The 121,896-nt window shown below is 42.1% G+C and overlaps 1 protein-coding gene and 1 non-coding gene across 5 annotated transcripts; one reads left to right on the top strand and one right to left on the bottom strand.

Annotated features, from left to right (window-relative positions):
* Positions 1-6,039: 6,039 nt before the first annotated feature.
* BLM (BLM RecQ like helicase) lies at positions 6,040-105,550 on the bottom strand. 4 transcript variants are annotated; one of them, XM_030815030.1, is made up of 23 exons: positions 105,456-105,550; positions 99,411-99,520; positions 75,439-75,540; positions 72,873-73,573; positions 70,999-71,158; positions 67,983-68,110; positions 62,305-62,437; positions 61,329-61,990; positions 59,109-59,300; positions 56,847-56,965; positions 55,236-55,349; positions 53,016-53,114; positions 52,665-52,813; positions 37,808-37,914; positions 35,653-35,813; positions 29,991-30,186; positions 28,228-28,418; positions 24,275-24,422; positions 17,797-17,996; positions 17,161-17,353; positions 12,257-12,379; positions 10,086-10,287; positions 6,040-6,397 (listed from the first exon to the last, which is right to left on the bottom strand). In XM_030815030.1, exons 3-23 carry the CDS (start codon positions 75,534-75,536, stop codon positions 6,220-6,222), a joined length of 4,254 nt encoding a protein of 1,417 aa, XP_030670890.1. In that variant the 5' UTR covers positions 75,537-75,540; positions 99,411-99,520; positions 105,456-105,550; the 3' UTR covers positions 6,040-6,219. The 4 variants fall into 4 exon arrangements, with proteins under 4 accessions (XP_030670890.1, XP_030670893.1, XP_030670891.1 ...); XM_030815033.1 differs by lacking the exon at positions 99,411-99,520 and having other exon boundaries at positions 62,305-62,595; XM_030815031.1 differs by lacking the exon at positions 99,411-99,520 and having other exon boundaries at positions 105,456-105,542.
* On the top strand, positions 67,609-67,678 carry LOC115835646. Its single transcript, XR_004030675.1, has one exon. It is a non-coding gene; the product is annotated as a small nucleolar RNA SNORD18 (small nucleolar RNA).
* Positions 105,551-121,896: the final 16,346 nt, after the last annotated feature.

Genomic DNA, 121,896 nt, shown 5'->3' with positions numbered 1-121,896 from the left:
TGTGCACATGTACCCTAAAACCCTAAAGTATAATAAAAAAAAAAAAAAAAATAGAAAAAATTAGCCGGGTGTGGTGGCCTGCGCCTGTAATCCCAGCTACTCGGGAGGCTGAGGCAGGGGAATTGCTTGAACCCAGGAGGCGGAGGTTGCAGTGAGCCGGGATCGCGCCATTGCACTCCAGCCTGGGCAACAGAGCAAGACTCTGTCTCAAACAACAACAACAACAATAACAATAACAACAACAATAAAAAACAGAAAGGAAAAGAAAACCTAGGCTGGGCATGGTGACTCCCATCTGTGATCCCAGCACTTTGGGAGGCCAAGGCGGGCAGATCACCTGAGGTCAGGAGTGTGAGACCAGCCTGGCCCCCATGCTGAAACCCTGTCTCTACTAAAAATACAAAAATTAGCCACATGTGGTGGTGCATGCCTGTAATCCCAGCTACTTGGCAGGAGAATCGCTTGAACCCAGGAGGCGGAGGTTACAGTGAGCCAAGATCACGCCACCACGCCATTGCATTCTGGCCTGGGTGACAGAGTGAGACTCTGTCTCAAAAAAAAAAAAAAAGGAACAAAATCTAAGTGAAAACTGAAGCCAGCTGGAAAGCAGTTTCTATTTGTCCAGATGAAGCCAGCAGAAGTAACAAGGGAGCCTTCGGTGACCTGGAGCACCATCCCCACTAGCCTGGTGCTGGCCGTGGGGCTGCAGAATTTTAAGGCCCTGCCGGCCTGAGGCCCCATCTCCTCCTTCTATCTTATCTTCCCATGAGAAGGCAGTGAGACAGATGTCTTCACAGCGCCCCTTCACCCACTCACCCACCCATACGCTCATCTATCCATCCAACAAGCTGTGTGCCAAGTCCCTGGGGCTGGAACCCAGATCTGGGGCAAAGGTGCAGACCCTAAGCTGAGGCCTGTGGAGGGAGTGGCAGGCCCTGTGGGGCGGGGGTCCTGGCAGGTGTGCTGGGGTCATCCCCATTGTGCCGCTCGCTGGGCTGGAGCTCATACAGGCAGGTGGCCCAGCCTAGAGTGCCCATATCCTCACAGTGAGGCGGTGGCCAGGCTGGCACGGGGCGCTTTCTGCTCAGGAAGGGGGTCCCACGGGTGGGCGCTGTGTCCTTTCTGCTCTTCCTAGGTGAGGAGGGACCACAAAGGAGAGCACAGGGTGGCTTCAGCGGGGGTGGCTGGACACTGGGATGGTCAGCCTGGAGGTCACTTGGCCGTTTCAGCCCCCTGGGCACCCTCCCCAACTCCTGCTGGCCCAGGTGCCCTGGGGTCTTCACCCCCACCCCACATACTCCAACACTGCTCTCTTCTCCCCCTGGGGCATTTCCCTCCCTGCCTGTGCCCGGGTTGAAGGCTGAACCATGCCTGGAGCTCTGCTCTGGTCAAGAAATGTTTGTGGAATATCTGACCAAAAGGATGCCGCAGCAGCCCTGGAGGCCAGGACCAAGTGGCCTGTTTATGGTGCAGATGAGACACTGGGACTCTGAGAGGCCACAGAACTTGCCAGGGCACTCGGTGGCTGAGGAAGGGGCCGGGTCCCGCCCACTCCAGACTGGCTCTCATTTGGGTGCAAGGGACCTGGTGGCGACGGTGGCTGCACGGGTCTCTGTCCTCATATGCACATCCAGCCATGCAGGCGGGTGTCTGTGGTGGGGCTGGCGTGGGCTGACCTCCAATCTCCCTGGTGCTGACTGCTGAGTTCATCTTCGGCGTTAGCAGTGTTAACTGCCTCCCCGTCACAGCGTCTCAATGCTCCCACAGCGGTGGGGGCCACAGCGCACCTTTCTGAGCCCGAGCAGGGCTCTGGGCAGAAGTCCCAGAGTCCCCCAGTGTCTCTGATGTCCTTCCTTCCAGGCGGGGGATTCAGGTCTGGTAGTGGTGGCTCTTCATACCCTTACTCCGCGTCAGCATTTCCCGGGGCACCATTGCCACCTCCCACGCCAAGGGTCCCTGCTCCAGGTTCTATCCTACTGAGGAGAGTCTTCCCAACAGGAAGCAGGGACCTGAGCTCTCTGCTCCACTCCTGGCCCAGGCATAGTGCCAGGGCCTGACCTTCATGGGGCCTTGTGGCTCCTGGCAGGGACTGAGTAGATGGGGCCAGGACAGGCAGACGCCTGTGGCCTGTGTGTGTGACAGGCCCTGAGTGTGGGACCCATGGGGACAGACAGCCTCTCTGGGGTGAACTCCCACATCCTGAATAGACCTGAGCCTAGAGACCATCAGAGTGCCATCCTGGCACCTTCCCAGGGGTCACCGAACCCTCTGTGGGGCCGTGGAACCACACAGTTGAGCTGTGATCATGCCAAAACCTCAAGCTTCACCTTGGCTAGCTACAGGGACCAGCCTCAGGCCTGTTCGGGGACGCGTCGCCATGGCTGGGGCTTTCTGGACTCTACTTCTGGCTTCTGTCTACCTTCTTGTCCTGTCCTTCTTCCCATTGGTGACCCTGTGGGGCAGAGTACACAGCCCACCCCAACCAGGGAGGGTTTTCTCCCTTCCTCCTTCCTCTCCTGCCAACAGGGAGCGTGGGCCAGCCGAGGAGCCTTTCCGGGGTGGGAGGAACAGCAGAGTGAGTGCGTTTTGGAAAGCAGGAGCCTTCTGCAGGCCAAGGGGCTTGTCCCCGAAGTCCTGGGTCTGCCCTGCACAGCTGCAGAGTTGAGCCCCTGCCTCCTAGTGGTTGCTGCACTCATGAACTGGAGCACGTAGCAGGGTCTGGGCCAGGCTTGGGTCCCCTGGGTGCGCCCCACCAGCTGGCTTCTCTGAGCCCTGGCTTTGAGGCCACACGGGGCTGTGGCAGCTGCACTGAGGGAGAAGTGGCTGCTGGAGCCCCTGGGGATTCCGCCCCAGCTGCCACAGAAGACCCATCGGCCATTGTCTCTGCCCAGAGGCCTCTGCCAGCGGGGGGTCCCAGGCTGGGGGAGGTTGACAGCTGCTGCCTGCTGCTCCCCACCCAGGCAGCAGCTCCGAGCCAGAGAAAGAGCCGGGCTGGGACTCTGGGAGCCTCCAAAGGACAGAGTGGGCCTCGGGACCTCAGAGGAGTTCCAGACGGCTGCAGGAGTGGGAGAAGCAGCAGTTTCTCAAGAAGAGCGAGAAGGCCTGGACCACAGCCTCGCTTCCTCTTCTGGAGAAAAGCCACAGCTCAGCGATGCTGGCTGATAATTTTGCAGCCTCTGTCCCTGGAGCCTGCAGCAGAGGCCGGGAGTTTCGAACAGGTGACAGCAGGTGGCCCCTGCGGCTCTGGGTGGAAAGTGGGGTTGGGAGAAGAGGTTGGATAGTTCAGGGAAAGAGCTCAGATTCTTGATGCCACTGAACTTGTTGTCTGAACTGGAGCACTTTTGAGAATGAAAATGAGCTGTGTTAATTATCACACCAGGACAACGGATGTAAACTGGGACTCTTCAGGGCAAATCGAGATGTGTGTTACCCTACTTACTACCACTTCCTAGCTGTGTGGATTTGGGCAAGTTACATAACCTCTCTGAATTCTGGTTTCTGCATAAAAAAGGCCAACATCATGTGCCTGCCTCCCAGGGCTGCGGGAGGGATGGAGGAAGTGAATTACCTGAGTTCCCGAAACAGCCCTTGGCACGGTGCCGGTGGGGTGAGGGGCTCTCCGTGCTTGTTCTTTTCCTCTGAGAGTGGTGGGTTCTCTGTCCCTGGAGGTGAGCAAGGCCTGCCTGCCAGCGTTCTGTAGTGTGAGGGCCCCAGCAGGGCATATGTGCAGCTGCAGAGCCAGGTTCCAATCCTGCCTGTGCCCTCCAGAAGGGTGACAAATGAGTGTGGGAGAGTCAGGCCTTCCTGTACCTAGGGGAGGATGGGCCTGTGATGGGTCCCAGGCTGGCACTCCCTGGTGGACTTGTGCCCTCTCCTATCCCAGGTGGTGGCGATTTGTGCCCATGGAGGGCCACTAGCAGGGTCCAGCCCAGAGAAGCTTTGCTGTCACCATGGACCCGTCTTTGACTTCAAAGCCTTGGCATCGGTTCAGGGAAAGTTTGCCTGCTCCTGCCCTCCTGGGGTCGCACTGGGTATTATGCAGAGCTTCCCCGGGGGTCTGGGAGGACTGGGAGATGAGCTGGAGGAAGGAGGCCACTTGCATTTTCTGTGCCTGCTCCTGGGTCCTGAGAAACTGAGCAGAGCCTATTCCAACCTAGAATGTTTTCAAGAGTTGGGTGTGGGGCCTGGCTCTGCCACTTGTGGTCATTTCAGCTTAGGCAAATCAGAGGTCTCTAGGCCTCAGATTCCTTGCTGGGAGGCGGGGGTGAGTCACCCTGTCATATTCCCAGGACATGGGGAAGGGCTGTAGGTAGTGTGGGCCCCACATGGCCTCTGCTCTCCACCTTCAGGCCCCGCGCACGTTATTTTCATCTGTTCCCCCACAGCCCTGGGAGCCCCTGGAGGCACAGCCTGCGACCCTGAGGGATAAGCTCCATCTCCAGAAAGAACGAGTGGATGAGGTCAGAGCCCAGCAGTGACTGTCTGTGCCGGAGTCCACCCCCACCACCAAGGCCAGAGCTGCTGCAGCAGGTGGAACGGACATGCCTCCTGCCAGACGCCCTGGCTGGATCAGCAACTCTCCAAGGTGGCCTCATGCTGGGGACATTACCCCAGGGGTCTCAACTTCTGGCTACTTTGTCTCCTTTCCACTTCTCATCCCCAGAGAAGGTTCTTCTGGCCAGAAGGATGGCCTCTGAAAATGTCAGATCCGGAACGCATCCGTGCTAATGGCACTCAGCCCTCAGCAAACTCGCCTGGCCGGTCCCCCCCATTAAACGCGGCGCCAAAAGCCCACAGGCGGCAGTTGGGGCTCACAGGCAGCCGAGGAGGCAGGAAGTCAGTGTGCTACCACGAGGGTGGGTCCTCAGGGTGGGTGCAGGGTCCCTCTCAGGACTGAGTCCCCAGGCGGAGGCCACATGGCTTCCAATCAACCCCCTCTTCACACCTTTGGCTTTGGCACAGGCAGGGTCTTCCCAGCTACACCCTCCTGAGTAAGGTCACAGGTAACACCACACAAAGGGCAGGCTGAGGTGTGTGTTGTGTCTTATGCCACTTCCTCGCTGCGTGGCACCCAGACAAAGGTGACCTACAGCTGAGAAAGGCATGTCTCCAAAAATGGGGCCACTGGAGTTCAGGCAAGAGAGGCCAAAATCCTACCTAAGATGCTGGGGCCAATTGGCCCATCATGGAGCATCCTGAAAAACGTGGCCACAATACCAAAGGACTACAGCAACTGCCACACACGCCCACCCAAACAATCTGCCAATCTTTCTCGCTGACCCCAAATACTGGGATATTATCCAGTGTCGATAATTTGTAGGCAAAAGAATGGTCTCACACGGTTTTATCATATTTTTATTCATGGAAATTGACCATTTTCACATATTTGCAGAGCATGTATTTTTTTTTTTTTTTTTTGAGACGGAGTCTTGCTCTGTCACTCAGGCTGGAGTGTAGTGGCATTATCTTGGCTCACTGCAACCTCCACCTCCTGGGTTCAAGCGATTCTCTTGCCTCAGCGTCCTGAGTAGCTGGGAGTACAGGCATGCCTGTACACCACGCCTGGCTAATTTTTGTATTTTTAGTAGAGACAGGGTTTCACCATGTTGGTCAGGCTAGTCTCAAACTCCTGACCTCGTGATCCACCTACCTCGGCTTCCCAAAGTGCTGGGATCACAGGCGTGAGCCACCGTGCACGGCCATGAGCATGTGTATTTCTTCTTCTGAGACCAGACCGTTCACATCCTTGGTCCACCTGCCCCCTGGGATATTTCTGACTGGTTCACAGGTATTTAGTACGATGGATACTAATCCTTTGTAATATATTTTCTCCTCTTTTCCACGTCATTTGTCTTTCAATTTTGTTTGTGTTGTCTTACACAAAAAGCTTTAGTTTCACAAGGGCCCACGTGTGGCTCTTCCTTTGGCTTCTGGGTTTCGTGTTATGCTCAGAATCTCTTGCACTGAGATGATTCAGCTGCTGCCTCAGACGTTCTGAGAAACAACGGCCACAACACTTGCAGCGGCAGCAAAACATGCTTATTCAAAAGAAAATGTTTATTTTAAAAAGAAGAACTATCACTCCCCAGCATTTATTTAAATATTAATAGAGACGAGTAAAAATTTCAAATGGTATAACAAGAATAACAGCTTTATAGTCACAGATGGTCAGATGCTGACAAACAAGAAAGAGGGTCTATGTACGTTGAGATTTGGTTGTTATGAGAATGCATACGAAGGCTTAAGAAACGGTCTATTTATAGGCTTTGGTGGAGCCATAATCCCCAATTTGCTATTGGCTCCTGATGTCGCTTGAGAAGTATGTGAGGCTGAACTGGATCCAATGATGCTGGAGGATTTCGTTTTGGAAGATATCTTGCTACATGTGGCAGACCCCCTGAAATGTGACAAAGAAAAAAATCAAAATGTTAAATGAAACCAAAAATGAATGACCTTCTTCCTCTCAACCTGCACAGAGCTACAATACCACTTCCCTGGGCCTAATGTGTCCTCGTGCATTTTCTGCCCACGAACCCCCTAGGTAAGGTAAGTTTCCTTTACTACTTATGGAATAAAGGACCGCTGCCCTTCCTATAAATGTGTTCCGGATTTGTCTTTCTGAAATGTGAAGGACTGTTTCTTAATTATCTGACTTGTGACCAACCCACCGCCGCTCTCTCCACCCACACCTTCGGCAGCCTACAACCAGAGGCTACAAGAGGGGCTGAGGTCCACACGGCCTCATCTATTCTGACCAAATAAAAGTGAAACACCTTGCTGTAAGGCCCCAGCTCCCTGCTGACAGGCACCCCGGAATGACTGGACTTGCATAGTCCAGAGCAAGGCAGCTGTGGGGTGAGCACGCGTGGGGTGGAGCTGGGTGGCCAGGAGTGGCAAAGCTGGGCGTTTTCCTGGCCAGCCCCAGGGAGGCTGCAGATGCGGTCCTCTGTCAGGGCCGTGTCCAGCAGCTCCCTGGCTCACCTGCCTACACCCAGAGATCTGCCAGCTCTCCCTCCCACTCGCTGCCTTCTAAAGCCAAGGAAGAAGCCGCCACAGCCGATTACCAAGTCCTTCCAGCATCTCGCTTTCCTTGCAGACCTTAAGATAACAGCTCCCTTCCCACCCCTAAATGAAATAAAAACAAACAAAACCATGGGGCCGGCATGTTTACAGTGATGACTGTGGGCAGCATTACCCGCAGAAGCCTTTCCTGCGGCTCTGTAACCAGGCTGATGTCAGGCCCAACGTTAATTCCATGGCATCAGGGCATACAAGTAGCCTCCCGTCTGAACTGAGGGTATAGAGCCACAGCCTGTGGGTAATGACATTCTGGTGGAGCTCCATGACTTAAACTCTCGCTCCAAGGCAATTTTACTGCAGAACTGGCAGAGATCTGCTAAACTGGCAGAGATGCAGCCTGAAGTTTCCCTATGCTGATTTCCTGCTGAGAAATGAAGCCCAGAGAGAAAACCTGCTGTTTATGTTGATTTACAGAATGAATCTGCCAATAGCAGCCTCCATTTCACCTGGGCCATCCATTTACTCCCACTCAGAGAGCCCAGAACACAACTGGTTCATTGTGTGTTGTTCTGAAGATGTAAAACTCCGAGGGTAGGGTGGGGAGGTGAGGTTGCTGGCAGAGAGCCACATTTATTCTTTCACTGCACAGGGACTCTCAGGCCGGGGAGCAGACTGGGTCCGTGGAAAGGAGAGTGGAGCAAAAAGAGGCTGCTCCAAGGGTAACACAAAGTCACACAGTGCACTGGCTTTAGCTGGTAGGGCTTAAAAAAGAATCCCATCTTGGCTGGGCACAGTGGCTCACGCCTGTCATCCCAGCACTTTGGGAGCCGAGGTGAGTAGATCACCTGGGGTCAGGAGTTCGAGACCAGCCTGGCCAACATGGTGAAACCCCATCTAAAAATACAAAAATTAGCCCAGCGTGGTGGCGTGCACCCATAATCCCAGCTACTTGGGAGGCTGAGGCAGGAGAATAGCTTGAACCCGGGAGGCAGAGGTTGCAGCGAGCCGAGATGGTGCCGCTGCACTCAGCCTGGGTGACAAGAGCGAAACTCCAAAACAACAACAACAAATCCCATCTTAAGCACCCAGGCTCACTGAAAGCAAGCATGGAAATGGGTACGAGTGTGAGCTTTACTGCTTCTCATCAGATTACGTTCCAGGTGATGCTGCAAAGTGCTTCACTCTAACAAAAGTTGTGAAAATTAAATAAGGGAGCCAATAGCAATATGGTTTGCTTTGTTCTAATACATAAAAATGAGATGGGAGACCAGGCATGTTTTTTAGGAGTCTCCACAGGCAACATGCAGAAGTGAACGTGCTCCGGGCAAGTGTGGGCAGGCCAGTGTCTGCTTCTACCTTTGAAATTGAGACCAGGCAGGGTTGGCCTCTGATAAGCCCTCCCCAGGCCAGGCCTAAGCTTCCTCTTCAAAAACCCGGGGTGTTGAGCCAGATGCCTTTTAAGGTCTCCGGCTCTGTGTGAGTTACTGAGGAAATGAGTATTTCCCAAAGCGGAGGAATAAGTGATGGAAATAAGAAAATATCCTCACTGAAGAACATTTACTGATCACTTGCGCACTCAAAATCACAAAATTAAACTAACGTTTTCTAATGCCTTTAATTTCGGCACTCTGGCAGGAGGATTAGCACATACAAGATTTTATTTATGGACTTAACGAGAAAATGACAATTTGGTAATGTCTGCCTTCCTTTCTCTTTCCCCACTCAGTTTTTGTTTTTTATTACTCAGAAGGACAAGAGGTAGAAAAACTGCAAAAGAAAACACAACAGCTTGCAAAAGTTGACTGTGGACTTTTTTTTGGTTTCTTTTTTCTGCAAGCAATTCTGTTACAATATACAGTTACTTTGGGGACACGTTCTCAAGACTGATGGAATGGTCTCCCTCCTGCCAGGCCTAACCTACTAGCCAGAAGGCAGAGGGTGCCCTGGCAGAAAACCACAAAGGGGCTGTCAGAAACAATGTAATTATGAAGAAAGAAGGACACTGCCAAGATCATCACACAGATCAGACCATGCTATCTTTGTTGCTCCCCTGGTGTGCAGAAAGTGCCCAGAACAGACATGTCCCAGACGAGCGGCCCAGGAAAACGTGGGAAGGGGAAGACAGAAGCCATTTACGCAACCCCTAAACAGGCCTGGCTTGACTGAACTTTTGGTTTCTCTGTTGTGGCTTCTTCTCGCTACCCATGCAAAGGCTGGGAGGTCGATTCTCCCAGGTGTTAATGAAAGGCAGGGAGTGTGCATGCGCCTCAAGGTGGAGATCCATGGGATTCTGCAGCAATAAAAGCAGCGGAGCAAGTACTGACAGAATCATAAAAGCCACGAGGACACAAAACCCTTTGTTATTTATTCAGCTACTGTATGATTTATAGTATTTTAGGTGGAAAAGTCCCTTAAGAAGAGCAATCATCCCAAACAAGCAAACAAATATCTAAGGGAAGATCAACATGGAAGACATCTTTACAAACAAGAAACATCAGTCAGGCTGAGTGCGGTGCCTCACGTCTGTAATCCAGCACTTTGGGGAGACCAAAGTGGGGTGATCCCTTGAGCTCAGGAGTTTGAGACCAGCCTGGGCAACATGGGGAAACCCCATCTGTACAAAAAATACAAAAATTAGCCAGGAGTAATGGTATACACCTGGAGTCCCAGCTACTCAGGAGGCTGAGGTGGGAGGATCACTTGAGTACAGGAGGCAGAGGTTGCAGTGAGCCGAGATTGCGCCACTGCACTCTAGCCTGGGCAACAGAGCCAGACTTTGTCCCCAAATTAAAAAAAAAAAAAAAAAAAAGAAAGAAAACTTTAGTCATAACTATTAGTCAGTAGATATTTTAAACATCTGAAGCAAATATTTTTTGTTGTTTCTTGAAGCAAATATTTTTGTTTTGGATGAAACCTTAATTGTCACTCCATTAACAACTGTCACTCCATTAGCAATATTTAATAATGGCTTATTTTAATAAATCCTTCAAAGCAAGGCAGAGCTGTTGCACTTTTGTCCTTTCTTCCCTTGTTCCCTGTATTGCAAAAGATGTCACAAAACATACCCCTTTGCCTTGGAACCACTGGAAGCAGTTTTTCTCCTCTTAGACCTTTGGGAGGCTGGCATCTTTTTCCTCTTCCTTTCATTTCTGGTTTTACTTGCAAAGTAGTGGGAAGATACGGGTATTTCCTTGTCGAGCTCCTCAGTGGCACTTCTTCCGGGGACTCTGCTGCTGGACAGGCTTATCCCTGGGGAACTGTCTTCAGCTACAAATGGAAAATGCAGATGTTTACAGGTGATGTCGCACTGGTCCACGTGTTTTTAGTGTATATGAAGAGACACACTGCAGGGGCCCATTTTAGCAGATACCTAGCTGCTTCCCTGCCATATGGATTCAACAATTCAGCAAGAACCAAACCTTTTTTTACTTCACAAAGCCCCAAAGTGTTCAATGGCAATTCATTTTTAACAAAAAAGAATCAGAATTCATTTAAAAAATTTGTGATAGTCTTGAAGTTAACTAGAGACATGAGGTTTAACTCATACTGTCGCATATGGCCTGTGTTCCTGTTGTTGATTGGGCAATTAGTTCTGGTAGGCAATTCAAAAAGTATCAAGTGCTATAAAGATGGCAGGCAATTTTACTTATTTTAAATATGCTGAAAAAATTAGCTCAATATAAGGGAAACAAACGGTCCTGTATCTCATCTTTGAACAATAGTTTCTTAGTAAATGAGCATAAGAAAATTCTAGACCCTATTTTACTCTTTACAGACAAAAAAACTTGTCTTTGCACAATATGGCTGAACATGTCACATATTATGCGGGAGGTGAGACTGCATGAAAGCACGCATTTGCAAAGAAGATGGTAATTTCCATAAGTATTTGCATCCCAAGGCACCCAAAAAGCATGAAACCTCCCTATAGATAGGTAACACGGGGACCCAGTCTCCATTTCCTGGCTGGTCTGGCCTGTCCCACAGGCCACCCTACAGGAGCAGCATGAAGGGCACAGGACTCCACCATGGCTGCTCCAACCCTGGCTCACTGTCAAAATGTATTCGGAACAAGGCTTTTAATGGACTAATTACCATATAGAAGAATTTATGAGAACCTGACCAGGTGTGGTGGCTCATGCCTGTAACCCCAGCACTTCAGGAGGCTGAGGCGGGTGGATCACTTGAGGTCATAAGTTCGAGACTAGCCTGGCCAACATAGTGAAACCCCATCTCTACCAAAAAAATACAAAAATGAGTCAGGTGTGGTGGTGCATGCCTGTAGTCTCAGCTACTGGGGAGGCTGAGGTGGGATAATTGCTTGAACCTGGGAGGCACAGTGAGCCAAGATTGTGCCACTGAACTCCAGCCTGGAGTGAGACTCTGTCAAAAAAAAAAAAAAAAAAAAAAAAAAAAAGCGACTGGGTAAAGAGAGAACTTGAACTATCTCATCCTGCTCATCATTTCCATCATCCTTGGGAAGACCCCCACACTGCCTGTCTGGAAGCAGGAAGAACACTGAACCGGGCTTGTCTGTTGTGTCCTATTACGTGGTGATGTTATCAGAGAGCAGAAGACTTCTGTGCTCTCAATATCACCTACAACAAAATGCTTTGTTGTTCTCCTTTTCCCCCGGTCAATGATTTCTAAAGCTGTAATGATGATGAAGCTCACGATTAGAGGTGCCACAGGACAGGCCTAACGTGACTCCCGGAATGTCTGATAATGATGCACTCAGGCAGGTTCTGTCAATGACTAACAATAACAACATTCTACTTGCATGCTCATTTCTCCAAAACATTTAAACACTAGTCTTAAATTTTATCTTTAGACATGTTTGTCAGATAACATGTTCCTTCCTTGGTGGAGGAACCTGATTCACAAAGAGGCTATTGGTGGCCTGCCAAAGATCACACAGCATGACATGGTGGCAGATCTGGAACTGGCACCCAGGGCTCTGATTCCTTGAGCACTTGCATTACAGGAACCAGCAACCCCTGGGCCCAAAGGTCCCCTTTTGGATACTATGAGTAAGTTTAGAACTGGCACCCACAGGGGGCATAAGCACTAGTGTCCTCTCAGAGGTGACTGGCACACCACTGGGGGCTGACTTGGATGTTAGTGTGACGAGGTGTAGGAAGCATTCACACAACCCGGAAACTGCATCATTCTAATTCAGTGAGATGCATTACTTCACATTAAACAGGCTTTTAGAGAACACACATGGCTGTATACTAACCTGGCGATGTCCATTCAGAGTATTTCTGTAATACTGAAATCACTTCCGCACCATATTTTTCCAGTTTGTCTTCAGTAACACCATCAATTTGAAGCAAAACCTCAGGATCAGAAGATAAAGATTCTGTGCAAAGGCATAAAATTAGGAATTTAAATTATCACCCATAGAAAACCCACTGAATTCATGCTCATTCACGCATTCAGCACATGTCTGCTAAGTGCCAACTAACTGCAGGGTACTGGGAACACAGGCCAATTTTGTAAAAGGCAAAGTTAGCACCTCAGAGGCAGCAGACAGGCGCAGAGGGCAGGAACCCACCATCCAATTCCAGCGGCATAGGCCAGGGCAGAGCAAGGGCAAGAGCCAGGGCAGGAGGAAGCTGAGGGTGGGACCTGTGCCATGTGTGTGGAGTGGAGCAGACCTGCTCTTGCCCACTGTTTCCATGGCCAATACTCATCTAGCTGAGACTGGTGTGCCCTCTCTTGACTGAGAACGCTGCATTTCTATTTCCAGCTCCAGCCTCTTCTCTGCACTCCAGACTTGTATACCCCACCCTAGATGGCATAACCAAATGGTTACTTCCTCCAGCACAAACTTTTCTTCCTCCATTCTTTCCCCATGTGGGTTGAGGCAACAAGCAGCCAGCTGAGCCCTCTGCATAGAGGTCGCATATCAGTCTTGCAGCTAGACAAGCCTGTCATTTGAAGGTCACCCTGGCTGCTGTATAAGAACTTGACTGTAAAGGAAAGAGTAGAATCCGGGAGCCTGGTGGAAGCCATTGCAGGAGTGAGTGAGGATGGAGTAAACTGGAATGCAGTAGTGGAGACACAGTGAAGCAAAGTTTGGGTGAGTTTTGGAGGCTGGCTCTGTAGGACTGACTGATGCACTGGCTCTGGGTAGTGAGGGAGTAATCATTCCTATGTATTTGAGCTGAGCAAAGAGTGGATTTCAAATCCTTTCCCATCTGTGATCTTCACATCATTCCCAAGTTTAGAGGAAAAGCAAGAGACTGTGGACAGAACAGAAGGTTTATGAAGGGGGTTTAATGGAAGATAAAGCAGGAAAGGCAGGAAGAAATGTAGACCCTTGATTAAATGTATACTTTATCTGGGAAGCTGTTGTAGTTTTACTAGTTTTTGAAAGATTAAAATGTACATCACATTCACAGCTGGAGGTAAGGAGGACAGTTAAGAAACTACACTAATCGCCTAGAAATAACATATCATAAAATTCCAAATTTCATCAATTCCAAGACACACACCTTTTCACAATTTAGCATTCCTGAGGTCAAGATGTGTCTTAAGAACTGCTGATGGCTAAATGGCAGCTGCCTTGTGGTTGTTACTGCTCATGGTTGTGAGAACTTAGTCATAGCTATTAGTACTGTCAGCATGTCAACAAAGTGACTGCACTGTTTGTACCTCATGTATTGAGTCTAACTGCCATGACATGGCTTCAAAAAGACTATACTGTGATTAGCATTAAAAAAGTGATTGTGAATGCAGAAAAGTTCTGAAACAGAGTAGCAGGGAATACATTTGGCATTAAGAAAAGCACTATCTGGCTGAGCGTGGTAGCTCATGCCTGTAATCCCAATACTTTGGGAGGCTGAGACAGGGCAGATTGCTTCAGCCTAAGAGTATGAGACCAGTCTGGGTAACAGTGAGGCCCTGTCTCTGCAAAAAAATAAAAAAGCTAGCCAAGCATGGTGGTACATGCCTGTAGTTCCAGCTACTCAGAAAGCTGGGGTAGGAGGATCACTTGAGGCCAGGAGGTCTAGACTGCAGTGAGCTGTGTTCAACCACTGCACCCAGCCTGGGTGACAGCATAAGATCTTATCTCCAAAAAAACAAAACAAAGCAAAACATAAAAAACCCAAGCACTATTTGTCTCTGAGGACACATGCCCACAATTCCATAATTTCTCGCAAGTACAACCAAGTACTTTACGTGACCTAAGAAAGAAGATGGCCAAAGTAGATGAGGCAGCATTACATTTTTGTTACTGAGAGATGTACAACCTTCTGTTGACACCTTCTGGTATCATCAAGAAACCACCACCTTCAAAACAGAACTGATAACAGAGGTTTCGATTAAATCCTGGGGAAAATAGTGGAACACTCTGGAAATGCCTTATGGCTAATGAGAATGTTAGTGATGACATAGGGAAAAACAAAGACACGGACAACTCAGTCAAAAAGTGACTCAGAAGAGTCAGGCTTTCAATGTGAACTTTTATAAGTACCTACAGTAATTTGATTATATGTATTTTTCATACAGCCACAGAGCTGTGGATAATAAAAATCAATGTCTAAATCAGTAAAAAACAATTCTTTCAATAAAAGCACTGTGTCATAGTTTAACTAGCAGAATTTTTTCTTCCTTAATAGTCCATAAAGTAACAGTATCTTAATATAGTTGGCATCTTAGAGTCAGTGAAATATTGTAATGACCGATTATGGTAGGAGAGGCAATGAAGAAGAGAGAAGGTGATGATTATGAGATTTTATGAAGAAGAACATGGAAGGTAATATAGCCCAGTTGGTCAACTATATGAAGACGTTGTTTTCCAGGAACTCTACTACTGAAATTCTGGGTTGGGCTATCTGCCCATGGAAATAACTCAGACCAGTAAGTATTTATTAACTAAAGACATAGCAGTGTGCTAGATCCAGATTCAAAGAAGCATAAAACATAATCTCTTCATAAGGAAACTAGCTCTTCAGATTTTTTTTTTTTTTTTTTTTGAGATGGAGTCTCGCTCTGTCGCCCAGGCTGGAGGGCAGTGGCACGATCTTGGCTCACTGCAACCTCCACCCCCTGTGTTCAAGCAATTCTCCTGCCTCAGGTTCCCAAGCAGCTGGGATTACAAGCACCCGCCACCGTGCCCAGCTAATTTTTGTATTCTTAGTAGAGACGGGGTTTTACCATGTTGGCCAGGCTAGTCTCGAACTCCTGACCTCAGGCAATCTGCCCACTTCGGCCTCCCAAAGTGTAGGGATTACAGGCGTGAGCCACAGCGCCCAGCCCATTACAATATTACAATTGGTCATTACAATATTTCACTGACTCTAAGATGCCAACTATATTAAGATACTGTTACTTTATGGACTATTAAGGAAGAAAAAATTCTGCTAATTAAACTATGACACAGTGCTTTTATTGAAATAATTTTTTTACTGATTTGGACATTGATTTTTATTATCCACAGCTTTGTACCTATATGAAAAATACATATAACCAAAGTAAATGGTGGGCGCATGCCCGTAATCCCAGCTACTCGGGAGGTTGAGGCAGGAGAATCGTTTGAACCCAGGAGGCGGAGGTTGCAGATATTTGTACATAACACAGCTAAACACTATAAAGCAGGCAAATAATCAGCACAAATAATGAAGTAATGTCTGGTTTTAGAAATTACAATAATCCGGCCAGACGCGGTGGCATGCCTGTAATCCTAGCACTTTGGGAGGCTGAGGCGGGCGGATCACCTGAGGTCAGGAGTTCGAGACTAGCCTGGCCAACATGATGAAGCCCTGCCTCCCGGGTTCAAGTGATTTTCATGCCTCAGTCTCCCAAGTAGCTGGGATTACAGGCACCCACCACCACGCCCAGCTGATTTTTTGTATTTTTAGTAGAGATGGGTTTTGCCATCTTGGGCAGGCTGGTCTTGAACTCCTGACCTCATGATCCACCTGCCTCGGCCTCCCAAAGTGCTGGGATTACAGGTGTGAGCCACCGTGTCCGGCCAGATCATTGTAATTTCTAAAACCAGACATCACTTCATTATTTGTGCCGATTATTTGCTTGCCTTATAGTGTTTAGCTGTGTTTATGTACAAATATCTGCAACTTCTGCCTCCTGGGTTCAAGCTAGTCTCCTGCTAGTCTCAAGCTAGTCTCCCGAGTAGCTGGGATTACAGGCATGCACCCACCATTTACTTTGATTATATGTATTTTTCATATGGGCACAGAGCTGTAATTAAAATTATACCATATATAACATATATAGGGTACCATTATACCATATATAACAAAGTACTATATATATGTTAAAGAACGTATTTTATCTTAAGAATGAGTTTAATATTCAATGGTCTTTAAATGTCCTTAAAAAAAAAAGAGTAAGTTTCGACCGCGCGTGGTGGCTCACGCCTGTAATCCCAGCACTTTGGGAGGCTGAGGTGGGTGGATCACCTGAGGTCGGGAGTTTGAGACCAGCCTGACCAACATGGAGAAACCCTGTCTCTACTAAAAATACAAAATTAGCCGGGCATGGTGGCACATGCCTGTAATCCTAGCTACTTGGGAGGCTGAGGCAGGAGAATCGCTTGAACCTGGGAGGCGGAGGTTGTGATGAGCTGAGATCGCGCCACTGCACTCCAGCCTGGGCAATAAGAGTGAAACTTCGTCTCAAAAACAAACAAAAAAAGAGTAAGTTTCAATTGTTTCTCTGAGATTTTAATCCAGAGATTAAATAAAAATAATTAAAACAACTGAGGCCAGGCTCAGTGGCTCACGCCTATCTGTAATCCCAGCACTGTGGCAGTCTAAGGTGGGAGGATCGCTTGAAGCCAAGAGTTCGAGACCAGACTGGGCAACGTGGTGAAACTCTGTCTCTACGAAAAAATACAAAAATTAGCTGGGCATGCTGGTATGTACCTGTAGTCCCAGCTACTTGGGAAATTGAGGTGGGAGGATCACTTGAGCCCAGGAGGTTGAGGCTGCAGTGAGCCATGATCATGCCACAGCACTCCAGCCCGGGTGACACAGTGAGACCCCGTCTCAAAACAAACCCCAAAAAGAAACAAACCACTGAGATATATTTATCACTTAAGGAGTTCCCTAGCAAGATTAACTTTCGGCCTATTAATCTGTGCCACGTAACAAAGGATACATGCATACCCACCTGCAAGCTTCTTGAGAGTGACGGTATTAAAAATATTGAAGTAATGAACACCAAAAACTTTCCCCAGAGATTTGCAGACTTCTGTAAGTTCTCCAAGACATTTTTTAACCATCTCTTCCCTCTGAGATACTTTTGCTACTAACGCTTTTTGTTTTTTCACACTGCTGGAATTTTCTGTTTCCATAAAGTCTACCTTTATGAGAGAGAAACAAATCATAGGAGTGGGTATATGTGCACTTGTACCCATACAGGGGCTTTATTTAATGCTTAATTGCATTTTTTGGGGGTAATTCTATTCTGTCATGCAGATAGTGAGTCCACTGGGAACAGGGGCTGTGCATTCTCCATCTTTGTATCTCCAGTGTCAAGCATAGAATAGCCTCTTGATAAATGTTTCTTTAATGAATATATAAAGATTTAGTGACCCGATAACTCATTAAATTACTTTTGACAGGTGTCACATTACTTGGGTTGAATTTTAAGATCTCTTTCCAATTTAAGAACAGAATATGTTCATATAGAACAGTACATATAAATTCAGTATCTATAAACTTGGACAAAGACACTATACTTCACAGTAATATATTTTGGTTCACTCATTGTGAGATAATAAAATAAACATGAACAATACTATACCTTTAAATTGCCGTTTAGTACAGTTTGGGCTTTATTTCCGAGCATCACATAAGCGATCGCCTGGTCATTGGCATTGATATATAAGTCTTCATCCAAAATCTTGTCAAGTATCAGCTTTTTAAAAAGTCTTTCGGCATTGTGTCGTGAATAAGCAGATCCTTTTCCAAATATGCCTGACTGGAGTTTTGCACTTTTACTCCCTGATAAGAAGGTACAGGAAGTAAGATGAGCAAATGTAGGTATATCATCGCCCTCAAATAGAAGAGGCTAAAAAGTCATTTATGGACAGGTTTGGACAGATGGAATAGATCACAAACCCCTGGCACAGACAGTCATTTCTGTAAAATGAGAGTATTTGAGTAGAACGCTAAAATTTCTATGGTTTTATGTACTTTTCCTTATCTTTTTACAATACACATGGACAAAAAACAGCAGCAAAATTATATTGGAGCAAATAAATCAAAGGAAGAGTTTACATAAACCAAAATAGCTTTCTATCACTGTGCTATGTATTAGGATAACTGTGCATTACTTATCTAGTTACAATTTTTTTTTTTTTTAGAGACAGGGTCTCACTCTATTGTGGAGGTTGGAGTGCAGTGGTGCAATCATGGTTCACTGCAGCCTCAAACTGCTGGGCTCAAGTGATCCTCCTGCTTCAGCCTCCTGACTAGCTGAGATAACAGGTGCAGGCCATCACGCCCACCTAATTAAAAAATTTTAAATATTTAAGTGCATCTAGCATTTATTAATTTTTAAATTTTTGTGGGTACATAGTAGGTGTATATATTTGTGTAGTACATGAGATATTTTGATACAGGCATATAGTGTGAAATAAGCACATCATGGAGAATGGGCCATCCATTCCCTCAGGTATTTATCCATTGAGTTGCAAACAATCCAATGACACTCTTTACATTATTTTATAATATTTAATTTTTTTGTAGAGACGAGGTCTCACTATATTGCTCAGGCTGGTCTCTAACTCCTGGCCTCAAGCAATCCTCCCACTCTGGTTTCTCACACTATTGGGATTACAGGCATGAGCCACCGAGCCTGGCTACAATCAATTTTTGACAATCAGTTTTATAAATACTATCCCTGGCCCTGGTTATCAAAACTGCTACTAGTTTGTAATCCAAGTATTTAAGTCTATTCTTTTTGTCACCCTCACTAATGAAGCCTATTCAAATTCTAAAAGAAAAGCACAACACCCTATAAGATGCTCAAGGGGAGAGATGAAGACAGGAATATGTACACACACTTCCCTCTTTCTCTTACTAGCTGAGAGGCACAGTTGGCTGGATCCTTTGTTTCATTCACAAGCTGCTATGACTGCTAATGTCTTCCTTATAAACACAATTTTATTGTAACAATCTACTTAAGAGACCTTGTGACATTTATAGAAATCAGAATTAATGGTTATTATGTAAAGCTTTAGCTCTGTTTTAAAGAGTTCCAAATAATTATATTATTGTCAATTTCAAATGGCTTCTGGCTATATATCCTGAATTATTCAAAATTTTCTTTAAGTAATTTGTATCCCTGAAAGGCCACATTACAGAAACAGGACTACTGTTCTGCTAATGATAGGCTGAGTGACATGGACCAACCTTACTGCTGAGGACAACTAAGAGAGCTGGCTGAAATACGATTTTTTTTTTGAGTTAGGGTCTTGCTCTGTTGCCCAGGCTGGGGGTGCAGTGGCGGGATCACAGCTCACTGACACCTTGATCTCATGGGTGCAAGTGATCCTCCCACATCAGCCTCTGGAGTAGCTGGCACTACAGGTGCGTGCTACCACGCCTGACTAATTTTTGTATTTTTGGTAGAGACAGGGTTTCGCCAGGTTGCTCAGGCTGATCTTGAACCCCTGGGCTCAAGCAATCCGCCTGTCTTGGCCTCCCAAAGTGCTGGAATTACAGACATGGGACACTGCACCCAGCCAGAAAGGTTTATAATTAAAAGCAACATTCCCCTGACTCATCCTTCCCTTCCCCAAGGGAATCACTTTTTAAACAGTTTTTGTTTTCAGCTCTTCAGGTGGTTACCTACACACAGAAGGACCTGAAATCTTGCCTTCTGTCCAAAAGCCTGACATTTATCTATTGCCCTTGCCCCTTTACTATGAAAGACGAGGCTTTATCTCATTCATACCACCCCCACTTTGTTTTATTCTTCTCTGAATTTTGCTAGTTATATGATACTATTGGGTCATGTACTAATTATGTTTCTAACTTTAGATAGAACTTCTGACCACTATCCCTTCCCACAATGTGAGATGTTATTAGTACCCAAGCCTTCCCTGTATGCCTTCTTTTACTTTTAGTGATTGTACTTTTACTTTTATATCATCAGTATTAACATTTACATCCTGTTCTGTCCCGTAACCATGTTTAGGTCTATATGTTGATTTCAATCGTTGTTTACATGATGACAAATGTCCTTCCCTAATTGGAACAATGTCATGACTCTTATGGAACCAAAAGGAGAATGTTTACCACATCCATGTCAAATGGATTTTTTTTTTGTACATTTTACCAATTCCTCAAAGTCATGTTACAACTTTTTTTTTTTTTTTGAGATGGAGTCTTGCTCTGTCACCTAGGCTGGAGTGCAGTGGTGTGATCTCAGCTCACTGCAACCTCCGCCTCCCAGATTCAAGTGATTCTCCTGCCTTGGCCTCCTGGGATTACAGGTGCACACCATCAGTCCCAGCTAATTTTTGTATTTTTTTGTAGAGATGAGGTTTTGCCATGTTGGCCAGGCTGGTCTCGAACTCCTGACCTCAAGCAAACCACTCACTTTGGCCTCCCAAAATACTGGGATTATAGGCATCAGCCACTGCGCCTGGCCACAACTTCCTTTGTTTTATATTTGATCTTGCTGTCTTGTATAATCTTTTTCCTGGAGTTTCTAAGGGCCTCTCTCCTTTTTTTTGGTTGAGAAGTAACATTTGCATTCTTCACTGTTATCAATAAAACCATTCCTTTCTTACTCTCTATGTTGGGTGGGCCCTGTTCCTCCTTTTTTTTTTTTTTTGAGATGGAGTTTCACTCTTGTTGCCCATGCTGGAGTGCAATGGCATGATCTTGGCTCACTGCAACCTCTGCCTCCTGGGTTCAAGCAATTCTCCTGCCTCAGCCTCCCGACTAGCTGGGATTACTGGTGCGTGCCACCATGCCCAGCTTATTTTGTATTTTTAGTAGAGATGGAGTTTCTCCATGTTGGTCAGGCTGGTCTCAAACTCCTAACCTTGTGATCCGCCCGCCTCAGCCTCCCAAAGTGCCGGGATTACAGGCGTAAGCCACCATGCCCAGCCTCCTCCTGACTTTTGTTAGTCTGCATGGATTGCTTACTGGCCCTGCTGCTTGACTGTGACTATGGGTTTTCTTCACTGGACCCATGGGTGGGTTCCACCACTTATCAAATCACGACGTACGCTCACTTTCTTTGCCTGCTAGTCTCCAGGATTGCTGATATTAAGCTGATGTCAGTCTGGTTTGGGTTCCTGTTTTCTTTCCAGAGCTTTCAGGATTGTCTCTGAAGGGGTCCAGAATATGCCACTGTGGCATAAAAATTATTTTGAGCAGAAGGCATCTGAAATCTCTTATCTGCCAAAAAGCAGGGCCTCCCAAAAGAACTCGGTTGTCATAAATTCCCTCCCTGGGAAAAACCAGGGAAAGCTGACCCTTTTAAACAGAGATAAGACTTCACACCACACTTAAACAGACATTGTCATAAAAACTTTGTATCTCCCATCTGGTCTCCTAACAGTCCATCTGTCTTTCCTAACAGTCATTTGTTTTTCCATAAGTACCCTCCTTCTCCCCTTCCTCTATTAAGATGGTATATAAGCCCCACATTCTAACTGCCCCTTTGAACCACATTTTTCTGTGAACTCCTATCCACACATGACTAAATCTGTCTTTTCCCTTGCTAATCTGTTTTTTGTTGGTTTAATTTGCAGGTCCCATGAATGAACCTAAGAGGGCTGAGGAAAAGTTTTTCCTGTTTGACATGTCTTTAACTCTTAGTATTCTCAAATCTTGTGGCCATATGTCTTAAATTTTTTTTACAGGCATCTTATTTGGCATTCAGTGAGCATTTTAATCCAAAACTTTTATGTCTTCCATTCTAGGAAGTTTTCCTATATCATTGGTTTGATAATTCCCTTTATTTTCCATTTCCAAAATTTTTGTCAGATTTTACATCTACTGAGGATTAATCCTTTCTATGCTTTCTCTATTTTCCATACATCATTTTGATCAGTTCCTAAATTTTCTTGACTTTATTTTCCAACCTCTCCACTAAATTTACCTTGTCAATCATTTAAAATTGACAGCTCTTTCTCATTTTTATTTCTTGTCCATTATTCAGTTATTATTTAAGTCTTTATTGTAAAAACTCTTTAAGACGATACTAAGGAGTCTTCTCTCCCCTCTCTCCCAAACTACTATTTTCAATTATCTCTATCACCCAGGGTCAAATATTCTATTTATTTGGTCTTCCTCTTTACTGTCCATTTCTTTCTTTTTTTGAGATGGAGTCTCGCTCTGTCGCCAGGCTGGAGTACAGTGGCGTGACCTTGGCTCACTGCAACCTCCACCTCCCAGGTTCAAGCGATTCTCTTGCCTCAGCCTCCTGAGTAGCTGGGACTACAGGCACCCGCCACCACGCCCAGCTAATTTTTGTATTTTTAGTAGAGACGGGGTTTCACCGTGTTAGCCAGGATGGTCTCCATCTCTTGACCTTGTTATCCGCCTGTCTTGGCCTCCCAAAGTGCTGGGATTACAGGCGTGAACTACCAAGCTCAGCCTTTACCGTTCATTTCTATGTAACTTTCAGGGACTATGTAAACTTTTTAGGTGGGTTTCTTCTGTTATTTTCTATCTAGATTTACTTCCTCCCAAATTCCTTCCCTGAATGGGGATATTTGTCAGGTTTGCTTTAGGGTAAGTAGGTGGGACCAGACTTTAGGTAGGCCGGGCAGCTCCCAGATGCCACTTAGGGGCTCTGACCCCTAATTCAGCGGCCCTTCTACTCTTTAGGCAATCACTTCGTTTATTTTTGTTCTTGAGTCAATTCCAGGCATTCTATGCAGTTCTTTTGTGGGCACGTTTTCTATTTTTCTTTTTTTTTTTTGAGACGGAGTCTTGCTCTGTCACCCAGGCTGGAGTGCAGTGGCGTGATCTCGGCTCACTGCAACTTCCTCCTCCTGGGCTCAAGAAACCTTCCCACCTCAGCCTCCTGAGTAGCTGAGACTACAGGCATGTGCCACCATGCCTGGCTAATTTTTGTAATTTTTTTTTGTAGAGACAGTATTTTGCCATGTTGCCCAGGCTAGTCTCTAACTCCTGGGCTTAGGCAATCCTCCTACGTAGGTCTCCCAAAGTGCTCGGATTACAGGTGTGAGCCACCAAGTCTAGCCCCACTTCCTAATTTTGGCTCCCCTGGTTTCACTCCTACCGTCTCGTACCTCTAGACTTCCAGACTGATGCTTAGTGTTGGGGTTTTGCCTGGCTGAAGGGATCTTTTCTGTTATAAATCTTCCCTACATTCATTTTGGATTGTGGCTTTATTGCATTTTGTTCTATTTGTTAACATGCTTCCATCCATTTCCTAATTTTTTTTTTTTTTTTTTCAAGACGGAGTGTCGTTCTTGTTGCCCAGGCTGGAGTACAATGGCGTGATTTCGGCTTACCGCAACCTCTGCCTCCTGGGTTCAAGAGATTCTCCTGCTTCAGCCTCCTGAGTAGCTGGGATTACAGGCGCCCACCACCACACCCGGCTAATTTTTGTGTTTGTTTGTTTGTTTATTTTTATTATTTTTGAGAAGAGTTTCACTCTTGTTGCCCAGGCTGGAGTGCAATGGTGCGATCTCAGCTCACTGCAACCTTTACTTCACGGGTTCAAGCGATTCTCCTGCCTCAGCCTCCCAAGTAGCTGGGATTACAGGTGCCTGCCACCACGCCTGGCTAATATTTTGTATTTTTAGTAGAGACAAGGTTTCCCATGTTGGCCAGGCTGATCTCAAACTCCTGACCTCAGGTGATCCACTCGCCTCGGGCTCCCAAAGTGCTGGGATTACAGGAGTGAGCTACTATGCCTGCCCCTAAGAGATTTTAAAGGCTCTAATCTGATAATAGTCTCTCTCCTATTCTCTATGCTGTTATGGGTCTAATCCTCATTTTATTTCCTTACTAACATTTTAATAGTTACATTCCACTCACTCAGATGAACTTGCATAAGCTTTATTATTTTCTTCTTGTATGTGAAACCATCTCAACTTAGTGACATATACATTATATAAAATAGTATAATAATTGACTTTCTTTTGTTACTTAAAAGTTTTATTCAGAAACTCAAGTTTTATAAGAAAATAGACAAAAGTGATTTTTTTCTATGTACTTGTAATAAATTCTTTAGTGCTCAATTTCAATTGATGTAACTCAAACATTCAAAACAGATGACTTACCCAAGAAAATGTCGACCAGCATATTCATAGTAAATCTTCCAGAAGGACCTACATGTTTTATATTTCTCGTTCCTTGCGATGAACTATGTTCTTGAACAAATCTTATAATACTTTTCACATCATCAGTCACATCTCTTGTTTTATAATCCTATGAATAAAAAGAGAATACTTTCTGCTATAATTAAGGTAACAATGCCTAGATTACCAGGGTTTGATATTAACTATGGTAGATTCATCATAACCCATTTCCAGACCAATACCAAGACTAAAACCTATGGAAATTTCAAATGTTCATTCTCATCTAAGTTCTAGAACAATTACCACTCTATGTTGTTACTGTTTCACAGAGATACATCTTGTCTTTCAACTACCTGATAGCTCTCTGTGGGTAGAAACACATATATAACACACAGACAAACACACACACACACAATTTAAATCCTTCATGCCTCCTAGAATAGTGCTCTGTTACATACTGGGTGGCAACCTGTGGGATGCCACGTAAATCCACGAATTCTAACCCCTGTGGGGTCTTTGGTGCCATAGTCAATGCTCTTTCATCATCTCCTGTCAGCTTCCTTTCTCATTTCCTTCAGCTATCCCCAAACTTTGCCCACTTTTTAGAGTCCCCATTACTAGATGACTTTTTACCTTCCTCTCTCCTAGTTCTCTCTACCAGCAGTACTGACCACTTACAGGTGTAAAAAGCTGCATCATGCTTGGTGCTTCTGTGTATGCAGTTCTCCCTACTCTAATCCTTGTCATTGGCACACACCAATAACCTGGAGATGAACAGGTTTCTGGTCTTACATTAACAACTGGAAGTGATTCTGAGGCCCTATCTAGAATCATCAAGAAAAAGTGCCCTGTCACTCCATTCCTACCTTAATTTTTTTTTTTTCCTTTGAGACGGAGTTTCGTTCTTGTCGCCCAGGCTGGAGTGCAAGGGCGCAATCTCAGCTCCCTGCAACCTCCACCTCCCAGGTTCAAGCGATTCTCCTGCCTCAGCCTCCCGAGTAGCTGGGGTTACAGGCACCTGCCACCATGCCCAGCTAATTTTTCTGTATTTTTAGTAGAGATGGGGTTTCACCACGTTGGCCAGGCTAGTCTCTAACTCCTGACCTCAGGTGATCCGCCTGCCTCAGCCTCCCAAAGTGCTGGGATTACAGGTGTGAGCCACAGCACCTGGCCATCTACCTTAATTCTTGGTGATTAGGTATATAGAGCTGATCCTCTTACTTTGGCCTTTTGGTTCTTGATCTCCTCTGCTCCAATGATCCTGTCCTCCACATACATCAGCCACTCACACTTCCTACCTTAAGCTTACTAATAATGGCAACTCCTTCATTCTCAGACCACCACATCCTATCTTTCCAACTCATACCATGTGGTATTCTGACTCCAACAATCCCTTGGGAATGCCCATCTGCTGATCCCCAACCTCAGATGTCCTCCTAACTCAGCTGAAACTCCACAGTCAATCATTATAATCACTACCTCTCATAGACCCTCAGCTCTCTTGCCCTTAGATCACTTCAACATATTACCTGGCAAAACATAATGGATCCAATTCTCCATCTACACTGTCCCTGTACCTATGTGGCTGAACTTGGCATTTTCATTGTCAATACGTGGCCACAAAGCTCGAATGGACTGTTAATGCTGTAGGCAATCATTATCTTTGTACTTCCCTAGCCTATCATTCCTCCATTCTCTCACAACAGAAGTCAGCAAACTATGGCCCGGGAGCTGGATGCCTGTTTTTGTGCATAAAGTTTTATTGGAACACAGCCACGGAAGATGACTGGAAAATTGGTGTATTTATTGTTTATGTCTGCATTTAGACTACAATGGCAAAGTTGTGAGTCGTTGTGACAGAGACTATGGCTGCAAAGTGTACAATATTTACGCTGTGGCCCTTTAAAAGCAAGTTTACTGACCCGTCCTAGACAACTATTTCATACTTTCTCCTTTCTCTTCCGTCCCTTCTGTTATCCCGACTGTCAGCTGATGGCCACGCTTTAAATATCACCCATGTGCCACCAGTCTCTTTTCAGAATTTTTGAATCTTAATATGTAATTCAATATTAGATTCCCAATTTAGGTAACTCAAACCAAACTCCTGATCTTCACTGCCAACCAGCCTTCTGCATCTTAGCCAAGGATAACTCCATCCTGCCAGTCACTCAGGCCTCCTGTTACTCTGGGACTCTGGCCCTCAAGTGACTGCTCTGGCTCTCCATCACCTCTTCCCCTCGCTGGCTCTTAATCCTGCTCAGCCACATGGACTCCCTTGCTATCTCTCGAACACACCAGGCACACCCCCACCTTAGGGCCTTTGCTCTAGCCAATGCTTCTTCCAGGAAAGCTCACATCCAGGGAGCTGCCAGCTAACTCCCTCCTTCAAGATTTTCCTCAGCTCCCATCTTCTCAGTTAGACTTCCAAGGACCACCCTGTCTAATACTGCATCCTGCACTCTACCCATTCCTCCTATCTTTCTACTCTGCTGTGCCATTCACCACAGCTCTTATCCTTTCACGTATATTTATTCTGTATATTGTTTGTAACTGGCCTCCCTCTGCTAGAGTGTAAGCTCCACAAGGGCAGGGATTTTAATTTTGTTTAGTGATATATCCCAAATTCCTACAACAGTGCCTGTTACATAGCCCAACAAATATCTGTTGAATGAGGGAACTGATTAGCAATGTTTACGGGATAGGGTGGGGTGGGAGGAGATGGCATGAATTTGCCAGTTCCACACTGAGAGAGACTACCCTCTGCTCTGCCTTGTGCTCTGTCTTTTTTAACTATACTTACTGAGAGTATTAAACTTTCTTTCTTTTTTTTTTTTTGATGGAGTTTCACTCCTGTTGCCGAGGCTGGAGTGCAATGGCATGATCTCGGCTCACTGCAGCCTCTACCTACCAGGTTCAAGCGACTCTCCTGCCTCAGCTTCCCAAGTAGCTGGGATTACAGGCATGGGCCACCACGCCCGGCCAATTTTGTATTTTTTTAGTAGAGACAGGGTTTCACCATGTTGGTCAGGCTGGTTGAACTCCTGACCTCAGGTGATCCTCCCGCCTCGGCCTCCCAAAGTGCTGGGATTACAGGCATGAGCCACTGTGCCCAGCCAGAGTGTTAAACTTCTATGAACACATGTATGTCAGTCTCCGCTCCAGTCTATGAATTGGTCCATACCATGGTCACTTGTGGCTCTCCAGCATCTTGCACATGTAAGTTTAATACTCCCAGATAGGTAAATAATACAGCAAACGTGAAAATGTTCAGTAAGCAGTAGGTTACAGTAGACATTAAAATGTAGAATTACCATGATAGGTAAAATAAGTACCTAATAATTGAATTTAACAATCTCCCAAGGGTATTTTAGGACAGATAATAGTGAATTTATCCACAAGCAGTTACTGTTATTCTTTATAGTCAAAAAAAAAGAATAATGTAATTGATTTGAATTCAAACATACAGTACGCTAGTTATTATTCTTTTGAGAATGAGATCTTTTAGTATATTAAATATTTAAAATATTAAAACATCAATTTTAATATATTTAATTTAATCAATTAGATTTTTAATATAATGTAATATATTAATAACAATATATTAAATTTAAAATATTCTACCTGCCCATGTTGGATCTTTTTGGATGTTTGCATATTAATATTTCCAAAATATTCTGTAATCATCAGGCATATACATAAACTCAATATTTTGGATATGCTGATGTCCAGTATATTTTTTAACAGGGTTCTAATTATAAACAAAAGATATTGCATGAAATTACTTTTTAAATGTTTCCATTCCAAATTACTACTGGAAGGAAGCTGTCTTTCCCCTGTTAATCTGTCGGAGACCACCTTTTGCAATCTAATTTGTATCTACATTTTTAAAGTAAGAGAAAAAAAATTTTAAAGAATTTTAAAACTTCTTTTTTTACCTTTGTTTTACAGCAATTATCACAAGAAACATCTGGGTGTTTCTTACAAAAATCAGGATTAAATCCATTTTCACCAAAGTAGGCCAAAAGCTGTATTCTCCTACATTCTGTTATGTTTTCACAGTAATGTACCATGCTATACAAATTATTGAAGTGAGTTTCTCTTGTATGATGGTTTCCATCTTTTTCCACTGAAAGAGATGAAGAATATAGTAAGACATACTTATAGGGGAAAAACAGAGCATATCATAGAAATATTTAGAATAGATTAATATAACTTTAAATATTAAATAAGAAAATTACTGTTAACAGCATTATGTCAACATGGCATTCTATATTATAATTAACTGAGTATTAATGTTCATCCTCAAGATTTTAGTATTATAGGAATAAATGTTAGGTTTTTTTTTTCAAATCTTTTTTATCCCCAATGATGATGGTTTGACTTATATTTGCTGTATTTATCAGTCGAGCATGTACTGAACTGAACATCCCGAGGAAGCAGAGCCTGAGATTATGGCAGTGGCCATGCACTTATCTCAGTATCTGAGGTCAAAGTAGTACACCAATGCTTCCAAAATTGTGTGCCAACAAGCCCTGGGGTGCTGTGGTGAACTCACAGAGACAGAATATTTTAAATTAAGAGAAACACAGCAATGCCTAACATCTGTTGAACATCACCCAAATTATTAGCTTGAGGTAGTTAATGGTATTAACATTAGATTGTGCTACATTCCTATTAGCAATATCTTATCTTTGCAAAGCTGGGTTTTTGGCAGTTGCTATGATAAAAAGAAGTATCTCAAGAAAATCAATGTGAAACAGGAAATGAGGGTGGCGGTGTCTGATTTGATTCCAATGTGTGAGAACAGCAGTGGCATACTTTCCATCAGTAAGCAACTGTCGTTACTTAAGAATTTTAACACCAGGTACGGTGGCTCACGCCTGTAATCCTAGCACTTTGGGAGGCCAAGGTGGGCGGATCACCTGAGGTCAGGAGCTTGAGACCAGCCTGGCCAACATGGCAAAACCCTGTCTCTGCTAAGAATACAAAAATTAGCTGGGTGTGGTGGCGTGAGCCTGTAATCCCTGCTACTCAGGAGGCTGAGGCTGGATTATCACTTGAACCCAGAAGGTGGAGGTTGCAGTGAGCTGAGATCGTGCCATCGCACTCCAGCCTCGGTGACAAGAGCGCAACTCTGTCTCAAAAAAAAAAAAAAAAAAAAAGGAAAATAATTTTTAAAAAATATTATTTTTTCTTCCAGTTTATGAGTATTTTTCCCCCAAATAGTTGCTGTTATCAGGACTTAAATATCTATTAAATTGTTTGGGCCTAAATTTTTTTTTTTTTTTTTTGGCCTCGGCCTCCCAAAGTGCTGGGTATATGACAGCTCATTATTTTCTCCTTTTTATCTTCCTGCATGTTTGAAATACGTGTTACATGCAAGAATGCATGCAGAAATTCGGTCCGAAAGGATACAAAGGAAACCAATAACTAGAGTTATTTTTGGGGCAAAACTACAAGGCATGGTTTGTAAATTTTCTGCCTTGTACACATCTGTATCATTTGAGTTTTACATAATAAGCACTTACCACTTTTATAACAAAAATGAACTAAAATAAAATTGCCAATCTGTATAAACACCTCTATTTTTCTATGATTATTTAAGGAAAAGTGGACCAGAAGTACCACAATAGCAGGAGTAGATTACTATCATGAGACTGAAGATGATAGAATGTCTCTACAATGGAGCCCGGCTTACTCATTATAAGTCTTTTCAGTCTGGTCACATCATGATAGGTATAGAAAAGCAGGCAGTGAGATATTTCCCCATCTCTTCCAGCTCTGCCAGATTCTTGGTAGTAACCCTCCACAGATTTAGGGAGAGATGCATGAATCACAAATCGCACATCCGGTTTGTCAATCCCCATTCCAAATGCAATTGTAGCACAGATAACCTGAAATAAAAGCAAAAGCTTATTAGATTCATAAGGCACAGACTTGAAGGAACATTTTCATAATAGACACTTCTAAAAGTTCTATCATTTGTTTTACTTTAAAATGCACACTACATAACAACCTAATATCTTAACTTGGTCCCACTATTTAGTATAACTAATGTGAGTTTTTATACTGATAACTTGCGATTCCATTAAAACCCAAGAAGGTAAAGAGAAGCTCAGCGTGGCAGGCACTTTCTTGTATGACTTGGCATTCTCACGTAAGAAAGCCAGAATCAACTGCAGTCAGCCCACGATGTGCTGCCACTGTTCTCTGTTTTTGCTGCTGAGGTGTCGGGGCTGTTGCTCACACAGTCATGATATCCAGGTCAGTGATTATAAGCAACGTGCTGCTCAGGAGCTCCAGGGTGCTCCCAGGTCTCCTCAGAGGTCGTTGCTGCTAGTTCCTCCAATGGCTCAGGAACAATGCGTTCTTACCTGCTCCACTGCTTATCATCAGTGTTTCAATGGTACCAGCTGATCACACACCAACTCCTTCTATTCATCAGCTGATTTAAAGTCAAAGCTTGTACAATTTTAATGGAAACTCATGTGGATAAAAGTCTGAGAGCTACTTATACCAAAAAAAGGAAAAACACCAGGGACTGTGGATCTTAGCCCTTACAAATTACTTAGTGGATGCAAGGTGATAGTTCACTCTCAGGAGCTTGATAAATCAGTTTTCAAGGATATCCATTTCAGTTGCGAATTTAGGAGTTATTTAACCCAGACCAAAATGTTATGTCTCCAGGCAAAATTACATTTCACAAATAAAACTGCAAGGTTTTTTTTAGCACTTAAAAAAATGAATTGCTACTGCAAGAACAGTATTTCAAAGGCATCTGAAATATCTGGCAGGCAGACTGAGGCTAATGACATGATTTCAGCAACTGTGAGTACCAGCGGAAGGAACTGCAAGTTCTGGAATATGTGGACAGTAAAGTGGTACATTTATCAACACCAGGAATGGCGGTGAGTGGCCTGCACTCTCAGTTAGTCATCCATCTACATTTATGGCACTCGGATCAAAGGCAAATCTCCTTGGAAACAGAAAGACTATTGTAGCTTCTAGTGATGGAGAGCAGGTGGAGAGGCTGCACAGCAAGATGTGTCAGCCAACAGGTCCGGAAGCATGACCCACAGGGTTCCATGAAGTCCAGGTGCGTCTCTGAGTATTAGGGCAGACACAGGGCTGTGAGGCACCGTCTGCAGCCTCCAGATGAGGATGCGAGGCTGCCAACTCTTTCTGAAAGCTCTTAATTCTTGAAAATGGGAAAAGTGGCTTTGTTTAATTGTGATTTCCTTCTTTATTTCTGTGCTTTTAAAACTTAAAGCCACAATCATTCTTTGTGAAGAATAATGGTCAAGTTTTATTCTGTCTCCTGAATCTAACAAGATCAAGTCTGTCGAGCTGGTGTAGGCTAATATTATATTCTGACTGTAAGGATTAATTAGTCTGAGAGCAGAAATAATTAGATTTTTATAAACCCCTCACTATTTTTTAACCATATTTTTGATCAAAGTTATATATATATCTCCACTGTAGATTATTTATACTACACATAATCATTTAAAGTACTTGAAAAAAATCATTCTTTTTTTTTTTTTTGAGACAGTCTCGGTCTGTTGCCCAGGCTGGAATGCAGTGGCGCTATTTTAGCTCACTGCAACCTCCACCTCCAGGGTTCAAGCTATTCTCCTGCCTCAGAGTCCCGAGTAGCTGGGACTACAGGTGTGCACCAGCATGCCAGGCTAATTTTTGTATTTTTTGTAGAGACGGGGTTTCACCATGTTGCCTGGGCTGGTCTCGAACTCCTAGGCTCAAGTGATCTTCCCACCTTGGCCTCCCAAAGTGCTGGGATTACAGGTGTGAACCACCATGCCTGGCCCTTTCCTGCAAACTTTTTCCTTATCATGTATTGTTTTTACATGTTTTCTGGTCAGTTCTGTTCCACTGATCTGCCTATAATGTACTGCAAACTAGTGTTCCTGTGTTATTAGGTTTTTTGCCAAACTCTCTTAGTCATTTTCACTTGAATATTCTTCCAGGCAAACTTTAGAAAAAGTTTATCAAAGGGAAAAAAACAAAAAAACAAAACACTGGCATTTGGATTAAATATATAAACTAATTTGGGAAGACTGAAATCAGTATTTCAAGAAGACAAATGAGTGACATATTTCTGAACTTTTTGCATATCTGAAAATGACCTTTTGTTGGTTTCAACATAAATGACAATGAGCTGGGTATGAAATTCTTTTGTCCCAGTCTTCCTTCTTCCAACTCTGAAGACAGTCTTCTATTATTTTTGTCATGTATTTGTTACGTATTTATTTATAACACACTTATCTGTTTCAATTATCCTGCTTTCTTGCTTGGGTACGCTTACTGTTCTTAGGCTGAATCCTTACCTCCTTTGTCAACAAAGATAATTTCCACCCCACCCCATTTTAATCTCTTTTTTCCCTTGCATTCTCAAGCTACTCACTACATCACTGATTCTATTGTCTCCACCGAGACTGAGTCATTCCATTTGTGTCTTAATATATAATTCTGCTTTTAGTTTTGTTTTTCTTATTTGGATAAGCTGAATTTTTCTTTCTTTTATTTTTTTTGACATAGAGTCTTGTTCTGTTCCCCAGGCTGGAGTACAGTGGCACGATCTCGGCTCACTGCAACCTTTGGCTCCCAGGTTCAAGTGATTCCCCTGCCTCAGCCTCCCGAGTAGCTGGGACTACAGATGCCCGTCACCACGTCCAGCTAATTTTTGTATTTTTAGTAGAGACAGGGTTTCACCATATTGGCCAGGCTGGTCTCAAACTCCTGATCTCAGGTGATCCATCCACATCAGCCTCTCAAAGTGGTGGGATTACAGGGGTGAGCCACTGCACCTGGCCATAAACTGGATTTTTATTTCTCCCTTCATTTCACCCTGTGATCTTCTTATGGAAGTTGTTGCTAGTTCATGTATATCAAGTCTTCTTATATCTTTCTCAGGATACTAAACTGATATCCTCTAAAATTTTCTGTTTTCCCAGAGAAAACAATTTTGAGAGATATTTTTCCTCTCAATCTTCAAAGTAAATACTTTTTCCTGAGCTGAAACTTTTCATTGGCTCCAAGTAATTATTAGTTGTTTTGCTGAAATTCATCCTTACATTTAGAGGGATCTATCCAAGGCTGGCATTTACCACAATAAGAGATGCCTAAAGTAGGCCAGGCGCGGTGGCTCATGCCTGTAATCCCAGCACTTTGGGAGGCCAAGGCAGGCGGATCACGAGGTCAGGAGATCGAGACCATCCTGGCTAACACAGTGAAACCCCGTCTCTACTAAACATACAAAAAAAATTAACCAAGCATGGTGGTGGGCGCCTGTAGTCCCAGCTACTCGGGAGGCTGAGGCAGGAGAATGGCGTGAACCCGAGAGGTGGAGCTTGCAGTGAGCCGAGATCGCACCACTGCACTCCAGCCTGCGCAACAGAGCGAGACTCTGTCTCAAAGAAAAAAAAAAAAAGAGATGCCTAAAGTATTCTCATAAAGTATTCTCAGCGTTCCTCCCCACCCACCTGGGTGACGGCAAATTTCTCATCTCAGAAGCAGATGCCCAATATTGTTAGTTACTAGGGAAATGCAAATCAAAACCACAAAGAGGGCCAGGCATGGTGGCTCACACCTCTCATCCCAGCACTTTGGGAGGCTGAGGTAGGCAGATCATGAGGTCAGGAGTTCATCTCTACTAAAAATACAAAAATCAGCTGGGTGTGGTGGTGCATGCCTGTAGTTCCGGCTACTTGGGAGGCTGAGGCAGGAGAATTGCTTGAACCGGGAGGCGGAAGTTGCAGTGAGCCAAGATTGCACCACTGCACTCCAGCCTGGGTGACATGAATTCCTTGCTTGAATTATTCACATGTGTGGTCTTCCATGTGAAATAAAAAAAACCCACAAAGAGATACCATTTCCCACCCACAAGGCCGAACACATTAAAAAAGCTGGACAATAAAAAATATTGGTGAAGACATGGAGACACTGGCACCTCATACATTGCTGGTGAGAATGCAGAACTGCAGAGCCACTTCGAAAAGCAGTTTCACAGTTCCTCTAAAAGTTAAACAAAGAGTTGCCATTTGACCCAGCAAGTCTACCCAAGAGAACTGAAAGCATATGTCCATGGAAAAACTTGTACATGAATGCTCACAAAGCCATTATTCATAGTAGCCAAGAAGTAGAAACACGCCGGGGATGGTGGCTCACACCTATAATTGCAAGAATTTGGTAGGTTGAGGCAGGAGTATCACTTGAGCCCAGGAGTTCAAGACCAGGCTGGGCAACACAGGGAGACCTCGTCTATACAAAAAATAGAAAAATTAGCTGGGCATAGTGGTGCACCTGTGGTCCTAGCTACTTGGGAAGTCGGAGAATTGTTTGAGGTACGGTCTGCAGTGAGCAGAGAACATGCCACTGCACTCTAGCCTGAATGAAAGAGTAAGACCCTGTCTCAAAAAAAAAAAAAAAAATAGAAACAAAACAAGCCAAATGTCTAACCAGCTGATGAGTAGATAAACTGTGTTATATCCATATAACAGAATATTATCTGACCATAAAAAGGCATGAAGTACTTATATATGCCAAAATATGGATAAATCTTGAAAAAAATTATGCTAAATAAAAGCAAACAGGCCAGGCGAGGTGGCTCATGCCTATAATCCCAGCACTTTGGGAGGCTGAGGCAGGTGGATCACTTGAGGCCAGGTGTTCGAGACCAGTTCGAGTCTCCACTAAAAATATTAAATACAAAAATTAGCTGGGCATGGTGGCGCACATCTGTAATCCCATCTACTCAGGAGGCTGAGGCAGGAGAATCACTTGAACCTGGGAGGCGGAGATTGCAATAAGCCGAGATCCCTCTACTGCACTGCAGTCTGGGCGACAGAGTGAGACTCTGTCTCCGGAAAAAAAAAAAAAAGAAAAGTCACAAAGACCACATACTGTATGATTCTATTTACATGCAATGTACAGAGTAATAAACTCTAGAAACAGGTTAGCAGTAGTTAGTAGATCTGTGATTTCCAGGCATTAGGGGGTGGGGGAAGTGACTGGGTATGAGGTTTCTTTTTATGGTGATCAAAAATTCTGGAATTAGATAGTGATGATTATTGTACAACTTTGCGAATATACTAAAAAGTACTAACTTGTTTGCTTTGAAAGGATAAATTTTATGATATGTGAATTATATCTCAAGCAGATTTTTTTTTTCTGAAAGAAAAAGCAACTTTAGAAGTCTCAAAGAAAATCTGTTTTTTAAATTTCAGTCTTATTTTGATGTTTACTACCTTCGAGGTAAAAACAGTTTGCATTCTACACGTGCATGTTTGGTTATATGCTATAAAATATCATTTCTATTATTTGTTTATCTTTAAAAATGTTACCTGACAGCCATCCTGATTAATCCACTTCTGCTGCACTTCATCTCTGGCAGAATCACTGAGACCAGCATGGTAAGCAAGAGCAGCGAGCCCATCTCTCTGTAATGTGTCGGCCATGGTGTCACATTCTCGCCTGGAGAGGCAGTAAATTATCCCTGAATCATCTGCCAAGAAACCAAGAGTACTGAGAAACAAGAATTTTTAACATAAACAACAACACAATTTACACTATGTTTTCAGAAATATATGAACCATGAATAGATCTCCCGTAGTGCTCTTATACTGCTGGAAGACCACACACGTGAATAATTCAAGCAAAGAATTCATGTGCGCTGGAAGTGAGATGTGGCTTTTAATCCTGTCGCTGCTAATGACTCGTGAGGTGGACCTGGACGAACTCTGGGCTCTACTTCACACTAGATACATGTGGGTATAAAAAAGCCATCCTTGGCTGGGCACGGTGGCTCATGCCTGTAATCCCAGCACTTTGGGAGGCCAAGGAGGGCAGATCATTTGAGGTCGGGAGTTCGAGACCAGCCTGGACAACATGGTGAAACCCTATCTTTACTAAAAATACAAAAAAAATCAGCCAGGTGTGGTGGTGGGCACCTGTAATCCCAGCTAGTCGGGAGGCTGAGGCAGGAGAATCACTTTAACCCAGGAGGTAGAGGTTGCAGTGAGCTGAGATCGCACCACCACACTCCTGCCTGGAGATAGAGCGAGACTCAGTCTCAAAAAAAAAAAAAAAAAAAAAAAAAAAAGCCATTCTTGCACAAACTTTGTCAAAAGCATATGGCAGTATGTATCAAGAGTCTTAGAAATACCTTTGACTCAGTTTCCTTCTAGGAAATTAATCTAGGAAATAAAGTGATATAAAGACATAAACAAAAGTTTTACTTCAAACTTTAAAAATTACAAAGATTTTAATGAGCAACATTAGGAAAACAAATAAAGGGAACTGTGAAACAAAATATACTATAACTATCAAAAGCGTTTTCTAAGTTTTTAAAAGACATGGGAAAATGCTCATGATTATAAAGTAGATTAAGGGTAGAAACGTATATAGTATGCTAGTAGAAAAAAATGAATAGAAAAATACTGGAAATTAGTAATAACATGATAACAGTGATTTTGCTCATTGAGTGATGTTTGTCTTTTGTTTCTTCTTTTTGTTGCTTTCTAAATTTTCTTTTTTGTGTTTTTGAGACAGTCTTGCTCTGTCGCCCAGGCCGAAGTGCAGTGGCACGATCTCAACTCACTGCAACCTCTGCCTCCCGGGTTCAAGCAGTTCTTCTGCCTCAGCCTCCAGAATAGCTGGAATTACAGGTGCGTGCCACCACATCTGGCTAATTTTTGTAGAGATGGGGTTTCACCATTTTGGCCAGGCTGGTCTTGAAATCCTGACCTCAAGTGATTCACCCACCTCGGCCTCCCAAAATGCTGAGATTACAGGCGTGAGCCACAGTGCCTGGCCATCTAAATTTTCTTTAATGAGCATATATTATATTTATGATTATGTGTGTTGTTTTTAGAAATGGAAAGTAAAAGGTATTAAAGGAAAAGTCATCTCTCTGTGACTGAGTCAAAGGTCTAGATATACACATGAAGCTATTGACATTAGCTGCCTGGGCAAGGTGGGCCTGAGCGGGGCAATAACTGACTTTTTCTTGGTAGATCTCTACTGACTGATTTGTCCACACAAATATGTATACTAATTTCTAAAAAATAAAATAGAAATACCAAAAATATTCTCCATGGAAAAGCGGAAAGGGGGTTACGTGGAAAACTACTATGAATTTCAGAATCTCATTTTAGTTAATATAACTCAAAGGCAGACAGGCTTGGGACAAGGCACTAAAACAAAAAGCTGTATAATTCAAACACTGATAGAAGCCTGAGGAAAGACATTGAAACCAAAAGTTATACGTGTGTAGGAGGAAGTATTTAATATATTTTTGTTAGAATTTATTGTTATTAAACCAAATGAGATTTTATAATTTCCAGAATTGAGAGAGTTGCAATAGTCTGCTCTATAAAGAGCAAGTTAGTGCTGTCATAATGCAAAAAGGAATGTTTAATATGCAATTTTATATATCTTATTGTGGTACTAAAAAGACATTTGTTACTTCTAGACAGCTGATCACATGGCTGTACTCACATGGGTGGTGCTTTCTGATCCATTCTAGGCAGTCAAATGCCACCTTTTTAGGCTTTTTCGGTAATACATAGTATTTCAGATTATGTCTGTTAAAGCTCATGCTAAACCTAAAAAAGTCCCAAACATAAAATTTAGTTATTATGAGAAAATATAGCTTTAGGTATTGTTATAGACTACACGTGTCCCCGTAAAATCCTAACCCCCAAGGTGATGGTATTAGGAATTAGAGCCTCCGGGAGATAATTAGGTCATGAGGGGTGGAGTTACAAATGAGATAAGTGCTCAAAAATAAGTAGGGACCTTGCTGGCTCTCCCCACCCGCATATGTGAGCATACAAAGAGAACACTGCCACTTGCAAACGAGGAAGAGGGACTTCATCTGACATGGGATCTGCCAGCATCTTGATCTTGGACTTCCTGGCTTTCAGAACCAAGAGAAATAAATTTCTGTTGTTTAAGCCACCCAGTCTACAGTATTCTGTCATAGCAGCCCAAGCTAATTATCAAGTAGTTTTTTTTGTTTTTTGTTTTTTTTGAGACAGAGTCTCACTCTGTCGCCCAGGCTGGAGTGCAGTGGCACAATCTTGGCTTACTACAACCTCTGCCTCCTGGGTTCAAGCCATTCTCCTGCCTCAGCCTCCCAAGTAGCTGGGATTATGGATGCCCACCATCGCGCCTGGCTAATTTTTGTATTTTTAGTAGAGACAGAGTTTCACCATGTTGGCCAGGCTGGTCTCGAACTCCTGACCTCAAGCAATCCACTTGCCTCAGCCTTCCAAAGTGCTGGGATTACAGGCATGAGCCACCGGGCCCGGCCTACCAAGCAGTCTTAAGTTGAATATTGTCACTAGCAGCTTACATAATAGAACACTGAAATGGAAGTAAGGCTAAGGGTTAAAGAAAAGAATGGTGATAAGGAAAGAATGTTTATGGGAGTAGATGACAAAAAATTAGGATTGTGGAAGAGAAAACATATAGAAAAGACAAAGTAAGTCAGGAGCCCAGTCTCCTGACTCCAAGATGAGGCTGACTAAAAGCAGAGATGGTTAGAACATTATTTAAAATATTAAGGAAATCATACAGGAAATATACATATTTTTAGGCCATCAGTGTTCCCAAATTTTGACGAGGTACTCAAGCTCATCCAACCCGCAGCCCACGGGCCACATGCAGCCCAGGATGGTTTTGAATGTGGCCCAACACAAATTCATAAGCTCTCTTAAAACAGTGAGATTTTTTGCGATTCTTTTGTAAAGCTCATCAGCTATTGTTACTGTTAGTGTATTATTATTATTTTTTTGAGGAGTCTTGAGCTTGTTACCCAGGCTGGAGTGCAAGGGTGCGATCTTGGCTCACTGCAACTTCTACCTCCCGGGTTCAAGCAATTCTCCTGCCTCAGCCTCCTGAATAGCTGGGATTACAGGTGCCTGCCACCACACCCAGCTCATTTTTGTTATTTTTAGTAGAGATGGGGTTTCACCATGTTGGCCAGGCTGGTCTCGAACTCCTGACCTCAGGTGATCTGCCCACCTTGGCCTTTCAAAGTGCTGGGATTACAGGTGTGAGCCACCGCACCCGGCCAGTTGGCATATTTTATGTGTGGCCCAAGACAATCCTTCTTCCAATATGGCCCAGGGAAGCAAAAAGATTGGACACCCCGGCATACATAAAGAGCTAACCGCAGGACAGCAGAAGGAGTTAAAGCCCTACTGATCATGGTCATTTTATTTTTGTTCTTGGCCCCAAATAAAATGTGACTGACTCTGAGACAGATGTGCTCCTCCTCTTCCTCTGGTCTACTATTCTTGCCCCATTTCCTCCCTCCCACTTCCTCAGTGAGCTTGTTCTCTCCATTATCTCCTCTCTTGTCTTTTCAGTCTGTTCTGTCAATTTTTATTCTGTCTCTAAATACGTTCTAGGACCACCCTTTCCAACAAAAGCCTCTGTTGACCCTCTCTTCTAATCAACCTCTCTCTTTTCTTCCAATGGCAAGTTTCTCAGAAGATACTTATGTTCCCAACCAACTAACTACACATTCAATTTCAATTATCATTATTTTCTATTCTCAATTTTGCCTCTACCATTCTGCCAAAATTTTTTTTTCAAGGCTTTTAAAACTAAAGAAAGGTGATAGAATTGTTATAGGGTCCTGCCCTCCAGGTACCCCCGTTGCTCCACATTTCAATTATATCCAACCCACAGGAGGAGAGAGAACACTGTGGAACATGGTAAGGATAGAGCACAAAGACATCTCCATGCCTGGGTAGACAGAAGAAAAGACCATAAACTGCAGTAACCTGTGTCACGGGGGCTGCCTGTATACAGGATCAGAGGAAGAAAAGATGAGGAATAAAACCACTGGCTTTCTGTTTTTGTATGTAAACAAAACTAGTGGCCCATCCAACTAGATGGGCCCATGCAATAGGCAGAAGTGATTTTGCTGCATTAGGTATATGCAAAGATTGGTCTTCTTTCAGACTTCACTCTCTCTGGCCTCTCTGTCTACTTTTTTTTTTTTTTTTTTTTTTTTTTTGAGACAATCTCGCTCTATCCCCCAGGCTGGAGTGCAGTGGCACGATCTCGGCTCACTGCAACCTCTGCCTCCCAGGTTCAAGTGGTTCTCCTGCCTCAGCCTCCCGAGTAGCTGGGATTACAGGCACCCACCACCACGCCCGTCTAATTTTTTGTATTTTTAGTAGAGATGGGGTTTCGCCATGTTGGCCAGGCTGGTCTTGAACTCTTGACCTCAGGTGATCCTCCCGCCTCAGCCTCCCAAAATGCTGGGATTACAGTCATGAGCCACTGCGCCTGGCCTGTATTCTACACTGTTGCTACCCTTACTGAAAATTCTCTATTATGTCTCATAACTTTATATTCTCATGGGATTTTCTCCCTTGCATCACTGGTTTCTCCACTTCCGCCTCTTCTTCCTTCGCACACTCCTTAAGTGAGAATCACCCCATAGACATCTGGCTCTCTTCTCTTACATTATCTCCTTCAGCACTCTCACTGCTTTAAACAGCACCCAAATCTCAGTTCCATGTGTCCCAGCTTTTGCCCTCACCTTAGACCTCTTTTCAGAGTTCTAAACCACATTTCAAAATCTTTTTAGACCAGTGGTCTAAAATTGGGATGCATACATTCCTAGGGGTTCACAAAGACTTTCTGTGTATACATGAGCAAAGATCATCTTAAACAAATTCAGACCCTCAATTTTCGCATCCCTTGGTTTCCCATGGGGGATTGGTTCTAGGGCCTCCTCAGATACCTAAATCCAAGGATGCTTAAGTCCCTGATATAAAATGGTGTAGTATATGTATATAACCTATGCACATCCTCCTGTGCACTTTAAACCATCTCTAGATTACTTATAATACTCAATATAATGTACTAAATAAATGCCATGTAAATAGTTGCTACACTGTACTGTCAGTAACTATGTAACATTTTTCTTGTCATGGCGTGAGGATACAGCAGAGTATGCCTACACATCACTTCATTCATGTGGACACAGCATAGCGCTTGCTGCTCAGCAAATTCAAATCTTGCTTTTTGAAACTTTCAGAAACTATTTTTCTTTCAAATGTTTTTGATATATAGTTGGGTGAATCTGCAGATGCAGAAACTGCAGATACGAAGGGCTGGCTGTCCTTTTTCCTAAGACTGATCTGAGAATGCTCCCACAGACAAGACATCCTGGCCAGGGGCAGTGGCTCACATCAATAATCTCAACATTTTGGAAGGCCAAGGCAGGAGGATCACTTGAGCCCAGAAGTTCAAGACCAGTTGGGCAACAAAGTGAGACCCCTGTCTCTATTTAAAAAGAAGACATCCTGGACGGGCGCGGTGGCTCACGCCTGTAATCCCAGCACTTTGGGAGGCAAGGCGGGCGGATCATGAGATCTGGAGTTCGAAACCAGCCTAACCAACATGGTGAAACCCTGTCTCTACTAAAAATACAAAAACTAGCCAGGCATGGTGGCACGTGCCTGTAATTCCAGCTACTCAGGAGGCTGAGGCAGGAAAATCGCTTGAACCTGAGAGGCGGAGGTTGCAGTGAGCCGACATCACACCACTGCACTCCAGCCTGGGCGACAGAGTGAGACTCTGTCTAAAAAGAAAAAAAAAAAAAGACATCCTGCTTGTTTCACCTTTTCCATTTTTCCCTTTTACAAATGTCTCACTTTCTGAAAACAAACAAACCAATCCTACTTTTCATCAATTCTGAATTTTACCACTGTGCACTGTTGCAGGATGTAAAAACCTCCAGGACACCAAACAAAGCAAATTGAAAAATAGTATGCGTGTAGGTGAAATTTTCTTTAATTAAAGCACTAGAAATCCTTGGTAGGAGGGCCTCATATCTTTAGGTGTTTTACTTATTTCTGTTAAGGGTGAAGAGTAACTAGGAACAAAGTATTTTGGCCCTTATTAGGATGTTCTGATTTCAGATATACAGAGAATAAGGTGGTGGGAATGAAGATGACCTTCACTTTATGATGTTGTTTCTTTCATCTCTATAATCACAGAATGCACTACCCTGAAAGTCTTTGAGACTACCGTTAAACAATACTTTGATACCACCTCTCTTATGACAGCTTTCTTTGCAAAAAAACTCCTAGAGTCCTTTTAGTGCTTGAAAAGGCAGAATGTGTAGCAGATTGTGGCAAAAAAGGTAGTAGATTTAAGAATTGTCTAGGAATACAAATGATGAAGAAAATCTTAAAATGCATTTGAGTTGATTTATGCTTAAGTTGGAAACGGTGCATGAGTCTCCCCACCGACAGGAATGCTATCGTGAGTGGGCACAACAATGGCCTTATTGCTTTTTCCCACATTAAAAAAATATACTTTATTTTCAGAAAAGTGTTTTATTAATTAAAAAAAATCTTTGGGTCAAAAGGAGAGACAAAAACAAGTGTTGGTGAGGATATGAAAAAATTAGAACCCTCATACATTGCTAGTGAAAATGTAAAATGGCACAGCCACTTTGGAAAACAGTGTGACAGTTCTTTAAAAGGTTAAACATAGACTGGGCACGGTGGCTCATGCCTGTAATTCCAGCACTTTGGGAGGCCGAGACGGGCGGATCACAAGGTCAGGAGTTCGAGACCAGCCTGGCCAATATGGGGAAACCCCCATCTCTACTAAAAATACAAAAATTAGCTGGGTGTGGTGGCGCACGCCTGTAGTCTCAGCTACTCAGGAGGCTGAGGCAGAAGAATCACTTGAACCTTGGAGGTGGAGGTTGCAGTGAGCCAAGATCACACCACTGCACTCCAGCCTGGGATACAGAGTGAGACTCCATCTAAAAAAAAAAAAAAAAAAAAAAAAAAAAAGAAAGAAAACGTTAAACATAGAGTTACTATATGACCCAATAATTTCACTCCTGGGTATATACCTAAAAGAAATGAAAACATATGTCCACACAAAAATTTATACATGTATGATTATACCAGCATTATTCATAATAGTAAAAAATAAAAATGGAAACAACCCAATATCAACTGATGAATAAAATGTCGTATACGTATACAATGGAATATTAGTCACCAATAAACCATGAAAACATTATGCTAAGTAGACAGTCACAAAAGATCACATATTGGATGATTCTCTTTACACGAGATACCCAGAGTAGGCAAATCTATACATAGAAAGTAGATTAGTGGTTGCCTAGGGCTGGCAGGGTGGGGATGTGAGGGGAAAAGGAGATTGAACTGTAATGGGTATGGGTGTTTTTGGAGGGTGACGAAATGTTCTAAAACTCTGGCAATGGTTGTACAATTCTGAATATACTAAAAACTTTGAATTGTACTTTTTAAATACGGGAATTGTATGGTATGCGGATTATACCACAACAAAGCTGTTACTAAAAACATCTGGCACATAATTTAAATTTCTTAAAATTTGTAGACACAATTGAAAAAGCTCAGAACTGTTTACCAGTTAATTTAGTCAAACAAATTACTTTAACTAAAATAATAAAAATGACATGAGATTAGAACACAAAGTTGTAGATCACGAATCCAATTAAAACCAAGACAACTATCTCTACTGCAAAAGGACTGTGGGTAACTAACTAAAAGCAATATTTACACAATTTGTTATAATGGAAAAGTTAATAGACCCTTGGAGTTTATTACATGTAATAAATCTTACTCTGCCTGTTGGAAAATAAGATGTTTGGAATTACCAAATATCTAGTTACAGACAGTTCCCATCAATTGATAAATGGATAAATAAAATGCAAAATACTCATACACTGGAATATTATTCAGCTATAAAAATGAATAAAGTACTGACCAATGCTACAACATGGATGACCCTTGAAAACTATGCTCAGTGAAAGAAGCCAGGCACAAACAAGAGGGAGAAGATGGGGAGCAGCTGCTAATGGGTACCAGGTTTCTCGCTGGGGTGATAAAAATGCTCTAAACTTAGATATTGGGGATGGTTGTACAATTCTGTGAAAATACAGAAAAAAAGCAACCCACTAAATTGTACCCTTTAAATGGATGAATTTTATAGTGTGTGAATTAATTTTAATAAAGTTTTCTTAAAAGTTAGATTCCATCATTTCTTGTCTAAGGTTCTGCTGGATATTACCATTAAAATGGTAAATATTATCCTGTTTGGGGTGTCAAACTCATGTCTTTTCAAAGTGTTGTGTGAGGAAACAAAGTCAATTAGAGCTCAGCTTGTTGCTTTTGTAATTGACAATAGTTGTCATGGGATGTATACTAAATAGTTTACGTGAATTGAAAAATGAGGCCAGGTACAGTGGCTCACACCTGTGACCCCAGCACTTCGGGAGGCTGAGGCGGGCAGACCACCTGAGGTCAGGAGTTCAAGACCAGCCTGCGCAATATGGCGAAACCCTGTCTCTACCAGAAATACAAAAAATTAGCTGGGCATGGTGGCGGGCGCCTGTAATCCCAGCTACTTGGGAGGCTGAGGCAGGAGAATCACTTGAACCCAGGAGGTGGAGGCTGCAGTGAGCTACTGTACTCTAGCCTGGGCAACAAGAGTGAAACTCCATCCCCACAAACCCCCTCCAAAAAAGAAAAGGAAAATGAAGTCAGCCAGGCATGGTGGTATGTGCCTGTAGTCCCAGCTACTCAGGAGGCTAGGGCAGGAACATCACTTAAGCCCAGGAGTTCAAGACCAGCCTGGGCAATATAGTGAGAGCAAGACTCCATCTCCAAAACAAAAACAAAAGTAAAACAAAACAAAACAAAACAAATGCTACAAAGAAAAGAAGTCTAATTTAGCAATAAAGACTGGCTTTACCAATTAGGTTATGTGGTAGTCATTTCCCATTTTTGGAAAGAGCTAATCTATAGCCACAGTTTTGACAAAACTGTATTTAAAAGTATATCACACAATATGGTTGGGAATGGTGGCTCACGCCTGTAATCCCAGCACTTTGGGAGGCTGGGGCAGGCAGATCCCTTGAGTTTAGGAGTTTGAGGCCAGTCTGGGCAACATGGTGAAACTCCGTCTCTGCGAAAAAAACAACACAAACAAAAAACATAAAAATTAGCCAGGCATGGTGGTGCACGCCTGTAGTCCTGGCTACTCAGGGGGTTGAGACAGGAGGATAAATTGAGCCTGGGAGGCGGAGGTTGCAGTGAGCCGAGATCACACCACTGTACTTACTCCATCCTGGGTGAAAGACTGGGACCCTGTCTCAAAAAACAACAAAAAAGTTATTAGAAAAGCGTATCACACAATAAAAGTATTTTGTCAAAAATATCATATTGGAAAGGTATACTGAAACTACCAGTATTTTGATTTCCCCAACTCTTCCATACATATTGGATACAGGGAACAGGATTCTTGTTCAAAGAAGAATAAGACTACCTAATAGTCATTAGATAAGTATTGGTAAAGCTTTTTTTTAGGGTATTTTTCCTAGAAAAAGTAAGTGAATAACGATTGATCTTGCTTATTTTCCCAGAGAGTTTCCAATTCTTTGCTTACCACAAATTTGAAAGACCTAATTGAGTTGTCAATTAACAGATAATTAAAAATAATTTTTGGGCCGGGCACAGTGGCTCATGCCTGTAATCCCAGCACTTTGGGAGGCTGAGGCGGGCGGATCAAGAGGTCAGGAGATCGAGACCACGGTGAAACCCCGTCTCTACTAAAAATACAAAAAATTAGCCGGGTGCGGTGGCGGGCACCTGTAGTCCCAGCTACTCAGGAGGCTGAGGCAGGAGAATGGCGTGAACCCAGGAAGTGGAGCTTGCAGTGAGCTGAGATCGCGCCACTGCACTCCAGCCTGGGCGACAGAGTGAGACTCCGTCTCAAAAAAAAAAAAAATTTGATGACAGATCATTATGCAATCTTGGCATATATGTCAGAAGGAATTCAAATAATTGTTACAGCTACAAAAAATGCCTTCCATTCCCATCTACATGTTTATGTGAGCAATATTTCTTAGTGCTTACATCCATAAAAATAAGAAATATAAACGGACCCAATTCGTCCAGATATGTCAACTAACTGAACAACAAAAAGTCCTAGCTGGGTGTGGGCCTGTAGTCCACACTATTTAGAATATTAAGGTGGGAGGATCACTTGAGGCCAGGAATTCCAGACTAACCCAAACAATATAACGAGACCTCATCTCTTAAACAAACAAACAAACAAAAGGCCTATCTCATTAAGAGATAAATTCTCAATCAAAATGTATGCTTATGGCCGGGCATGGTGGCTCACGTAATCCCAGCACTTTGGGAGGCTGGGGCGGGTGGATCACCTGAGGTTAGGAGTTTCAGACCAGCCTGGCCAACATGGTGAAACCCCGTCTCTACTAAAAATAGAAAAATTAGCCGGGCATGGTGGCAAGTGCCTGTAGTCCCAGCTACTCGGGAGGCTGAGGCGGGAGAATCACTTGAACTCGGGAGGTGGAGGTTGCAGAGATCGTGTCATTGCACTCCAGCCTGGGCAACAAGAGCGAAACTTGGTCTAAAACATATATATATAATAAAAACACATATATATAATACATATATGTTATATATATATTTAAAACATATATATATATATATATATATATGAAGGAGGTACATAGTTTTCCAGGATTTTTTCAGGAGGTACATGTGATCAAAGAAGGTATGAAGATGGCTATCTTGGTCATCCACTCATCCCTTAAATATCCCAGGCATCATGCATCTAAAATCAAATTTATTACTCATCTTCCTTCCTCCATTTCCATTTATGGTCAATGGTACTAGGGACCTGCCCCAGGAACTAGTATAAACTTCAACTGTATCCACTTTTCTCATTCCATTTAGTTGCCATTCCTGCCCTCTCTCTTGACTCTGTTTCTTCCTTCCACTTCTGCTGTTTCCACCAGCATCATCTCTCCTCAATGACTGCAATAGATTCCTGAAGGGCTGCTCTACCTCTAACTTTCTGTTCTCCCACTCATCCTCTCCTCTATTCTCTTGCCAGGGTTATCATTCATCCACACAGTTCAGATCAAGCCACTTCCCAGGTTAAAGTGCCAAAAGAATAAAGTCCAAACATTTTACCATCGTTATATGCAAGACCCTCCATGATCTGGCCTCAAGCCACCTTGTCAGGGTCATCCCTTCTCTATGTTTCTCCACTTATCTAATGGATTATTCACCATTCCTCAGGCCTGACCTGTACTTTTTTTTTTTTTTTGGCTGCAGTGTAGTGGCATGATCTCGGCTCACTGCAACCTCCGCCTCCCGGTTTCAAGCAATTCTCCTGTCTCAGCCTCCCGAGTAGCTATGACTATAGGCGCATGCCACCATACCCAGCTAATTTTTGTGTTTTTAGTAGAGATAGAGTTTCACCATGTTGGCCAGGCTGGTCTCCAACTCCTGACCTCAGGTGATCCACCCGCCTCGGCCACCCAAAGTGCTGGGATAACAGGCGTGAGCCACCGAGCCTGGCCTGAACTGTACTTTTATAACAGAAACTTCAGCCCTGAATTTTCACTCTTTGCCTGCTAAAATGCCATTCATCTACCACTTCATATAGCTGTAATAAAAAAAGACAGTAACAAGTGTTGATGAGCATGTGGAAAAACTGCAACCCCCATACACTGCTGAAGGTAATATAAAATGATGGAGGTGGTCGGGTGCAGTGGTTCACATCTATAATCCCAGCACTTTGCGAGGTCGAGATGGGTGGATCACTTGAGGTCAGGAGTTCAAGAACAGCCTGGCCAACATGGTGAAACCCCATCTCTACTAAAAATACAAAATTACAAAAATACAAAAATAGTCCCAGCTACTCGGGAGGCTGAGGCAGGAGAATTGCTTGAACCCAGGAAGTGGAGGTTGCAGTGAGCCGAGATTGCACCACTGCACTCCAGCCTGAGTGACAGAGTAAGACTCTGTCTCAAAAAAAAAAAAAAAAAAAAGATGGAGGCACTTTGAAAACTAGTTTAGCAGTCCTTGAAAAGGTTAATCATATAGTTACCACAGACCCAGCAACCCAAGAGAAATAAAACTGATGACCACAGAACAACTTCTACACAAATGTTCACAGCAGCATTATTCAAAAAAACCAAAAAATTGAAACAGCTTGAATATCATCAAATGATGAATGGGTAAATAAAACAGAAAGTAGGATCCATAAAATGGAATATTATTTGAAAATAGAAAGGAATGAAATACTGAAACAGGCTACAACATGGAGGAACCTTAAAAACATGCTCAGTGAATGAAGTCAGTCACAAAAGGCCACATGTTATGTGATTCCGTTTATAGGAAATGTCCAGAATAGGCGCAAATCTACGGAGACAGAAAGTAGATGAGGGGTTGCCTAGGAATGGGGGAAGTGAGAAGTGAGAAAGTAGGAATTGACTGCTAATGGGTATACTCTCCCTTTCAATGGAGACAAAAATGTTCTAAAATTAGATAATGGTTATGGCTGCACAACCTTATACACAAACTAAAAAAAAAAAAAAAAGGCCATTGAAGTGTCAACTTTAGGTGAATTTTATGGTATGTAAATTTTATCTCAATACAGCTGTTTAAGCCTTTTGTTGTTGTTTGTTTGTTTTTCAGATGGAGTCTTGCTCTATCACCTAGGCTGGAGTGCAGTGGTATGATCTTGGATCACTGCAACCTCTGCCTCCCAGGTACAATCAATTTCCCTGCTTCAGCCTTCCAAGTAGCTGGTATTACAGGCGCCCACCACCACGCCTGGTTAATTTTTATATTTTTAGTAGAGATGGGGTTTCAACATGTTGGCCAGGCTGGTCTTCAACTCCTGACCTCAGGTGATCCGTCTGCCTTGGCCTCCCAAAGTGTTGGGATTACAGCTGTGAGCCACTGCGCTTGGCTGCTGTTTACGCTTTTATCTTTTTTTTTTTTTTTTTTGAGACAGAGTCTCGCTCTTGTTGCCCAGGCTGGGGTGCAGTGGTGGATCTTGGCTCACTGCAACCTCCGCCTCCCGGGTTCAAGTGATTCTCCTGCCTCAGCCTCCCCAGTAGCTGGGATTACAGGTACGCACCACCAGGCCCGGCTAGTTTTGTATTTTTAGTAGAGATGGGGTTTCTCCTTGTTCGTCAGTCTGGTCTTGAACTCCTGACCTCAGGTGATCCGCCCACCTTGGCCTCCCAAAGTGCTGAGATTACAGGCGTGAGTCACCATGCCCAGCCTACGCTTTTAAATAAACTACTCCTCCTACAATGCCCAGTGCCTTTACGAAACTTGATCTGACCCCTCCTCATAACAGCTGTTACTGGGGGTTCTAGCTTATCTTTTCTTCATTTCCTGCAGCTGTAATTTACATCTCAAATCACTGCTTTCTTCTTTCTGCAATTTGACCCAGTATTTAAAGGATTCTGAAACCAGCTATCTGGGGTTTTAAGTTCTCAGTCCAACCTTTGCTAGGCATATGAAGTTATGTAATCTCTTTGTGCCTCAATTTCCTCACCTGTAGAATGAGGAAAATAGGAGCACCTACCTTGCTTTTGTGTGGACAAGGAGGTTAATACCATAAAACGACAACAGTGCCTGGCACACTGAGTAGGCTGGATATGTTAAGTGTTAGCTATTATTATTGTTCTATTATAGTTAACTCTATATGCCTGTCTCTTTGCTCTCTTCCAGTTCATATTTTAAGGCCCTAAGGAAATGGAATAAAGCCTTTTTTATGTGCCTTGTATTTCCCGAAGAGGAAGAATATTATTACAGACTGGCAGGAGGAGAGCAGCACAGGGGCTGTGGCTTCAACCTTAGGAATACCTGACTTCGCCAGGGCCACAACATAGCAGCAGTTGAGCAAATTTAATCCAAACCAGGGCCTACTGGCGGAAAAGATCAGGAAACAGAGTCCCAGAAAGTGTTCCTTAAAATTTCCTACTTCCAAACGCAGAGAAGCGCCAAACACATTAAGGAGTCAACAGACATGCGTAAATTTTTACATTTACCCAAATTCCTCCACGTTTTTCATTTATTGATTATTACTGAGTACCAATTATGTACCAAGTGCTGGAGACTGGAAATCCACAATCTTGCTTTCCCAGGCAGATCTCTTCCCCACAGTACTAAGAAAACAGATTCAAGGTGCCTGCCTCTAAATAAATGAATAAATATGTACACTGTTTACTCAAACATAAATCACAAATCCTATACTTACAAAAAGTCATTCAAAAGGAAAAGAAATTTTTTTATCATTTAACTATAGGCATTTGCCACTGATGTAACTGATCTAAAAGAACAGTAGATTGCATCTGGCATAAGCGGACAGAAAAATCCCAGCACTTAGGAAGGCTGAGACGGGAGGACTGTTTAAGCCCAGGAGTTCGAGACCAGCCTGGGTAACATGGCAACATGGCAAGACCTGTCTCAAAAAAAAAAAAAAAAATTATAGATCAATGTAGTACTTACAGAAGCAAAGTTCTTACAAATAGGTTATTTATTAGACTCTAAAGTATAATATGACATCTTTTTTTTGTTTTTTGTTTTTTTGTTTTTGAGACAGAGCCTTACTCTGTCACCCAGGCTGGAGTACAGTGGCGTGATCTTGGTTCACTGCAACCTCCGCCTCCCGGGTTCAAGCAATTCTCCTGCCTCAGCCTCCTGAGTAGCAGCGATTACAGGCACACGCCAGTAGGCCTGGCTAGTTTTTGTATTTTTAGTAGAGATGGAGTATCCCCACGTTGGCCAGGCTGGTCTTGAACTCCTGACCTTAGGTGATCTGCCTGCCTTGGCCTCCCAAAGTGCTGGGATTACAGGCATGAGCCACTGCACCCAGCCTAATATGACATCTTAAATATAGCATTATAATGCATATCAATTATAGAAGCAAAATATTTTTCCCCAAATTTAATACGAATACTCCTCTGCAAGTGAGATTAAATTACAATATTCCATTCCAAACTTTGTGATCACACACACAAAATTCTGAGGACTCTAAAATCCTAGCACTTGAGTCTGGTCATTAGTGCTATATAACAGTGCTACCAGCAATAAAATAATTCTAGGTTGGAACCAAACAACTTAAAGGCTGGAAGAAACCCAAAATGCTTGAATTCCTTGACTTAGATCAGATAATTTAGAAGCTGCCAGTTTAACCTGCAAAAGCTTTTGTAACTATCTTAATCTCATGACCCATTCATATCCTTCATAAGGAACCTTCAGTTCTTCTCATAACCCTCTTAGAGATACTGTTGCTGTTCTTACTGCTTATAGTATTTATAGCACCAGCTTGTCTTTATTTTCAAATGAACAAAAGCTGTGCTTTAAAAATTCACCTCAATATCCGATTCAGTCATTACTCCTTCAGGCATACCACGTTAATGTTTACATCTCAAACTAAAGCGCACACTAATAAATTAGAAGAAAAAAATACTGTAACCTCGGCACACAACAGTTGTTAAATAAATATTTGCTGAGTGAATAAACCTACCAAAGAATTCGTATCTCTACAAACTGAAGTAGAAGTATAAAATAATCCAGTACAGCCTAGATAAATACGTGGGGATTGGCCGGGCACGGTGGCTCACGCCTGTAATCCCAGCACTTTGGGAGGCCAAGGCGGGCGGATCACGAGGTCAGGAGATCGAGACCCTCCTGGCTAAGACGGTGAAACCCCGTCTCTACTAAAAATACAAAAAAAATTAGCTGGGCATGGTGGTGGGCGCCTATAGTCCCAGCTACTCGGGAGGCTGAGGCGGGAGAATGGCGTGAACCCCGGGAGGCAGAACTTGCAGTGACCCGAGATCAGGCCACTGCACTCCAGCCTGGGCGACAGAGTGAGACTCCGTCTCAAAAAAAAAAAAAAAACAAAACGGGATTTCTTTTATAGTAGGCTTTGTTACTGAAGAATTATGGATTTGGTGGCAACAAGAAGCGTTTTGTTGTACAGAAGAAAACAAAGTAAAAAAGCTATTCGACATAGTATCTGGACTATTTTCAACATCCTTAGGGGGAAATGACAAAGCAGGGTCATCTTTCATTTCACGAAGTATACTCTAGGATATATGGACGCCAAAATTAGATAAGCAAAAATTAATTTATTACTGGGACTATCCCAGGGATGACAGATACGGCATGCAATTTATCCCTACTTCAAAAGTAGGTACTGAAATGGAGTTTTAATTTCAATAAGTGAAGAAAAGCCCTAGGACTCTGGTTCTCAAACTCTACTGCACATTGTAATCACTTGGGGATTTTTAAAAAAATACTGGCTCTCAGCCTCAAACATTCTGATTTAGCTGCCATCAGGTTACAACTTGGGCATGGGTGTGGGGTGGGGTGGGGTGGTGGCGTTAAAGCGCCACAGGTGATTCTAACATGTAGCAGCTCTGGCAGTCACTGCCCCAGGGTTCTCAAATACATGACGTGCAACAACTTACACCTGAGGTCTGAGAATCTTCAGCTGAGTGAGGATGTCCTTCTGTACCCTGGGATTAGCTGTGGCTGTAAGAGCCATCACCGGAACAGAAGGAAACTTCTGGCGAAGGATATTCATTCTTTTGTAATCTTGACGAAAATCATGTCCCCACTATTTGGAAAAAAAAATACTGCTTTTCAGACTACTTGGAGCTTTCCCTATAAGCCAACACTGCTCAATGTATTAAGAACTACCTTATTCTTCAGTAAAATAGCAGACTAGTTCACTCAATGTGGGTTTTTATTCAGTAAATACATATATTGTTGGTAGTATGTATTTATCGGTATTTCCGGATATAAAAAACAGTATTTACCTGACTGACACAATGTGCTTCATCAATAACAAAACGTGCCAAGAGCTTCCTCTCATAGAGATTCTCCAGAGTAGAAATGAGTCTGTTACTTGCACAGATCTAGGCCAGAAATATATTAGACATTTAAAAACACTGAAACACATCACCTTATGATTCTGTGGTCTTCAAACTCCATCACAACTTAAGCTGTATTAAAACCTCCCTATAAGACCAGGTGCGGTGGCTCACACCTGTAATCCCAGCACTTTGGGAAGCCGAGGTGGGTGGATCATCTGAGGTTGGGAGTTTGTGACCAGCCTAACCAACATGGTGAAACCCCGCCTCTGCTAAAAATACAAAATTAGCCGGGCATGGTGGTGCATTCCTGTAATCCCAGTTACTCAGGAAGGCTGAGGCAGGAGAATCGCTTGAACTCGGGAGGTGGAGGTTGCGGTGAGCCAAGATCACGCCACTGCACTCCAGCCTGGTAACAATAGCGAAACTCGGTCTCGAAAAAACAAAAACAAAAACAAAAACACCTCCATATAAAATTGGTTCTTATTTCAATCTATGAAGAGAGCAGCAGAAGTAATAGAAAATAGCAGATCAAATCTTAGAATGTTTACCAACATTAAGCAAACAGCTTATTTAGCAAGTTAGTGGTTCTAAAACTTTTGTCTGCTTCAAGACATCTGAGGGCCACCACACATTTACATTGGCAACAGGGTTACATATCCGGGTTATATGGATGCATGTTGGCTGGGGGAAAAATTATGTATTTTATAGCTCTCTTCATAACCGGGCCTAGAAGCAATGACATCTCAGTAGCAACGAGCACATGTAGGACTCACACCTTGACAGGGACATGTCAAAAGGACAGAGAAGCCAGCTTGATAGAGATGTCTCACTGTTCACATCTAGGACAATTAGAACATCAAAATACTTGATAATTGAATGAAACTCATTGAATAAATTAAGAAGTCATGAGTTCATGCTGCTATCAGTAAATATGTGGGCTGGGCACAGTGGCTCACGCTTGTAATCCCAGCACTTTAGGAGGCCGAAGCGGGTGGATCACTTAAGGTCAGGAGTTACAGACAAGCCTGGCCAACATGGCAAAACCCCATCTCTATAAAAAATACAAAAATTAGCCAGGTATCGTGGCACACACCTGTAGTCCTAGCTACTTGGGAGGCTGAGGCAGGAGAATCACTTGAACCCAGGTTGCAGTGAGCCGAGATTGCACTGAGCCAAGCACTCCCGCCTGGGTGACAGAGTGAGACTCCACCTCAAAAAAAAAAAAAAAAAAGAAAGAAAAAAAAAGTGTAACCAACAGGAAAACTCTTCCTTATGGCAAAACACCAACTACATTTAAAAAATAATTTTATATCTATTATAGTAATAATTGATTGGGGAAGAATCATCAATGGATGCTAAAACTTGTGGGTAAAATTCTGATCACTAGCAGGATATTTACATAGTCTCAAAGCATCCCACAACAGGATATCTACTAATTACAAAGGCCAAAAAGAAAGAGTAACTTTACAGTGGAGAAGTCTATCAGACACTACCATAACCAAGCGATCAGTTAACTAACATTGTCAGTAATGGGACGAATTGACATCAAGTGCCTCCTGACAGTGGACATGAGAACATATCACCGTTTCTGTGATATTCAAGAAGTAACAGGAATCTAAACAGGAGGAAGCAAGATAAACCCAAATTGAGGGATAGTTCTCAAAACGACTGGCCTTCAAAAATGTCAAAATCACAAAAGATATTAAGAGAGAGAAACTGTTTACAAGATTACAGAGAAGGACAACTGAATGCATGCATGATCTGGGATTTTCTTTTGCTATAAAGGACATTATTGGGACAACTAGTGAAACCGGAATAAGGTTTACAGATTAAGTAACAGTACTGCATCAATGTACATCTCCTAATTTTGATCATTGTACTGAGGTTATATAAGAGAATACTTTGTTTTTAGGAAATGTACAGTGAAGTACTTAGGGTTTAAAAGGATACCACGTCTGCAATTTTCAATCAAATGTGTCAGGAAAATACATGCAGAGAGAGAATAACAAAGCAATTATAGTAAAATGTTACCATTTGGGGTTTCTGGATGAAAGTTATACAAAAATTCTTTGCACTACATATACAAAATTTTGTTAAAATTTTAAAAATATATGTATTCTAGTGGTCTTTAATATATTTTAAAATAATGATATAAATACAAACCTTTTCTGGAGTGACATATAGAAGTTTTATGATTGGGTCTTTTTTTGATAACTGGAGGTAAATATTTGTAGTTTCTGAGTCAGTCTTATCACCTGTCAGATATGTAGCGGGAATCTAAGTATAAAAGTAGTAAACAATTTCAATTTTATATATTAACCTGACAAAATTACATTTGTCCTTAGGTTTTATAAATATTTTATTAGTCACATATCAAACCTATCAACGGAAATACATATCTCAATATAACAAGTATGTAATTACATACATTTTAAAAAACCCTTATTAAGCATAACTCAGGCAGGGCGTGGTGGCTCACGCCTGTAATTTCAGCACTTTGGGAGGCTGAGGCAGGTGGATCACTTGGGGTCAGGAGTTCGAGACTAGCATGGCCAACACGGAGAAACCCCATCTCTACTGAAAATACAAAAATTAGCCTGGCGTGGTGGCAGGTGCCTGTGATCCCAGCTACTCAGGAGGCTAAGGCAGGAAAATTGCTGGACCTTGGGAGGCAGAGGTTGCAGTGAGCCAAGGTTGCACCACTGCACTCCAGCCCGGGCAACAGAACAAGACTCTGTCTTAAAACAAAACAAAACAAAACAAAAAAAAGCATAACACAAAATGGTCTTCTCATTGTTTATTTCCTTTTCTTGCTTTATTTTTCATCTTTGTAAATAAGATAAATATGAATTTGGTATACAAGATATTCCAGTCCTACTGTATGGCATCATTTTTTTAGATAAATGTATTTCAGAGTTTTAAAGATTAATGACAAGAAAGGGGCCATAATATCACAAATGGTTGAACAATGGCTACCATCACTGCACTAAGACATTCTCTGGAAGAAAAAAAAACTAGTGGTCTTATCAAGGGGTGGTGACTCATAACTCTTAAAACAGTTCTTTTTAATCACAATGTGATTGAGTCGGGGTCTCGCTTTCACCAAGGCTAGATTGTAGTGGCATGATCATGACTCACTGCAGCCTCAAACTCCTGGGCTCAAGAGACCCTCCTCCCTCAGCTTCCTAAGTAGCTGGGACCACAGGTTTTCACAACCATGACCAGCTTATTTTATTTTTCTGTAGAGAAAGTCTTGCTGTGTTGCCCAGGCTGGTCTTGAATTCTTGGCCTCAAGCAGTCCTCCCACTTTAGCCTTCAAAGTCACTGGGATTACAGGCATGAGCCACCACCCCCACCTACATTGTGAAGAGTTAGGTAGAATGCATTCATTTACTTCCTTAAACTCAGCCATGAGGAAAAAAGACATATGTGTGCAGGCATGCATGTATGTATGCATTTTAAGATATAAGGGAAAGAGAACTATGCTGACCTGGCAGTACTGAAAAAAGAAATGATTTTCTATTAGTTAAAAAAATTTACATTAGCAAAAAATAGCATTGGTTAAAAGTAGTTACTAAGATACATTCTTGTAGAATAAAATCAGATTGAACTACAGGTTATCTGTATCAAATTTTCAGACTTCTGTTCAACTGCAAATTTAACTGCTGTGCTTTATTTTTTACAAATCATGAACTATTTAATAAAGAGGTTATCCAGAGGACTGAAATTTAATTGTTTCTAAGGCATGTTTTTATTAGTATTTTTATAACTTACATCCAAGGAAGTCAGCTTTTGGACTTGATCTACAATTAGTGATCTCAAGGGAGAAATGACAATAGTGACCCCAGGAGAAACACAGGCGGGGAGCTGGTAACACAAACTCTTACCGCCTCCTGAAAGAGAACAATGAAAAAATATCTGTTAGGTTCTGTCTTAAGAGCATGAATTTTTAAGTTACAAAAGAAATCACATCATTTATAGGACACCAAGGCATACTGTCCCCGGTGCCAACAATTTGCAATACTCAAATGACTCAAACTATTATATTTAGGCAATTTAAATAATGTGTAAAAATGAACTTTAAAAAAAAAAGTGTTTTTTTTTTTTTTTTTTTTTTTTGAGACAGTCTCATTCTGCTGCCCAGGCTGGAGTGCAGTGGTGTCATCTGAGCTCTCTACAACCTCCACCTCCCAGGTTCAAGCAATTGTCATACCTTACCCTGCCCAGTAGCCAGGACTATAGGCATGCACCACCACATCCTGCTAATTTTTGTATTTTTAGTAGAGACAGGTTTCACCATGTTGGCCAGGCTGGTCTTGAACTCCTGACCTCAGGTAATCCACCTGCCTCAGCCTCCCAAAGTGCTGGGATTACAGGCACAAGCCACTGCGCCCGGCCTAGGATATCTTATATAGACATATATAATAGCAAAGGCAAGAATTAGGGCAGGAAACTTAAAATGCAATGGAATACAGTAAAGTTTTTATTTCTAGTAGTAGAAGAGTCTCTAAAAATGACACTAGGATTAAAATAATTACTTTCTATATAATGTTTATTTACTTTTATTATTTATAAATCCCATCACTTTGGGAGCCTAAGACAGGTGGACTGCTTGAGCCCAGGGAATTTGAGATCAACTTGGGCAACACAGAGAAATCCTGTCTCTACAAAAAATTTAAAAATTAGCCAGGTGTGGTGGCACATGCCTGTAGTCCCAGCTTCTTGGGAGGCTAAGGTGGGGGGAACTGTTTGAACCCAGTTGAAGCTGCAGTGAGCTGTGATAGCACCACTGTGTTCCAGCATGGGTGACAGATCAAGAGACCCTATCTCAAAAATAATAAGAAATAAAAATAAAATAAACCTTATTTGGAATATTTACACATGCACTATATCTATATTATAATTATATATAATAGACATTATATACAACACAATATACATATTATATATAATTATATATTATATATCTCTCTCTCACAAGTGGTTGAAATTGGGGTGGAAGGACCTTAAAAATGCCCTCTTGAAACCCTAAAGGACAATGGAAAGTCCTGGAAAAAAAATCAATGGATTAGATCGTTGCTAAGGTTTTTTCCAGCATTAGAGTTCTGGAACACCAAAATAGGGTTGAAAGGAAGGCACAGAGTGATTAATAAATTAATAAAAATTGAAATGCTGATTATTAAGCCAAGGCTATCTAAATCTAAAAACCAGGATGAAAAAGTTCAGATGCCCAGTCAACATTATACAATGACAGCACTAGCTAACTTGCTAAAGGTCACAAGTCAAGTGATAGACAGAAGGAGGACTACACGTAGGTACTGAAACTGCAAATTCTCCATGCACTCTGCCCTGTTTATTTAATATTCTCATGTGAATGACTATAAATCATTGAACAGCTGTCACAAGCTTTAACAGCACAATGAATGTCCCAGACTCTTTAAAGTGGGGCCAACACAATATTGTGCTAAATGATTTTCATTTAATCCTGATGCCACTCTGTGAACCAGGTACTTTACTGCTATCACCATTGCACACATGAGAAAATGGGTCCAGGCAGTAAAGTGCCTTGCATGTGGCCACACTGCCGTGAGCAGCAGAGCTGTTCTTTTAAGTCCAGGCCTTTGGTCCATAGCTGATGGACCACTATGCATATATGCATATATGTTTTAACCACTATGCAACACTAGATTGTTGCAAATAAACTGCCAGAAATGGTCATGGTCTCTGACAGCGATTTTTCTGTTTGATTTCCAAAATTGCTTAGACTAGAAAAAAGAAAAATTCCCAAAGAAAAATTCTGGATCAGTTCAACACAATGAGCTTCGAGTTGAAAATCTTACAGGGCTATAAACTTCGTCATGTCAACAACCAGAACAGAGGATATAAAGTAATATACTTTCTTACTATGGTATGGGAGGTTTAAGAGGTCCCTAAATGATAGAAATACTGTGTAGGTGGTCTTTTTATTTCTATTAAAGAGCTTTCATTTAACATCTGCGAATGGATTCCTGCCAATTCACTTCTAAAAATACATACCAGTCGGCATCAGGATAAAACAGTCTTCACCAAGCAGTGCAGCATTGATCGCCTCTAGCTGATTAGTTCTAAAATTATGCAGGCCAAATTTTTTGTGAAAAATCTTCATCATTTCCTTTGTATGAGGAAAACTAAGACTTTGGAAACGCTCATGTTTCAGATTTCTGGATGCTAAATTTTGTGCTGACTTGTCTAGGAAAATAATCAACATTAAGAAAAATCAGTGCATGAATACAGTGAAAGTACAGCTTTAGCATTTCCCTTGCCCTGCAGAATCACTGGCTCACGTTTCCCTGCAGCACAGTTCTTAAACTGTTTACGGGCTTTCCTTCCCTACAAGTCTCAAAGCCACCAAAAACTTGCCAAAGGCCCAAATCAAGTATTTCCTTGACTTTTTCTTTTTTTTTTTTTTTCGAGACAGTCTCGTTGTCGCCCAGGCTGGAGTGCAGTGGCGCAATCTCGGCTCACTGCAGGCTCCGCCCCCCGGGGTTCACGCCATTCTCCTGCCTCAGCCTCCCGAGTAGCTGGGACTACAAGCGCCCGCCACCTCGCCTGGCTAAGTTTTTGTATTTTTAGTAGAGACGGGGTTTCACTGTGTTAGCCAGGATGGTCTCGATCTCCTGACCTCGTGATCCACCCGCCTCGGCCTCCCAAAGTGCTGGGATTACAGGTGTGAGCCACCGCGCCCGGCCGATTTACCTTGACTTTTTCTACAGCACCTACCACTACTTTTATTCCTTCCTTCCTCTTCTCCCTTCCTCCAACCATGACCACCAAGACAATCATGGTTTTCTACTCACTTTAAATTCCCTTTCCTGGCTCTACTTCCTCCATCTGCCCCATAAATAGGGGAGGGAGTCTTTCAGATATTTGGGACTGGGCTCTGTAGAAATTCTTTTTTGGAGCTTTCCTAGTCCTATGATCTTAAACATGACCTGTGTGCAGCAAATGCCTACACCTCTCTTAAGACCCAACTGATAGCCTCCTAAGTTCCAGTCCTGCGCACAGCTCCCGTTGTCTGCAAGACATTGGTACCTGAATGACTTACCAGCACTTTAACCTCTAGTCTTAAACTAGCCCTTCTCAGCTTTTCTCCAAATCTGACTCTGCCTCCTGACTCCCCTGTTTGTGTTACTGGTGTCACGGTTTTCCCAGTCATCAGTGTCTGAAACCTTGGAGTCATCTGAGCTTCCTCAGGCTCTTCTTTCATAACATCTCTCACACGTGTCCCTGCTCTGCAGCCTGGCTGTCGCAACTCCGGTTCAGCACAGAGAACAAGAGGTACTCACAGAGCTCTGGCACTTACGCTAACCCCAACACTCAACTGTCTCAAGATAATTGCAAACATCAAGTATGACACATTCTAACATGATACAAAAATAAATCCATTAATCGTTGTTTTAAAGGTCAGCAGCGTAGCTGTAAGAACAACCTCCGTGGTATTAAGTCATCAATGGCAAAAATAGGGAGGGCTGTACTTTATAAACTTATTTCAGAGAAAAAATACTTTTGATAACTTTATAGGGTTGATGTAAGGTTTTAAAATTATTTTTGGCTTTTCTCTGGAGCCTTAACAGTGGCTAATTTCATTCCTCTCAAAACTTCTCTCTCACTAAGCTGTGAGCTCCAGGAGGGTAGGAACTACTTAGTATGTTATTCATCTTTAAATGATCAGCGCCCAGCATAGCACATGGCATGTAGTGAGCCCTTAGGCCCAAAGAAGTAGTTTGACTGGTTTAAGACACTTCTGACTTCATATCCTTTTTAGACTACCTATATTTTAACATTTTAAGACATAAAACCTGCTTCTCTACTTTGTATTAATCGATTCTCATCAGTACAGAATTCTAAAATACATTTTTAGCATGCGAATTCATTTTTGCTTTTGCCTATCCCAAAATCATTAAAAACTTGGCCCTCATGAGTTTATTGTTTTGGGAACTAAAAAATGTTAATTCAAAGGCAAATCACATTTGTAATGACTTTAGAGCCTTACTACAATAGGTTATAATTACACATTTTATAAAACTACAGCTGCTATAGAGACAAAAGAGCAACTTGCTTTTGAAATTGTGATTTGTAATTCATATCATCAGTAGAAATTTGCATAGCAACAATGTGGTTTTCAGGCAATGATGATTTGCTATGGTTTTTCTTATATAATTCCTATTTTGGGACAGTTTTGTTTTCATATAAGCATTCAATTTATTTTAAACTTACTAGTGTAATTCTGAATTGACTCTGAGAAGTTTATATTTTGAGCAGTAGATGCCACTGGAAGACAGTTTGTCTTGGCTGAAGAAAGTCTTTCTGATACTGATTTAATTGGCCGACCTTCCTTGATGGGTTGATATGCAGCTGTGGAAGATTTGCTGGCTGCTAAATTATGCATTATGTTTTCCCAGTCATCATCATCATCAAAGTCATCTATGTCGAAATTATCAATATCATAGGAAGGCTGGGTTTCTCTTTCTAAGTCATTTATTGAAGCAGTATGTTTATTCTGATCTTTCACAGCAGTGCTTGTGAGAACATTTCCTGGGAAATAAGAGCTTTCATTTTTTTTTCCTAGTCTTGGTGTTTCAGCCCAGTTGCTACTTACAAAGGACTTCTGTAAATGGGTATTGAATAAAGGTCTTTCAAAAAGATTCTCCCTGGTGGCAGAGAATCCTGTCTTTCCTAGGGTGGTAGTCAGTAAACAGTCCCCAGGGGAAACAGAATTTGAGGGAAGGTGTGAAAAATTTAACTCCTTCATAGAATTCCTTGTAGGGCAGGAATCACCCTCCATAGGGCCATCAAGTGAATCAGGCCTGCATCTCCACATTAAGCCAAGAAGACTGGCATCACTTTTATTAAATTCTACTTCCGTTAGAAGTTTTCTTCTGAAGAGAGAAAAGAGAACAATGTATTAAATATAAGTAGTTTACTCTGGTAGGCCACAAAAGCAAATCTGTAGTTTTCATACCAAACAGAAATTGTAGCAAAATATATTCGTTTCTTTCCCAATCTTAAAAACATGAATACGAATGTTAAAGGAGTGGTTTGAAAAGTAAACGAATTTAAAACATAGTGGCATGATGATCATCCTTATGCCATTTCCAGGCCAGAAAGCCTGAACATTTTGCCCTGTCCATTTTTCACTTAGAGTGGTAGAAATATAATCAGATATATTCCAGAAGGGGGAAAATCAAGATACCTTATGTTCCGCTGCTGAAGCAGTTCGTTCCCACAATCCAAAAGTTTCAGTTTATCATCAGGAATAGTATCAATTAATTTACAGATGTGCTCCATCACGTGAATAAGCTGCTGCTGTAAACTTATCTGTCTAGCTATAAAATAATTATGTTGTTAATATTTTTCTTTGAAAAAAAAAAAAGTCTTGGCTAGGCATGGTGGCTCATGACTGTAATCCCAGCCCTTTGGGGAGGCCAAGGCAGGAGGATTGCTTAAGTCCAGGAGTTCAAGACCAGCGCAACACAGTGAGACCCTCTCACTAAAAAAAAAAAAAAAAAAAAAAAAAAAAAAAAAAAAAGTCTTAAGATCTTGATTTCTTTTTTTTTTTTAAAGTGGGGCTGGGCACGGTGGCTCATGCCTGTAATCCCAACACTTTGGGAGGCCAAGGAGGGTGGATCCCCTGAGGTCAGGAGTCCGAGACCAGCCTGGCCAATGTGGTGAAACCCCATCTTTACTAATAATACAAAAATTAGCCGGGCATGGTGGTGCGTGTCTGTAATCCCAGCTATTCGGGAGGCTGAGGCAGGAGAATCACTTGAATCTGGGAGGTGGAGGTTGCAGTGAGCCAAGATCGTGCCATTGCACTCCAGCCTGGGGGAAAAGAGCGAGACTTTGTCTCAAACAAAAAAAAAAAAAAAAAAAAAAGAAAAGAAAGAAAGAAAGGGGGTCTGGCTCTGTTGCCCAGGCTAAACTGCAGTGGTGCAATCACTGCTCATGGAACCCTCAAACTCTTGGGCTCAAGAGATCCTCCTGCCTCAGCCTCCCAAGTAGGTGAGACTACAGGTCTATGCCACTGTGCCCAGCAACACAACACATCTTCTTCTTCTTTTTTTTTTTTAATTAATTATTCTTTGTAGAGACAGGGTCTTGCCATGTTGCCCAGGCTGGTCTCAAACTCCTGGGCTTAAGTGATCCTCCTGCCTTGGGCTCCTAAAGTGCTGGGATTACAGGTGTGAGCCACTGTGCCCAGCCAAGTCTTAAGATTTTGAAAGTCACATATGTAAAATGTGAAGCAGTGTAAAAACAAGATCATAAACAACCATATATTGTCCTATTATCTTCCTGTGAATTAACTTGAAATTGGGTTGTCTCTATGCTTTATCATAAGAGCTCATAACTGTTTTCATTTAATTTCATAATATTTAATAAATAATATTTCTTGGGGTAAGCAAGGTCATTGGCTGGAACAAAGGTTTATCAGTTAACTATGATTTTATTTTTAACTAACTTCATGTGCAAAGCTCACTGTGCCAACACAAAGTGTATTGTTAAGCGTTGGACAGGCAAGAGCCCTACCTGTTGTTTTGATCTGCCTGGAATCCAGGCTTCCCTTTAATGGTAACAGTATAGCACCAAGATTTCCTATTAGACCTACCCTTCCCACTCCCTCAGTAGGCATCTGACACAAGGCAGCCCAGTGAAAATTAACTCTGGAAATACTTAGGACTGACTGGGAAAAAGTACCTCCCTTTTTCCAAGCTTAATATGATTCTGGTGGCCATTTCTGTCACCTTATAAAGAAAGACAGATTTCAAATAAGATTGATACAAAGGAAAAGTAGAAAGCAGGTAGAAAGAAATGGAGGTTTGACCCGGAGAGATGGGACAGAAGAGAGGAGAGAGAAGGCAAGTGAGAGAGAGCATCTCCCGATACGATGTTTGAACAGCTGAATCCTGCCAGCCCACTCCCATTTTAAAAATTAAGCCATAACTAATAAATAGAATTTCAAAGCAGTTGAGGTTTTATTTTATTTTATTTTTTGAGACAGATTCTCACTCTGTCTTCCAGGCTGGAGTGTAGTGGTGCAATGTCGGCTTACTGCAACCTCCGTTTCCCTGGTTCAAGCAATTCTCCTGCCTTATCCTCCTGAGTGCCTGGGACTACAAGTACACGCTACCACGCTCGGCTTTTTTGTATTTTTATTAGAGATGGGGTTTTGCCACATTGGGCAGGCTGGTCTCGAATTCCTAAACCTCAAATGATCCACTCGCCTCGGTCTCCCAAAGTGCTGGGATTACAGGCGTGAGCCACCGTGCCAGCCCTTTCCTTCATCTAAAACCTCAACTGCGCCTGGGCATGGTGGCTCACGCCTATAATCCCAGCAGTTTGGGAGGCTGAGGCTGGAGGATCACCTGAGGTCAGGAGTTCAACACCAGCCTGTTCAATGTGGCGAAACCCTGTCTCTAATAAAAATACAAAAAAGCTGGGCATGGTGGTGCACGCCTGTAGTCCCAGCTACTCAGGAGGCTGAGGCAGGAGAATCACTTGAACCTGGGACGCAGAGGTTGCAGTGAGCAGAGATTGCGCCAGTGCACTTTAGCCTGGGTGACAGAGTGAGAGAAAAAAAAAAAAAAAAAAAAAAAAGATGAAGAAAAGAAAAAAAAATGGCAATAGGAAGCAAGGACAATAGATGCCTTTGCCACCTCTCAGGCCTAAAATCTGCGAGAGCAAAAAAACAGTTTAGGTGGGCTACAGGGGAAACAGTACATATCCTCAGAAAACAATTAGAGAAAGAAGGGGAAGAAAATGATCAGAGAAGAGGATGAGGCCACAGGGACATTGCTGACAGAGTAGTCAGTTAAACGGTTTACAAGCCAGGAAGGACAGGAAGTGAAGACAGAACAGGGAGTGAAGATGGCAGGGTGAGGAAGGGCATCTGTGCAAGAATGGCCTGGGAAATTTGGACTTCTACTGGTGACTGAGAGAAATATGAGGTATGAGATGTAAAATGGAATTGCTGAATTCCTATCTTACTTCTGTTTTCTCTGCAAGGAAAACAAGCATCAGATTGGAAAGAGAATACACAATGGTCTGATGGAACTGAAAGTCAAGACAGGCTCAGAGAGAGATAAAAGGGGGTACCTAGCTATCAGAAACTAGCCCAAGACTCCTTGTCTAGACAGATTATACCTCAGAGTACAAAGGAAACCTGCAAACAGGATCTCAGAGCCCCTGTCAATGACACATGTGTGAGGCATCTAGTGAATAAGAGAACTGATGGAAAGTGAGGACAGACAAACACTGTTCTAATTTTCAAAAAATTTGAAAGTGATCGCCAAAAACTACAGGCTGGTGATTTGATGTCAATTCAAAGCAAAATTCTACAGCCTGTTATCAAATAGCTGCTTTGTGAGCTCTAAGGGGGAGGAAACAATAATAGAGTTAGCAAAAGTTCATAAAAACAAACCATCCATCTTAACGTATTTCCTTCTTTAAAAGGATTACTAGACTGGCAGATAACAATAGCTACCATTTATGAAAGGCCTGCAGTGTACTAGGCACTTTACCTTGATCCTGACAACCACCCAGCAAGGTAGATATCATTCTCCTCATTTTATAGAAGAAAAAACTGAAGTCCAGAGAAGTTTAACTATTTGCCATAGTCACATAGCCAAGAGTAGGAGACAGGTTTCTATCACAGGTCTGCAGCACTGTAGAGTCAATGTCCCACCCATTCCTTCTTGCTGCCTCACACTTCGAACTTTTTGGAGTCACATAGTCAAGTCTTTTGTGTCTCCATGGATAAAGAACAGAAACATGGTCTGAAGACAGATATGTAACTAGCTGAACAAGAAGTGGTGATGAATGGACTGTTGTAAGCCCAGAGGGAAGCCTCTGTTGACATGCTGTAGAACTCTGTCCTTGCCCCTGTTTTAGCTAACCATTTTATTAGTGAAACTTAATGATACAGAGACAGTATAATGCAGTTGTTATCAATGAAAACTCAAAAGCCTCAAGACTGCTGTGTTCAGATCCTAGCTCTGCGGCTAATTCTATGACAGTGTGTAACTATTTAATGCTCCTGTACCTTAGTTTCATTATCTGTTAAATGGGGATAACAGAAACTACCTTAAAGTGGGCCAGGCGCGGTGGGTCACGCCTGTAATCCCAACACTTTGGGAGGCCAAGGTGGGCGGATCACAAGGTCAGGAGATCAAGACCATCCTGGCTAAAATGGTGAAACTCTGTCTCTATTAAAAATACAAAAAATTAGCCAGATGTGGTGGTACACACCTGTAATCCCAGCTAATCAGGAGGCTGAGGCAGGAGAATCGCTTGATCCTGGAAGGCGGAGGTTACAGTGAGCCGAGATCGTGCCACTGCACTCTAGCCTGAGGGACAGAGCAAGACTCCGTCTCAAAAAAAAAAAAAAAAAAAAAAGGAAACTACCTTAAAGTTTGAGGTAGTTTATTGTGATGACTGAATTAGTTAATATTGTAAGGCACTTTATAAGAGCGCCCAGCACATCGGTTATTTCATGAATATCTCTAAAATAAATTGAATCCAAAATAAACAACAAAAAAACTGAAGGAAACAAAAACAACACACAGAGGACACTACACACATGACCTGCACATGCATGCAGACATCGCTAAAAAAGCCCAGCAGCCCTCAGACTCGAATGCGCGACAGAGATATTCAGAGAACAAAGAAGAGCTCTCGGAAATTGCCTTGATAGAAATTTAAAAATTCCATAGAAGAGTTAAAGATAAAATCAAGGAAATACCCTAAAAAGTAGAAAATCAAGAGATGAAAAATAGAAAAGATAATTAATGGAAGTCTAACATGCAAATCATAGAAGTTCCAGGAAGAGTGAAAAAGAGAAAAAGAAAGTAAAAAGAAATAATGCCAGAAAAATGTCTACAAGAGGATGTATATTTTCAGACTGAAGGTGCCTCTGAGCAGCAGACACCAAAGGTGGGAAGGGGGAGTGTCATTTATCAAAGTCTTGCACTGCTATCCAATTATTTACACTAGATATTTAATAAAAAATAAAAAATGAATTAGAAACAAGACAAGCAAACAAGTATTTAGCTTTTTTTTTTTTGAGACGGAGTCTCGCTCTGTTGCCCAGGCTGGAGTGCAGTGGCGCGATCTCGGCTCACTGCAAGCTCTGCCTCCCAGGTTCACGCCATTCTCCTGCCTCAACCTCCCGAGTAGCTGGGACCACAGGCGCCCGCCACCATGTCCGGCTAATTTTTTTTTTTTTTGTATTTTTAGTAGAGACGGGGTTTCACCGAGTTAGCCAGGATGGTCTCGATCTCCTGACCTTGTGATCCGCCCGCCTCGGCCTCCCAAAGTGCTGGGATTACAGGCGTGAGCCACCATGCCCAGCCAAGTATTTAGCTTTAAATGAACATCAAGACCCAGACCCAGACTCAGAGTATATACAAGGGAGAACCGGAGGATGAAAGGTCAAGAAAGCAATTTCTAGCAAGGAGAGTTAAAAGACCTAATAACATTTAGTCAAGGGGGGGAAAAAACTCTATCATGATGAGATTACACTCTGTGGTCCGTGTTTCCAAAACACATGATTTTGTGGAAGTTCTCATTTGTAAATAAAAATTTAAAAACCTCCTAGAATTAAAGTTGCAGATCTTGGCTCAGTATGAGAGATAATTTCTAACAAGTAGCATTTTCAAAATAGGGAATGAACGCCCTTGTGAGAGCATGAGTTCATGAGTTGTTCAGGCAAATGCTGGCTAACCAGTGAACAAGGTTATGACATCAGAAGAAAAGAGACTACAAATCTGCCATTTTATAACATACAGGCACAGGTTCAAAACACAATCTTTGTGTTATGTTGTTTTCAAAAGTAAGTAGTTGAAATACATGGTATGTCTAAAATATTGTTTGTACCGTCACAGTCTGTGCTGGTTTCTGGATTCGGGTCCTGCATACTCATTTTCTCAGGTTTTGGCAAAAGATCTTTTGATGTGCTAAGAACATCCTCTTTTCTGTCAGAGGTGTCAAGGTCCTTTAACATACTGCAAATAAAAAAAATGTTAAGCCAATCACACTACAGGCTAGACTCTATAATTTCAAAACCCTCAATATTTTTCTACAACTGATCAGACAATATATAACAGAAAAGAGAAGCAGTTTTTAAAATTTCCTCAATTATAAAACTTCTTTAGCTGGTCCTCAAAGTTGTCCCTCCTCTGGCCCCAAGAGCCCTTTTCAACTTTATCTCCAATTATGTCCTTTCAGTAACACAAGGCTTCAATCACACTGTACCACTTACATTCTTCATATAAGCCCTGCATTGCCTATTTTGGGGATTTTGCCACTGATCCTCTCAATTTGGAAAACCTGCCGTTCCAATATCTTTGTACCCATATCGCACCTGTTCTTCTAGCCCCAGCCCAAGCATTACTTCTCCAGCAAGTGATTATTAATGTCTCTTTTTTTTGAGATTTCAAAGCACTTTTTCTGGACTTCTCTTATTATGCAAATATATGTATATGTGTTTGTGTGTGTCTGCATATATAATTACCTCACCACACAGATTATACAAAAACATATTAACATATAAACCTGGTCAGTCTGATTAGATAGAAAAAATACTCTACAAATAACAAAATAAATTAGTACTGAATGAGTGTTAAAGAGAGGATACTGTGGAAATCCAAAGAAAGGTAACATTTTTTGGAACTTGAGAAGGCTTTGCCAAGGAGATAAGATTTAAGCAAACTGAATGACAAGTATGGGGAAAGTGTCAGACTATGAAAGGAAGATTTTAAAAAGGACAATTCTATTTGCTTGACATCTGGGAATCAACCGTATTTTCCTAAAGAAGAATTTTGGAATGCAACTTTCTAACTAAATCAAAACAGTGTAACTTTTTAATTTTTTTTTAAACAGTAACATTATAATTAAAGAAAATGATATGCTTTCTAGATTGTTGGTTTGATTCATTAAGACCATTGGGTTATTGCAAGGGCATAAGTGGCGATAAAGCTGAAAAAGGTAAATTGTGGCCAGAAGATGGAGAATCTTGAGGGCCAGCTACAGGGGTTTTGGAAAAGAGGAGTTTGAAAAACAGGTCTCTCTTCTCTGTTATATACTGTCTGACCACTTGACTTCTGAAATTCAGAGGTTACAACCAGTATTTTTTAAAACTGAAATAAATGTAGCATAGAATTTAAGCTGTGCATTGCACAAAAAATATTGTGAAAATTCTATTTCAGTTTTATAATATATACACATATGTATACTAAGTTACAATGGGAAATGTACAAAGAGAGTCTACCTTGAAAATGCTTTGTAAAATAAGCTTTTTTAATTGCTAAGACTCTAGGTAAATTTATTTATGGTATGACAATTTGATAAATTATGTAGCCATTAAAAGGAATTAAATATGTAGCAATTGGAAAATGATTTAGAAATAATGCTAAGAGAAATAAAGTAGAATATAAAATTATAATTACATGTTGATTACAACAATGCAGAAATCAAACACACATGTAGAAAAGCCTCAAAACTGAAGATGGATAAAGAAAACAGTCAGAATTGTGGGACTACTAGTATTCCTTCTCTCTCTCTCTTTTAAATTTTTTAGAGATGAGGGTCTCGCTGTGTTGCCCAGGCTGGAGTGCAATGGTTACTCACAGGTGTAATCACAGCATGCTACAGCCTTGAACTCCTGGGCTTAAGGGATCCTCCTGCCCCAGCCTCCTGAGTAGCTGGGACTACAGGCCACTACCATGCCACCGCACCCAGCAGTGCTCCTTCCTTCTTATTGAGAACCCTTGTTAAAATGATTATATTATTTGTGTAATACACATTTTTAATAAGTAAAGAAAAAAGTCAGGCATTCAACAAGGAATCAGTATGACCCTAGGGAGAGCACTACACTGGATCTGAGTCCATTTGTCATTCATTGTATCATCCTGGGCAATTCCTTGCTCCTCCCTGGGCCTCAGCTGTTTCACCTGGTAAATGAGAATGCTGGTTTAGAATTGAGACTCTATATAAACTTTTGCTCAGTTTAGTATATATTATACTCCACCACTCAACTGGTCTGAGAGTGAGACTGGGATGAGGACGAAGGTAACATTGACACTTAGCAATTTAAGCTGTTGATGAGTCATGTGGAGTATCTATTTTTCTCATAATACTACCAATTAACAATAATCATGTCACCAATTTGCTAAAATTGAGTGAATAATAAATACAATGGCCAATTCTATCCTGTAAGATGTTTTAAAAAATTACTAATGTCCTAATTCACTTCCCATATAATGGGTTAGCTTTGTGTCATTTCAGGTCAGGTTTGGAAATATAATATTTTTAGAAATATATTCCTTATGTCAAAATCAACTATATAAGGCCAGGCAAGGTGGCTTATGCCTGTAATCCTAGTACTTTGGGAGGCCAAGGTGGGTGGATTGCCTGAGCTCAGGGGTTCAAGACCAGCCTCGGCAACATGGCAAAACCTAGTCTCTACTGAAAATACAAAAAATTAGCCAGGCATGGTGGCGTGCACCTGTAGTTCCAGCTACTTGGGAGGCTGAGGCACAAGAATCACTTGAACCCGAGAGGTGGAGGCTGCAGTGAGCCGAGATCACACCACTTCACTCCAGCCTGAGTGACAGAGCAAGATTGTCTCAAAAAAAAAAAAAAAAAAAAAAAAAAAAATCAACTACATAAAATTGTTTGAAGTTTCATGTAATTAATCATAATGGGACTTCATCTTTAGAACGCAACCAATTAAATGTATAAACAGGGTTTTTTTTTTGAGGCTTTCACTTGAATGTAAAATAATTGTACAAAGCACAAAATACTTTAATATAGAAATGATATTATAAAGTAAATTAAACAATTTAAAGTATCCCAGAAACAAATAATAATGCTAATTATTTAGCTAGTTTACCTAAGGCATTTTGAAGAGGAAGAAGAAGCAGAAATAATTTCTTCTGGAGAAGGTGGAACAAAATCCGTATCATAATCATCATCATCAAATTCAATACATGGAACTTTCTCAGCTGAATGTAATTCAGCTTCTTCCAAATTCTTCTTCTTTTCGCTATTATCTACAGTAAAACAGTTGATAAACATAGATTTGTTAACCACTAATGAGACAGAAAAAACAGGGCATGAGCGATTAAGAACGAGTGCTTCTGGCAAGTCACAAACAATCACACCACTTTGTATGGATCCTCTCCCTTTACACGCTAATGCTGGCTTATTTATTCATAAATGATTATTATTGAGTCAACTGGATTAAGTCCAGTGAATGCTCGACTGAGGCCAAAGATTTGCTTAGGGATTTTCATGTCTGTCTCTGGTTAATTACGAAACACGTATTTGCTATCGACATTTCTAGTTTTTAACTTTTCACTCATATTTAAATAAGGGTAAAGTGCAACAGATGTCTGATAATAACACAAACACGGCTGCTTGTACAAATCATCTTTACCACAAAGTTCCCAGTTATTTAAGTCTCTCTTTTGAACTATGTGGGAAAACACAACCCAAATTGTTGCTGTCTATCTTTTAACAAATTTTCCCTTCAGAAACAGAAGCATCATTGGAGACTATAGTTTTGCTTATCATCAATCACTTTTCAGTGGTCTCTCACCCTAGAGTAACCTTAATGGGATTCAGGTGTTTAAAAATTTTACTCTCATACTTGCAACTGCTTCATAAGGTGGGTTACTTCCACATATGGGTAATCTCAGTTACTCAATTTCAGACATTTAATAATTACAAGATCTAGCCAGGAAAAACTTTGATTGTAATTTATAATACTTTAATAGTGCAATTAGAGCACATTATACATCAATATTAGGTGGCAACAAGCCATAAAGGAATTACAGTAGAAAGGCTTAGTTTCATTTTCCAATTTACCACTAACCACCATTTTAACCTCTATGGATCTTAAAACAGCACCCCCCTCATCCTCAGGAAATATGTGACAAGACCCCAGTGGATGCCTGAAATCTCGGATAGTATCAAACCCTATAAGTACTATGTGTTTCCCTATACATACATACCTATGATAGAGTTTAATTTATTAATCAAGCACAGCAAAAGATGAACAGCTAATGAAATAGCACAATTATAACAATATTCTGCAATAAAAGTTATGTGACTGTTGTCTCTCTTGCTCAAAATATCTTACTGTACTCACCCTTCCTCTTGTAAAGCTATAAGATGATAAAAAATGCCTATATGATGAGATGAAGAGAGCTGAATGATGTAGGCATTGTGATGTAAATGGAAAATCCCAGAAATAAATTAATTCATAAGTTTTCAGTTTCAAGCTGTTTTGAGTATAGTGTGATAAAATCTTGCCCCGACCTGATCTGTCCACCTGGGTTGCTGTTAATCACTTAGCAGTGGTCTCAGTTATCAGATTGACTGTCGCGGTATCGCAGGGCTTGTGTTTTCTTAATAATGGTCCCAAAGCGCAAGAGAAGTGATGCAATATTTTCAGACCTCAGCTGGCTGCGGGTAACTGAAACCTCAGAGAATGCAAAGCTGTGGACAAGGGGAAACTCCTGTATTTTCTTCATGTATAAAATCACAGAGCTATCCTGGAAATTATATTAGCAGACTAAAACCTTCCATTTCATCAGTACGTCCTGCCTCAAAAATGTGGCCAACAGATTATTCAAAAAGCACCACTAAAGACCCTAACAACCTTAAGGACAAAAGCTCTATATATTCATGACTATTCCCAATGGCTAGCTTTGAATAAAAAAGTACAATGACATACTAAAATGAAGATAAAATAATTGTTACCTCTCTCATCTTCCAAATGAGTTTTCAAAGAGTCACTTTCCTGAGCATCTTCATTTATATGCACTTCAGCAATGGGGCCATCATCGATGCAAATCACATCGCTACTTAACCATTCTGAGTCATCCTTCTGTTCTTCAGTCAAATCTATTTGCTCACTTTCAGAGGAGGGTGGAGGCAAATCAGCCTTTACTGTGTTTGTTGTATAAAGCTGTGCTTTAAAAAAGTTTCTCTTACCCTTTTTTGATTTCTGAGCAGTGCTTACTCTTACAAAGTGACTTTGGGGTGGTGTAACAAATGATTTTGAAGTCCCAGAAGTATCAAAGTCATCCATATCATCCCAATCATTGATGGTACTTAAAGAATCTGGTGAAGAACTAAATTCTAATTTCTTGAGAACAGTATCCCGGGATTTCTTTACAGTTGGTGTGTTTTGGGTAGCACATAAAACTTCCTTCGGAGTCTGCAAGAAATCTGGCAATAATGGTTTTGATCCAACTCTCTGTGTTTGCTGTCCTTCTGGAGCATTTTTAAAGAAGTCCTTGACCCTTTGCTGATTTGTGGTGTTGGGTAGAGGTTCACCGAAGGAAAAGTCTTCAGTAACATTAACATCTTTATTTCTTAATACAGGTGTCTTTGCTACTGACACATTAGTTACAGATACATTGTTATCTGAAGATGTTTTCTTTTTAAAAGTGAAACCTCTGAAAAATAATGGAAAAACTAGGTTAGATCCATTTTAACAAACCCCCCAACTCTACAAAACTGTAATTTTTTAAACTAATTTACACAGGTTACATTAATTGTATCCCAACTGAGCAAAGAATCCATCTCTCTCTTGATTTTAAATTTATCAGGTAACTTAAATTGTATTTGTTCTCTGGTCCTTCCCATTCAGAGGCTAATTATTTGGCTTTGAGAGGTCATTCCCACTACTTTATTTCTCAGGCTAGTAGTCCTTAGTTAATAGCATCTCCAGAGTGGGGTGACAGCATAAATGAAAAAGGGAAGAGGCCGGGCGCAGTGGCTCATGCCTGTAATCCCAGCACTTTGGGAGGCTGAGGCAGGTGGACTGTTTGAGATCAGGAGTTTGAGGCCAGCCTCGCCAACATGGTGAAACCCCATCTCTAATAAAAATACAAAAAATTAGCCGGGCATAGTGGTGTATGTCTGAAGCCCTAGCTACTCAGAAGGCTGAGGCAGGAGAATTGCTTGAACCCAGGAGGTGGAGGTTACAGTGAGCCGAGACCGTGCCACTGCACTCCAGCCTGGGTGACAGAGCGAGACTGTCTCAAAAAAAAAAAAAGAAAAAAGAAAAAGGGAAGAGATTCAAATGTGGCTACTTTTTGCTACACTGATAAGAATTTAAAGGGGAAAAAGTTAAAAACTGCTAACTGTTAAAATCTGCAGGACAAGTAAGAGAGGCGGGAATCGTGGCTGTCTGCTGGATTTAATGATCTGAAAGTCAGTGGTGACTTCAAAGCCAGGCACCCAGAACAGAGTCTACAACCTGGTAAAAGCGTCACTTATAAATTATTATTAGATATCATTAGAAGGAGTCTGGAGTATAGCTTAGAGGAGAGGCAGAACTGGAGAGCTGTAGTTTCCTTATAAACTGTTCTTCAAAAGTATATAAAATTATATTAAAATACTTGGCCAGGCGTGGTGGCTCACGCCTGTAATCCTGGCACTTTGGGAGGCCGAGGCGGGCAGATCACTTGAGGTCAGGAGTTTGAGACCAGCCTGCCCAACATGGAGAAACCCTGTCTCTAATAAAAATACAAAATTAGCCAGGCATGGTGGTGCATGCCTGTAATCCCAGCTACTCGGGAGGCTGAGGCAGGAGAATCACTTGAACTTGGAAGACGGAGGCTGCGGTGAGCCAAGATTGTGCCATTGCACTCCAGCCTGGGCAACAAGAGCGAAACTCCATCTCAAAAAAGAAAAAAAAAAGGCTGGACACGGTGGCTTATGCATGTAATCCCAGCACTTTGGGAGGCCGAGGCGGGTGGATCACGAGGTTAGGAGATCAAGACCATCCTGGCTAACAAGGTGAAACCGTCTCTACTAAAAATTACAAAAAAAAATTAGCCGGGCGTGGTGGCAGGTGCCTGAAGTCCCAGCTACTCGGGAGGCTGAGGCAGGAGAATGGCGTGAACTCAGGAGGCGGAGCTTGCAGTGAGCTGAGATCGCGCCACTGCACTCCAGCCTGTGCAACAGAGCGAGACTCCGTCTAAAAAGAAAAAAACAAAACAAAATAAACAAACAAAAAAACCCCAAAACTTAAAAAACACTTATTCGCCCAAATTTACAAGATCAATTATTCATTTACTTAACAAATCTTTATTGAGCAAATATTATGTGCCAGGAACCATGCAAAGATGAGACACAATCTCACCTGGTGCTGCTAAAACATACTCTACCATTAATTGGCAAAGTGGGAAAATCAATGAATCTCTCAGCTTCATTTCCTCATCTGTACAATGAGAGAATTTAAAGAGAAGATATTTCATGTGTACAATGTGGTAAGTTAGTGCCTATGTGACAGCAAACCAATCAAAACACTTACGAAAATTTTGGTTTTGAAAGACTTAATTTATTATTAAGTGTTCTGGCTGAGTGACGTTCTAGTTGCTCCTGTAGATTATTTTGAGGAACAGCAGCCATAATCCTAAAAAGTGAGGGAAAAAGAAATCAGTGGAGTTAGGTACTTTGCATTAATCACAATGTTTTTTGAGGGGAGGAAGGACTGGATTCAAACAGGCATTGTTCCAACTGTGCCCAGAGTAATAGGACTTTTTTTTTTTTTTTTTTGGTCAATAGACTGTTTTGACATTTACAACTAGTGACACTTAAAATATATAATCTTCAACTAACTGGAGGCTCACTTGAATAACAAAATAACCAGGTTCCCCCTCTCTTCCTCCACAATGCTAAAATAAGTACAAAAGACATTAGGGAGGGGATTATTAGGAAAGGGCTTTTAGAAAAATGGGACCTGGCCTAGAAGGATAAATGGAAGCTGGAAGGGAGCAAGGTGGGAGGAAATGATCAAAGCACACGGAAAGCCCAAAGAACAAATGAATAACTGAATTCTGCACAAGGGCAAAACTGGGGAAAGGAGGAACACCACCACCAACGAGAGCAAAGGTTTACCAGCAAGATACTATGCTTCATAATCATCTAGTTTCAAACTGAAAGAATACGTTTACCAAGCACATTTATATCTCTGTGTAACAAGCTGTGATAATGCTGAGCTATAGCCCAGGATAACAAACAGCTTAAACCACCTTAAAATTACTGGGGCTAAAGGAAGATCCTAGCTGTCATCCATGCATAGTTAAAATATCCTCACTTTAGCTGATAGTTATAACCCCATAAACCCTTTTCCCTACCTTTACCAGACATATACTTTTATTTTATAGCATATATCTTAGGAGGCAGGGTTAACACTAGACGATATTTCTAGAAATATGGAGTTTCACATAAGCCATGTTCCACTCATTAACCTATATCTATCAACCATCTTAACTTTAGATAACAGTGAAAAGCAGAATTTAGAAGAAACTAAGTTACACTCAGTTGAGAAATCTTCATGTTTATAAGCATGATCATAATACAGATTTGTCCCACCTTCTCCAGAAGGAATTATTTCTGCTGCTTTCCCTCTTTAACATGCTTTAGGTAATATAGCTAGTTATTTAATAAACATTGAATAATTCACACTGGCATGTGAATTATATCTTAATTGTTACCCCCAAAAAAGTAGATGGAAGGAATGAATCACTACATACCTATTACCCAGATTCAACAATTATCAACTCATCCAATATTGTTTCAGCTATACATACACCCTGAGGTCCTTACTCCACCATTTTGGAAGCCCACCTCCCAAAATGGTGACATTTAGATTCTGTTATTACTTCTTTCACTCACTAGCAGGAATACTTTTTGCTTGCTTGTTTTCTTTCTGAGACAGGGTCTTGATCTATTGCCCAGGCTGGAGTACACTGGCTCAATCACAGCTCACTGCAGCCTCAACCTCTTGGGCTCAAGTGATCCTCCCACCTCAGCTTCCTGAGTTATCTGGGACTACAGGTGTACACTACCACAACCCAGTTAATTTTTAAATGTTTGGTAAAGACAGGGTCTCACCATGTTGACTAGGCTGGTCTCGAACTCCTGAGCTCGAGACATTCTCCCACCTCAGCCTGCCAAAGTGATGGGGTTACAGGTGTGAGCCATGCATAGCCAGCTGTAAGACTTTTATCATAAGTTTCAAAATAATGATGCAGTACACTAAAAGCCCATACTTCACTACTATACAGTATATTCACGTGGCTGGCAGCAGTGGCTCATGCCTATAGTCCCAGCACTTTGGGAGGCTGAGGTGGGCAGATCGCTTGAGCCCAGGAGTTTGAGACCAGGCTGGGCAACATGGCAAAACCCTGTCTCTAAAGAACTATAAAAAAATTAGCCTGGCATGGTGGTGCGGGCCTGTGGTCCCTGCTACTCAGGAGGCTGAGATGGGAGGATTGCTTGAGCCTAGGAGGCAGAGATTGCAGTGAGCTGAGATTGTGCCACTGCACTCCAGCCTGGGCAACAGAGCAAGACCCTGTTTCAAAAAACAACAACAAAAAAGAAGTCTACACTTGTATCCCTTACATATATTAATAATAATAAATAAAAAATGATATTCATTCTTTCACCACCTTCAAATAGTGATGAATTCTTTTTCAGTATGATTATGAACTCATGGATTAAACATATTAGGTGTGTTTCAATCCAATACAGTGATCATCCTTATTGATTCCCAAATTGATTCATGTTTGGCCAGTGGGAACCTTTTCAGGCAGGCTCTTCAGTCCTTACGACTTAACCTTGAGTCATTGAGAGCTTCCTTCCTCTCAAAAGATGTTCCAGGCTTACCTTGTGCATTTTTTTTGCACCAGATTTGGAATCGGCCACTTCCTCAAGCATCCCTAATTCCTGTTTTCTTTTTCTTTTTTGAGACAGGGTTTCACTTTGTCGCCCAGGCTGGAGTGCAGTGGTGACTCACTGCAGCCTCCGCCTCCCCAGCTCAAGGGTTCCTCCCACCTCACCCTCCCACACAGCTGGACCACAGGTGCACACCACCATGCCCCACTAATTTTTTTGTGTTTTTGGTAGAGATGGGATTTCACCATGTTGCCCAGGCTAGCCTCGAACTCCTGTGCTCAAGGGATCCTCCTGCCTCCGCCTCCCAAAGTGCTGGGATTGCAGGTGTGAGCCACCACGCCCAGCCTCCCTGATTCTTTTTAATGGAGAATATTTTAAGACCTTAATCTCTGCATTTCCTAGGGCACCTCACCATTTGGAATCCAGTTTAAAAGTACTGATCTTGGCTGGGCACGGTGGTTCACACCTGTAATCCCAGCACTTTGGGAGGCCGAGGTGGGCGGATCATGAGGTCAGGAGATCAAGACCATCCTGGCCAATATGGTGAAACCTTGTCTCTACTAAAAATACAAAAATTAGCTGGGTATGGTGGCATATGCCTGTAATCCCAGTTACTTGGGAAGCTGAGGCAGGATAATTGCTTGAACCTGGGAGGCAGAGGTTGCAGTGAACCAAGATTGTGCCACTGCACTCCAGCCTGGCGACAGAGCTAGACTCTGTCTCAAAAAATAAATAAATAAAAAATAAAAGCATTGATCTTTTATTGAGGCGTCCTGTTTCCAAGGTGCTGCACAATGTGGAAGTCTTTCCCACATTAATAAATATGAAGTGATAAACAGTGAAGTCAGACTATTGCCCTCTCAAAATTTCAACATCAACAAAGTAGACTACTGACAAGGAGGGAGAGGTACACAGATCTTCAGTCTTACGACACTAAGCAGAACAAAGTGGTCCATGGCATCATTACTTACCCTTTTCCCACATTCCTTCCATAACTTACTTATTTTTGGATCAAAACTAGTCATGATATTTTAATAAGAGATTTCCTACATTACTCCACAGCATGGTTTTATATGTTTAGCCATCCCAGGAGTACAATTGTTTGATTAACTATTTTGTAACTGTAGTGATTACAGTATGGATTCACAGCTAGCACGCAGTCAACCTTAACTCCAGGGGACCTCTTCCTGCTTTTAAAATGCGCTGCTCTTCGGTTATTCCTCACGAGGTAGCACCCTCCAGCCAGAATCATATTCTGAAGTATGGTAATGAGTACATAATTTTCTTACTCAAAATCCTCAGTGGGAATGCTTTTAAGAAGTTGGTGAGTACTAAGAACCATAAGGGTGTCTCTTCTGTACATATTCCATTAAAATATCAATACAATTGTTTGACACAAAAAGAAAATTGTTCACCAACATGCCTGTAGTCTCAGCTACTCAGGAGGCTGAGGCAGGAGGATTGCATGAGCCCAGGAGTTCAGGGCTGTAGTGCACTATGATCACACCTGTAAACAGCCACTGCACTATAGCCTGGGCAACACTGTGAGACCCCATCTCTTAAAAAAAAATTGTTCATCCACAATAACAAACATCAGTGATAAAGGAGAAAAATTAACTGAAAACAAATAAATTGAGGCTAGTGAAGTTTCACAATATTAAAAAAAGGAACAATTTCTGGGTGCAATGAGCACCCAGAAACTAAAAAAATAAACCTATGAATTAGAATGACCACAAGAACCACAAGTTCAATCTGGAAAATGATCAAAATTTTCTCCTACACATATGAAAGAAGTTATCATGCCATTACAAAAGAATATAAATAAGCAGGCCAGGAGCAGTGGCTCACGCCTATAATCCCAGCACTTTGGGATGCTGAGGCGGGGGGATGGCTTGAGCCCAGGAGTTTGAGACTAGCCTGGGCAATATAGGGAGATCCCGTCTTTAGCCAGGCATCATGGCACACACCTACAGTCCCAGCTACTCAGGGAGGCTGAGGCAGGAGGATCCCTTGAGCCCAGGAGTTCGAGGCTGCAGTGAGCAATTCTGTGCCACTGCTCCAGCCAGGGTGACAGTGAGACCCTGTGTTTTTAAAAAAAAAAAAAAAAAAAAAAAAAAAAAAAAAAAAAAAAGTCACAGGAAATGGAAGCTTCAAGCATTACCTTTAAAACTGGCTATTAAGAATTTTTCAAATAGGCTGGGCACGGTGGCTCACACTTGTAATACTAGCAGTTTGGGAAACCAAAGCGGGAGGATCGCTTGAGCCCAGGAGTTGGAGAGCAGCCTGGGCAACAAAGTAAGACCTGTCTCTACAAAAAAACACAAAAATTAGCTGAGTGAGGTGGCATGTGCCTGCGGTCCCAGTTACTCAGGAGGCTGAGGTGGGAAGGATCATTTGAGCCCGGGAGGTCGAGGTTTCAGTGAGCCATGATCACCCCACTGCACTCCAGCCTGGGCGACAGAGACTGTCTCAAAAATAAAAAAAGAATAAAAGTAAACACAATAAACCTTTTAAAAAAAAAGAGAGAGAGAGAGACATGGGATGGAGAAAAACACAGTGGAAAAAAAGAGTGCCTTTTCTTTGAAATAAGTGACACTAAAGTTACCGGTTGGGAATCTATCAAAATTAAGACTAGGTCAAACCTTACTTTTTATTCATTTTGTTGTCAAAGATGGCTATTTCAGTCTATCAAGGGATAGACTGCCAAAAAGACTACTCCAAGACATTCAGTGCCAAGTAACATTTAGATGTTTCTGTTTCCAGTCTTCTGCTAAAAGTGGAGATTTTAGGGGGTGGTTCCTGAAAAACAGAGCCTCACTCTGTAAGCCTCACTCAGTGACTGTTCGAAGGGTAGGAGTTACTTTCCCTGGGGCAAAGGTGGTGAGCCTAACTAAGAAGGATAAAAAAATCTAATTTTTGTATTTTTTTAAGTTGAGGTATTTATGAATCTCAGCTTTACCTTAACTGGGGCACTGGGGCAAGCAACTTTCTGTTCTCTGATAAAATTAAACACCAAACACAATTTCTAGACAGAGATTTTTGACAGAATTTTATGTCATATGTTCTCTTCGTTCATTGTTTTTTAAACTTTTTGATTCATATATATAGAATCATACAGTATGTATTATCAATGCATTTTTGAAAAGGCATCTAATAAAACTCAAAACATGTCTAACAAACACATTAAAACACAAAATTACAAGTATTTAAAATCTAGTACCAATAAATACCATATATTTTACACTAGGGGTGAATCCATTAAAAACAACAGCAAAAATAATATTGTTCTCTCATTTTCACTCCTATATTGGATGCTCTTGCCAATGCAAAAATATTCGAAAAAGAAAATACTAGAAGAGATGAGATTATCATTATATGTAGACAACTTGATAATATACCAACACAATCCAAAGAAAATCAGTCATAACAATAGATAATTAGAACTTCAGAAAAGTGGTTAAAGATAAATATAGCTATAAATGTAGGATAAATGCAGGGTAAAATCTCAGACCCTTCATAGTTTTTGACTTAATAGATGCACACACAGAGAGATGGAGAAAACAGATGGAAAATATGAGAAGTTAAGAGACATGGAAGACAGAGTAGAAAGTCTAACATAAATCTAGCCAGAGCTCCAGAAAGAAGAGAAAATAGGGAAGAATTAATATTTGAAAAGATAACAGCTGGGACTTTTCCAGGACTAATTAAAGACACTAACCTTCAGATTTGAGAAAGCCAACAAATTCCAAGCAGAGATAAAAAGAAATCCACACCAAAATATATCAGTGTACCATATGGACAAAAAATTGATTTCTCTTTAGCAAAAACGAAAATCAAAAGACAGTGGAATGATATCTTCAATGTGCTGATAGAAATTAACCCAGAATTCTTTTCCCAGAAAAAATATCCTTCACAAATCAAGGGCAGTGAATTGTACACTAGGTTTTTAAAGGTGAATTTCATGGTATATGAATTATATCTCAATAAAGATGTTATTTTTAAAAATAGCTATAATAAAAGCAACAGATAAGTGTTGGCAACAATGTGGGGAAATCAGAACCCTCATACACTGCTGGTAGGATTCTAAAATGGCACAGCCACTTTGGAAAACAGTCAAGCAGTACCTCAAAAAACGAAACATAGAGTCACCACATGTTCTAGTCCATTTTCATACTGCTATGAAAAAATACCTGAGAGTGGGTAATTTATAAAGAAAAAGAGGTTTAATGGACTCAGTTCCACATGGCTGGAGAGGCCTCACAATCATGGCAGAAGGCAAAGGAGGGGCAAAGGCACATCTTATATGGTGGCAGGCAAGAAAGCGTGTGCAGGGCAACTGCCCTTTATAAAACCATCAGCTCTCGCGAGACTTATTCACTCTCAAAAGAACAGCATGGGAAAAACCCATGATTCAATTACCTCCCACGAGGTCCCTCCCATGACACATAGGGATTATGGGACCCACAATTCAAGATGAGATTTGAGTGGGGACACAGGCAAACCATATCACCATGTAACCCAGCAATTTCACTCCTAGCTATATATGCGAAAGAGTGAAAAATGGGTACTCAAAATAAATACTTGTACACAAATGTTCACAGGAGCATTATTCACAATAGGCAAATTCAGAAACCACTCAAATGTTCATCAAGTGATGAATGGATAAATAAAATGTGTATATCTCCTCAACAAAATGTTATTTGGCCATACAAAAAAATACAGTACTGATAAATGCTACAATAATGATGAGCCTTGAAACCATTATGTTAAGTGAAAAGAATCCAGTCACAAAAGATGAAATAGTGTATGATTCCATTTATATGAAATGTATAAGAATAGGCATATCCATGGATACAGTGTAGATTAGTGATTGCCTAGGGTTGGGAAAGATGAGAGGATTTGGGGATGATCCCAAGGGGTATGAAAATTTCTCTGTGGGCTGATGAAAATGTTCCAGCATTGATTGTGGTGATGGTTGCATAACTGTGAATATACTCAAAGCCATTGGATTGTACAGTTTAATGGGTGAATTTTATATGTGTAATGTATTTCAATAGACCTGTCATTCAGGCCAGACACAGTAGCTCATGCCTGTAATCCCAGCCCTTTGGAAGGCTGAGGCGGGGGGATCGCTTGAGCCCAGGAGTTGGAGACCAGCCTGGGCAACATGGTGAAACCCCGTCTCTACAAAAAACACAAAAGATTAGCCAGGAATGATGGTGCATGCCTGTTGTCCCAGCTACTTGGGAAGCTGAGGTGGGAGGACTGCTCAACCAGGAGGTCGAGGCTGCAGTGAGCTGTGATTGCACTACTGCACTCTAGCCTGGGCAACAGAGCAAGACCCTGTCTCAAAAAAAAAAAAACAAATAATTTAAAAACAATACAGCTGTTATTTTTAAAGCAACAATAAAGACACTTCCAGATTATCAAAAAAACAATAGTTTGTCATCAGCAGACTCATACAGTATGGGAATCACACTGTATTCACACTGTAAGTGGAATCATACAGTATTTGCCTTTTTGGGACTGGCTTATTTCACTCAGCACAGTGTTCTCAAGCTTTATCTATGTTGTGAGACACGTGTCAGAATTTCCTATGTGCAGAGCTCGCTGCAGCCTCAATCTCCTGAGCTCTAATGATCCTCCCACCTCTGCCTCCGGAGTAGCTGGGATTACAGGTATGAGTCACCATGCCAGGCTCCTTCATTATTATTAATATTTTTTCAGATGGAGTCTTGCTCTGTTGCCCAGGCTGGGGTGCAGTGGCGCAATCTCAGCTCACTGTAACCTCCACCTCCCGGGTTCAAGTGATTCTCCTGCCTGAGCCTCTGGAGTAGCTGGGATTACAGGTGCTGCCATCAAGCCCAGCTTATTTTTCTGTTTTGATTTTTAGTAGAGACAGGGTTTCACCATGTTGGCCAGGCTGGTCTTGAACCTGTGACCTCGTGATCTGCCTGTCTCAGCCTCCCAAAGTGCTGAGATTACAAGTGTGAGCCACCGCACCTGGCCGCTCCTTCCTTTTTAAGGCTGAATAATATCTAACTGTAGATACATACCACATTTGCTTATCCATTCAAGGACATTAGGGTTGCTTCCACCTTTTGGCTACTGTGAATAATGCTGTTACAAACATGGGTGTACAAATATCTTTCTGAGAATTGCTGAATCATATGGTAATTTATTTTTAATTTTTAAGGAACCACCACACTGTTTTCCACAGTGGTTGCACCATTTCACATTGCTATAAATAATGCACAGGGCTTCCCATTTTTCCACATCCTAATTTCTCCACATCCTCAGCAACACTTGTTATTTTCTGGTTGTTTTGTTTTGTTTTACAACAGGCATTCTAACAGGTGTGAGATCTTATCTCCTGGTTTTGATTTGCCTTTCTCTAATGATTAGTGATAATAGGCATCTTTTCATTTGCTTGTTGGCTGTTTGTATATCTTCTTTGGTGATGTGTCTATTCAAGTCCTTTCTCCATTTTCTAAATGGGTTATTTGTTGAGCTGTATGAGGTTTTTTTGTTTTTTGTTTTTTTTTTTTGAGACAGGGTTTCACTCTGTCACCCAGGCTGGAGTGCAACAGCTCACGGCTGCCTCAACCTCCTGCGCTCAAGTGATCCTCCCACCTCAGCCTCCTGAGTAGCTGGGACCACAGCAGAGTACCACCACACCTGGCAAATTTTTAAATTTTTTGTAGAGCCAGGGTTTCACCATGTTGCCTAGGCTGGTCTCCAACTCCTAGGCTCAAGAAATTCTTCCGTCCCGGCAGCATCCCAAAGTGCTGAGGAGTTCTTTATATATTCTGGGTATTAACCCTTTATCAAATATATTATTAATTGGAAGAGTTTGAGGAAAATGGGGTTAATTCTTCTTTAAATATTGGTTAGAAATGACCAGTGAGGCCATCTGGCCCTGAGCTTTTCTTTGTTGGGTGATTCCTGATTACTAACTCAATCTCCTTACTAGTTATAGGTCTGTTCAGATTTTCTGTTTCTTCATGATTCTGTCTTGGTGGTTATGTGTTTTGAGGAATTTATCCATTTCATTTATGTTATCAAATTTGTTGGCATACATTTGCTCACAATATTCTCCTATAAATCTTTTTACTTCTATAAATCAGTTATAATGTCCCCTTGTTCACTTCTGATTTTAGTAATTTGTCTTATTTTTTCTTAGTCCATCTGGCTAAAGTTTTATCAATTTTTTTATCATTTGAAAGAATCAATTGTTTTGTCAATTTCTCTACTGCTTTTCTAGTCTGTTGTGTTTATCTCTGCCCTAATATTTATTATTTCCTTGTTTCTGCTAGCTTTGGGTTTGGTTTGTTCTTTTTACTGTTCCTTTAAGTGTAAAGTTAAGTTGTTGATTTCAGATCTTTCTTTTTTAATGTAAGCATTTGTAGCTATAAATTTCCTTTCTAGTACTGCTTTCACTGTATTCCATGAGTTTTGGCATGTTGTGTTTTCGTTTTCATTTGTCTCAAGATATACTCTAATGTCTCTTGTGTTCTTCTTTAATCCATTGGTTCCTCTGTCCTTTAAAGTGTTCCCATCAGGCACTTTCTTATTACCTGGCACATTCATGGTCTTCGCGTACTTTCCCTGCTTCAGCCATAGAATCACCATTTCCCCAAACAGCCTTCATTTATTTTAATGAGGAAAAATCTTTAAAATCTAAGACCTGGCCATTAGATGTGATCTGCTACTTGCATATCATTGCTCCTAGGCCCTTTCAGTAGACAGATCTAGGAAATATAAACACTTCTATCTATCTCTGTATCTACATCTACACATCCATTGATCTATCCATCTATCTTAAAATTCATAGAAAAAAACATCATATATTTATTCATTTATTCAATCTGAAACCATAGGAAGTAATTTCAAATTGCTACACTCCTGTCACTAAAAAAAAACCTACTATGAAGAGTTCAAAATTCAGTTGCATTTCTTTCTTTAGATTAAGGGTACATAATTAAAGTACTATATTCAAAAGTTACTTCATTGGTCAGTCCCACCTCACCTTCAGGGTGATTACATTCATCATTTGAAATAGATTAGTTTGTGTTTGTACTGTTCTTGTGGATTTGATTTTTGAATATATAAAACATTTACACAGTTCTAAAAGTTAAAACTACATAAAAGACTGTTTTTCCCCACAGAGAAGTGTTCTTCCCTCTCCATCCTTTGCCATCTACCTCCTGTGGGTTATCAATTTCAATAATTTCTGATTTATCTTTCCTGTTTTTCTTTTTGCAAAATAAGCAGACATTAGAGTCTCATATTTTCCCTTCTTTCTTACATAAAAAATAGCACACTGTATGTACACTTTCCATTCATATGTTAGAAATCACTCTGTACCCGTTTGTAAAGATTTTCCTCATTCTTCTTTACAGCTGTACAGTACTCCGTTGTGTAGATATTTATCAACAAATTTCCTGTATGGACATTTAAGGTATTCTCCGATATTTTACAATTACAAATAATGCTACAACAAATAACTTTGTGCATTCATATTTCCCTACTGTTGAAAACGTAAGGCCGGGCACGGTGGCTCACACCTGTCATCCCAGCAATTTGGGAGGCGGAGACAGGATTGCTTGAGTCCAGGAGCTCAAGACCAGCCTGGGCAACATGGTGAGACTCCGTCTCTATAAAAAAAATTGTTTTAATTAGTAAGGCATGGTGGCATGCACCTGTGGTCCCAGCTACTCCAGAGGCCAAGGTGGGATCAACTGAGCCTGGGAGTTTGAGGCTGCAGTGAGCCAAGATCACACTACTACACTTCAGCCTGGGCAACAGAGCAAGACCCTGTCTCAAAAAAAAAAAAGGAAAGAAAGAAAAGAAAATGTATCTTTAGGGAATATTCCCACAAGTGAAATGGCTGGGTCAAAGGGCAAATGCATGTGTAGTCTGCTGTATTGCCAACTTCTCCCTCAAAGGGGGTTTTACAAGTTTGCATTCCTCACAGCCTCACCAATGGGGCTTCTTGTGAAGCTTTCTAATTAGTGCAGAGCTGATAGGTGAGAAATGGTATTTCAGTGCAGCTTTAAATTTACACTTCCTGGGCCAGGCGCGGTGGCTCACGCTTGTAATCCCAGCACTTTGGGAGGCCGAGGCGGGCGGATCACGAGGTCAGGAGATCGAGACCATCCTGGCTAACAGGTGAAACCCCGTCTCTACTAAAAATACAAAAAATTAGCCGGGCGTGGTGGCGGGCGCCTATAGTCCCAGCTACTCGGAGAGGCTGAGGCAGGAGAATGGCGTGAACCCAGGAGGCGGAGCTTGCAGTGAGCCAAGATCGCGCCACTGCACTCCAGCCTGGGTGACAGAGCGAGACTCTGTCTCAAAAAAAAAAAAAAAAAAAAAAAAAAAAAAAAATTTACACTTCCTATTTAGGTGAAATTGAGTATTTTCTTCATATATTTAAGAATGGCTTTTGAATCTTTTTTAAAAATTGTATCTGCTCATGTATTCTGCCTTTTTAACCAAATTTTAGTATCTTTTCTCTCAATTTAGACTAGGGATAGTAGGTCTTTAAAATGTATTTTGCAAATTTTTTTCCTGGTTTCTCATCTATCTTTTAAATTTGCTTATGGTGTTTTTCATTTTTGTAATCAAGAATTTGCTTTTCAATGTAGCCAATTTGTCCCCCTCTTTTATTGCCCTTCTCCACATCCAGGTTACAGAAAACTCATCTATGTATTCTTCTAGGTAGGTAATTAAAAAAAAAATTAGATTTCTGGTTCATTTGGCGTTTATTCCTGTGTCTGATATAAAGTATAGATATAATTTTGTTTTTTCAAGTGGCTAACAAGTTGTCCCAGCACTATTTATTAAAGAGTCCATCTCTGCCCTAATACTTGCAGAACCACCTTTATCATACACTAAATTTCTTTATGTGTTTAGGCGACTAATTCTTGACTTTCCATTCTATACCACTGGTCTATACCACAATATTTTCATGATAGAAGCTTTGCAATGTTACAATATCTGGAAGTCTACTTTCTCTTTGTAGCTCTTCTGTTTTCCTATTCTTATATGTTTATTTTTCTATATGAATTTTAGAATCAACTTGTCTAGTGCCAGAAAAAGACCCTGTTGATATTTATATTGAGATTGCATTAAATTTATATATTAACTTAGGTATAACTGGCACTTTTATGATGTTGTTGTCCTATCCTAGAACAAACGATTTCATTTGTTTAAGGCTATTTTTGTTTTTCAGAAGTGTTTTTTTTTGTTTTTCTTCACCTAGGTTTTACATGTTTTTAAATTCCTAAATATTTTCTCTTTTTCTTGTTGCTGTAAATGGGATTTTACCCTTCTTTATATATTCAAACTTGTTGTGTATATGAAGACTACTGATTTTTGCATATTCTTTTTTTTTTTTTTTTTTTTTTGGAGAAGGAGTCTCGCTCTTTCGCCCAGGCCAGAGTGCAGTGGCGCTATCTTGGCTCACTGCAAGCTCTGCCTCCTGGGTTCACACCATTCTCCTGCCTCAGCCTCCCAAGTAGCTGGGACTACAGGCGCCTGCAACCATGCCCAGCTAATTTTTTTTTGTATTTTTAGTAGAGACGGGGTTTCACCGTGTTAGCCAGGATGGTCTTGATCTCCTGACCTCATGATCCGCCTGCCTTGGCCTCCCAAAGTGCTGGGATTACAGGCGTGAGCCACCACGCCTCGCCGATTTTTGCATATTCTTATAAAATTCCTTTTCTGTTTTAGTTAGTTTCATTATTGATTTTCTGCAGTATGCCAGATACACTACCATATCACCTGCAAGTAGGGACAATATTACTTTTTATTTTCCAAATCTTGTGCCTCTAATTGATTTATCTAACTGCATTGGCTAAGCCCCCAGTACAATGTTAAATACAAGTGGAGTTGGTGAGTATCTCTGCCTTTTTCTCAATCTTAGTAAAAATGCCTCTAGTATTTTCCTATTAGACAAAATACGGGATTTAGGAATAAAGTCTCTCTCTCTCTCTCCCTCTCTCTCTGTGCGTGTGTGTGTGTGTGTGTGTGTGAGAGAGAGAGAGAGAGAGAGAGAGAATACCATCATTAAGAAGTATTGATTGGCCGGGCATGGTGGCTCACATCTGTAATCCCAGCACTTTGGGAGGCCGAGGTGGGCAGATCACCTGAGGTCAGGAGTTTGAGACCAGCCTGGCCAAGATGGTGAAACCCCATCTCTACTAAAAATACAAAAATTAGCCAGGTGTGGTGGTGAGCGCCTATAAACCCAGCGACTTGGGAGGCTGAGGCAGGAGAATGGCTTGAACCTGGGAAGTGGAGGTTGCAGTGAGCTGAGGTCATGCTACTGCATTTCAGCCTGGGTGACAGGGTGAGACTCCGTCTCAAAAAAAAAAAAAAAAAAGAAGTATTGATTATAATATAATTTCTTAAGAGTTTTTACTATATATTGGTGTTGAATCTTGTCAAAGGCTTTTTAGCATATATAAAAGTAAATATATGAGTGTTCTCCTTAGGTTAATTAATATGGTGAATTACATTGATGATTCTAATGTTAAACCATCTTTGCATTCCTGGTATACATCTTGGTGATGAGCTAATATTTTTGTAATAGAGTGCTGGATTCTGTTCTGTTTGGTAGTATTTTATTTAGAACTTTTACATAATTTTTATACATAATATTCATCTGTAATTTTCTTTGTGCTACCTTTAATTTGTATGTTAAATATTTGTTTTATACTTGCTTCATAAAAACCAATATAAAATAATTATGCTGTGTAAAAGAAGTGAGATACAAAAGAATACATACTGTATTATTACATTTATTAAAAGTCCTAGAACATGCTAATTATTCTACAGTGACAGAAACCAGATAAGTGGTTGACTGGCAAGAATAGAGCAAGAAGGCAGAATTAAGGGGGATGAAGAAACTTTTGAGAGTGATGGATATGTTCATTAACTGAATTATGGTGATGATGCATGTATGTCAAAACTGAACAAATTGTATACTTTAAATATGTGCAGTCTATATCAATAAAGCTACTTTAAAAAAGAGGGGTCTAAGAACTAAAAAGTGTTTTAAGATGTTTTACTTTATTTCACTTTAGCCCTTCAACAACTGGAGACAGACAACTAAATCAGCATTTACAATACCACGCTATTTAGAAAATAAAGAATTTGGAAGTTTTCCTTCTTTTCTATGTTCTAAAACAATTTATTTAGCATTAGGATTATTTGGACTCCATAAATGTAGTAGAATTTTCCTGTTAAACCATTTGGACCTCATGTTTTTTATTTTTCAGTGAGATAGTTATTTCATAACCTTAAAAACTTATTCAATGGAAATTGAGCTATTTAACTTCCAACATCTACTTGAGTCAATTTTGGTAAACAAGATTTTCACACATAATTATCCATTTCATTTTAGTTTTCAAATTTGTTTACATAAAGGTATGCAAATTAATCTTGTTATAAAAACTATCCTGTGTCAATGGTTACTTACCACTTACCATTTCTTATTCTGTATATTTGTAATTTCTATTAGGTTAATTTATTTGCTTCATTAAACAATTCAAGATACAAATCTTTTTTTTTTATTTTTTTGAGACAGAGTCTCACTCTGTCACCCAGGCTAGAGTGCAGTGGCACGATCTCGGCTCACTGCAAACTCTGCCTTCCAGGTTCAAGCAATTCTCCTGCCTCAGCCTCCCGAGTAGCTGGGATTACAGGCGCATGCCACCACGCCTGGCTAAGTTTTTGTATTTGGTAGAGACGGGGTTTCACCGTGTTGGACAGGATAGTCTTGATCTCCTGACCTCGTGATCTGCCTGCTTCGGCCTCCCAAAGTGCTGGGATTACTGGCGTGAGCCACCGCGCCCAGCCAAGATAAAAATCTTAATTTTTGAATCAGATGTTTTTCTGTTCTCTTACTAATTTCTCTTTTTATCTTTATTTATTCTCTTGTGCTTTCCTTTGATTTACTTGTTTTTCTTTTCCTAACTTTCTAAGTTTTGGAATTTACTTCATTATTTCCCTTTCTTCATTTATAATATGTACTGAAGATTATAAATTTTCCCCTGACTAGTGCCTTGCCTTTTTTTTTTTTTTAGAATCTGATATGCTGTGTTTTCACTTCGTTAATTTTCAGAAATCCTTTATTTCAGTTTCTATTTTCCTTACATCCAATAGTTGTTTTCAATTTTCCAGATGGAAGGGCCTTTCTGCTTTTTTATAAATTTCATTTTTAATTTCTAGTTTTGTTGCATGGTGATCATAATTATAATATTTCTACTTTATGAAATTACTAATGTTTTCCTTGTTACCTAATATATGAACTATTTTTATGAATGTAAATTGTTTACTTGGGAAGATGATATACTGCACTAATTCTTCAACTTTTCTGTAGGTTTTTTTTTCTGTAGGTTTTTAAAACTTCAAAATAAAGAAAATGAGATCTAGAAAATCCCTTTGTATTGAAAATGAAGAAATATACTTGTGAATAAGCCATCGGTCAAGTAAGATATCATAGTGAGTGTTCAAATACACTTTAAACTGAATAATGGAAGTCTACACATAAAAATATGTAATATGCAACTAAAGAAGTAGTTACAAGAAAATGGATGACTCTAATTATTAGAAAAGAAAGAAACTGAAAATATAAGCCTGATGAAAATAGAAAGGAGGAAGTTTTAAAGATAAGAGGGTCAGACGCAGTGGCTCATGCCTGTAATCCCAGCACTTTGGGAGGCCAAAGCAGGTGGATCGCTTGAGGCCAGGAGTTCAAGACCAGCCTTGGCAACATGGTGAAACCCCATCTCTACCAAAAATACAAAAATTAGCCAGTTTCATAAATCTGTCTCAAAATAAATAAATAAATAGATTTTAAAAAAAATTTTAAGAGTAAAAAATAATAGATACATAATAGAGAGGATCAATAAACCAAGTTTGTTCTGTGAAAAGACATAAAAAGAAGAGATTGAAAGATGAGATTTAACTACATATGCTATAGATATTAAAAGATAACATTAGGCTGTTATGAACAACTTTGCATCAATAAATTTTAAAATTTAGATGAGATGGACACATTCCTTAAAAATTAACTTATCAAAACTCACTCAAAAATAAACAGAAAACCTAATAGCCTTATAACCATTAAAGAAGTCCTAAAGATGGTCAAAAATCTACCCACAAAGATAGCATCAAGACCAGAGTGGCGCAGGTGAGTTCTTCTAAGCACTTATGGCAGTAAAATATTCCAGTTTTACATAAACGATTCCAAAGTATAGAAAGAACCAACTCCCCAACTCATTCTGTGAGGCTAGCATAAGTCTGATACTAAGTCCTGCAAGGGCAGCTCATCAGTGAAAAATTCCAGGCTAATTCTTTTTCATAAATGTAGATGCAAAAATCCCAAACAATATGTTAGCAAAGTAAATCTAGCCATGTATAAAATATACCACGAGCCACGGGCATGGTGACTCACACCTATAATCCTAGCGCTTTTGGAGGCCAAGGCAGGAGGATTGCTTGAGCCCAGGATTTCGAGACCAGCCTGGGCAGTGTGATTAAATTTCATCTCTACAAAAATCTATAAAAATTAACTGGGCATAGTGACACTTGCCTATAGTCCCAGCTACTTGGGAAGCTGAGATGGGAGAATGACTTGGGAGATCAAGGCTGCAGTGAGCTGAAGTCACGCCACTGCACTCCAGCCTGGGTAACAGAGTGAGACCCTGTCTAAAAGGATAAATAAATAAATAAAATAAAAAATACCGAGACCAAGTTGTGTTGTCTAAAAAATGACTCAGAAGTGGCTCGACATTTAAAAATCAATTAATATAACTCACCACAACATTAAAGCTGAACAATCATATCACTGTCTCAAGACTTCTAAAATAAGCATATGATAAAATCAAACATCCATTCACAGTGAAATCCATTCATAATGAAAACTCTCATCACGCCGGGCATGGTGGCTCACTTCTGTAATCCCAGCACTTTGGGAGGCTGAGACGGGCAGATCACGAGGTCAGGAGTTCGAGACCAGTCTGGCCAATATGGTGAAACCCCGTCTCTACCTAAAATACAAAAATTAGCTGGGCGCGGTGGCGCAGCCTCTAGTCTCAGCTACTTGGGAGGCTAAGACAGGAGAATCACTTGAACCGGGAGGCGGAAGTTGCAGTGGGCCAAGATCGTGCCACTGCACTCCAGCCTGGGTAGCAGAGCAAGACTCCATCTCAAAACAAAAACAAAAACAAAAACAAAAAACAACTCTTATCAAACAGGAATAGAAAGGAACTTCTATAACCTGACTGAGAGAATACAGTAAGATGAAATTTAGGAAACTTTTCTTTTTAGATCAGGAACAATTCCAGAACGCCCACTATCAACACTTTTATCTGATATACACTGGAAGTCCAAGCCAGAGCAGTAGAGCATAAACAATAAATAAAGGGTGTGTTAACTGGAAAGATGTAAAATCATTAATATTCACAAAGGCTATAATTTTGTGTGTGGAACATCTAAAAGAATCTTCAGATTAAATTATTAAAATTCTTGGCCGGATGCAGTGGCTTAAGCCTGTAATCCCAGCACTTTGGGAGGCCAAGGTGGGTGGATCACAAGGTCAGGAGTTCGAGATCAGCCTGGCCAACACAGTGAAACCCCGTCTCTACTAAAAATAAAAAATAAAAAATAAATTAGGTGGTCGTGGTGGCACGTGCCTGTAGTCCCAGCTACTTGGGAAGTTGAGGCAGGAGAATCACTTGAACCCGGGAGGCAGAGGTTGCAGTGAGCCGAGATCACACCACTGCACTCCAGTCTGGGTGATAGAGCGAGACTTCGTCTCACAAAAAAAAAAAAAAAAAAAAACTTAAGTGAATGCAGGAGGCAGAATAATGTGACCACCACCACTATCCCCATCTCCCACACCCATCCAAAGATGTCTATATCCTGATCCTTGGATGTTGTGAATATGCTTGGTTACATGACAAAGGTGAATTACTGTCATACGGAATTAAGATTGCTAATAAGCTGACCTTAAAATAGGAAGATCATCCTGGACTAACCAGATGGACCCAATGTAATCACAAGTGTCTTTTTAAGTGGAAGAGGAAATAAGATGCCAGACCAGAAAGATGGCAACTTCAGGAGGACTCGAAGTTGCTGGCTTTGATAATGGAGGAGGAAAGCCGAGTCAAGGAATATGAATAGTCTCTAAAAGCTGAAAAGGGGAAGGAAATGGATTCTGCCCTTGAGCCTCCAGAAAGGAACTCAGCCTGCCAACACCTTGACTTTAGCCCAATGAAACCCATTCAGACTTCTGAACTACACAACTCTAAGATAATAAATCTATGTTGTTGTTGTTTTTATTTATTTTATTTATTTTGAAACTGAGTTTCTCTCTTGTTGCCCAGGCTGGAGTACGGTGGCGCGATCTCGGCAAACTGCAACTTCCGTCTCCTGGGCTCAAGCAATTCTCCTGCCTCAGCCTCCTGAGTAACTGGGATTACAAGCGCGTACCACCATGCCTGGCTAATTTTTGTATTTTTAGTAGAGATGGAGTTTCGCCATGTGGGCCAGGCTAGTCTCAAACTCTTGACCTCAGGTGACCTGCCCGCCTCGGCCTCTCAAAGTGCTGGGATTACGGGTGTGAGCCACCGTGTGTTGTTGTTATTTTTAAATAGAGACATTGACTCACTGTGTTGCCCAGGCTGGTCTCGAATTTCTGGGCTCCCGCGACACTCCCACCTTGGCCTCCCAAATTGCTGAGATTACAGGCATGAGCCAATGTTCCCGGCCTCTATGTTGTTTTAAGCCACTAAGTTTACGGTAATTTATTACAGCAGCTATAGAAAACTAAGACAGTGTGTTTAGGAAGACTACCGGAGACAAGGTCAATATACAGAAATAAATTGTTTTTCTATATCACCAATAAACAAAAAATAAAATGTCAGAAAACTTATTTACAATGACATCAAAAATTTAAATACCCGGCCGGGTGCAGTGGCTCATGCCTGTAATCTCAGCACTTTGGGAGGCCAAGGCGGGTGGATCATTTGAGGTCAGGAGTTCGAGACCAGCCTGGCCAACATGGTGAAACCCCGTCTCTACTAAATATACAAAAATTAACTGAGCGTGGTGGCAGTACTGGCACGTGCCTATAATCCCAGCTACCCGGGAGGCTGAGGCAGGAAAATCGCTTGAGCCTGGAAGGCAGGCGTTGCGGTGAGCTGAGATCACGCCACTGCACTTCAGTCTGGGCGACAGAGTGAGACCCTGTATCAAAATAAATAAATAAATAAATAAATTTAAAGAAAATATTATATACCTAAAAATACATCCAACAAATTATGTCCTTGATATCTATTCAGAAAATTGGGCCGGGCACAGTGGCTCATGCCTATAATCCCAGCCCTTCGGGAGGCCAAGGTGGGTGGATCGCTTGAGCCCAGGAGTTTGAGAGCAGCCTGGGCAACACAGCAAAACCCTGTCTGTACAAAAATACAAATATTTGTTGGTCATGGTGGCACGTGCCTATGGTCCCAGCTACTTAGGAGGCTGAGGTGGGAGGATCACCTGAGCCCAGGAGGTTGAGGCTGCAGTAAGCTGTGATTGCACCACTTGCTCTAGCCTGGGTGAGAGAGCAAGACTCTGTCTCAAAAAAAGAAAAGAAAATTGTAAGTCGTTAAGTCAAGGAGGGAGGAAACAATCATATGAACCATATTCACATTGGAAGACAATATTGAGATGCTAATTCTCCCCAAATTCATCTATAACTTGATGCATTTCTAATCAAAATTCCAGTTTTTTTTTTCTGGAGGAACTTAATAGCTAACTTCAATATTTTGCTAGAAGAACTTACGGGACTCAGTGTATAGTTGTACTCACAGCTAACATTTATTATATCACCAATACTTTAAGGATACACAGCCAGATCAGCAAGGGAAAAAAAAACACATCAAGTAGTGTCTGTAGGAATTCATGCGCAGGCTTCCAATGCTCTCTAACTCCTGAGAAAGTGCACGCTCTCTCAGTGAAAATGCAGCTATGTGTGTGCAATGTTTCTGCCCAAAAGCTGGTTAGAGACTCTGAATCTAGGGGTTTTATTGAGGGCTGGTCACTTAGGCACCTTCCTCCCACCAAAATTTCAGACTCCCAGAAGGAAAACAGGTATTAGTGCCCACTGTAGCCACAGTGGGCAAAACAACCTGATCAGTGTAGGAAAGGTTTCAAAAGTCAAGTTCCCAGACACAGCCAGGGACCAATTTTGCAAGCAGGCTTTTCTGAAGGTAACAGTTTCAGGCCTACTATATTAGCTCATTCATGTACAAGTTATATCTATGAAATATAATATACAATAATTCACAATAAAAGATGTTAAAAAAATAGTGCAAATCAAAACCACAATTAGGGTCAGGCACAGTGGCTCATGCCTTGAATCCTAGCACTTTAGGAGGCTGAGGCAGGAGGATTGCTTGAGGCTAGGAGTTCAGGACCGGCTTGGGCAACACAGCAAGACTCTGTCTCTACAAAAAATTTTAAAAATTAAAAAAACAAAAACAAAAACACAATGAAGTATCATCCTACCCCAGTTAAGACAGCTATTATCAAAAAGATAGAAAATAGCAAATGCTGGTAAGGATGCAGAGAAAAGAGAACTCTTACACTTCCACTGATGGTGAGAATATAAACTAGTACAGCCACTATGGAGAACAGTATGGAAGTTCCTCAAATAACCACAAATAGACCTACCATATGATTCAGCAAACCCACTACTGAGCACTTATCCAAAGGAAAAGATGTCAGTATATCAAAGAGACATTTGCACCCCCATGCTTACTGCAGCACTATTCACAATAGCCAAGATATGGAATCAACCAAGGTGTTCAACAAGCGATGAATGAATTTAAAAAAATGTAGTACATATATACAATAGAATACTATTCAGCCATAAAAAAGAATAAAATCCTGTTATTCACAGCAACATGGAACCTGAGGACATTATGTTAAGTGGAATAAAGAACAGAAAGTTAAACACCACATGTTCTCACTCATATGTGGAACCTAAAAATCGTTGCTCTCATAGAAGTAAAACCTAGAACAGAGGACCCTGGAGGCTGGGAAGGGTAGGGGGAAAGGTGTAGGGGGAGATTTGTTAAAGAACACAAAATTGGCTGGGTGTGGTGGCTCATGCCTGTAATCCCAGCACTTTGGGAGGCCGAGGTGGGTGGATCACCTGAGGTCAGGAGTTTGAGATCAGCCTGACCGACATGGAGAAACCCCGTCTCTACTAAAAATGCAAAATTATCCAGGCATGGTGGCGCATGCCTGTAATCCTAGCTGCTTGGGAGGCTGAGGCAGGAGAATTGCTTGAACCCAGGAGGCAGAGGTTGCAGTGAGCCGAGATTGTGCCATTGCACTCCAGCCTGGGCAACAAGAGTGAAACTCCATCTCAAAAAAAAAAAAAAAAAAGAAAAGAAAAGAAAAGAAAAGAATACAAAATTACAGCTAGATGGGAAGAATAAGTTCTGGTGTTCTGTAGCACTACAGGATGACTACAGTTAACAATAATGTACTATACAGTTTCAAATAGCTAGAAGGAGGATATTGAATGCTCCCAACACAAAGAAATGATAAATGTTTTAAGATGATAGATATGCTAATTACCCTGATCTGATCATTATATAGTATATGTATCAAAATATCACTATGTACCCCCTAAATTGTTGGGGTACAATTATGTCAATTTAAAGAAATGTAAAAATAAAAAAAATCATTGACTAAAATTATGTTAAATCTACTTAAAAAGCCAAAGTAGAAGATATCTTCTATACCTATGTACACATGTGTATGTACACATATATAAAAATGTAGGTAACTATATATAAACATGTTTATATGTACATAAAACAGAGACAACTCAATAGAGAAGACAGAAAACTTAAAAAGGGACTGTAGGCCAGGCGTGGTGGCTCATGCCTGTAATCCCAACACTTTGGGAGGCCAAGGCGGGCAGATCACGAGGTCAGGAGATTGAGGCCACCCTGGCTAACACGGTGAAACCGTGTCTCTACTATAACAATCCAAAAAAAAAAACTAGCCAGGCATGGTGGCAGGCGCCTATAGTCCCAGCTACTTGGGAGGCTGAGGCAGGAGAATGGCGTGAACCCGGGAGGCGGAGCTTGCAGTGAGCCGAGATGGTGCCACTGCACTCCAGCCTGGGCAACAGAGCGAGACTCTGCCTCGAAAAAAAAAAAGGGGTGGGGGGGACTGTAAAAAAGAGGAAATAGCCCATAAACACATCAAGGTACTCATCTTCACTAATAATCAGAGAAATTAATGCTACCAGAAAATACTACTATACATGAATATACCAGACTGGAAAATAAAAATAAAAATATAAAGTATTAGCCAGCATGCAGAGCAACGGAAAATCTAATACATTGGTGGGAGTGCAAGCACTTTTGAAAACAATTTAGTATTACATAGTAAGGTAAAACATACACACTCTTTGACCTATCAGTTTGTAATTAATTCAATAAAACCTTCCTCTGGGGGCCGGGCATGGTGGCTTACACCTGTAATCCCAGCACCTTGGGAGGGCAAGGTGGGCAGATCACTTGAGGTCAGGAGTTCGAGACCATCCTGGCCAACATGGCAAAACCCTATCTCTACTAAAAATACAAAAATTAGCCAGGCATGATGGTGCACGCCTATAACCCCAGCTATTCAGTAGGCTGAAACATGAGAATCTCTTGAACCCAGCAGGTAGAGGTTGCAGTGAGCCAAGATCATACCACTGCACTCCAGCCTGGGCGACAGAGTGAGACTCCTCAAAAAAACAAAACGAAACTTCCTCTGGGGAGGACAAAGGGGCTGGGGAGTGACTTAATCACCAATGGCCAATTATTTAATCAATCATGTCTAGGTAAAGAGGCCTACATAAAAACCCAGAAGGATAGGGCTCAGGGAGCTTCTAGGTTGGTGAGAACATGTAGAGATGGTTGGAGGCTGGTGTGCCTGGAGAGGGCATGGAAGTGACACATCCCTTCCCACATACCTTGTCCTGTGTATTTCTTCCAGCTGGCTGCTTCTGAGTTGTTTATAATAAGCTGATAATCTAGTGAGGAAACTTTTCTGTGAGCTGAATGTGGAGGACTTACCACTTGTGCTTGTAGTCTGAAGTGGGGGGTCTGGAATGGGGGTGGACAGGGAGGACTTAACATATGGGGTCTGCACTAACACCTGGCAGTTAGTGTCAGACCTGAGCTAAATGTAGGACAACCAGTGTCTGCTAAAGAACTGAACTATTGTGGGGAAAAAAAACACCACACATTTGGTGACAGAAGTGAAGAATTATTATATGGGTACAGAGTAGAGAGGAAATGGAGTTTTCTTTAAAGTGGTATACACGTAGAATGAAATATTCAGCCTTTAAAAAGAAAAAAACTGACTAGATGCAGTGGCTCATGCTTGTAATCCCAGCACTTTGGGAGGCCAAGGCAGGAGTATCACTTGAGCCCAGGAGTTTGAGACTAGCCTAGGCAACAAAGTGAGATCCAGTATCTACAAAAAATAAAAAAGTTAGCCAGGCATGGTGGTGCACTCCTGTAGTCTCACCTTCTCGGGAGGCTGAGGCAGAAGGATCATTTGAGCCCAGGAGTTCGAGGCTGCAGTGAGCTATGATCATTCTACTGCATTCCAGCCTGGACAGCTGAGCAAGACCCTGTCTGAAAAATAATAAAATACAATACAATTAAGTTAAATAATAAAAAATTCTTTAAAAAATCCTGCAACATGAGATGACACAGATGAACCTTGAAGCCATTATGCAAAGTGAAATAAGCCAGTCACAGGACAAATACTACATGATTCCACTGCAATGAGGTATCTAAAATAGGCAAACTCATAGAAGCAAAGAGGGGCACAGTGGTTGCCAGGGTAGGGGCGTTCAGGAAATGGGGAGTTGTTAATCAAAAAGTATAAAGTTTCAGTAATGCAAAATGAATGCATTCTAGAGATCTGCCATACAACATTGTGGCTATGTGGTCCTATACATGTAAAACTCTGTTAAGAGGTTAAGAGAAACAATTAAAAAAAATTTTTTTTTTTAGAGACAAGGTCTTGCTCTGTCACTCAGGCTAGAGTGCAATGGCACAATCATAGTTTACTGCAGCCTCAAACTCCTAAGCTGAAGTGATCCTCCTGCCTCAGCCTCTGGAGAATCTGGAACTACAGGTGCATGCCATCATGCTCAACTAATTTTTAAAATTTTTTATAGAGACAAGTCTCCCATTGTTGCCAGACTGCTCTTGAACTCCTGGCCTCAAGAGATCTTGCTTCCTCAGCCTCCCAAAGTGCTGGGATTATAGAAGTGCGCTACCATGCCTAGCCAAAATTACTATTAAAAAAAAAAAGAAAAGAAAAACTATATCTACAACGTGGAAGAATCTCACAAACATAATAATGCAAACTAGAAAGACTCAGTAGAATGCATATACTATCATCCCATTTACAGAGCTCAAAACCAGGCAAAACTGAACTATATTATTTATAGATGCATAGATCAGGGCAAACTATGAAGACAAGAAAAGCATTATCACAAAAATCGGGACAATAGGGCCAGGTGCGGTGGCTCATGCCTGTAATCTCAGCACTTTGGGAGGCCGAGGCAGGCAGATTACCTGAGGTCAGGAGTTTGAGACCAGCCTGGCCAACATGGTGTAACCCTGTCTGTACTAAAAATAGAAAAAATTAGCCAGCCATGGTGGCAGGCACCTGTAATCCAAGCTACTTGGGAGGCTGAGGCAGGAGAATCACTTGAACCCAGGAAGCGGAGGTTGCGGTGAGCCGAGATCGTGCCACTGCACTCCAGAATGGGCAACAAGAGCAAAACTCTGTCTCAAAATAAATAAATAAATAATTGGAACAATAGTTATCCCTAACATAGGGAGGAGGTATGAGAAAGATACGCTTCTGGGGTCCTGGGATCCTGGTAATATTCTATTTCTTTTTTGATCTAGATGATAGTTATGTGTAAGTATAATTTTATAATGAGTCTTCAATTTACTATGGATACAATATAATTTGTATGCATAACTAAACTTTGTAATTTCTTTGTAACTATTCTTTAAATTATGTAACTTTTTTTATTTTCATTTTTTGAGAGGGAGTCTCATTCTGTTGCCCAGGCTGGAGTGCAATAGCGTGATCGTGATCTAGGCTCACTGCAACCTCCACTGCCCAGGTTCAAGTGATTCTCCTGCCTCAGCCTCCCAAGTAGCTGGGATTACAGGCATGTGCCACCATGCTCAGCTGATTTTTGTATTTTTAGTAGAGACAGGGTTTCATCATGTTGGCCACACTGGTCTCGAACTCCTGACCTCATGATCCGCCCACCTAGCCCTCCCAAAGTACTGGGATTACAGGCGTGAGCCACTGTGCCCAACCAATAAAAATACTTTTAAAAGAAAAATTAGGCTGGGCGCAGTGGCTCACACCTGTAATCCCAGCACTTTGGGAGGCCAAAGTGGGTAGATTACCTGAGGTCAGGAGTTTGAGACCAGCCTGACATGGTGAAACCCCATCTGTACCAAAAATACAAAAATTAGCCGGGCGTGGTGGTGGGTGCCTGTAATCCCAGCTACCCAGGAGGCTGAGGCAGGAGAATCGATTGAACTCGGGAGACAGAGGTTGTAGTGAGCTGAGATCATGCCACTGCACTTCAGCCTGAGCAACAGAACGAGACTCCAACTCAAAAAAGAAAAAAGAAAAGAAAAATTAGCAACAACTAACAGATAAACGATTAATATTAAAAACATATAAAGAACATCCAGTTCCAGTGAACAAATGTTCAGGGAATATAAACACAACAGCTCACCAGAATATACAGACACTAAGTAAATTTATGAAAAAATTGTCAAATTTTTCTAATAATAACACGGAGCATCATTTCATACCTATTAAACCAAAGAGAGAGGAATATTGCAAAAATTTATAAGATAAATGACAAGCATAAAGACTGATCCACTAAAATAAATAATTTATTTAGATTTTTATTTTATTTTTTGGTAGAGACGGAGTTTTGCCATGTTGCCCAGGCTGGTCTTGAACTCCTGGGCTCAAGCAGTCCCCCACCTTGGTTTCCCAAAGTGCTGGGATCATAGGCATGAGCTACCACGCCCAGCCAGGAAATAATTTAATATTGAAAAAAGCAGGCCAGGCTCGGTGGCTCACGCCTGTAATCCCAGCACTCTATGGGCAAACTGCTTGAGCCTACGAGTTCGAGATCAGCCTGGACAACATGGTGAAACCCTATCTCTACAAAAAATCAAAAGCCCATTTCTACAACAAATACAAAAATTAGCCAGGCATGGTGGCACACCCCTGTACTCCCAGCTGAGGTGGGAGGATCACTTGAGCCCGGGAGGTTGGAGCTGCAGTGAGCCCTGTCTCAAAAAAAAAAAAAAAAAAAAAAAAAAGAAAAGAAAAGAAAAAAAAATTCCTCAAGTGTCAGGTTTAAAAAGAAAGAAAAAAGAAAAACACTTAAATTATGAATACATTAAGGCTATAGCTACCTAAGAAATCTATATAGCTAAATCTGTATAACTAATTTTATAGCTGAAATTTGGAAAGGACTCATGGAAAATAAAAATAGTTCAAGTGTTTGAAAGATAGGATTATGACTGGAATATTTTTCTTGACATTGAGAATATGTTTCAATAAAATACAGGAATTTTTAAACAAAGTAAACTCAATAGTTCCCTGTCATTCCAGAGAACAAAGTCCATATGTCATAACTCCAAGAATTTCCACTTTCTGTCTTCAACTTGTATTTTTCATTCAGCTAATATCTACAGTGACTACTCTGTGCCAGGCATCATGGTAGGCACTGAAGTACAGAGATGGGCAAGACATTATTACTGCCTTCAAGGAGCTTATAGACTAGCAGAAAATAGACATGTCAACAAATAATTACAATGCAACGAGATACGTCTGACAATCAAGTCTTTTCTTAAAAGACTATGGCTTCCCAGATTAAGGAAAAACAGGCAAGTGATAGAGCAGCTTTTCAAAGAACACTGAATTGGATCTTGAAGGACAAGTGGAACTTTACAGACAGGACTGAGGTTGTGAAGAAGAGTAGTCTATGAACTACTGGTACAAAGGCTGAGGTAGAATAGTATGTGTTAGAGAAACAGAATGCTCAAAAGCCTCTGGTATTATGCTAAGGAGTTTAGATTTTATCCTACAGGTAATGGAGACCCCTAAGGGCTTTCAGCACTGAAGTCCTAGGATTATTCTACAATTATCTTGGACCTCTTTATTCTGTCCATTCTTCTCTTAGAAAAAAAAACCATATATATGTAAATTAAAATATATATGTATATGTTTTAATTTTTAATATTTCTTACATAAAGATACAGAAAATAGAATTACACCCATGTACCCACCAATCAAATTTAAAAAGTTAAATTCGGCCCTATTCTCTCTCTTTTAAAGGCATGAAACATTTCAGGTAGATTGACTGATTTCAGGTAGATTGACTCTCACTCTGTCGCCCAGGATGGAGTGCAGTGGTGCAATCTTGACTAACTGCAGCCTCCTGGGTTCAAGCGTGCCTCAGCCTCCTCAGTAGCGAGAACCACAGGCGCACACCACCATGCCCAGATAATTTTTGTATTTACTATAGAGAGGGAGTTTTGCCATGTTGGTGAGGCAAGTCTCCAACTCCTGGCCTCAGGTGATTCGCCCGCCTCAGCCTCCCAAATTGCTGGGATTATGGGTGTGAGCCACTGTGCCCAGCCTCATTTCAGATATATTTAAAATCTCACTCATGGCCGGGTGCGGTGGCTCATGCCTGTAATCCCAGCACTTTGGGAGGCCGAGGCGGGTGGATCACGAGGTCACGAGATCGAGACCATCCTGGCTAACACGGTGAAACCCCGTCTCTACTAAAAATACAAAAAATTAGCTGGGCATGGTGGCGGGCGCCTGTAGTCCCAGCTACTTGGCAGGCTGAGGCAGGAGAATGGCATGAACCCGGGAGGCGGAGCTTGCAGTGAGCCAAGATTGCGCCACTGCACTCCCGCCCGGGCGACAGAGCAAGACTCCGTCTCAAAAAAAAAAAAAAATCTCACTCATTCCAGGAATGACTATGAAAAAGGAAAAACAGATAAAAATTTAAAAATCAAAACAAATAAACTATCACTCATTCCCCTTACCTTTTTCTCTTCCCTTCCTGCTTATATAGGTAATACCAACTGTCCTAAAGTGGATGTGTAGAATCTCCCAGCATGTTGTTTTACTGCACATCTAACACCATGGTCTTTTTCTAATTTTTTAACTCTTGGTTTCCTCAGTAAAATGAAGGAAATAACTACTTCTCCAGGTTACTGATAGGACTGTAAACTATACGTATAAGGTACCTATCATGGTGAGTGGCACTGAAAGTGACACAGGACCCAGAAATTTCATTTCCTCCCAGTAGATTATAAGCTACTTTCTGACAGTATAAGCAGCCCAGCTAACAAAATGTTGATTCAATTAATTCTATTTACTATTCCCCAAACAGAATACTTTTGCCTACCCCCTTCTTCACCTTCTGATCTCTCATGCAGTCTCTTGAATTCCTGTCCCTTAATCTTATCTGCATGGGTGGCACAAGGAGCTGTCAGTCACCTGCTCCATCTCACGCCATGAGGTACCTAAAGTTCTGTGTGACCTAAGCACAGGTGAGGGGTATTGGAGAAAGCCTAATGTTGTGGGACGTGCTTTAAAATCAGGCGCTCTTAGTTCAAATCCTGTATCTCTAGCACTTAATCACCAAATGCTCTTTCTGTACAGAGATAACCTCTTTGTGCTTCAGATTCTCCATGTCTAAAATGGGGACAATTTCATCCGATTCTCTGGGTAATGATAACAGAACCCTTACTGTGTACTATGTAACAGGTAGTCTTCGAAGCATTTATTATTGCATATATTAAGTCGTTTAATCCTAACAAAAACGCCAGGAAGTAGAAGAGACCATTTCCCCCATATGACAGACGAAAACTAAGACACTTAGTGTTTCAGTAACGTGCAGTAGACACCGAGCTCGATGTGAAAGAGCCAGAATTCGAACCCAAGCAATCTGATGCAGTATTCTTAACCACTTCGCTTTGCTGGGATATCGTAAAGCTACAGTTGTAAGATCACGGGTGCCAGGAACATGGCACACAGTAGACACTCAAAAACAAGAGTAGCCCAGCTCGTGATTATGGAAAACCACAGAAAAAGTACAAAGTGTTTTCGTTGTTCCTCAGGAGGGACACGGAGGTAGTAGTGCCAGAGGTCTGGGCTGGGATTACTCTGTGCAGGGCATCATGTTAGGCACCGGAGTACATGGGCAAGAACATGCCGGGTCCTAGCCCATGCTTGGCCTCCGACGCCCCAGGAGACCTTGGCAGAGTTCGCCCCCGCCCCGGGCCTCTGTTTCCCCATTTGGGAACGTATTTACGTATCTGCTGTCCTCCCAGGATGTTGGCCAGACTAGAGGACTCAGCGGGCCGAGGCGAACCAGTGCAGGAAACGGAAGAACCCGAGCGGCCTCCAGCTCCGGGCCGGGCCGCCAGAGCAGGGCTAGATCAATGCGGACCGACCCGTAGTTACGCGCGCGGCACTCACCTCGCATGCAGACTCCTAGCGGACGGAACCAGGATCCAAACTTCCCGCGCCGCGACCACGGCCGCCGCGCCGAGCGCTGGCTCACTTCGCGCCGGAAGCCTGCCTATTCCGATTGGCTGCTTCCTGGGGAAGCCGACCAATACTGTCGCACTCCGACATCTGTTCCCGCCCCCTCTGGCTGCTGGGGCGGGGTCGCCGTAGAGCGCCGGGAGGGACACGTATCTCCAAAGCCCAATCAGAGTCCGGACGGGAGGGTCAGGTGACTACGCTTACATCTCGGGCTTCCGGCGCTAGTTGGGTCTTTGTGTTTGGTGTTTTAGAGTCGGTGAAGGCTTTAAAGGAAGTAGGTAGCTGGAACCCGGCTGTGGCGGGGTTGAAAAGCCCGGACGTTTGAGAGGTGAGACTTGCCAGTTCCCACAGGCCAAGCATGGCGTCTGGACCCCGTTCTCTTGGCTCCGACGGTGTGTCTCTGCGATGTTTTGGCGGTCTCTCCTCTCCATCCCCTTAATAATACTGGTCTCTGTTTCACCCGTACCCCTCTACACGAGCAGGTGCAAATTGTCATTGAACCGGGAAAGTGGGCGCACACTCATATGCCTCCATGGACACGTGAGAAGCCATGCTTCTGTTTCAGCCTATTGCTGACACGCGGGAATGTGGGCCCTGTGATGCCAGATTTTTCTTTCTTTCCTTTCTTCCTCTCTTCTCCCCTCTCTACTCCCTTCCCTCTTTCCTTCCCTCCCGCCCTCCCTCCTCTTTGTGTGTGTGATAAAATCTATCTAACATAAAATTCGCCATTAAGTGTACAGTTCAGTGGCATTAAGTACATTCACATTGTTGTGAAACCATCACCACTATCCATCTCCAGAACTTTTTCATTATCCCAAATAGAAAATCTGCTTATTACACAGTAACTCCCCATTACCCGTTTCTCACAACCCCTGATAGCAGATATTGCACTTTCTATCTGTGAATGCTAGGTACCGCATATAAATTGAATCATACAATAATTGCTCTTTTCTGATCGGCTTATTTCACTTAGCATAATGTCTTCAAGGAGCATCTATGTTGTAGCATGTATCAGAATTTCTTCCTTCTTGAGGCTAAATAATATTCCATTATACATGTATACCACATTTTGTTTATCCATTCATCCATATAAATGGATGCTTGGTTATTCCCACCTTTTGGCTATTGTGAATAATGCTGCTATGAACTTTGGTATACAAATAATCATTCTCCACATAATACGCAGAAAGAGTTTTCTAAAATGTAAAAATCTGTTCAAGTTACCTCCCTCCTGAAAATCTTCTATGGTAAATTGAAACCAAAATGTGATACTATTAAACACTCCATAGAATAGCTGAAATGAAAAGACTGACAATTCCCTTAGTTGCAAAGAGGCAGAAATGGGACTCTCATACAGTGTTGATGGGAGTGTAAAATGGTACAACCACTTTGGAAACATCAGTCTCTACCGAAATTAAATGTACCCCTACCCTATACCCCAGAAATCCCATTTGTAGATATTTACCCCAAAAAATGAATGCCTTTGTTCACCGGAAGACTCATAGCAGCTTTATTCATAATAGCCAAAGGGAAAAAACTCAGATGTCCACCAATAGATGAATAAATTGCGGCTTATTCATATAACTGTATACTACTGTTGAAGAATAATTTTAATATCAAATATAATACAGATATAAATGTTAGAGATTTTATTTAACTCATTAATGAGATATCCAGAAAGATTACAACTGCTTCAATGGAAAATTCAAAGTACCACACACATAGTCAAATGAGGAATAATGGAATAACTACAAATATATACAAAAACTGGCAGAACTGATCAAATCCACAGCTCAGTAATCAATTGCATTCTACAGAAAACAATTTGCATTTTTTTTTTTTTTTTTTTTTTTTTTTTTTTTTTTTTTTTGAGATGGAGTCTCACTCAGCCACCCAGGCTGGAGTGCAGTGGCGCGAGCTCGGCTCACCGCAACCACCATCTCTCAGGTTCAAGAGAGTCTCCCGTCTCAGTCTCCCGAGTAGCTGGGATTACAGGCACCCGCCATCATGCCCAGCTAGCTTTTTGTATTTTAGTAGAGACAGGATTTCACCATGTTGACCAGGCTGGTCTCGAACTCCTGACCTCAGGTGATCCGCCCGTCTCAGCCTCCCAAAGTGCTAGGATTACAGGTGTGAGCCACCGTGCCCGGCCACAATTTGCATTTCTATAGACAAGAAGCATCTATAGTTTGTAAAAACTCCGAGTTATTCTGTAGCTCAAAGACAGTGAAAGGTTTAGAATCCTCATAGAATCAGACATCCTAGAAAGGTAAGCTGGACAGCTGGGCACCTTATTTTTCAGTGACACCCAGTAATCATTTTTTTGTTGTTTGTCTTTAGATGGAGTCTTGCTCTGTCACCCAGACTGGAGTACAGTGGCATGATCTCAGCTCACTGCAACCTCCACTTCCCGGGTTCAAGTGATTCTCCTGCTCCAGATTCCCAAACAGCTGGGACTACAGGTACATGCCACCACGCCTGGCTAATTTCTTGTATTTTTAGTAGAAATGGGGTTTTGCCATGTTGCCCAGGCTGGTCTCAAACTCCTGGCCTTAGGCGATCTGCCAGTCTCAGCCTCCAAAAGTGCTGGGATTACAGCGGTGAGCCACCTTGCCTGGCCAAGGTATGTATTTAAGATTAAGATGAGTGCGCAAGCCTTTCACCACCCTACGCTAACATCCACAGAATCCTTCCAGGTGGGAGGTAAAGGTTGCAGTGAGCTGAGATCACACCACTGCACTCCACCCTGGGCGGCAGTGAGAATCTTTCTCAAAAAAAAATAAAAATAAAAATAAAACCACTCAGAATCCTTCCAGCAGCCCCCATTTGCCTTCAAGGTGAAGACCAAACTCCGATTGAGTCCCTGCTTCCTCTCATGTGTCATCTGTCCCTCATCCCCATTTTCCTGTCATTTCCTCAAGGTGTTTTATAGTCTTTCCAGTTTCCTGGCCTTTGCCTCCAAATCATACCTCTTGTTCATCTCTCAGGTCTCAGGACAACTTCTCTGCAAGTTGTTGGAGAAGTTGGGAAGTTGGAAAGCCTTACCTAATCCTCCAAATCTGCCTGTGTATCCCTCCTAGGTTTTCCCATAACATCAGTCAGCGTTTGTATTGGTTGTATTGATACTATTAGTGTGCCTGTCTTCCTCTACAGAATATGCTCTCCATGAGGGTGCTCTTCAAGGCCTACCACAATGGCTGGCACTAGAAAAGGGCACAAAATTGAAGAACAGTGAAGACAAAAGCAATAAGATAATTAAGGCCATGTGAGACAGCAACAATATCAGCTGAATGTCACCTTTTATTGAGTTGTGAGTATCCAACCTCTCACTTTGGCGGATACTGTTTGAGCCTAAGTAACATTAGTGGCTTTATTCATTTGGTAGATTGTTTGTATCTTTGCGTTGTCTCTATCCTGCTTTTTCCTTGGCCATTTTGCTATTAAAAATCTGCTTGATTTACTCTGCACTTTCCCGTAGAGAAGGGTAGCCTGAGGAGTTATTTAACAATGATGTGTTTTGGCCAGTCACAGTGGCTCATGCCTGTAATCCCAGCACTTTGGGAGGCCAAGGCAGGCAGATCACGAGGTCAGGAGATCGAGACCATCGTGAAATGCCGTCTCTACTAAAAATACAAAAATTAGCCAGTTGTCATGGCGCACGCCTGTAGTCCCAGCTACTCGGGAGGCTGAGGCAGGAGAATGGCAGGAACCTGGGAGGCGGAGCTTGCAGTGAGTCGAGATTGCGCCACTGCACTCCAGCCTAGGCAACAGAGTGAGGCTCCATCTCAAAAAAAAAAAAAGTAGTATATCCATACAGTGGAATATCATTTGGCCATGAAAAGGAGTGAAGCTCTGATTCATGCTACAACATTCTGAGTCAAATATGCCAGACACAAAAAAACAAATACTATCTGACTCCATTTATATGAAAGATTTTGAATAGGCAAATTCATAGAGGCAGAAAGTAGATTAGAGGTTTCAGGAACTGAGAGTAGGAAGGAGGGAAGAATGAGGAATTATTGCTTACTGGGTTCGTAGTTTCCATTTGGGGGGGATGAAAAAGTTTAGAAATAGTGGCAATGGCTGTACAGCATTTTCAATGTAATTAATGCCATTGAGTTCTACACATAAAAAGGTTAAAATGACAGTTTATTTCATACATATTTTACCACACACAAAAAAAGCAGTTGCTGTGGAAAAAAAAACACACACAACATATTTTACACACATACACAAGCTCCAATCAAAACAGAAATAGATTTTCAGTTTTTCTTAAAAAAGAGGAAAGAAGAAAGGGAGGGAGGGTGGGAGGGAAGGAGAGAAGGAGGGAAGGAAGGAGAGAGGGAAGAAGAGAGGAAAGTATGAAAGAAAAGAAAGATCTAGCAGCATCACAGGGCCCACATTCCCTCAAGCGAACAATAGGCTGAAACAAGTGTGGCTTTTCACGTGTCCCTGGAGGCATCTGAGTTTGTTTCATGTTTCCCCCATCAATGACAATTTGCACCTGCTTGTGTAGAGAGGTACCTGTGGAACAGAGGTCAGCATTAATAAGGGGGTGGAGAGGAGAGACTGCCAAAGCCTTGCAGAGACAGAAAAAAAAGTGTGGTTTTCCAGGACCGAAAACTCAGTCGCAGCAGCCCCTCTCTCAGTTGTACCTGTAGGATTTTAATTTATAGAGGCGTCTGACTGATGACAGACTAATGGCTTTGAAGGAATAATTTATCCACATTTCCCGAGAGGAGGGGCACACCACGCCATGCAGGGCCACATGGAGAAGAAGCACCAGCTTTGGTCAGGAGGCAGAAGGGAGTGAAGGGAAAGCTTAAACCAGAACCTTTATTAGTGTTTCAGCAGGAAAGGCAAGGCAGTGCAGGGAAAGTTTGGGACTGGCTGATTTGAATAATTCTGGTGGGTTTTGGAGATTAGCGGTGTCTCTAGGGGTTCTGTAGTATCTAGCCTTGGGTTAATTTAGGGCAGGGGAAATATTGGCTTTGTGTTAGAAAAAGGGGGTAGTTAGAGCTATGGACTTGGGACTAGTTGGAGGGTTTGTAATATAATTTTTGGGGTGCCCACAAAAACAAGATCATAGGAAAGATGTAAACAACTTTGGCTGTTTGTTTGGTCCTGTATGGCCTGAGCCACAGATGGGTTTGGCATAATAGCAGCTTCCTGGCATGAAAGAGCCAAAAAAAAAAAAAGAAGACATCAAAAACACTACCTTTTGCAGTAGACATCTGTAGTCTTTGCCTGGGGAAAATCATCCACTTACAGCATCCTGACACGGCTTTGGAGAGCCACTTTTCTCAATTCAGCCAGGAAACTCATGCCAATGTGGGACTGACTTCTCAAGCCTGGAACGCCAGGGGTGGCCCTGCCACTTCAGCCTGGCCAATCAATGTATCTTACTAGCTTGGCCTGATGACTCCAGCTGGGCCAGTGAGAGCCCTCCCCAGGACTTTGGCTAGAATCTACTGGGAATGTGGTAATAGGTGTGCCCTTTCTGTTGGAGTTCCCAAACTGTTAAGATGTCATCCTGGATGTGGGACTAGGAGGGGAGCCTGCCTGAGGATGAAGCCACCAAGAGGAGAGTGCAGGCAAGAAAAGGAGAGAAGCTGGGTTTTGGTGGAATTAATTGTCTGAGGCCCTGGATCCTGCTGTACTGACAGCCACGTCCTGGACTTTGCAGTCATATAAGCCAATTAATTCCCATTTATACTTAAAAAAAAAAAAGGCAAACTGCAAAACAGTAGCCATAGGATGCTATGTTTATGTAAAGAACGGGGGAAAATGATTCAGATATGTGTCAGCTAGCATATTCATTTAAACTTTTCTAATAAATAAGAAGCTAATAATCATGAATACCTGTTGGGAGTGGGAGCTGGGTAGATGGAGGAATGAGTCATAGAAATACTTTATAGAAATACTTTACTGTGGCCGGGCGTGATGGCTCACGCCTGTAATCCCAACATTTGGGAGGCCGGCGGATCCCTTGAGGCCAGGAGTTTGAGACCAGTCTGGCCAACATGACAAAACCCCGTCTCTACTAAAAATACAAAATTTAGCTGGGCATGGTGGCATGCGCCTCCAGTCCCAGCTAGTCAGGAGGCTGAGGTGGGAGAGTTGCTTGAACCCAGGAGGCAGAGGTTGCAGTGAGCCAAGATGGTGTCATTGCACTCCAGCCTGGGCGACAGCGAGACTCTGTCTCAAAAAAAAAAAAAGAAATACTTCACTGTATACCCTCTCATATTTTTTGACATTTGAACATGTGAGAATGTTACCTATCAATAATATTAAATACAGACATTTTATTTTTATTTTTTGTAGAGACAGAGTCTTGCTGTTGGCCAGGTTGGTCTTGAACTCCTGGCCTCAAGCAATCCTCCTGACTCAGCCTCCCCAAGTGCTGGGATTACAAGTGTGAGCCACCATGCCCAGCCCAGACTTAAAAATACGAAAAACAGCCAGGCGTGGTGGCTCAAGCCTGTAATCCCAGCACTTTGGGAGGCCGAGGCCGGCGGATCACGAGGTCAGGAGATCGAGACCACCCTGGCTAACACGGTGAAACCCCGTCTCTACTAAAAATACAAAAAATTAGCCGGGCGTGTTGGCGGGCACCTATAGTCCCAGCTACTCGGGAGGCTGAGGCAGGAGAATGGCGTGAACCCGGGAGGCGGAACTTGCAGTGAGCCGAGATCGCGCCACTGCACTCCAGCCTGGGGGACAGAGCAAGACTCCGTCTCAAAAATAAAAATAAAAATAAACATACAAAAAACTCGAGGTTTATTTTATAAAGCCCTTAGGAAGAACAAATCCTATTATAGCAAATACATTGAATTTTCAATGTACTGTGCTAGTAAGATATTTACACTCCTAACCACTCAGGAGCAAAGTAAACAAAGAACACTGTTGAGAGACCAGGTAGGTGGAGAAAGATCTTAATTAAACTTAAAGTTATACATAGTCTGCCTTTTGTTATGTTTTCTAAGAATATGTTAGAAGCAGTCTGAGATATTCAGTGGTAAGAACGACGCTCTTCCGAGAATATATGTTGTTATTCACAAGGGACTTCTGCTTCCAAGTAGGATGTAGTAGGTATCAGTAGGTTGTCACTCCTGCTACAACAACCAGAAAAACAAAAACGCACACATACAAAAAAAGGATAAATTATACAAATCACACACACATATATGTATATATTTATAGACAGTCTCACTCTGTCACCTAGGCTGGAGTGCAGTGGCGCCATCTCAGCTCACTGCAACCTCTGCCTCCTGAGTTCAAGTGACTCTCCCACCTCAGCCTCCCGACTAGCTGGGACTACAGGTGTGTGCCACCATGCCCAGCTAAATTTTGTATTTTTAGTAGAGATGGGGTTTCACCATGTTGGCCAGCTGGTCTCGAACTGCCTTGGCCTCCCAAAGTTCTGAGATTACAGGTGTGAGCCACTGCGCCCGGCCCAAATCCTATTTTTAAAGATATAAGAACATCAGAGAGCAGTGGGATCAGAGAAAGAAGAGCCCATTGCTAGGTGAGCTGGGATTGCTGGTCATTTTTCTCCCTGGGTGCATTTGTCAAAGCCGAAGATTGAGTGTGGTTTACACTGAACTTCTGATGGCCTCTCAGGCTATTGTTACAGATTAGAGTCTAAAGGAGCCTAGATAAGAGGCTTTTTTTTTTTCCCATGGGATATTTGCTGAGTGCTGGGGTAGACTGGGGGACAAGAGCTGCTAAGCTCGAGACCTAGGCTGGAAAGGCAGAGTAAGATCTGCAGTCTCTTGTTGTTTGGAATATGGAGTCCCTCTGAAGGGAGGGGCCTGCAAAAAATACATGACAGGTCTCACTCTCAAGATAATTAAAAACAGAGGTGGACCACATCTAAGTAAAGCTGTAACTCTTCCGAAATCAGCTCAATTTCTGATTGGATAGAATTATCATTCTTTTGAGCTACATGGGCTAACAGAAAATAGAGTCAACCATTCAGAGAAAAATATCATTAACTTCGACCTTTAAGGTTATTTTATACACAATATTTGGCATACAATAAAAAATATTAGTCGGCAGGGCACAGTGGCTCACACCTGTAATCCCAGCACTTTGGGAGGCTGAGGCAGGTGGATCACTTGAGGTCAGAAGTTTGAGACCACCCTGGGAAACATAGTGAAACCCCATCTCTAATAAAAATACAAGAATTAGTCAGGTGTGGTGGTGCATGCCTGTATTCCCAGCTACTCAGGAGGCTGAGGCAGAAGAATCGCTTGAACCCAGGAGGTGGAGTTTGCAGTGAGCGGAGATAGCGCCACTGCACTCCAGCCTGGGTGACAGAGCGAGACTCTGTCTCAAAAAAAAAGAAAGAAAATGTCTGTACAGAAAGATAAAATAGAAAGAACAATGTTAACTACGAAGTTCTTGTTTAATGTCTCCCTAAAATACAATATTTAGCCGAGAAGATTATTCACATAATCTTAGCATGTTTGTTGTAGAAAATAAAAGGGAATTTTGTTTATTTAAATTATAAATAAACTCATTTTGTAATCATATTATATAAATTCCTGTTAGAATCTTGGATCTAGTTTTTTCTTCACAGATTGCAAGTAACATAAAATAAAGCTTCCACCAGATTTGAATCTAAATCCCACACTCACTTTACAATTCTGAATTTTGGTTTCTACATTTGTAAAATAGAAATAGTAATACATGTCTCATAAGTTTAGTATGAAGATTAAGTGACGTAAGGCCCTTGGTATAATGCCTGGTACAGAGTAAATATACATTATTATTGCTATTATTACTTTTGGAGACAGGGTCTCATTCTATCACCCAGGTTGGAGTGCAGTGGTACAATCGTGGCTCACAGTAGTCTTGAACTCCTAGGCTCAAGTGATCCTCCTGCCTCAGCCTCTTGTTTAGCTGGGAATACAAGCACATGCCTCCATGTCCAGCTAATTTAAAAGAATTGTTTTTCCAGAGACAGGTTCTCACTATGTTGCCAGGGCTGGTTTTGAACTCCTGGCCTCAAGCGATCCTCCTGCCTTGGCCTCCCAAAGTGCTGGGTTTATAGATGTGAGCCACTGCACCCAGCTATGAAAAATTATTAATTTTTCCTCAGGCATGCGTATCTACCATGTTACAGGAATCATCACAGGGAGTGTGAGGGAATAGACCCCCATTAAATGAGATGAGATTAAATGAGACAGTGGATGTAACTCTCTCAGTAAAGTCCTTGTGAATGGTGACCTTTGTTATTATAATAACATAATCTCAGTCTGCCAAATCAGATGTGCAACAAACTGTTTTAATGTAACAACTTCACTTGTGTTTTGAGTTCCCAGTCTGCTAGATAACAGCAAATTAATCTTAGATATGTGAGGTTTATTTGTTTGTAGAGGCCTCACCGTGTTGCCCAGGCAGGTCTCAAATTCCTGGCCTGAAGCTGTCCTCCCGCCTCAGCCTCCCAAAGGGTGGGGATGACAGGCGTAAGCCACCATGCCCGGCCCAAAGTTTGGAGTTTTCTTTCCTTCCTGCTGGATGGTGCGTGGGTTCTAGGGTCTTACCTTGTGCCAAGGTGTGAGTTGGAGGGCAGTTGTTCCTTATAATCATCTTTTCTCATGGGTCACACAGAAGCGGCCTGTTCTTGTGCCTTCTTCAAGTCTGGGGCATCCTCCCTCCACTTCTATTTACAGCCTGGGGGCCATGGGAATCTTTCTGTTGCTTCAGTGTCAAACAAGGGCATGGACATCTTAGAGTGCCTGTGGCGCTGCCAACCAAAACACCCTGTACACAGTGCCATCTCTGGGGTCCTGCTGTTCCCTGGCATGCAGCCCAGGAATCAGGGCCTCAGGCCTTTCTTTTTTGGAGCCACCTTGTCACTGCTGTCTCATATCAGTGCCTCACTTCTGTCTCCCCCTGCTTAAGGGGCTTTTAATCTGGTCTCCCTAAAGAACTTTACCTATTATTACCTATTATTAAGAATAGGTTTAGTTTCTTTCAGAAACTATTGTTTTGGAGTGTTTTCCACTTTTGTTACCATTTCATCTCTCATCTGAGCCAATAGACATATAGATTGCTTAAATGGCTGAAGATGGGGGGAAGGGAGGATACTAGAAGAAAATAAAAACAAGGCCGGCGCAGTGGCTCATGGTTGTACTCTTGGCACTTTGGGAGCCCAAGGCAGGCAGATCACTTGAGCCCAGGAGTTCAAGACCAGCCGGGAAAACATAGGGAGACCCTGTCTCTACAAAAAATAAAAAATTAGCCAGGCATGGTGGTGTGCACCTGTTAGTCCCAGCTACTCCGGAGGCTGAGGTCGGAGGATTGCTTGAGCCCAGGAGGTCAAGGCTGTGGTGAGCCGAGATCATGCCACTGCACTCTAGCCTGGGCCACAGAGCAAGACCCCGTCTCAGAAAGGGAAAAGAAAGAAAGAAAGAAAAGAAAAACATACCAGGTAAGGGTTCCAACCATAATATAATTTTTTTTCTTTTTTTTTTCTTTTTGAGACAGCGTCTCACTCTGTTGCCCAGGCTGGAGTTCAGTGGCGCCATCTCGACTTACTGCAGCCTTGACCTCCTGGGTTCAAGTGATCCTTCCACTTCAGCCTCCCAAGTAGCTGGGACCACAGGCATGTGCCACCACGCCCAGCTAAGTTTTGTATTTTTTGTAGAGACGGGCTTTCACCATGTTGCGCAGGCTGGTCCTGAGCTCCTGGTCTCAAGCAATCCTCCTGCTTCAGCCCCCCAAAGTGCTGGGATTACAGATGTGAGCCATCAGGCCCAGCCTATAATGGAATTCTTATTATCAGATTAGCCTTTCTGCCTTAAACAACCATGAAAGTGCCCAAAAGCTATGAGCAACCATTTTCAAACAGTAGACAACAGGCAGTGCATGACAGTAATCCCCGAGATCACTGATGAGATGTTTCCCACAATTTGTCTGTCTCTCTGCTGGGGACAGCTTTCCAATTGCAGCATAGCAAGCTGAGTAGAGCATACCATGGCAGAGTAGGGATGCCCTGCTGTGTCGAGAAGAGATCAGAGTGAAGGGCTGCCGAAACCGCTGCAGTCCATAAGTCATGGCCCCGGAGAGAATGGAGCTGCTTATGTGGGAGGCAGAGATCCACACCACGGCTTTCTCATGAGTTCTTGGCTGAAAACTGGGATGTACATGTGTAGGGAAGACTACCTGAGGGTTACCAGAGAGAGGTTGCTACCCAGTTGAGAGCAAAACAGATAATAGAGATCAGGCAGATAACAGAATCCAGAGCCTCTACAATGTATCATCCAGTGTCCTTTACACAATCTATAATTCCTAAACGTACAAGGAAACAGAAAAATATGACCCATAGCAAAAACAACAATCAATAGAAGCTGACCGCAAAGTGGTCCAGATGCTGGACTTAGCAAAGACTTTAAGGAAATTATTATATGTTCAAAATTCTAAAGGAAAATATGTTTAAAGAATTAAAGGAAAATATGTTTAAATAATTAGGCCAGGCGCGGTGGCTCAAGCCTCTAATCCCAGCACTTTGGGAGGCCGAGGTGGGTGGATCACCTGAGGTCAGGAGTTCGAAACCAGCCTGACCAACATGGTGAAACCCCATCTCAACTAAAAATACAAAAAATTAGCCAGGTGTGTTGGTGTGTGCCTGTAATCCCAGCTACTCGGGAGGCTGAGGCAGGAAAATCTCTTGAACCCAGGAGGCGGAGGTTGCAGTGAGCCGAGATCGTGCCATTGTACTCCAACTTGGGCAACAAGAGTGAAATTCTGTCTAAAAAAAAAAAAGGAAAATATGTTTAAATAATTAAACGAAAATATGGTCTTTTTTTTCTTTTTTTAAGAGATGGGGTCTCACTACATTGCCTAGGCTGAACTTGAACTCCTGGGCTCAAGAGATCCTCCTGCTTCAGCCTCCCAAGTAGCTGAGACTGCAGGCATGCGCCCCCACACCCAGCAGGAAAGGTCTTTTCTTTTGAGGCAGGTTCTAACTGTGACACCCAGGCTGGAGTACAAGTGGCATGATCTTGGTTCACTGCAGCCTCAACCTCCAGGGCTCAAGTGATCCTCCCACCTCAGCCTCCCAAGTAGCTGGGACTACAGGTGCACACCACCATGCCCAGCTAATTTTTGGATTTTTTGTTTGTTTGTTTGTTGTTGTTGTTGTTGTTGTTGTTGTTGTTGTTGTTGTTGTTGTTTTGCAGAGACAGGTTTCACCCTGTTGCCCAGGCTGGTCTCAAACTCCTGGGCTCCAGCAGTCCACCCACCTAAGCCTCCCAAAGTGTTGAAATTACAGGCATGAGCCACCACACCCATCCAGGAAAGATCTTACTGAGTGAGTGAATAGAAAACCAAGCAGACAAGCTGGTGGCTCCTGCCTGTAATCCTAGCACTTGGGAGGCCAAGGCGGGCGGATCACTTGAGGTCAGGAGTTTGAGAACAGCCTGGCCAACATGGTGAAACCCCGTCTCTACTAAAAATACAAAAATTAGCCGGGCATGGTGGCGCATACCTGTAATTTCAGCTACTGAGGCTGAGGCAGGAGAATCTCTTCAACCTGGGAGGAGGAGGTTACAGTGAGCCGATATTGCGCCATTGCACTCCAGCACAGGCAACAGGACAAGACTCTTTCTCAAAAAAAAAAAGAAAACCACCAAGCAGATAAATGTCAATTATAGCAAAGTACCATCTAGAAATTCTAGAACTGAAAAGTATAATAACTGAAACAAAAAGTATTTTAAGATGGACTTGACTTCCTATAAAAAAGGCAGAAGACAAAGATAGGCAACTTAAAGACAGATCAAGAAAAATGATCCAGTCTGAAAAACAGAGAGAAAAAGAACTGAAGAAAAATACACCAAGCCTCAAGGATCCATGGAACAATATCAAATATCTGGATATATTTGCTTGTCTTATCATTACAAGAGAGGGATTAAAGACCAATGGGAAGTTGGATAGGGCTTACGAATTGTGCTTGTCACTATCATGTGCCCTGGGGAGGCGCTATGTTGGGATACCTCCAGGATCACTTTATTTAGGTGTTTGAGGCCACTTGGATTCCCCAGAGAAGCCTCTTTAAATGTTCCAATCTCCTGGTAATGCTCTGGCTGCCACCTCAGGGAGCCCAGTGGGAGAATAGAGCTGGACTCAGCATCTGACATTCAATAGCAGTAGTCGCTTAAGCCCTTATTTTTGGTACAGTACTCACATCCTCAACGATGCTGGTTTCCTCAGTCCACAGACCTTTATTTTAGCATCTGTCGGTACTAATGCCTCTTCTTGGAGACAAGGGAGGGGCAGTTGCTAATAAGTGTGGAGTGGGTGAGGGGATCTCAGGATCTAGCTGCATCTCAAACTGCTTTCACCCAGTTCTCATTATTTTGGACCTCCTTTCACTCCCAATTCCAGAGATGCCTGGTTCTGTCCGTTTCTGTGCCTTTTTAGGATACTGTGATGGTTAATATGTGTCAAATTGACTGGGCCAAGTGCCCAGATATTTGGACAAACATTATTCTGGGTGTTTCTGTGAGGGTGTTTTTGGATGAAATTAGCATTTAGGTGGGATCTGGTGGTTCATGCCTGTAATCCCAGCATTTTGGGAGGCCAAGGTGGGAGGATTACTTGAGGCCCAGGTTTTGAGACCAACCTGGGCAACATTGCAAGACCCTGTCTCTACAAAAACAAAATAAAAAAGAAATTCACATTTAAATCAGTAGGCTTGAGTGAAGTCAATTGCTCTCTGTCTTGGTCTGCTCAGCCTACTATAATAAAATACTGTACACATGCTGGTTAAACAACAGAAACATTTCTCACAGTTCTGGGGGCTAGAAGGTCCAAGGTCAAGGTGCTAGGCAGTTTGCTTTCTGGTGAGGACCCTCTTGCTGGCTTGCAGATGGCTGCCTTCTCACTGTGTCTTCCTCACAAGGTGCAGAGAGAGATCTCTTGTGTCTCTTCTTACAAAGCCACTAATCCCATCATGAGGGCTCCCATATGCCCTCATTGCTCCCAAAGGCCCCATCTCCAAATACCATCACCCTGAGGGTTAGGGCTTTAATGTGATTTGGGGGGGACACAAGTGTTCAGTTCATAACATTCCTCATAGTGTGGGTGATCTCATCCAATTAGTTGGAGGCCTGAATAAAGACTGACCTTTTGCCCCAGCAAGAGGTATTTTACAGCCAACTTACTTGGTCTGCTGTAAAATACCTCTTCATCCACACTACAGATTTTGGATTTACCAGCCAAATAATCATGCAAGCCAATTCCTTTTCTCTCTCACTGTCTTTGTCTCTTTCTTTCTGTCTCTCCTACATATGTGCGCGCATGCACACACGCACACGCACACACACATACACACCCCTTATCGCCTCCTATTGTTTCTCTGGAGAACCCTGCCCACCACTGGCCCAAGAATGGTTCCTTCTTAGGTCAGCTAAGACAGTCACCACTCTTCTGCTTTCTAGGTTCCAAAAACTTGCTGCTGTTGTCTCTCTCTCTCTCTCTCTTTTTGTTTGTTTTTCTTTTTTGAAAAGATGGCGTGCAGTGGCACCATCTTGGCTCACAGCAACCTCCGTCTCCCAGGCTCAAGTGATCCTCCCATCTTAGCCTCCTGAGTAGCTGGGACCACAGGCATGTGCCACCAAGCTTGGCTAATTTTTTTTTCTTTTTTTGTTTTTGTTTTTGTTTGTTTATTTTTGAGACAGTCTCCCTCTATGGCCCAGCCTGGAGTGCAGTAGTGCGATCTCAGATCATTGCAACCTCTGCCTCCCAGGTTCAAGCAATTTTCCTGTCTCAGCCTCCCAAGTAGCTGGGATTACAAGTGTGTGCCACCACGCCTGGCTACTTTTTTTTTTGGTATTTTTAGTAGAGACAAGGTTTCACCATGTTGGCCAGGCTGGTCTTGAATTCCTTGGCTCAAGTGATCTACCCGGTTTGGCCTTCCAAAGTGCAGGGATTATAGGCATGAGCCACCATGCCTGACCTGCTGTCATCTCTTCTGTTCTCATTCTTGTAGACTTATTGTAGTTTTTACTATATATACAGTCACTTTACTATAGTAGGTTTTTGGGGGAATGGATCTAGATAAGCATGTTTAATCTGCAATTTCAGCCCAGAGCTCCTGGACTTCCTAACTCAAGAGTGATTTAAATAACAATGTTTCCTGGAAATTGTGTTCTTATCCAATATGTTAGCAGCCTTCTGTTGGTCTCCCCCTCATTAAAGGACCTCAAAAGAGATTTCTTCTTTTTTTTTTTTTTTTTGGCAGGGCCTTGCTCTGTTACCCATGCTGGAGTACAGTGATGCCATCATGGCTCACTACAGCCTGGACCTCCAGGACCCAAGCCATCCTCCCACCTCAGCCTCCTGAGTAGCTGGGACTACAGACATGTATCACCATGCCCAGCTAATTTTTAAATATTTTTTAATAGAGACCTAGTCTCATTTTGTTGCCCAGGCTGGTCCTGAACTCCTGGGCTCAAGCAATCTTCCCACCTCCCAAAATGCTGGTATCACAGGCTTGAGCCACCATACCGTACCCTCAAAAGAGATTAATTAATTAATGTATTTATTTTTGAGACAGAGTCTCACTCTGTCGCCCAGGCTGGAGTGCAGTGGTGTGATCTTGGCTCACTGCAACCTCTGCCTCCTGGGTTCAAGCAATTATGCTGCCTCAGCCTACCGAGTAGCTGGGATTACAAGTGCACGCCACCACGTTCAGCTAATTTTTGTATTTTTAGTAGAGACTGGGTTTCTCCATGTTGGCCAGGCTAGTCTTGAACTCCTGACCTCAAGTCATCCACCCACTTCGGCCTCCCAAAGTGCTGGGCTACATGCGTGAGCCACTGTGGCCGGCCAAAAGAGATTTCTTAATCTACCTTCCTTCTTGTGTACAAAAGGGCCACAAAGCTATTAAAATAAATCATAATTATGTCTGTTCCAAGTCCATTACTTGAACATGACAAATCAATAAGAGACACTCATTTTCTTCTAGAGAAGTAGGCATCTTCAAGGGCCCTGGGCTCACCACAAGTTCACAAATGCATAGCTTCTTGGACATGTCTGGCCTTAGCTGACAGTAAATATTAAAATATACTTCAGATACAAAACGTCTACTACATCTAACTCCAGCTAGCAATGTCAAATGATTACCTTGGTCTTAACATCTGAAAGGCTTTTTCTTCCCTTAAATGAGTCCTAGCATTAGGTATCCCTGATTACAGTAAGCAGTTCACTCTTCCATTAAAAAAAAACAACCTTCATTATACAAACACAGACTAATGGAGACAACGCCCTGGTGCCTGTGATCATTCTTCTTACACTGGAAAGCACCTGCTGTGCCTCCAGCCTGTGTTCTGTGGCCAGGACAGCTGTCTTCGTAGAGGCT

The sequence above is a fragment of the Nomascus leucogenys genome, chromosome 6 (assembly GCF_006542625.1).
Source record: "Nomascus leucogenys isolate Asia chromosome 6, Asia_NLE_v1, whole genome shotgun sequence".
NCBI lineage: Eukaryota > Metazoa > Chordata > Mammalia > Primates > Hylobatidae > Nomascus > Nomascus leucogenys.
This window is presented reverse-complemented; position numbering and strand designations above follow the sequence as displayed.

What these genes read in the sequence shown, in the direction of transcription:
- BLM (XM_030815030.1), bottom strand. Translation starts at nt 75,536, where the DNA reads ATGGCTGCTGTTCCTCAAAATAATCTACAGGAGCAACTAGAACGTCAC. An exon ending in TCATTTGGAAGATGAGAGAG is followed by an intron (nt 71,159 to 72,872) that starts GTAACAATTATT and finishes GTTTTACTGTAG; the next exon opens with ATAATAGCGAAAAGAAGAAG. An exon ending in AAGCACATTGTGTCAGTCAG is followed by an intron (nt 52,814 to 53,015) that starts GTAAATACTGTT and finishes TTTTCCAAATAG; the next exon opens with TGGGGACATGATTTTCGTCA.